This window comes from Apostichopus japonicus, chromosome 17, assembly GCF_037975245.1.
Source record: "Apostichopus japonicus isolate 1M-3 chromosome 17, ASM3797524v1, whole genome shotgun sequence".
Taxonomy (NCBI): Eukaryota; Metazoa; Echinodermata; class Holothuroidea; order Aspidochirotida; family Stichopodidae; genus Apostichopus; species Apostichopus japonicus.
Window position 1 is genome coordinate 27,862,481 of NC_092577.1, and position 144,179 is coordinate 28,006,659.

At 38.0% G+C, this 144,179-nt stretch overlaps 1 protein-coding gene across 2 annotated transcripts; it reads left to right on the top strand.

The window, feature by feature from the left end:
* The first annotated feature begins 12,349 nt into the window (after positions 1 to 12,349).
* LOC139984358 (RNA-binding protein 24-like) lies at positions 12,350 to 99,040 on the top strand. Of its 2 annotated transcripts, none has more exons than XM_071998238.1 (4): positions 12,350 to 13,076; positions 31,282 to 31,411; positions 54,701 to 54,785; positions 92,540 to 99,040. In XM_071998238.1, the coding sequence occupies exons 1-4, from the start codon at positions 12,846 to 12,848 to the stop codon at positions 92,838 to 92,840; spliced, it is 747 nt and encodes a 248-aa protein (XP_071854339.1). In that variant the 5' UTR covers positions 12,350 to 12,845; the 3' UTR covers positions 92,841 to 99,040. The 2 variants fall into 2 exon arrangements, with proteins under 2 accessions (XP_071854339.1, XP_071854340.1); XM_071998239.1 differs by having other exon boundaries at positions 54,734 to 54,785.
* The last annotated feature ends 45,139 nt before the right edge of the window (positions 99,041 to 144,179 follow it).

Below are 144,179 nucleotides of genomic sequence, written 5' to 3' on the forward strand. Positions count from 1 at the left end.
GTGCAGCTTGTGCCAACACGAGCATGATGTTAGTATGTTAAAAGCCCAATTGACTTACACACTAAATCGTATTAGTAATGTGTCTAGAAAGATAGTTCTCACTAGCTAAACGCTACCCATCTCTGGATATCTGACAAGTTTGTCATTCATGGCAAAATCAATTCTCCATATCATGACCATGCAGCTTTTTGCTATGAGAGCCTGAAGTTTTCGTCACTTGTAAACAATTCTCTTTACCCAGTACTAAACAATTTTCGTATGCTGCTCCTGGGAGGCCTAAAGTAGTCAAAAATTGCCTCAATTGACCCAACTTGTGCACCACATATACTTCCATCCATGCTCTTCTACATCCAAGCTGATTGATAACATAAAAACAGATGTTTTCCTGCTGCTATTTTGCGCTTTCCCTGAGATAGGAGAACACTCTGGCGGATTGATATAGAACCTAATAGGAGTATGCCAACTCATAATGACGTGTATACACGTCATTATTGTTGACCGTGAGAGTCATCATGTACATTGGTTTCTACGCGTTATGTTCTTTCTGCGCGGATCGCAGTCACCAATCAGAGTGACAGAAAACCGCCTTTGAATTTCAGAATGCATTACATGTAGGACTGTAGCTGAATCTTTCCCAACGTAGGATTTTCTAACCCGGGGGGGGGGGGGCGCGAATTACTATCTAAGCGGAGCGCCACCATCGGTTGGCGCGCAGCGTAGAAGAAACTTTCTGGTTTTGATACCACCCAGATCACCGGAAATGGCACATCTCGGGCTTTAAAATGACCAACCAGATCTACACTTTTGGCTGAGAACCAAGTATTTCCCAATAGTTTTGTTTTCATCCAAAACCTTTCCGAAGATTGTCACCAGTCACACATCATGTTCGACCTCATCGCATCTCCTGTGGGTCATTGCTTTTGTAGATGATTCTACGTCGCGGCCCACAATACCCGTCAGCCCCACTTTTTAAGGTTTTAAGCCCATTATTTGTTCAGAAATTGAAAGTTCACATTTCTCGTGAAATAAATTAACTTCAAAACATACCCATAATGTTGCACAAATTTTCATCTATGGACAACCAATATAGAAAAAAAAACCTCCTTCAACCCCTAACAGACCGGTCAAAGTTGCACGAGTAGAGGGAAGTATGTTTAAGAATGTTGGTCAGGGAATTTTCGAAAATTCAGACACAGTTAATTTATTGGTGTATGGGCGCATATCAGTCTTGGATAATGGTGGGACGTGTGTCTGTTCTCTGATACTAAGCGGAACGCGACCATGGGTACGCGCGTAGCGTACAAGAATTTTATGGGCAAATATACCCCCCAGATCGCCGGAAATAACACTTCCCAGACCCAATGATGCTCCCAAACATCCTTAAGGTTTAGATCTCATGGGTTAGAAATTTAATTTGGGGAAATACATGGGGGTCTGCAGAAAAAAAACATCAGGGGACAAAAAATCCAAGTAGACTTTTGTATACGATGGGTCTGGGGTCCTCTCCCAGAAAACAATCATAGACTGCTGCAAATGCGATTTCCGTCCTATATTTAACATCTGTGGATAAATATGATAAAATGAGAACTGGCGTGAAGCTAGCTCAAATTGGCAACACACAGTGTGAGCTGTTAACGATTGTTTTGTTCGCACTCAGTCCGTTTTGCTGACTACAATTTACCAGTCTCGTGTATAGATTGTTTCACATGATTGAATGTGTTAATACGCGTCCCCACCATTATCCAAGACTGATCTGCGCCCATGAGACGGACCGCATCCGTAATGAAAATGTTTATATATACAAAATACCACGAAGCGCGTGAACAAATTTGGGGATATAGTTGCTACGCGCCTGCACCCAAGCAAATGTCCCCCCCCCCCCCAATATTTGAAACAAATCGCCGCCCCTGCAGTACAGTGTCTTTGGGATTTCTTGGGATATTTCGGGGCCTGATCTTGGGAAATTGCCAAATCGGGAGTGGTCACACTCCATGTAGGTCAGTGCACGACCTCTAGACGTTCACTAAAACACAACCCGATCACTTGTTATCGATGAAGTGGTGTGTTGCCGGATTTTGTCAAAGTCTGGGTACTACGGGCAAAGGTCATTAATTAAGTTTCGCATGCGAAATTTAATTTTTAGATTCATTGTATGAGTTACGGTACTATAGGTTTGGGGTACAATTAGCATTCAAGTCGGGGTGTATAACATTTTATATCTGGATGGCAGTGTTGCATCGAAGGACATATGTCTAGTGCAGTTCTCATATAGATCCTGGTCTAATACCGAAATGCGTCATGTTCCCCGACGACTCGGTCGAGTTCAAGACCAGCCACAGTTGGTTTCAGAGCACGATTGTACAATTGTTTAAGGCGTCCATACACACACACGCGTCATGATATGCTATTCACAGTAGATATACATATATTAGTGAGAGAGGGGAAATGGAAACGTCAAAATGGAGTTTTCGGTGTTAGGGGTAGGCTCAGAGGCGCACGCCCCTTCCGAAATCCGAAATCCGTCACTGGCTACCCTGTGTATATAATAGGGATCAGCGCTGTAATTATGTCACTGTTCCTCTTTCTCTTCTCGGTGTCTTGGCGTTTTTCTTTTGCTCCCTCCTTTTCTCCTTTTTCTCTCTTTCTTCTTTTTCTTTTCTTTTCCCTTCCTTCCTCCTCTTCCCCCCCTCTTTTTTCCCTTTCTTCTTCTCTTTTTTTTCTCTCCCCTTCATTTTTTACCCGGGGGCGCGCGTCCCCAATGCCCCCCCCCTGGATACGTGCCTGCAACGCGTAGATCGATCGTAACATCCGCGCAGAAAGGCAGCGTAAAATATGTTCGTTGTGGATCCAGTGAGATTGCACTTGTTCAAAAGAGAAACGTTCCATAGGACACAGACTTGCAACTTCCGTCATCAATTATCGACCATCTGTATACGTCATATCTGTAGCGGTATCTTTACGGGACTTACTTTGGCTTAACGTTCCGTAGTTCTGTTCGATATACGCACAGGGCCGGGAAGACTCTTCAAATAATACGCTCAAACTGTAAGACGTATATAGCGTCCGATCTTCGATTGATATTGTTGGTTGATTGCTCAACGCGTCGACGCTATGACCCTCAGGTCAACCATAGACGTTTCCAGGGATAACATTCCGCCCAATCCGTATTTGTTGCTGTATTAAGCTACCCATGCCAACAAACCCATATTCGTACGCCTATACCCGGTTTTACAGCAAGTCCCGTGTAGCTATACACACACATAGTTCTATACAGCATGCCTAGTACTGCCAATGTTAAGTGCTTCTATCAACAAATCAACCATGAGAAGGATTGGAAAACGACTTGAATTGATCTCCAAGCGATAAAATTATTTCTGTCTGTGATTTATGAATCTTTCTCAGACAGCAACATAATATATTTAAGCTATTTGCTAGATTTAATAGCGCAGAAATCTGTAACGTTCTTCTGTTTCTGTTAGTCAATTAGTCTATTGTAACAACAAAGTTAAGTTAACATCTATATTGTTAATTCATTTTGCGACAATTCATGTGAACACTAATAACCAGACAGCCTTCTTATGGTGCAAGCGATAAATCCTTGAAAACAGACGTTCCGGTGACGCCACAGGCTTATGACGTCACTGATAGAAATATTATGTTCATTAAATTCATAATATTTAGATAAAATGTGAAAGAGTCGGGTCTTTGTATTTGTAAATAAATGTAAGAAATTGAATAAACACTGATATAAATTTAATACCAAACGATGTTGACCTTTTTTGAGCAGTTCGACAGAAATATTTCTATTCTTCTTGTTTCAGAGAGAATATAAGTTAAGATGCGAAAAATCACGCGCAAGTGTATGGAGAGGAATGATGGCGGTGTTTCCTTCTAAAATACTCAGATTAGACACGCCAACATGTTACACCTTCGAATCGGTTAAAGTGATCATCTGCCACATTTAATGGATAACTCTCAAGAAATAAAATCGGTAGCTTTGCAAGTTTGCATTTAATGTCTTCCCCCAAATTTGAAATGCTTGCCAAATGTTAATATTTTTATATTTTGTACTTTGTTTAAATGTCTGATAAGTATTTGTTTATCTTTTTGCCGTCCAATAAGGCGTTTGGATGTTTACCGTTTTTCTACAGCATTATATTGTATATGTATTTTGTATTGAGGGCTCCTCTGGAAAGCAGTGCTTCTGCACTGGGCAGGACTACCCTCATTAAAGATGACAATAATAAAAAAAAAATTAAAAAAATGATTTCTAACTTATGGAAAATTAATGCTGTTTGCTTTCAGTCCCCCACCCCCCTTTTTTTTTTGAACCGAAAGTCTTTTTTCCCCTCTTTAAAGATCAGTTAAATGCTTTAAGTCAAAACGATCGGTTCTCACATTATTGGCAAAAAAAAAACGAACGATCGAGTGCATCTAATATACTCTTAACTATCTCCATATTATCAGTAGCCATCTACATGCATGGAAATGAAATATAGCATTTATTTTCATAGAATTATGGTCACATAGTTATCGCATTCACATCGAATAACTTTTTAATCTCGGCTGTAGATACGTAAATGTTCTTCGGACGACAGATTTGTTAATCTGCCTTAACCATGGATAACAAAATCAGAGATATGAATATATCAGCAGCCGTGATTTGTAACTCTGCCTTAACCATGGATAACAAAATCAGAGATATGAATATATCAGCAGCCGTGATTTGTAACTCTGCCTTAACCATGGATAACAAAATCAGAGATATGAATATATCAGCAGCCGTGATTTGTAACTCTGCCTTAACCATGGATAACAAAATCAGAGATATGAATATATCAGCAGCCGTGATTTGTAAATCTGCCTTAACCATGGATAACAAAATCAGAGATATGAATATATCAGCAGCCGTGATTTGTAACTCTGCCTTAACCATGGATAACAAAATCAGAGATATGAATATATCAGCAGCCGTGATTTGTAACTCTGCCTTAACCATGGATAACAAAATCAGAGATATGAATATATCAGCAGCCGTGATTTGTAACTCTGCCTTAACCATGGATAACAAAATCAGAGATATGAATATATCAGCAGCCGTGATTTGTAACTCTGCCTTAACCATGCATAACAAAATCAGAGATATGAATATATCAGCAGCCGTGATTTGTAACTCTGCCTTAACCATGGATAACAAAATCAGAGATATGAATATATCAGCAGCCGTGATTTGTAACTCTGCCTTAACCATGGATAACAAAATCAGAGATATGAATATATCAGCAGCCGTGATTTGTAACTCTGCCTTAACCCTGGATAACAAAATCAGAGATATGAATATATCAGCAGCCGTGATTTGTAACTCTGCCTTAACCATGGATAACAAAATCAGAGATATGAATATATCAGCAGCCGTGTTCGCGTCTGAAGTACTCATGTACAACACATTCGAAAACATGACCGTGCAGTTAGTTTCGTTGATTCGGGGAGACTTAAACCCCACATAGTCTGAGGGGAGCAGGCAAATATCCTGTGTGACACATACAGCATTAACCTCTAAAGTATACTGCGCGAGTCAACAAAGGCTTGTAGCGGGTTTCCCCCGGGATCATGCCCCCTTCTCCTCCCCATAGGCTTAGCGCGATGGGGGAGGGTAGTTCATCAACTGGGCCTGGGATCACTTCAGGGGCCCCAGGGAAATATAAAGGAAAAACATAAATTCTCATTCTGCATAATGTACGGTTACCTTAGAAAAAGGAATACTTCAGAATTAGTGTCCACAGGGCTTGACCTGTCGCTGGACATCCCTAGCCCTTCATCTTTACCGGCCATAACATATTAAAAATGTCATACTGTGACTTGTCGAAGAATCTGAGAGGTTGAAAGGTTGTCATGTGATGCGTAACTATTTCACTCACGAGGAAAGAGACTTTCTTTGGCTTCTCTCCAAAGATATGAAGTTTGTCAATTGCTCAACTTTTCATATTTATCTATTCCTTCATCGACACCCTTGTACACACTGCGTGCGGGTTTGATGTTTTGGTAGTTTCATTCATGGTTTGATAATTTCACACAACCATTCTAATATACGGATTTTTTTGTTGTTAAATAGAATAACAATTGATCAAACCTAAGAACACATCGTTGATATTTTACGAAACTTCACATTAATTAGTGATCTCGGAATATATAGGTAAAAGAAGTCATTAATTAATTAATGCTGAAATGTCTTGTCGCCCAAACAGTTTCGTTGCCCAGACACTGACATATGTTTGTCGCACAGAATGTTTTGGACATAAAACATTCGTCACAGATTTACGACGACAAGTCAAATCCACAAAGCATTTTCGGTAACAATCCAAAAGACCTGCCACGAATCATTGCATTTTATTGCAAAAGGTAACTTTAGAAATTTAGAAATTATCAAACTAACTTTACCCAATTCGGGATGGGGGGGGGGGGGGGCAGGGGGGTATTTACTCATTCATAAGTGTCTAATCCAATGGTATACTTACCTCGATAAAGTTTCCATTTCAAAACCACAGATCTACAATATTTCCAGATCACATTTTTCAAAGCCGAATTTTTCAAGAAAAGTTCTGGACTGGACAAAAACTTCTTATAACCATTAATAGACTAAGCTAACCTCTCCAATTATAAACTAATCGGTTACATTACATTTTTAACATTATAACGCAAATAGTATATAAAGAAGCTCAATAACTCCACCCCCTTCCCCTGCCCCTCCCTCCTCGGCTAAAAAAATATACAAAAAATAATAAAGAAGAAACATAATTTGGCCTTGTTCTTGATTGCGCCGTTCATTAATACGGGATTTAGGTATAGAGTGGCAGCCTCTTACCGTACCTGCTGTGTTTGCATATAATTTTTTATTTTCACATTTAGAACATCTGTGGTAGGTTAGCTTCTTCCTACTCAATTGATTGTCTTAACTTGCATCCAGACTAATCTCACTGACGTCATCAAATCCTTTCAAGGCCGTCAATGAGTGCAGCTTATATTTATTCAAATCCATTGGTATGAACATGAAGGGGATAATGACGGGTTATCTTGTCCAGTAGAATCAAAGCTGACGTAGCGACAACTCTTAACGTACTCCTCCTTAATACAATAAATGACTCGCGAACTGTTAATTCTATACATCATACTTCGCTGAAGACTTGAGAAGTTGCGATAGATATATCTATATGTATATATTGCTACCACACAATTTGAAGTATAGCGCCACCATTAATCAGGGCGATCACGGTCAAAGCCAAGTGAAGGTGTTGTTCACCAGATATCTGCTCCATTGACTTACACACTGAATTCACAACTTTCCAAGGCCGATAAACCATAAAAAAAGTAGATTTCAACTGACTTTTCCCACCCACCAAATGATAGCTGATGACTTCAGAGCACATTCAATGTATGTCACCATGGCCGTTTAGATATTGATCTAGTGCTCCCAACCCATCTGCAATACACAGAGGTTGAAAACATTTTAAATTTGCTAATATACGATACATTTATTTAAAAAAAGGTGATAATTTTATATATATATATATATATATATATATATATATATATATATATATATATATATATATATATATATATTTATATTTATTTATATATATATTTAAATATGTATCTAATTGAAAACGTAATGAGTTGGAAAATCCAGAACAGCGAAAAAACTTCCAGCTTCCACCAGGATTCGAACCCGGGCCTCCCACTTTATATGCGGACACCCTAACCACTAGGCTATGGACGCTGATTGTATGTCCAGAGGTTCGAAACCGGTAAGGAAGGTCGTAATTCCACTGTGAATATATATGTATATCATAGCAATTGAAGTAGGAAGAATGACGTCATGCGACATATTCTGAAGCCATTCATCCAACTGGTGGCGCTTTGCTTGTGCGGCATGAAAGTACCGGCGCGTAATACAAACACTACGTCTTTGACATAACGAATGTGATAAAGTTGACCTAAAACACTCGAAATGGTGATATCGTGTGCCGCACTTGGGTGCCAAAATCGACAAAAATGTGGCAGTGGACTGCAGTGTCACAGGTTATTCGTAGGAAGCGATCGTAGAAGCAATTACATCTGAATCTAATTACTTTAGTATTGTCGTCAGCTCAGCTGCTGTATTGTTATTCACTGGACCCTGGATATAGTTAGCCTAGGCCCCTAGACCGGCTACGGCTGTCCTTTCTGATGCGATATGACTAAAGCCTAATGACAACAATTATCACCAACTCATTTTACTTAAAAGTGTATCCCTAACGATAGATCCACATGCAAGAATAACATGGAATGATGGTTATGATGTCCTGGGCTAATCACTAAGAATTCAATACTAGGAAATAGGCTTAGCCTAACTTAGGCCTATGTACGCAGCCTTGCCCTTGGTCTAACTAAGGTTAGCCTATATATATATATATATATATATATATATATATATATATATATATATATATATATATATATATATAATGTTTAGCTTTTTGGAATTTTGTTAAACTGCATTGCTAGTGTATTCCTTTCTGAAAAAAATGAAGAATATTATATAATATATATTTGTACGCGGACACCCTAACCAACTAGGCTATGGACGCTGACTGTATGTCCAGAAGTTCGAAACCGGTAAGGAAGGTCGTAACTTCACTGTAGGCGTTTGTCACCTGCACCGAACAACACTAGTTCTGCCTTGGTGACATATTTGCCTTACTCTAGAGATCAAACATGATGCTAACCAACTCGAAATCACCTGTGATTCCCAAAGCCGGATCTCGGTAGAGATACTTTGAACAGACTTTTGTTACCGAAATGGAGGTAAACGACAAAGGCAAATGAATATATATAATTGAAACCGCAGTGAGTTGGAAAATTCAGAACAGTGAAAAAACTTCCAGCCTCCACCGGGACTCGAACCCGGGATATATATATATATATATATATATTGTACTTATGTGGCTCCTTTAAGTTTGTCACTATCTCATATCATGATATACATGGTATTTGTATTAGCGGTGTTATTACCAAATATTATAAATAGAAAGGTCAATGCTGAATGAGAATGATGACGTCACTCACATACCCGTTATCGAGCTCTTATAAAAGATTAAAACGAACACCCACACAATTACTTTATTAAACCGAAAGTGCGCCACCTAATTTGCTGTGCCGCGGAGATAATGTTTGATGTGCATAATGTTTAGCTTTTTGGAATTTTATTAAACTGCATTGCTAGTGTATACCTTTCTAAAAATAAACAGAATATTAATAATTTATCTGGTTTTAGAGGCGATGGCCCTGAGTAAGGAAGAGAAGGGTTAATTGTCGCCCCTTAATGGAGGTCTAATATCCCTGGCTTCGACCATTCGTTCATGCATTTGGACTATTTGGAGTCACAGTACTTTGCATTTTATAGACCAATCAGCATTAATGAAGGAGTCATCACTTCGTTTTACTGCTTTGAGTTGATCATACCTTCATTATTGATAACCTAACAGATTGCTGGCGACTTCAATAAAACAATAAATCAGTATGTACATGAATATTCAAGAATAAAAATATGCATACCGTTAGTTTCCAAAGAGATTTGACCTCCAAGCTTAGCGCATAATGTGCTCCTTAAATCATGACATATTCACGCAATTTTTGTTAATAGGTAACAATAGAATCCAATAAAAAAAACTGCGGAAAATGAATGGAATATATAATATCTGTAAGAAAACTTCCAAAACACCGCCATTAGTTCATGCTGTGATTTCATTAAGTTTAATTTAAAATAAACTGATCAAGTGAATACACACGTTAAAAATCGCCGCAAAAAGGATAATTTTCTCGATTGCGCTTTAAAGAACGACTTTTGACATAAAATTAAAATCCGCAATTGTTATCAGGCCATGTTTTAGTTTGATAAGACATTTAATTAATTTCGAAATGACCCTTTAAACAAGTGACTGGGACTGTAAAATCCAATATATAGACAATTATGGAACGCAAAAAGGGCAAACTGATTTCGTTATCTTAACTAAGTTTGTTGTTGTCTAAACTAAAGTTGTTGCTGCTGTTTTACCATGCTGTTGCTAAAACTCACGTTGATGTCTAAAATTCCGTTGTCTAAACTTACGTCGTTGTCTAAACTTACGTTAAATTTAGCAACGAAATAAGTTTCCCTTTTCGCGTTCCATAGACAATTAGGTCAGTTCTTTATATGCAATACAAAACTCAAGGGGCAAAAATAAGACTATTACGGCCTCAAATGACACAAATTTGTCAAAGGCATTAATGGTGTTTAATGTCACCTAAGGGTGGGTGCTCTCTTGTGTATATGAAGTTAAAACAATATGTTTGGGTTGCGTTATTAAAATTAATAAAACATTGGATTCATATTTACATTAACATTTTAGGCCTGCACTGAGGAGGAGATGACGTCATAATCCATGAAGTCTTAAAAGAGCATTCCAGAGTTGTAGCATATTTTAAAGGTGAGTATCTTTAAAACAAATCTCAGTATAGCTGTAGAAAGATATTATTAGCACTCAGATATTTCTTCTTCTGTTTTGCTGAGACTATATAATAAATCAATACCACACACTTCTAACTAAAAGTCATCTTTTGAAATATTATTCTAAAAATAACAGAAAGATAAGATATACCACAAGTAAATTTTGTCAATACCTCTAGATTATACGGTGACGATGTTAATGCAGTCTCAAGTGTTTAATTCAGTTTCACGACACTTTATTACTTGACGGATATGATTAGCTTCTTAATACTGTTAACCCGTTTTGGAGTCTCCACTACAAGGCCTTAAGTTGGGTTTTTTCAGGCTGCCTGCATTTACAGATCTATAACAGTAATTCAATACATTCAAAGTCACGATCTATTCATTCCAACATCGCAGTATGTTTAACTTTATGCACCATTTGTCGCCGTGCGTCAGTTTTTTCACTTTAAAGTCAAACTGATACCCCATTTTCCCCAGATGATAATATGAGACATCGGAAAACCTTAATTTTCATATACAAGCCATCGAGCATCGCTTCTGCATAATGCGACCGAAATTTCATTCACTGAATTCTATATAATCAGAAGGGCCATTGCGTCACTACAGAGCCGACTATGCACGAATAGTGAAAGGTAAAATATACGAACATAAGCACACAGACACGCATACAAGCACACGCACATACAAACACATGAACACAGAAAGTGAAGAAAAGACATTTACACAAGTACTAAACAAATAAACACAATGTTACAGGTAAAATTCCTTAAAATAAGTAAAAAAATAAATAAAAAGGACGAATTTAGACAATAAATTAGGTCTATAAACTAGGTATAATTAAAGTTTGTGCTAATATCTACTTATGATGGATGATTTTGAGGTGGAACAAGGTCAAGGGGGTTGTGGGGTGGGGTGGGGTGGGGTGGGAGTGGGGTAGTGGGGGTGGGAGATTGCTTTGACTTTTGAAGAAGCATGTTGAATTTGATCCTAGTATGGCAATATAATTTTATTCAAAGAGAACTTGCTCATTTAAACTCCCTTCACGAAGTTTAATTTCCGAGCAATTAGTAACTATATTTGGAGTTGGAAATATTATCGCCTACAGAAGTTCCCTTATATTAATGTTAATCACATGCAAAGAGCATATCGGAGAATTTCGCCAAACTCTACCAACTATTTTCATTACTTGAAATGAAAATTGAGCATAGCAAAAAGCTAATGAAATGCATTATTATGGTATTTAGTTATCAAATAGTACAACAACAAAAAGCTTCACCACAACTTTGCTTGAAAACTGTATTAAGGCCTATACTGCAATAGTCGTCCGGAATAATATCTCAACAAAAAAATAATAATTAAATCAAACTTATCAATCGACAACTTGCCCACAACTAATCCATCAGTTAATCCGAAATTTAATTAAAAATTTAACAAAACGAAGCAACATTTGAAACGATCTGATAATATGGTGAACTAATATAGGCACCAACCTATATTGACATGAACAGTTGGAAATGCGCCTTATAACTCCATTTACTACCGTAATACTCAGTGAAGAGTCACGTATTTGACTTGTTGTCAGACAAAAAACAGTGAGTTTACAAATTGTTCCCGGATATTTCACGATCAGACTTGCTTCATTGTGTAGAAAACTCACTCCGGTATCATCTCTCTTCCTTCAGATGTTACCCAAAGTGGGTGTGGTTTCTCTGCCTGCAGTCACAAACCGCCCGCCGCCTCGCACACCCTAATGAATAATGCATTAAGGAGGCGTGTATAAGCCTCAGGGCGATGTTTATGAATCTGCTATTAGTACTGAGTCACACGAAGTGCCGAAGCTAGCACGTTAGCTTTTCACACTCGGTCAAGCTTACATTGATTGTCAGTACTGTGTGTCTGTGTGTACTGTGTCGTAAAGACATTTGGCTTGCATTAATTCGGTATAGGTCAATGATAAAGACGGGCTTATCTCAAGGAGACCTCCTGAAGCAGAAAGATTTGAAGGGAAGCGCGCAGTTTTAATTTGCTCGGCTAGCTGGTATAGACTCGACTCCCAGGTTCTCTCTGGCTTCAGAACGGATTGGAGTATATTTTTTTGCGCTCTCGATACCTCCGCATTTCGTCTTGTTTCTTCTGTCTAATCTGTATAGAACATTGCACAGTACAGGACACACTTCAACCCGTCTTCGCTGCCTATCCACCGTCTTTCACCATTCGCTGTTCAGTTCTAGCCGTTTCTGGGAGTTCTTCTTTTTCAGAGACTTTTGTCGTAATTTTACTCTCTTCTTTGTGTTAAATTTCACTCACCGATTTCCCGATGAATTTTACAAGCGCCATGGTCCCTGCCTCTCCCACCTCCCCGACCGTCTCGGAGAAGAAGGTACCACATACTCAGAAAGACACAACCTACACAAAAATATTTGTCGGAGGCCTTCCGTTCCATACGACGGATCAATCCTTACGGAAATTTTTCGAACCGTACGGCGAAATCGAGGAAGCTGTGGTCATTACGGATAGAAATAGTGGAAGGAGTAAAGGATATGGCTTTGTGAGTATAATTCTTCTTGTCTTGCTTTCGTTAAATTTTAAATCACTTAATTTTGTAGGATTTGTTTTGCATCACTTAAATTAAACGTATGGACATGCATATCTTAATTTCAAAGTGATAGCCGTGTGTTATAAGAAAGGAATGTGCATGTACGCTATATTACATATATGTATTAATGAGATAAACGTACTGCCGCACTGTTCAATTCAGCCATTGAGGTTCATTGTAAACATAATTATTACAAAATGACAGCACGTACTTAATTATAAAGTTGTTTTCGATTGCAAATGTATGTATTATCCCCCTCGCCACCCCCCCCCCCCGACTCATACATATACAAACAAGAATATATTAATTGGACGAATCATATAATTCATTTGTTCATTGAAGGCCTGATATCCCCTCCCCCCCCCCTTTACCCCTCCAGCCCTCGCTTCACCAAGATCTACTTAGATTCATTAGTTCGCAAACTTGTACCTAGCCCAGGACTAGTACTAAACATTGGACCTAGACCCACCGCTTACAATACATAGTATGACCCGGTATTGTGTTGTAGACTTACAAACCACACCGCTGCTTTTGGTGGTTGGAGGGGTATGTGGGGGGTTGGGGGTTGTCGATATAGCTTGACCTTGATCTCTTAGACCTATATACAAGCAATGGTAAGTTGAAATGTATAATAACTAATCAACCCCGGGAGACCACTTGGAATACGTAGCCTACGTTTACATAATCCATTGTTAGAAAATGTTCGGTGAAGAAACATTAAATGACAAATGGTAGTTTTCTTAATATTTTCTTAACCTGCCAGATATCACTCAAATAAGATTTGCAATTAATGAAAACTAAGACTAACAAAAAAGGGAGCTTTACAAAGAAAAATAGGGATCTCATTATCTCATATACAACCAAAAACAAATAACAAGCAAAGATAAAAACAAACGGACAGAGGTCACTAATTAATATACTAATTATTGTACCACTGTATTGGTTCTCTTGTTCAACTTCATTTCAAGCTGCACATCTGAGAACTGTCAATTCTCATCGAGTGATTAATAAATTCAGTGCGGTATGAATAATCTTCTGCGTTATGTAGGTATACAATAGCCTCACTTTCCTATTAACTGAGACAAGTTTGTCCAGAGGGTCCAGGGAGACGACGAGGTAAATGGTGTTCTGGGCACCAGTAGGAGACGTGAGGGGTTGTATCTAGCGTCTAATATTTCTATCAAATAAAAATATATAAGTTGGGTGGGGTGGGGTGGGGGTCAGTGGGTAACAACTAAGACGATATTCACGATTACCTCATGACGTGTTGAGATTACCCCATTCTTAACTCTTGAATCATCGAGAAATGTACCCTTTACAACATAAGTTAATTCATATTAACCAGCGCTATACTGTATGGGCCTGAAATATAGCGTCATGCCTTACCATTTGATCATCACATTATACATAGGCCTATTACAGACACACTTTGGTTTTTACTCGTGTGAATAGAATATATATACAGGTACAGATTTAATGAATGTGACGGTTACCCATGGACATGCCACCATAAGTCATTTATCAGCTGTCAAAATACAACTTAAATATTATTAGAAAAATATTAGGTTTGTCACGAGCCAGGGGGTGTCCGAAGCAGGTGACAGTCTCTGCTGCTCATCAATACCTTAGAGACTTAGGAAAACAATAAATTAAAAAAAGTTTGAAAATAGAAAAATATACTACATGAGAAGAACAGAATACCCTCTGTGAACCTCTCACGGTTTCAGCCGACAATGTCCGGTTGGAGGAGGAGGAAGTACAAGAATAATATGAGAAAATTCGAGTTTTATCAATATCAGGGAAATTTGGCTCGCTAAATGAGATTTTCATTCTCATCGTATAGGCCTGTAACAGAAATCGTCTGTTAACCGTAGGGAGTTTCATGTAAACAGGCTACTTTATTTTAATAGGCACACACAACGACAAGTCACACACACACACATACATACACAAAATGATAAAAGCAAAAAAGATAATATCGCATGCAGGTTCCAGATATGCTAATAAGAAGTCCTTCCTAAATTGTCAACTATACGACTGTCAAATGAAATGACTCTTCCTATGTACATATTTAATTAACTCTCTTAATATTTAACCCGTTTCGTTACTCTTTTAGTGCAAGTAAAAGACATCAAACCCCTATAGGATATAGCATGTCTTGAGTCATAACAGTATACATGTTAGACTTATATTGACATGTGATGGATTTTTCTCAACTCTTGGTTTTCAGTCATTTGTGGGAGAACCATTTTACCTCACATTGCCTATATGTGAACAACGGTTTCTGCTAGTCGCATTTATTAATTATCTTATATAGTGTCCGCTGCGTGATGGTTATTTGTAAGGTCCGAATGAGGCTGAATGTAACAATTGGAAATTCCTCATTTCAAGCAAACAGTTCCATCAAATAACACAACTCAAAATAAAATAGTGATGTTGTTTATAATCGATTAAACAACACCGATTTTTTTCTTGAAGCTTGTGACTTGTTTGACCGCTTGTCGTCTTTTGGAAATATCTGTTTCAATGAGACATTTTTCATGTTTTCCGATCAGCTAAGGCTGAGACTAGTCTTGTATAAGGACTCGAGCACTATCCCTGACCATTTCTTATAATGCTTACTTAACCCCATAGAAGCAATTTCATTCTTAATTATATACATCTTTACTCATTTTACAGTTCTCACGTCCCACAATTAAGTAAAAACAGAACCCCCCCCCCCCTCAAAACAAAGTGACTAAGTTTGGGTAATGTTTGCTTTCAACGTTACGATAAAGTTCACACATGAGATGAAAACATATAGCGTAGTAAACGTCTTAGAAAATAGCGCAATTGGTTATCCCCCCTCCCCACCCTATGCGTATTATAACTATTGGGGAAAATCTCATATTTTCTCGCCCACCCCCCTCATTGACCCTGGACCATGTGATGTATTCCCCTGACCACCCCCACCAACTCTCGTCAGGTCTTATCAAGTTAAGCACCAACTTCTACTAATTAATAACCAGAACTTAGGCTACTAAGCATACAAGGGTATAATATTCTCCTCGCCTTCTATACACCAGCAACATAAATTGAGACATTCCTAGATGTGGGACGCGAGCTCGTGTGGTGTGCACTCTATTGTTTTAAGTCTTGTGGTCCAGAAATTAGGGTGACTCTCGTGTCAAGTCGTCTGACGGCTTTTCAATGTGCTGCTGTTATGTGTGATGTTGCTGGGTTTGTTTTGAAGTTTGACGGGCGATAAGGTTAAACCACAACAATCTCGCATTATCGTACCGTACGTAGTGGGATAATATTTCAGGCATACCGTATACGTGTACGTGTATATGTATACACACACCCATATATGTATGTATGTATATATATATATATATATATATATATATATATATTTATATATATATACATGGGTGTGTGAACATTTCAAATACAATCATGTATGCATGCAACACGGGAAATATATTTATTTAGAAAATATAGAAAAATGATTAATAAATGATGAAAATATAAATAAATCAAACTTAATAACAAGCGTGTGACTAACAAAGACAGTACAAACCCAACATTCATCATGTCTGCAGTCATGCCTTAATATTGAACAAGCATCTCCCCTCGAATTGTTACATATCAGAACTCTTCCCCACAGGCACGTGTTACGACTTTGACAAGTTTAAAAATGACGTGACATTGCCATTATTGTGTCTTCTCATGCATTGCATTAACATGTGACATTTACAATATACAGTAGCAATGCGGACCCCAAATCAAGACGTTAATATCATGATGTTTATTTAGGTGGCCTGCACATGTGCTGGTCACATAAACCTATAGATAGGGTTGGCTCGGTATCATGTTGATATGAATGTCCCCTTCTGTATTATACAAAGCAGAGTCGGTTAAATTTAAGGTCGAGGCTCGTTGTCAGTTATTTCAGTGAAAATCTTTAAGTCACTCTGTCATCTCTTGGTTGAAAACTATACACAACTTTCTTGAAGAGTCTTAAATTTTGTGTGAAAATGGTTGACTCCGAGAGTCATGAATGAATACAAGACCAACATGAAGGAATAATGAACTTAGTAATGACAGAGAACCTATACTTCGATAAAGAACTTCTCCTAACACAATTAACACAATTTCCTGCTTTTAGTCTGTCACGATTTGAACCACAGTCTGTTATTTCTCTGTATGTGTAAGCCATCGTACACTATATCACATTTAACCGTGTATATTGACATGCTAAAACAAAAATCGAAATGATTAGAGGGTAATACTCCATCCCTTGTCTACTAATCCCCTTACATGTATCTCATTGTGTTCACCGTGCTCGTTAACCTGTCTGTATTCTGTGCGTGTTTTTGTCCCGTATGTTACTGTTACTGTTGTCATTTAGCCTTTGAAGAAGATCCTGCAAGGATCGAAACGTCAGGCCAACTTAACTGTTACACATTCTCCTACGCAGGCTCTCTAGTGGATAAGCAGTTTGTATAACAGTTTTATTTTATTTTGAGATTTTAATTAGCAAAAGAAGGGTGAAATGTAGATCATCTGTTTACGAGGAATTAAATTATCTACATTTTATGACAGCTTAAAGTATGCAAAAGCTCATGACCAATCACACAGTGATTTTTACGAGACCGTTGGGACATGAGTTCATACCATGACGTATCAGCGGTCAATATGAAAGACAAAAACAAAACAAAATAAAAAAAACCAACGGATATATCTGGCTGGTCAACTGACCACTTGGCCTAACCGATGATTCACCATGTATTAGGGTCGCTGAGATAACCTGCAACGAGCAATAATGTCTGTCCTAAAAGTTATATCAGCTGGAGGTATACCTGTATTTGGTACCAAACAAGAACCATAAAAATACTTACTCATTGGAGAATATAATCACCATTGAATAATGGACTGAACGTTTTTCTGCCTGACTATCAGCTAATTCTGACACCAAGATGGTATGTCCTCGATAGCTGATGTGAAATCGTGTAACCAAGTAATATTGCGTCGGTACAGTCTCGAAGTAAGCCATACATATCTGCATTGATTGCACGTTATCGAATAAGCACGATTTCTTTAGTGACGTCACGAATTACTCCAGTCCAGTTGGATTGTGGAAGTGTCCACCAATACCACCATAACCACCACCAACTACCACCATCCGTTCCCACTACAACAGTCCACCATTCTACCGCATATCATTACCTATTATCACCATGCGCTACAACCGACACCACAAGTTGCCACTTCCTATTGTATTATAATCACCACCCACCACCCAAATGCGCTACCACCAGTACCCCTACCGCCACCCACATCACAGCCCACTTCCCCCACCATCACCATCATCACCTCTACCATAACGTACTCCTTCGCCACCATCCGCAATCACTTCCACCGCCCGTTACCACCACTCTTAACCCAACCCATCACCAATACGCTATAACTACCATCACCCACCCCTACCACAACCCACTATCCACCATCCCCACAAGGCTTGCTCCACTCACACCACACGTTGCCTCCGCCTCCGTGACCACCCATCATCACCACAAACTGCTAGACGTACTTATCTAGAAACAAACAGCTGATCTTGAGAATTGCCCTAATTGAAGAATACAACCATGACACGTGTACAGGGTCTCTTCAAAGTATAGGTTGCTTGCGATCCTCCTGTCCATTCAGATCTCCAAATGTTGATTAACCGATCACTTCGTCCTGCTAACATCCCGCAGCTCCTGACATTCCACTCAAATTGAAGATCATGGAATTTAATACCAACTGTCTGCCTCAAAACCTCACTTTTATTAAAGCTAACCATTTAGGGAGATAATCTTGATAAAAGCCATTGCCCAGACCTTATGATTGCATTTTATGTTGTTAAAGTTGACGGTAAGTGATTCAGTCCAGGGTGCGTGCCTCTGGATATTTTCCTTTTAATCTATTCAAAGCTTCCACAAAGATGCACTTTTAATTGCACATTTGTATCTCTAGGGAACTAAATCTGCTTTACTGGTAATTTACATATTAATACTTAACCTTTGAAACAAGAAAACATATTCAAAATTGTGAAACTAAATTTTTCTCTTAAATATTTGTTTATTATTTTTGTTCCCTTCCTATTGCCCCGGTTCGATTTGCTTCATTCTTCTGGTTTAAATACAAATATTACTATGTTTGATTCCTTGGTAAATAGTTTTTAAAAGTAACAGTTTGTCGGTCGTATGATGTCACACGACGTTTTTCATGCCACACCCGTTTTGCGTTGTGAGAAAAAGCGTGAAATATATATATAAATTTCATGCTCGATTCAGTAAGTGTAAACTTTTTCAACTTTTGGTTTAAAACTACATCTACAGTAAATGTATTAGCATCAGAATATCAAAAAATTAATAGCAACATAGTCAATGTTTTCACCGATGCAAATAATATCAAATATGGCATAAATTCCATATAGGTCAAAGTATCTACTTACATTAAACGTATAGAAAGTTTAGAGGGTATCCTGTATCCTGCTTTCAAATAATTTTATGAACTTTTCGTTAAAAATCTGAGGCCAACACTGACGACTTATTTAGTCATATTGATCATACAATATGTCGAATATATACATGTATGCCTGACAACGAGTGTCAGCCTATATATATATATATATATATATATATATATATATATATATATATATATATATATATAGCCTATATATATATAGCCTATATATATATAGCCTATATATATAGCCTATATATATAGCCTATATATATATATATATAATATCTATATATATATATGCTCATAAACACCTGCTCCCGAACACACTCAGTAATTAATCTCACCAAAGCAAATGGACTTTTGACGGATGCGTATATCACAGAAACTCTACAAGATATTCGACAAATACTATACAGTCTCCGTCAATTTGTTGCACCTGCTAGAAGGGTTTTCCAACCTGTATTTTTTCTCATCTTCAGAAATTCTCCCTTGAAATGGGAAAATGTTCGTACCGCGGGGACGTCCATGAATGCCTGGATAACCGAAATAAACTTTATTTTAGTGTTATTTTTTCATCTCCTGCATGTCACTTTATACTGTAATGGATAGGCCTAACCTATTTTAACCCGCTTGGATTCCAATACAACACTCTTATTTCTCTCTCTCCCGATTGAGTAATAAATTACAGGAATTTTCGCTAAACTGATAACCCCGCTATTCGTTAGTATAAACGTTTTCACATCTGTGTATGAGCGCTACAAAGTATACCTCTCCCGAATCTATATTTTTTATGTACGTTCCCATCTGTCTGTAGATTTACCTCCTCCGTCCCACTACCTTCTATATAACATGTACATAAACCAAAACCGATGTCTTCGTCTGTATGTATTAACGTTTTATAAGACAGTGAAGGGTTTGGAGCACCGATCGATTCATTGGTTTGTGGAGGTGCTTTAAGGAATGTGAGTACTTCTCAATGTATAAATTACATTCATCTTACCATCTTCTAATGTACCAACAGTAACACTACTGTCCACCACGTGTGTACAGTGCAGGGAGGTATATAGGGCTGAGTACACAAACGTAGTTAGTGTACATCTAGTATCTAGACCTATACATGTGGAGGCTATGCGCGGTTATAATTGTATTGTAAAACTGAATATTGATGTAAAGAGTTTGTACGCATAATTATGTATTAGACAGGTATATATGTATACGCTCTTGAGTTTAATACCTGCATTATACCTGTAATGAAACTACATCAATTAAATCAGCAATTAATCAAATCACAATGTACCCTTCTATAATACGGTTGTAAACTTTTATACATTTTCGTTCTATAGCGTTCCTAAAATGCAAAGAACAAAAATCACCTTAGAATTGTCCAAATTTGTCTTACGCATTTTACAAAGGCATTTGACAAAGACATTTGCCATTGTTATTTGCATGTAAGTACAAATAAGTGGGCGATATTTTCCAAATGTTTGAAAGCAATCTTATTTAAGTGTAGGGGAAAATATCATGAGAAATCTCTGCTTGCTTTTGAAAACATTATAATATGTTACATACTTATTTGTACCTGTACTATAGAATGAGCTGATAAGACTTGCTAAGGCCTTATCTCCCTATTACATTTACCATTTTGTTTGTTAGAATCAAACCAAATATGTGATTTTCTCTCCAATAACACTGACCTTGTCATCTGAGTGGTACTTTTAACTTCGAAAATATAAACGATTATTCCCCACAGTTCAAAAGAACAGCAATTAAAGCTGAAACCAGACAAAGAGCGGATTGGTTTCCTACACACTATTATATATGTATTGCAATGTTATACCAGATGCACAGTGTTATAGTTACTGACTGACTCACTGACTTTTGTTGAACATTACGTTTTGAAGTTAATAAAGACTTTTAATTACTGAACAAAATGAAAGCAAATAAGTGGCTGCATTATCACTTCCAAAGATCAAATATTAAATTGTACAATTCTGCCAGGCTTAAATATATTGTTAAATAAGTGGTATCGTGATTTTAAGATAAAAATACAAAACCTTTATTGACAAACAACACAACTGACAGGTATAGCGTGGACAGAAATGCGACTTACCGTAAGTTATTAAGGTATATTATTGTAATGTTTTCTCCCATCATTTTGAGTAATAACACTGAATAATGTATTGTTAAAATAGCAATCCGCGCGGTTGAATCATGGCGTAGCTATACTTCTGTTCTTTGGGGACCAAATGCTTCTTTAGGGGTGGGAAGGCACGCATGAGCTATTTTTATTAACCAAAAAATACTAACATTTTGGGGGAGATAACCTGGGCCTTCGTTACCCTCCCCCCCCCCCCCCCCCCCCGTGACTACACCAATTTGTTGAATATCGTCGAAACATTACTTGATCACAGAAAGATTTTACTGATACTATATATATGTATATATTGCTTTAAGGCGGATTGCTTTCATTCTGCTACGAAACCTGCGGTCAACTTCGTAAATGCGTGCAGGTGAATACGATCGAGTATTCTGGAAATAAATACCTTCAATTTGCGATTAGGTTGCGATGAAAACGAATGAGATGCCGCGAGAATTGCGATAGGAGAACGATTCCTATGATAGTTTCCATATAGTTGTATGTTCTACCTAGTGTTAAGGGTGTAGCACAGTAGGCTAGCGGCTCTGGTTTCATTTGAATGACCTCCTTGTAAGGTTTTAAAGTATCAATTCAGGCTTAAACTCACTGTAAGGTTAATCCTGAAAAACTTCCACGGTATCTCTTACATTGAAAGACCGATATGCATGGAATCATCCACATTAGTGTGAAATTCCCTAATTGAGGAAGTATAGGCTGGGAAGACACAATGGTAGATGTATGATAGGCTGTCTTCACAGTCTTTGTGGTGTTTGTATATATAAACTTTACTTATACAATTGGGTACAATTAGAGCAACACAACATGTACTTGTGTCTGTAGTTCGTGGTTGGTCTTTCCATGTTGGGATGTTTTCATGACACTTATATTTGTCGGTGCTCGATGGTTCTTCGTTTTGATATACTCAGCGGATCAAATGTTAGTATGTTGTTTTCACTGTCCTAACCATATCGCAAATTCATTGTACAGATTCTTTAGGTGGCAGAATGTCACAAAAGATAACTCTAAAAGGTGCATCGCACCTCGCTTATCTGTCTCCTCACAGCTATAGCACCCTAACTCAACTACTAGGCTCGCCTGCTGCTTTAAAGAAGTGAGAGAGCCAGAACCAACTAGGCCATTGTGCAAAACCAACGCAGTGAAAAACCATTATAAGGAATTTACCTTGTCTTGCCATATTGCTATATACTAAGAACCAGCCGATGCAGGCTTACCTGTCCCCTGATGTGCTCCCTCTCCTTAGTTACCCACCGACAAACATATTTCGGATTAAAAAATGTCACTGCTTGCCATCAATCATAATGTCCTGGGTCCCCCCCCCCCCTCTTCTTTATTTTATAGGCCGTTTGATGCACAGATCATGTCGTTTGTTGTACCGAATTATAGAGATTTTTTTGATACCTGGATCAGCTCTGACACTGCTCACCCTATACGGTTCAGTACATTGTTCTCCTATAACCTTTATCAATGATATAGAGCGCTATATATAGTCCTGACGCACTCTAAGCAGAGAGCTGGCACTGCAAGTATACTTTCATGCGACTGTGTATACTTGCAAGTTATCTAACATTAAGTCTGCCAACAGTATGATGTTCGTAACATAACTATTCCCGCCAGACAAAGGAATCTGTGAACACAAAACATAAATTGTTAGTCTACCACATTAGTGTCACAAGAGATCTTTTGTGAGCCTATCATTATTGGCCAATTTAACCTTGTCTGACAGATAAGTGTTGTAAAACTGAGAGCAAATGAAACAATAATTATTAGAATGGAGTGGATCTTATGTTGCTATTCCTGTGGCGCCTGTCCTATATATACCTACAACACTTTCGAACATACGTAGGCCTACAGTCTCATTTGCATATATGTTGATGTAAGCTATAACGTCTTTCCTATAGACCGACAACACTTTCTAATACCTACGTATAGGCCTAGGTCATTTACATATATGTTGATGAACGCAAACGTACTGTAATTGTCACCAAGTGGGTAAATCCTAATTGTCAGCTGAATTCACCCGACTTTAAAGAGGGAAAAACACAAAGGTCGAGTTAAGGAACGCCGTTAGTAACGATCTTCTATAGACCTGCAGTCACGTCTTCGAGGCCCAGAGCATCCCGTATGTACACCTTTGGATAGTTTTAGAACGCATGCAGAGAGCTGATTGTTACGTGCAGAAATTATCAGTCGTGACCCACAAGATTTACTGGTCTGACTTTCATAAAAAAAAATGCTATAAGAACACGGGAATTGAGGTACAAGACGCGGGCGTCCTTGAACTTCCTGTACGATGATGATTGTAGCACCAAGCATTCGCGAATTTCATGCTGGAGACACTTATCAATTCATTAAAACTATCTATTACCATAAACACCTGCATAATTTACAATAACTAACACGAACCCTCGCTCACAGGCAGGGGGTGAATGTCTTGGCTGCGGTGTTTGGTAAAACAGCGGCTTGTCCTAACAGATGCAAGCACTGGGAATCTTCCCGGGATGTGAAGGGGCTTTACCTTTACTGGCCCAATGTGAATGTCACTTTGACCTGTCAACACAATAGACTTAAATGGCCAAACGTGACACGCCTCATCAGGTTAAATCTTGCATGACAGGCGTAGGAGTGAGGTAATCTACTCAAATCGTTTTTTAACCTCATATTGTGACATTATTCTTGATTAAATTAACCTGTATTTTCTGCTTGGTTTTAATCAATAACCGTAGGTTGAATGAAGTAGGCATGTACTTGACTATCTGTCCGGATTTAGACGTACATGTATAAATATGAAGCTGGTTATATGTCAATTGGTTCAGTATATAGACCGTCATGGGTTTAAACCGGTTCATATAGCACCGGACTCGACCCGGCCCTTGTTGGGAGCTCATGAGAGGAAGAAAATCAGCAGACGTTAACAATTCTATTTTTGACGAAACTAGTACTTAGGTGACGTGACATAACAGGACAACGCAAGGGCGTAGGAACCGGGGGGCTGGGGGCGCCAGCCCACCCAGTGAAAAATGTGGAGGGGCGGAAGTATCATTCCGCCCCCCCCCCCCCGCTTCGCAGGTCAGAAAACCCCTTCTTCATTTCCAAATGAGAAAAAAAATCTCATTTGGAGCACCAAATTGTATCTAAGGCCAGGTGAAAATACAAAATTAAGTTTACAAAATGGAGTGGGTGTTGAAGTGTGCTATATTGCACCAAATTGCATCTGAGGCCACCTGGAAATGCAAAAAAATCCAAAGGGGAGGGCGAAACCCCCTCCCCTTAGACCCCTCCCCCAGGCCGGCCATCATTCTTCAGCCCCCCTACTCAAAAGTACCTTCCTACGCCACTGGGACAACGTACTTAAGAATACGCGAATAAAGACATTTATAGAATTAACCCTGTCCTATATACTCTACAGAAGCAAATGGAAGGGCATAGCTTACACATTTCTATATAGCCGTTGGTTTTAGGTTCCATGCATAAGAAGTCAGTCAGTTTTCATGAAATGTTCGATTTTGTTTGATACTTGATTTTCAAGTCCCGCAATAACGTAGCTCAATGGCTTGGTTACTTAAGTCCAATTTCCAAATGCTGAAAATGTAAGTTCACTTTTTGCTTGTTAGGTTGTTATTAAACTATCCATGTTATTTTAAGTGTATGGTCCACGAAATATTTACAATTTATTACGAAATTCATTATGAGCCTTCCATTGACTTCGGTGAAAAATATGGAAAGGTTCTCTATTTGCGAGGGGGGTATTGTATGCATGAGAAATACTCCTTTTTGCTTTTGTTCAAAGTTTTGATCACTAGAAGGGGAAAAAAATGTGTTTTTAAATTGCAAACCGTTATTCCAGGTATAACGATCGCTGAAGAACATGTATCGTTTGATTGCAGCTGTTTTCTTTCATGGAGACCTGCTGGGTTTGGAAAGGGAAAGAAATTCAGTTCTTTCGCTACATTTTTTCGTTTTTACATTTAATTGAGACATGAAGCATCAATGTACATTCGTACAGATTCTTTGCCAAAAAAGCATTTCAAACGAACAAAGGCTGTCGTTGTTCATGACAACAACAAAACGAGAGGGGGATGGGGGGGGGGGGGGAGCGGCGGAATGGGCAAACCATGCTGAAGGTGTATTTACCTATCTTAACAGACTTCATTTTACGTTAAAACCATCAAAAACACAGTAGTTTATAACACTGGAGTAATCTCCACCCCCTTTTAACTATCCTTCTGTCGTCCAATGCAAACTTCAAGATGTGAATAGTACAACTCCCGAGTCTATGAATAACTGTTTACTTTATCAAGTACCTTGCTTAGAGACGGTGTAACTCATATATGAGCAGAATATCCTCAATGAACACTGGAAGGAGTAAACCAATTTGTACACATCAGATGACAAGAATGAAGGAGGAGGGCTCAAGTAAATGAGATGAGAAATAAAACCAAAACGCAAAGAGCTCAAGTGTGTATTGTGTGGCCTTTCTGTTTGCTTTTGCTACTTACATAACTTGCACACACCTCCCTAATAACTTAGAAGTGTCGTCGTTTAATCGGTGATGTATATTTTAGTGATGTAGGCTAAATACAAACATGTTACACTTAAGAGAGAAGGTGTGTTGTTGCAATCCCCACTGGAAGTTGTTTTTTTTCCCTGATATGTATGTATATGTATATATATATATATATATATTTATATATATATATATATATTATATATATATATATATATTATATATATATATGACATCTCATCCATATAGCTACCTGTCCGTCGTGTTCGTGGATTTTTGTCACGCACGTGGACAACGTTGTTTCTAAACCCTACCCCTTTTGTAACAATTAATCTATCCGGTATTGAGAAAAGTGAGATTACACACCACATAGGCCTAGAAATTATGACCACAAACACTGTATACATATTTCGTCTTCTTCTACTTCTAAGTTCATAAGATCATAAAAATAGTTTCATTGTCTCATTTAAGATCAGGTCAAGCTCGTGTATTGTTATCACATGAATGATAAAATTTCTTACAGAACTTGCCCGTTAGTATAATGATTTTTCGTAATCAGTGCCAGTTGTGACGTATTTAGCAGAGCATGACATGTGATGGCGCACGTTTACCAATCAAAAGCCACCGCTGCGGCTATCTAACTATCGTCATAATTCCAAGTTAACATGATTTTCTCGGAAAAGAAATCAAATGAAACACTAAAGTATTTTGCCGCTTAAATAATTTCACCACACCCTGCGCTGTGACAACCAGCAACGGGATATTTGTCTACATTTCAACCGCTGCGATTTTTGAGTACAAAATGTACTGCGTAAAACTATTGTTTCTCTATAGACTGACAGAACAAATAGTTGGAAACGATTTTCACAAAAACTATATAATTGCTTACCCATTACCGTTAAAGTGTTACTGAAACGAGATTGTTTGCTTTGTGGCGCATACCTTGTTATATGTGTAGCATATAGTCTATGATGGGAACTAATCGGTGAGCTTTGGGTATTTCTTGTAGGACATTGCAGTTGTATTCAAGATATATTGACACCCTCGTAAATTCCTTCTGCGCAAAACGTGTCCCTTTAAAATAGTGACAAAGAGATAATTTATACAAATCTTTTACTTTTGACGCGCCAGTGCTTTGTTATAGATACATGGAAAAGCAACAATATTCAGCTTATATTTGCCTCTGTAATATATCTATTTATTCCTCTGAATGGCGGGGAGTACCACGTCATCCTTTGATCACTCATCGCTGCTGTTTAGATTTCAAACAGTCGTTTACATTAGTATACGCCTTTAAATTTCGTGATAAAGAGTTCGCCATATAGAATTTTAAGAAGCATTGCAGTGTAACAGACAGTATTAACGTGCTATAACATCATAAATATAGAAAGGACAAATTAAAAATAGACTAATATAGAAGACTTATCTGTGAAGAGCGAATCTACGTCGTACGAAATGCTGTCAATAGATATATAGATATAGGTCTATGTTTGTATTTCCTGTACTTAAGTATACTTGTTGAAAGTTTGTCCTTTAACTATATGTATATAGTTATATTCGATACTTTGTGATGTTGCTGTTTATATATACAAATAGTGCATATCTCGCCATTCCATGGTTATCTTTATATATAGGTAATAAAAGAACTCCACTCGATAAATAACGTAGCAGTGCGACGGATAGAAAATGAAATATGTTTCACGTTGAAAGAAGTGGCGACTAGGCTCTGTTTATAGGTACTTGATCTGTGGTAAACTATAGGTTGAAGTTAAGACACCGCCCAAAGAGCCAAACCTTATAGAAGACATTGATGAAATTCTACGAAGCTTTATTTAACATCATTACTGGAACTTATTTTAGCAAAGAACGATAATTCATTTTTAAATTAAAACTGATCATTTTCCTTTTCCGCCAACTCCAACTCGTGTACATGTATAATGCAATTTACTCTCTTCCTGTCCAAGAAAGGTGCAGTCAGCTGTTAACTAAACCGTATATTCTAAAAAGTCAGTGGGAATAATGACATCAACCCGATTTTAATATGCAAATTTCAGAGGCTATGTAGTCTATATTTATTATAGGAAGGTCTACATGTATACGGAAGTTGTGGATAAGACTATATTAGGTGATATTTAAATGAAAATATCACTTACTTGAAAAATAGGGTGGTGTGGGGGGGGGGGGGGCGTGGGACTGTAAAGTGAAGGGAAAAAGCTGCCATTACTCGGAATAAATGCCGAAGACATTGTTGTAAGGGTTAGAGACTTTGTTGCCTTCAAGAGTATAGGTATCACATTTTCCCTAAAGACATATGCTTGCAAAGAAACACAAGACTTGAGTCAATGTTAACATATCTCTTCTTAAAGATGTACACTGTTTCAATTTCTTCTGCTTAAAAATACTGATGTATAAGTCTAAGTTGTGTGCGACATGTCTTGTTTTCCCCAACTCATGCGGTATAGGCTAAACTTATATCATAGAGTTGTTATGGAACTCCCTGCTTATACTACCGTACTTCCCTTGAAATGTATGGTAAGCAATATCGCAAGGTCAACGCTCTCTTATCAATGATGTTAGGCTAACCACAACGATGGACAACGATTGACCGACCATAGGGAAGATGAAAGTCTCGAAATGTCGGTGTACTCATATTAAGTTTCAAAGAATCAGTCTCGCTATCGCAATAATTACACGAAGTATGCGAAATATTATCTTTCGATGAGAGTCAAGAAAAGACGTTCTGGTTTGATAAGTTCCCATAAAAGGGCCTCCGTGTAATGTTCGATTAAGAAGACACAATTTGTGAATGCGTTCCTCTATATAGAGTATTTACGTGTATTCTCTCTCTCTCTCCTCGGGAACAAAGAGCTATTAGATACTTTTGTGTACACAATTAGGTTTGTTTGTAAAATTGAGAGCCTAATTGCAATCTTTTCTCGGGGAAATGAATGGAAGGGATTTAAAGTCAAAAGTAATCAATGAAAGATGATATGACTAGAGAAGTCGGGTCAGCTGAGGTCGAGAGCGTTGAAAGAAGTATATTTGATGTTAAAACCTGACCTCGTTTTTTCAAGTACAGAACCAGCAAAAAAATACAGAAAGCGAATACAATAGGCTATAGTATTCGGCAAGCATACCCCTCCCCCTCCTACAGTAAATTAGTGGTTCCTATTCTTGTATTCACCATCATAAACGTGGGCCATACTGGAGTCTCATGTTAGATATGAAATTAATTCAAATGTGATTGGTCTAAAATCATATTTATCATATACGAGATCGAGAAGGATACTTATACAACGACCATACTTCTCACCCCTCCTGCCTCCCAACCCCCCCCCCCCCTTCCACTCTGGAATACTTCACACATTTAGACCTATATCAAGTCTGGCAACCTTCCATGATGTGTCATTCTGTTTATAGATTTTTTGTATCACTTTGATCTTTAGTTATTTCAAGTTTGTTTTTTCCGCATCCTTTAATGTGTTATTGTGGTATGTTATATTATCTTGGTGACAGTTAACATTGATTTAATACTCGTAAGTCAGAACAGTACTGTAACACTCCTATGAGGATATGATAATTCAAATCAAGAAAGGTTTGGTACGTCATCGCCGTGTGTTATCTATGAACCCCAAACAAAGTAATACGCCTACGGTATAATCTTCGCTCTTGTATATATGACGTCATCTCTTGTAATTATGACGTAATCGCTATTGCATATCACATAGCAACAAAACCGTGTATCTCTCTGGTCACTATAGCATCATATTTGTTGCCAGCTGTTTGGAGACGGTTTTGAGTTTTTACCGGCATGAAAGGTTCATACCCTTTACGCCCAAACAGTAAATACTAAAACTTTAGCTTAAATGTATGTGGGTGAACATGAAAATGCCTTACGTATAAGTTATATACCTCGTATTCAGCACGTTACGATACTCACTATTGTGACGTGCCGTTGACGTCATGGTGTACCGCGCTCTTATTGACAGGGGTATACCCTATCCTCAAAGGATTTGGCATATGTCAGCATCGTTGCTATAGCCATATACAACATACCAACAAGAAAATGCCATTACATGCTCCCAGTAATAATCTCAAGCCTATACTAGTTCAACCGTGAAACAATTAGTAGGGAACACACGGTGTTCTACTGTTTGGCCTATACCTGATACGGTCACTGAGCTAGCCTATACTGACAAGCAACAAGCATTATTTATATATGATGAAACTTGCCTGGTTTACCTCAACCGTTTCTCATTAAACTTTCACTCTCTCTTATAATTTATATTGTCATAAAAATATCTGGAGGAATGCTGTTAATTAAACCCCTTTGTTTCCATGTGTGAGGCCATTTTGAAGTCATCTCCTGACATGTGAACGTACTTCATTATAGACAATTAATTCATGCAAAGCGATGTCTTGTCCGTAGGTAACGGAACTCCGTCCATTGTGGTCAATATTACATAAGCATCTAACTAATATAGAATGTTATCTTGATTAATATTGCTATCATTCGATATAGCTCTATCAGATTTTGACGACTGACAATAAGACTTCGATCTCATTAAAAGTTCTGCTAAATGAGCTGCAATCGAAAGGAAACAATAATTAGACATATTTTATTTATTCATTTAATTCCACCCTCGCCAATAATATCTGAGTCTTCGAAGTTAGTCTCCAATAAAAAGGTCGGACTCTGTGAGCCGAAAGAAAGAAACAATGAGAGAAAGATAATTGTAGTTCATTATAATTATTTTTCTGTTTACATCGGTGACCATATTAAGTTTTTTTTTTCATTTTATGCGATAGATTAGATCCAACCATAAACTGACTGGTCTTTCTTGCAATAAGGTACACCACCACTTCTCCTTTCCGCAGATAATGACCGTTTAACTGTCTTAATTTAGAAAGGACAGTATATCTCCCTTTGCACAAAGGCTGCTCCCTTTCATCATATGCTACATTCATTTACCAGTTTTCGTTTTCTTTTGTTAAAGGTTACCATGACAACACAAGAGTCGGCAAAGGAAGCTACTAATGATCCTAATCCTATTATAGACGGCAGAAAAGCAAATGTGAACTTGGCCTTTCTCGGTGCTAAGCCAAGAAACAATCCAACGGGTAATGGTAAGTCTATTTGCGCCTTTTGTGCGTGTTAATTAATTAGACCTAAACAGCAACTGTTGTCTAGCATTAAACTGTGTAGTCTAGTTCCGCGAAATGTATATATTTCTGCCTTCTCTTGAATTTAACTTTAGTTAGAACTTTACATACATATGAAAAACTTCCATACACAAAACACATCAGTTTTTTGACCAACCGTTTCCATTATAATGGCAACTGATGTTTTGGGGCCTTCCTTTTGGAGTTTAACTGGCTAAAATTGTCTCGCACATTTTACTTGTTTAGAAATAAACTTTGAAATGTTACCGAACGGGTGGAGAGGTCACAAATATGAACCATATATTTTAGTTGCATTACCCACCCCACATTGTATAAACTTCAGCGCCTCTCAACTTTTCCGTGTTAATGACCGTATGAAACTTGTGATAGTGATTGAAAAGAATTCCCCTTCAACAACATTTTCACATAACCTAAACAGTCTATAAACTCACTCAAACTTTTAACATTTATGTTATAAAATGTTGATTTCATCATTTCGTGACGTCATGTATATTACTTACCAGGTAAACTAGGCTACTAATAACACATTATAGATCATGATAGTCGTTAATCGTTGTGTGGGTCCGTTTATGGTGTTGTTTTATTATAAGGTTACCGCATGATTTTGAGGGTATCTTTGAGGTCTGTGACTACAGCGACGTACCGTATACCTCCTTTCAACACCCACCCCCCCCCCCACCTGTATCGACCAACACGGTCTGTCATTTTGTCATGCCCCCCCTTCCACCCTACCCAATCATTGCAATAATCATGGTTAACTTACATAGTGCATGATTTGCGGTACGTATAACCATGGGAAAATATTAACCAGTTGATGGAAATGTCATAGGCCGATATGAGATTTGGATTGAAGTTCCATGCTTCCCTCACACGTGATTATCTTCCCTTATATCAAGCGGATTTCAATATTGTTATATAAAATAATACAAAAAAATACTTCTAACAAGAAAAGACGAATAAAACTTGAAATATTCGAATTTCTCCCCCCCCCCCCCAAAAAAAATATGATTTTAACGGTTTGAATTCCGTATTAGATTCTCACACTTTTCGCGTGCCATAAGCAGATTTATCATTGGTCTGTGTTTATGACGTGATTGGTCGTTATGTGGACATCGCTCGACCCATTCCCATACAAGTCCACCGTATGTGTGTGTGTGTGTTACCCATAGAATGTTCGTCCACCTCGTAAACGCTACATTGTTGTTATGTATACAACGGTGTGTATACGCTCTGTCGGTATCATATGGTGTATATACGTCCTTATACGGAAGTGAACAGACTGCGCGTGCATGTCGTTTACACATTATATCAAGGGCGTAGGAACCGGGGGGCTGGGGGCGCCAGCCCCCCAGTGAAAAATATGGAGGGGCGGAAGTATCATTCCGCCCCCCGCTTCGCAAGTCAGAAAACCCCTTTTTCATTTCCAAATGAGAAAAAAATCTCATTTGGAGCACCAAATGCGCGAGTTCCTGCTTGCGGGAAGATCACATATACATACATACATACATACATACAAATTGCATCTAAGGCCAGGTGAAATGCAAATTATATACAAAATGGAGTGGGTGGGTTGAATTGTGCTATATTGCACCAAATTGCATCTAAGGCCACCTGGAAATGCAAAAAAAATCCAAAGGGGGAGGGGGACACCCCTTAGACCCCTCCCCCAGGCCGGCCATCAGTCTTCAGCCCCCCCCCACTCAAAAGTACCTTCCTACGCCACTGCATTAAATGTATCAAGAGAGACTTTCTCAAAGTTAGACAATGGCAATGTGCAGCGATGCATTTGGTGGGTGATTAAGAACATACAATATTCTCTCTTTTTTTTATATATATATATATATAAAGACAATCGATGAAATACCGTACATTTATGTTACCGGGCGGGGATTGTCATTTCTTTTCTATGATTCTTGTCTGTACACTCGAAAAGGGTAAATGTCAAATGAGCAAAGATCACGTACAAGCCTTGTCAAGATTAATGGTTTATTGGGATATACAGACATTGCCATATGATGACCCGGTAACTCACTTATTCCTGATCTACTCTTATGATCATAATACTCAAGTTTAACATCGACTTATAATCTTACTGGAGGTAGATTAAGTGTCATGCATAGAGCATGCAAATATGTTCACATATAACCAAAGAAGGGCGTTGTTCTCTTTTTATCTGTTTGAACTTCAAATTAGTCTGGTGTCTAGTCGTATCCGCCTGCCAAACTCCATTGTGCTTACTTAACGCAATGTTCAAACCTCTGTAAATCCGCATATTACAAGTATATCAGAACTGTAAGTTATGAAAAAGTAGCAGCTTCTAAAAATATTGACTGTATGTATATACGTATTCGTAATTACCCTATTTGGAAGTTAGGATTGTACGTTCATCCGTTTCAAATGATAGAGACACTGAATCACGTTTCACGTATTACTTGTGACGTTAGTTAACTACTTCACCACTTGGCTAATTGAGAAATGGCCACAAATATAAGCACAACACAATCCCACATCAAACTCAACCGCCCCAAACTCCCCCCCCCCCCCCCACACACACACCGCCTGCCCTCAATACCATGAGCGTTAGGTGTAACTGTAGCCGAGGACAATCGTAATAATATTTATCTGATTGAAAACAAATAGTGATAGTTTCGTTAAGGAAAGAATCCCTACTGCTCTGTACTGTATACACGGTGTAAATTCAACGCGTGAGATTCCGGACGCTACAATGGTATCAGCTCGTTTATGTTAACTCTGAGTTTTTGAAGATAGGCCATCAGGGGAAGATAAAATTTAATTGAATCTTAGATCACGGAGCTTAACTGAAGAACCTGCTCGCTGGTTTTGTTTTCACAGGCCGCTGAATATCTCTATATCGGATGGCCAACATATCATTCAAACCAAATTTAATTGAAATAAATCGGATAAATTTATCAAATTGGAAATAAAGTTGACAGTATTTTCCATGAATCACATAGAACCTAATCTACTGGGTTATTTGGTAAATTCAGTATAATATATACGATGCCTATGTTGATAATATGTATAGTTAGTATCTCATAGTGTTGTTGTATACCTGCGGCCGCTGCGACTACTTATCATATGGTAAACTAACTTGATAAGTGTCACATGCGCTTTGTGCTACAGCTGCATCATTTCGTTTCATTGTTCACATTTGCAAATGATTTCAACCTGCATGTTGAGAAAAAGATGTTAAAAACTTCATCCCTCCCCCTTCAGTTACAGTGATTTTAGTGACATGTCAAACTTCACAAGTTACAGGATCCGAATTATAGTGCCCATCATTAGATTGTTGTTGCTCCTGTCCCCCCCCCCCCCCACCCTCCGCTCACCTCCAACTCAGAGTTCCTGGCTATGAGCATGAATGAAGACCGCTGTGTATATGTTATATTGTAATCTAGACATGAAAGGTCTTACACATAGCATGAGACTGTCGGGCGGCCTAGTTTAGCGAAACGTCTGTTTGATTATTATTCACAACACCGCATCATTTACCTGTACACTGTGCCGTATTCTTATAGACGAGATCGCATGCATATCAAACGATTTCAATGAATCCATCACTGTTCATGGAACTGTATCCAAACTGTATAGTTAATGTGTGTTCTTGATTTGAACGTAATTTACATTCTCAACTCCCGCGACAGCAGATACTCACCTTTTTTGGCGTTCCATAAAGAAAGCTCAGGTGGGCTTCTGATGATTGTCACACTCCCGTGGGTGTGTAGGATTTTGAAATATTAAGTGGGATGTATGCATGACTAGCAATGTGTGTTAGGGCTATGCTGTCTCAATAACCTTTCAGTCTACATATATGTACCTATATACGTACAGTATTAAGTTGGCTGTAAAATGAGACCACGTTGTGGATAGTAGGCCTATATAGGCTTTCACTGTAGACACTACTGTAAGCTGTGAATTAAATATCCTGGGTGACAGCTTCGTAACGTTGTCGTAATAGTTGTCTACATGCAGTTATGTCTAGACCTACTGTTACGGATTTGTAGTTACACGGGAAAAAGACACGCATTTAAGTTATCGTAAGCACAGTCCTTGGATGTTTACGTCTTGCTTACGGTCACCTTAAACATCGGAAACCCGTACATTTTGGAACAACGCGTTTACGATGTGATTACGCATCCGTAAACATTGTAAACACGGAACAACAGATTTCCGTTACGTTTATGACAACTTACATATCGGAAGTTAATAATTACTTTCGTATTTATCAAAACTTATTTCTTCTCCACGTTTACGTTGACCTTAATCTCGCCACGAAGAAATTTACGACAGGATTACGATTATCTTACATATCGGAAACTCGTAGCATAGATACAACGCGTTTACAACAAACTTCGCCAAACTTAAGCATGACGTTAACGTTGATTGTTCCATGAAATAAAACACTGGACACAATTCTCATGTCAATCTTTCCGATAATGATATTACCCTGTGACTGCATCTCATGAACAAAATTTCAACATTTACGTTGGCTGAAACGAGTGCAGTTAAAAAATTTACTGTATATTTACAATTAACTTACAAATACCCAAATACGTTCATTTCAGCGTTTACGTATTGATTACGAAATCCTTAAACGTCAAGTTTAAGTTATTTTCGTTCACCTGAAACAGGCACAGTACGGCATGTTTAGGATATACACGTCGGAAATTCCGAAGCATGCACACCACGGGATTACAGCATGATTACACCAACTTACGCATTGCGTTTACGTTGAATGTATTCTCCACTGAATTCGGAATTTACGGGAAGATTACGATTCACTTATGCGTCGAGCGCAGAGCATACACATACCACGAGTGTCAGTACAGCATGATTACATCAACTTCGCTTACGTTGACTCAATAAAGATTCGGAATTTAAGAGATGATTAATATTAACTTAAGCGTCGGAAATTTCAAAAAATACACAGAACGTGATTACGGTATGATTACAACGCCCATATACGTCACATTTAATTTATACCCACGGGTAATTTTTACCGAGACAATCATCTGCCTATTCGGTTCATTATATGTTCGTCTGTAATTATAGCATGCTAAAGTACTTGCTAGAAGTTTTCAAAAAGAAAGGTTTTAACTCTTCCAAAGTGTTCTCTTGAAATTCTAGTAAATGGACATACAAGATGACTGAATGTCCAGTGAGGTAAATTTCCTTCAGGGTGCACGTGGTAATATAAAAAAAAAAGTTAAAAGATTTGACCAAAGATGACCATATTTGAATATCTGACATTGTTCTTATACAGCATATATCTTTCAACGTGAATGTGCATGGCTTGCACATACATACAACCATATGTACCTCACAATGTATTTCTCATACTTTGTTCATATATATATATATATATATATATATATATATATATATATATATATATATGCAGCCGTCAAACCAACAAAACTCCTCAAGCTAATTCTATGAGAGTATCAGCAAATTTCCTCGTGGTTGCTCATTTTGGTAAGTTATAACGTAATTCACGTTGCGGGCCCTCGATCATAATACCTCAACAAACAGCTCGCCCTCACAAAGAATTAAGTTTGGCGCTATGGCATGGCTGATCGATATTCTTATCACTACCACTGGAATCATGAGAAAACAGATGAGAAGACACATACACGGGTCTCCTCATCTGTCTGTCTAACTTTTTTATGTATAATTATTTATGTGTTAAAGTAAGTTGGCCTGACGTTTTTTATTATTTATTATTATTATTTATGTCCGATTAGTATGGTACGTGTTTGGTTTATCTGCTTCTTGATGCATATGCAGATACAACAATGAAAATACACGACACGGCCTGCCTTATACTGTATCAAACAGAACAGTGCATCCAATTGGTTTATTGTAGAGAATTTGTGAAACCGCAATGAACAACCCTCATCTGTTGATCAGGGAGTTGATATTTTAGACCTCCCTGATCAGTCGCTGTTCATCCTCCAATCAAACGACAGCAAAACCAGCATGAAAAAACGCGCTTGTTTTCAAACGCGGTCAAAGCTGCTTGCATGACAACAGGAGGGTTAATAATGTGACCGCGAATAGCGTACGAAATGTATGGCTGACTAATACCAGGGAGTTGTATAACAACTCCCTGCTGATACTATATACGTTTGAAAGTAATAGTATACTCTTACTGAATTAACGTCTGCTTTCTTATTGTTCTTTGTTTTCTTTTCACACCGGGGAGGTTGTTTTTTCCTTTGATAATTTTCGCACACGTATCAGCGTTTGCTATACATTCTCTTATACCCCATTAAGGGAGTATATGAACTGTTAAACAATCTGGCTATAGGTCGGGTCGTGAGCATGAAATGATGGGTTAATGCCTAGAAAGCCACAGTTTTAGGGTAACATTAACAGCTCATATGTATAACACTGCTACCATTATGTGCACATGTATAACACACTTATAGGGCGGTGATCCTGAAAACATAACTTCAAAGCTAATACTTGCCCGTTGAGCAATTTGTCAGTAGCTAAATGGATGAAAGGTAGTCTGCATATGCCACAAATTATAGTACGCTATATATAACTGCCAGAAGTTTACAAAAATTACCTTCCAGGAGGTCTTTACTTTCCAAATTGTTCTCATACTTTCTAAATTAAAGACATAAAATGACTGAATGTTAATTTCCTCAAGGGTGGTAATACAAATACAATATTTTTGTTGTTGTATCAAAGGTGACCATATTTGAATACCTGGCATATTAGGGGCCAAAACAGCAAACCATTGGAGCGGGATATACTGGTTTTGTATTGGGGTGTAAAATCTTAACAACCGCAAGTAAAAGATTCAAAGTAAAGAACATACTTTACCAAACACGTTTTACGAGGTACAAAGTATATATTTATAAATTTGTAGTTAAGACGGTGCACTCTTTACTGCAGGAATGCGACAACTTAATAACGATTTTGCTCTCCCTTTCCTCTCTTATTCATTGCTGCAAATGTTTCTGTTGCAGCGATAGAAAGCAAGTGTAAATAAATGACACATGTTGACGCCAGAAATGTGTTCCACGTTCATTTCTATTGAAAATTTTCTATTGTAGATAATGTTATTGAACTCTGAATTCAAACATGGAAACGTTTTACAAACATTCACCTCAAAATTAGTGGAACAATGCCACGAAGATTAATATATAGAATGAAAAACAACTTGTAGGTAGGGCCTATTGCTTACCGGCTAGATACAGACGTAACGATTAAAATGAACATATACAACGTGTACTGCACGCAGCCGCGTACACTATACACACACATATATACATATGATCCGTATTGTGCCACGCTTAGGGAATTGTGCCCACGCTTGGGAAAGTATGATTGAAATATATTAGGCTAGTTGTCATGAAACCTGTTCTTAAATTTAACAATTTGGAAGGCATTACACCATGTACAAACGAGAAGGCCCCATGAAAAAAATGCAAGTGAGACAAAAGCCTATACATCATATGCTTTCTTATATTCTCTTTCAAACACTCCGACCCCCCCCCCCCCTCACCCGTTTAATTTTTGAAGGTGTTTATGTTGCTACGGGAGAAGTTTGGGTGTCCAGTTAGGTTCAAACTAGTATGCAACTAATATAGGTTATGTAGAAGGATTAAAGTATGCTGTATTGGCCCAAATATGCCATATATTCAAAAATGGTCACCTCACCCCTGGTCAATATTCTTAAACGGTTATATTACCTCGTTGGAAGAAAAATTACCTCACTAGACATTCAGTCATCTTTTGTGTTCATTAAGAATGTCTGAGAACATTTTGGAGAGCGAAGACCTCCAGGGAAAGTATTTTTTTGAACATTCCTAGCAATTATTGCAAGTTGCTTAATTTGCGGCCAATACAGTCCACAGATACAGTCTCAGATACAGACATATGTACGATTAACATATATACATAGACAACATATGTATAATGTACGCAGCCGCATACACTACACATATACATATTGGTTATCATGCATGTGTGACAGTAACTTTATTGTGCCCACGCTTAGGAGAATTGTGCCCACGCTTGGGAAAGTATGACTGAAATATAGTAGTCTTCACAGAAACCGTTCGAAAATTAAGCGATTTAGAAAGCATTAAAACCCAATACAAACGAGTAGACCCTTTAGGAACTGCACTATGTAAGAAGCCTATATATTAAATACTTTCTTGAATCCTCTTTCCGACACCCGACCCCCCCCCCCCCCCCTGAAACATATACATATATACACATATACATATTGTTAACATGCATGTGTGACAGTAACTTTATTGTGCCCACGCTTAGGGGAATTGTGCCCACGCTTGGGAAAGTATCACTGAAATATAGTAGTCTTCACAGAAACCGTACATATTGGTTAACATGCATGTGTGACAGTAACTTTATTGTGCCCACGCTTAGGAGAATTGTGCCCACGCTTGGGAAAGTATGACTGAAATATAGTAGTCTTCACAGAAACTGTTCGAAAATTAAGCGATTTAGAAAGCATTAAAACCCAATACAAACGAGTAGACCCTTTAGGAACTGCACTATTTAAGAAGCCTATATATCACATACTTTCTTGAATCCTCTGTCCGACCCCGACCCCCCCCCCCCCGACATATATACATATATACACATATACATATTGTTAACATGCATGTGTGACAGTAACTTTATTGTGCCCACGCTTAGGGGAATTGTGCCCACGCTTGGGAAAGTATGACTGAAATATAGTAGTCTTCACAGAAACCGTTTGAAAAATTAAGCAATTTAGAAGGAATTAAAACCCAATACAAACGAGTAGACCCTTTAGGAACTGCACTATTAAAGAAGCCTATATATTACATACTTTCTTGAATCCTCTCCCCGACACCCGACCCCCCCCCCCGACACATATACATAGATACACATATACATATTGGTTAATATGCATGTGTGACAGTAACTTTATTGTGCCCACGCTTAGGAGAATTGTGCCCACGCTTGGGAAAGTATGACTGAAATATAGTAGTCTTCACAGAAACCGTTTTGAAAATTAAGCGATTTAGAAGGCATTAAAATCCAATACAAACGAGTAGACCCTTTAGGAACTGCACTATTTAAGAAGCCAATATATTACATAATTTCTTGAATCCTCTGTCCGACCCCCGACCCAACCCCCCCCCCCCCCCGCCCCTCCCGCCCCTCTTCATTTATTTTTCGAAAGGTGTTACATACCGGGAAGTTTTGGTCTCCAGTTAGGTTTAAACCTTGTTATATGCAACTTCACTATTAAAGCCCAATACAAACGAGTAGACCCTACACTACTAAATATTACTATCATACTAAGTATGATTTATTGGTCCCATATATGCTACATATTAAAATATGGTCACCTTATGTTAAAATTCTTAAACTGTTTTATTAACCACCTTGGAGGAAATTTACCTAACTGGGAAATTTAGTCATCTTGTTGTGTGTGTTTATAATGTCAGCGAACAATATGGAGAGTGAACACCTTCAGGAAAGGACTTTTTTGAAAACTTCCAGCAATTACAGCATGCCGTAATTTGGGGCCATTACAGACTACTTTTGATGAGTATACGTATTTGAACTCGAAGCCCCTCATCCCACAATCAATTTCCCCTCCCTAAATCTATTACGCCTGATTGACTCTGCGATCAATTTCATATATAGGTTGATGATACCTATACTTACTTTTAATTTAACATAATATGTTGATTACATATATCAACTGAAAATTATAGTGGGGGATCATAACGATGAAGAAACTGTACCCATCAGCCTTAGATTAAAATTGTATACGTACGCTTATGAGTACGGAATTTCCGACTGTGGCACTCTATTTTTCATAAATTCTTGCTACTTGTGAGTGACCTACAATTTTCGGTCAAACCTGACCTTTAATCAGTCATATTTACCTCGTTTTCCTTGTCATATTAAGAAATTGTATCTTGCGGTTCTTATACTCCACCTTACAAAACTTCGTGTGATTTTGAATACTCTAAAAAAAAAATGCCTAATAAACTACTGTACAACGTATACAATTAAAACGCTCAATGTTATTCTACGGAAGCTTAAAATGGCCATCAACATAAGAAAAACTTTGCCCATAAAGTGAAATTTTTCAGTAAATTGTTAAAATAACAAGATAAAATCTTATCCAAAAAAAAAAACAGAAAAATGTTGGATTGCTTAGTTGCTTAAACTGAGCAATTGAACAATTTTTGAAAATGTTTAATTGACAACTTATCATATCTCGTGTATTGGACATTTTGCTGCAAATTGTTCACTTGTTCACTTCATTCCATCTGAGCAATTGAAAAATTTTCTGCAAAATGTTCAATGGACAACTTATCTTATCTCGTTAATTGGACATGTTTTTGGCAAAATGTTCAATTGTTCACTTCATCCCAATTGAGCAATTGTAAAATTTTCTGCAAAATGTTTAATTGGCAACTTATCGTATCTCGTCAACTCCACATTTTTCTGCAAAATGTTTGACTGTTCACTTCATTCCCAATGCTCAGTTGGAATGAAGTGAACAATTTAATTTTTTTCATGTGAGTGATAAATAGCCCCCCCCCCCCAAGAAAATAATATTAAGCGCGCTAGGAAAAAGCACTCTATTTTGGGGTAGTTCACTATGTCTTCGAATATAATTTGTTGAAAAAGAAAAGTTTTCCCCTTTGTTACATTAACATAGCTTTTTTAGTTGGTAGTCTATGTAGCCTATCAAGCTGATAACTTATACTCATTGCTTACTCGCTAACCAGAGTGATTAATACATTTGTGAAGTGAGGGCCAGTGGTACAAATGTACCAAAAAAACAAAAGTGCAGTCGCGAAAGATGGAGTGTCTGACTGACTGACTGACTGACACTGACTGTATCGTTGACGAGTAGGGTGTGGGGGGGGGGGGGGCTGCGGGTTACAAGGCAGCAGTCGGAATTTTCTGGCTCCAAATCCCATCCAGTTGGAATTTCAGCCACTACATCTCCCCCCCCCCCCCTACCCACTCTCAATCATCAGGCCTTAGTTACGTCCCTGTGTATAATACGTATAAACGACGTTCATTACTGTTTAGTTTTTACGGAAATGTCGAAAATAATTTATATCGCTTGAGAAAATAAGCATTATGCCAAAAAATTGGCATATTCACGTGTGGTGTTTGTAAAAATCACGCACCTATATGCAAATATATAATAGCTAAGATTGTCCTGTGTCCGTTATATAATTCCATTAAAGAAATGCATACCTGAGACACGGAAGTATTATCCTGTGAGGGTACCGTAATACATTCATGCTTGAGACACATGCAAGTCTTAAATAAACAGAATAGCAAGTCCCAAACATATAGACCTTCCTTACCGGTTTCGAACCTCTGGACATACAATCAGCGTCCATATAGCCTAGTGGTTAGGGTGTCCGCGTACAGAGCGGGAGGCCCGTGGCTCGAATCCTGGTGGAGGCTGAAAGTTTGTTTCACTGTTCTTGATTTACAAACTCATTACGATTTATATATATATATATATATATATATATATATATATATATATATATATATATATATATAGTAAATAAACATACATAAGTGCCGTATAAAGGCTAAAATAGAGCGCCTACATTACAATACGTAGCACACACAGCGAAATCCATATGCATGTGCCGGATCAAGGTAATGGTTTTATTCTCCAATAGTTATATATATGAAACGAATTTTCCTGAAAATTATTGCAAACTACATCTCGATCAAGTAACGTTAAATACACAAGTGATATTTAATATGTTGAATGTCAAAAAATGGAATGTAGCTATATCATTACGCTGTTGATATGGAACTGAATAAAATTAAAAATTAAATACTGCCGCATTTTGAAGAGTGTCAGAATTTCAAACCTTTTAAAATGATAACTCGTGGGTCTCTGAAAAATATAGCAAGAATGTGTTTGTGATTACTGTCAAAAAGGCGTGATATACTGAATAACATGTAAATATCAAATGCTATTGTCACTGTGACACGCTTCACATTGTTTAATTGTTTATTGTAAGATTCCAGCTTCTATATGATCACTGAGTCAAAGCATGGTTAAATGATCGACAAACTGCTATATTCAGTTTCCTCCGACTTTAACATAAGTTCACGAGATCGTCAACAAGTTTTAGAAGCGGCAGTTCACGGCTTCCATACAGATTTGAATTTAGCTGCCTATTGTTGCTGGACCGTAGAATTCGGAAATATCAATGTTGGATGCTAACTACGGAGCTACAGAAGCGTAGAAAGGACATTGTACCATTGTATGATGGAGGTTTTTACCTCCATGATTGTACTAACAAATTTATGGACTAGTAGAACATAATGATAATATAATAATTGCAGTTTCCATGAACTGATATGTGAAAAGAATCGCTTTGCGTTGAAGACTTTTCGAAGACAAGACAAGACAAAAAAAACAAAAAAACTATGGCTTGGAGGATTCACACTGAGTACATAGCATCGCACAATTTTTGTCACTTGAAATCCAATCGAGTTTTCCCTTTGCTGTTTTCGCCAAGTTAGCTTCCGAGAACCCGCGACGTTTAAATGAGCATTTACAATAATTAGGGTACTTTAATTAGACCTCCTTTAACGCTATATTGGGGACCCAATGCAACCATGTGGTGCACCCCACCCACTCACCCCCCCCCCCCTCGTCAGGTTCCCCAATATGTGGTAAACTTAACTGTTAATGCAAAGAATCGTTCTTAATTTTATTATGAACCTGTTTAATTGCATATGCCTTTGTTATAGAATGTAATCCGTTAATTTTAATTGGAAAGTTAGGTGATCGAGGAACACATTGACATCTCATGGATACAACATTTTCCCCTAAACTGATCCAGAATGGTCGTAGAATTCATCTAATATTACAAATGAGTCATATTTTGGATATTTGTGGATGTCTCCTTCTATCCAACTATATGTACCTCCTCCGAGTTTAGTCCTGAGATAGAAATTAAAATATAATTAGCCGGTTCTTTGGTGATGCCGTTTTTGCGGCTTTAGAAATGGTCGGGTCCAGAATAGCTATTTAGGGCATTTATTTAAAGACGGGGACAGGGTGGGTGGGTGGGGGGGGGGCACAAGCCTCGGAACTGGGATATCGAACAATCGGTACTCAGTGTCAGGCTTCAAAAACCTCGGCTAAACTTTGTCGGTCATAGCGGCGCAAATCCATATTTGAGATTTAAGTAATTTTTGCTTAAATTTTGTGCGAAACTTTTTCCAACCTCCAACCTCCAACCTCCAACCACATGCCCCCTGCCCCTCCCCCTCCCCCTTCCCCTCCCCCGTTTTAAATGCTCCTCTTACGATTCCCATTGTCCATATTCTTTTTCATAGATTAGTCGAGATAGATTTCAACAGTCCGTGTTTTGCTCTGCCGATTTCTCTCAATATGCCGTCAAGTGATATTCGAAGAAGTATATTCAAGGCCTATATCATGCACGTAAAGCGATGAAACGCACAAATACCCACCGCAATATATGTACGAAACAGAAAAGTATACTGGTCACTTACTATAAATACCATTTCCAGATAAGGAAGTGAAATTTCCGGTCACTTCACAATGATAAACTTTACTGTCTGTCACTTTGCAGTTCACTGGTTGGCTACTCCAGTTGGTTAGTAACAATAACGTATTCAGTATAGTTAATTACGTCACAGCATGGGCTTACAAGAAAGCGGGCAATTTGAAATCAGTAAAAGGCGGTATCACAGGTAGCAACACGTTGGTTTGATTCACACCGCACTTGATTCTCAATCGAGTTCTACATTGCAAAGAGCATTCAAAATGGACGATTCCGGCTTCCGTGGTTTATTGCAGAAGTAACAGAAAGCTCCGTGGAAGCAAGGTTGCCAGTTTATAAAAGTACACTTTCAATTCGATCCGTCGCTGGTTTTTAATGATGTTCCGCAGGAAAATGTCATACGTGTATTGGAAAAAGAAAAACACATTTAGAAGCAGCGACAGTTGGAACTACCGCGGCAGTATGCACACGTTGTGACAGAAAGCTCGATGCAAACATTTGAAGGAAGAATTAAAGGCACTCCGAGCACTACTGGCTGAGAAGGAACAACTTCTTTCGAAAAAAAAACAAACGAAAACAAAGTTCTCTGTGCTACTGGATTGTTCGGTACGTAACACTAGGCCAAGAATTATTAATGTAATTTTTCAATCACTAAAAGTCACCATTATATAAACCCTAGACCTGTACAGGCATTCGCTCCTTTAAAAACGATAAATTAAAAGAGTTAAAATATGACAGTGAGAGAAATAATATAATAATCTCCTTTTAGATATCTGTAAAATGTTTCATGCACAATTTGCCAGGGTATACTGTTATTGATACATTCACGTTCTAACCTTGTGATGGTGAACGTCACCCGACCACGTACCCCCTACCTCCCCCAACCCATAAACAAATCTGCTTTGTAAACCGTTGAAACATACAGTGGCGTAGGAAGGTACATTTGAGTAGGCGGTTGAATACTGATGGCCGGCCCGGGGAGGGGTCTAGGGGGAGTTTTGCATTTCCAGGTGGCCTCAGATGCAATTTGGTGCAATAAGACACACTTCAACACCCACCCCATTTTGTTAACTTAATTTTGTATTTTCACCTGGCCTTAGATGCAATTTGGTGCTCCAAATGAGATTTTTTTTTCTCATTTGGAAATGAAAAAGGGGTTTTTCTGACTTGCGAAGCGGGGGGGGGGGGGCGGAATGATACTTCCGCGCCTCCACATTTTCACTGGGGGGGGCTGGAGATATTGACAGTTGGAGCTAGTATATTTTTCGACAAAAGTAAACTATATATGCCAACTGGTCTTTATATATGTCTAATTCATACTTATTCTTGTATCTTTGTTTACAGAAACTTCAGTGTAGATTGAGCGCAATGAAGAACATAGACTGGTCAGAGGAGAGAAAACACTGACTGTACAGTGATGTCAACTGAGTATATGTCATCCGAGGAATCTGACATGGAGAGCGAACGAGCTAGGGTACCGTAGTGTAGGAGTTCACTTGGGAGTCGGAAAGACTGAACAAAATGAGGCTGGACTCATTCTATAAGGACGTTCTCCTTAGCGAAAAGTCCAGAAAAAAGGATACCCACCGTTAGGAAAGAAGACGTATCTTTAAAATGCGTACCGACTGACGCCCCAACTTGGGCTGTTAATTAGGCCGAACAATAACAATGAAGGTATGACCCCCCTCCAAATGGTGAAAATGGTCATTGTTTGATGTGCCGGATTAAGCTTGTGGGAGGCCCGTGGCAAACAGTTTATTGGAGCTTCCATAGAGATACATTGGTACCGGATAACGCCGGATGTATAGCTCACAAAAGACATCTATTTGCCCACGGTGGTTATGATACGTACATTAAAACATCACATAAAAACAGTCATTGATCAACAGCGTAAAGACTGCATATCGAGGTCCATTTCGTTTGACTTCTTTGAACTTTTTGTACCATATACAACGTAGAATAATGTAACGTTATAACAATATTTCTTTGAATTTTTTACCCAACGTTTAAACTCGTGCCCCTGTTGCACGTGGATAATCCTGTCCTGAGCATTTGTTGATTAATGAGGCACCAGGAACAAACAGCAAACGCCGTTGTTTCGGATACAAACAAGTTGCAGTTGACGATTTTGTATAATAAAGAAGAGTTTTCTCTAATTTAACATTTGGTGTAATTACATGATACCTTTAAAAAGAAATCCTGCCTGAGATAAATGCAACAAGGAAGAAAAAATATGCCCATAATAATAGATGTCAGATTAATTATTATTTTCTTGTTAGTCTTTTGCTTTAATGGAAGCCTCTTTTTTAAATTTCCCTTCACAGCTAATATATTCCATCAAGGGATTAAATGTTAAGGATTAAGTTATCCTTAAAATATTTTCAGGAAACAAAAGCCAAGAAAAAAGCATGATTCTATTAATTGTTAATGAATCATTTAGTAAATCATATTTTAAAATAAGACATAGCTATAGAGCATAGGCCTAATAATTTGTCGAAATGTTGTTGTACTTGTACGTTTGTCTTTCATTATTCATGCATGGCTAATTCCAGACTTTCAGGGTAAAAAAAATAGAGATCTTGTTTGGGCTATCATTGCATTTTATATCAAAATATATGTTAATTACAATAAAATTTAAAGCAGCAACAAAATGTTAAGCGTGCTACGAAATGAGGCAGGAAGTGGTGTTCTGTGTCAAGTTCGTTCCACATAAAAGAGGCTGGTACCGTTTCCGGGCCTGGGTGGAGGGGGGGGGTCGAGGGGCCGATAACCATCATGGAAGAAGTGCCTAGGCGTTTATATCATCTGAGGATAAACACACCGAATTTTAAACATAAATTTGTTTGGTTCAATTTAACTGCTGATATGTTAAGTTACTTCAAGTGGGTAGCTGGTTTTCAGAGGTTTTGATTTGCAAACTAGTAACTAAAAATAGAAACATTCCATATTTACTTGTTTTTTTTTCCTTCTTTCACCTGGCATTAAAATCGTTGCATGTGTATATAATTGCCACAATGTAAGTAGAGTAATATTTGGGCATCAAAAAACATTCTCCGGACAATAATGCATGTTTTGAAATTTGAAAAGGAAAATGGCTTCTCGAGGTTTAAACTTTGTATTCAAAAAGCTGAATATTCAACACTATGATGTAAAGCAATATTGAGTTGCATTTAGATGTATTTACACATTAGAAGTGGTATTTCGTTCATTTACATAATTTTTGTATAAGTGTAAAAATAACAAATTAACGTTTATGATGCGATATGAGGTGCAAATATATAAATAAAAAAGTGGAAAATCAAACGAGTGTGATTTTATATTTATTATTTTTAATTTTCTTTAAATCAAATGTAATATTTGATAGAGGTGGTCCGTGTATTTCTCAGCCTAATCAACCCGATTAAGACTCCCTAAACGTGGCGAATAAGCCCAGCCCCTGTATTGGTCGTAAGTAATGTGTTTACGATGACCACGTTTCTCCGTATATATTGGTGTAATCATGGCGTTTACGATGATCAATGCGAGAAGTTTACTGCTGGATTCAAACGTAAACTCCAGATTAACGGTCATGTTTAAGGTAGCGAATCAGTTGTAATTGTGACCGGAAACGTAAAGATTACCCTTCCCTGAAACCGCACGATTAAGTGAGCTTCACCGTATTTGGATGACACTTGGCGTTTACGGTCACCGCGTACTCGGTAAATAAGTCATCGCGAACGCGGAAAACTCACGCGTTTAAGTTGGGTCGTAAGCTTACCTTAATCACTAGTTTCAGGAGTGGAAACGTAACGGAAACAGGCTGGAACTCGGAATTTACGTCGCAATTACAGACCGAAAACGGCGATTTAAACGCGTGTTTTTTTCCCGTGTTAGAAGTATTTCATGATCAGCTTTAACTGGATGACTCGTCACTATGGTTTGAGTGAATTCTATTTCATTCATGGTACTTTACTTCCGGATATCCCATCTCGTCAAACCCATATGGGGAGTCATAAGACCCATTTTTTCAGTTGGATTTCAAATACAACAGAGCGGTAGTTCGCCTAAATCGCTGGCTGTAGAGCATCCGGAGGGCCCTGAAACCTCTCCCGGTCCTAAGTAATAAAAAACACTCCCCCCCCCCTCCTCACCAGTCCTAACTAACGCAACGGTGTGCATGTTATATCTGTGTAGTGTGTACGTTACCCTTTGTTTTCATATATACATGTGCATACATCCATGCGAGATCATTACACAAGATGTGGTATTCGCCAGCCTGAGGGTTTGATAGTGTCCGCCAAGTATGAACCTCATACACAGGTATAGGCTATATGTACACTGCGTACTTTCAACAAGGGAACGACTCCCTGTTTAACCAAGGCGCTTGTTATTCCAACTGTGTGCATCATATAAAAGGAATTATTACGGAATATAGTTTACTGCTGGCCTTTCAAGCCATCTCTGTGACAATACCCCAAATCTCAGTACAGAATATATACGAGTAGCCTACCATACAAAGCAGCTAACCTACGTGCTCACACGTATATATGCTGTGTAATGGAACTGTATTTACGGAAACAAACATGTACGAAACAGTTATACAAAACACATCATATCAATTTACCAATCTTTCATCAGTACTTTATAGGTCTGTTTCGGGGTCATTAAAGCCTCTTCCCTGGTCTAAATGGGTCAGTTTAGGGTCAATTGTGAGGTCAGTGTTTGGAAATCATTCCTCTGATATGGTCAATCTATGTAATGATCATATTCCCCCGTTTTTCGTTGCTCGAAAATTGGTCAAATTTGGCCGAATCTGTCTCATATTTAGCTACTAGAAACCCCCACAGGTTTGTTTTTATCACATATACTATTTATAAAATTTGACCCGACAACGTCCCTTTATGGTTCAAAGGGGGATTAGGCATTTAGGGCGATGATCGCTTCGTTAGTATCGTAACAGTTAAAGGCGTTGCTTGTAGACCCCTGGAGGTTTACACAGTATCTTCTTGTATTTACGTCTCAATCTGGCCTATATAATCCATTGTGGAAGATTGCCAGTTACAACAGATGTTTGGTTTTACTCCCGAGTGTCTTCCGAGAAAAAAAAACGTTCACGTCTTAAACTCAAGAATATGAATATTCATAGCTAGGTTTCATTTATTTTTAACACTTGCCTTTCAGTTGTTCATAAATATTTTGTCATGACTGCACACATGGAGGGAGGAGCCCATGCCACACTACACGGCTTTGCGTGGGACCATTCTGGAGTCGTCACAATAGGCTAAAATATAACGATGGTTAACGATCTATACGGACATGAATATGCAAATCAGACGAACTCAAATCGTTGGCCTGGTCAGTTTACTGTATAGACTTTAATGCTTGAGAGATACCAACCACGTAGGCAAGGAGGACGTAAAAGTGTTTTTCTTGGTCAATTTTTCTTGTTATTTTGTACCATATTTATGTCCCCAGTTCACACACCGTGGAAGCTATGTCGGGCCGCTTGACACGTAATGCACATTACTGGATAACCTTTGTATATCACCTATTGTCACCTCTTCTGTGATGTATAACAATATATCGCTCCGGAAGGCCATCTTTTTTCCCTTGTGTCCTGACTGTCCTGTCCAGGGGGGAGACCACATGAGTTATAACTCATAATTCACAATGGATAACATATATAGAATTGACCTAGAGGTACTGACCCACAGTTACATGGTTATGTATCAACTATAGAATTTATGTTATATAGCCTATTTGAACTAAGGTTTGTTTCATCGATTATAAACAAACGAATGTGTTTTGCCGAATTACCAAATATCAACTTACCCTGAGCCCGCCGAATGAAATCAGCATTCTTTAACGACAGTGATTTACGTATTGTAAAAAGTTAAAATGTGCAATTCAATATTATGTTTACATCAAATGGAATAAATAAATAGATACGTTCATCATCATATTATTATGTTACTATGGATACAAAGACGTTCATTGGTTCACTAGAAGAAAATCTTCGTATTGTGATATCATTTCAATTCTTCTAATTAATTGAAAAACATGACGTTTTCCTCGTTAGCAAGATAATTATATCAGTCAATCTATACAGCTTACAAGGGGCTATCTTTAGCATTACGTATTTAAGTGAGTTTCCCGTGATTTTAGTGATTGATATTTGACATGAAATAAACTAATTTGTTTGCCATGATAAAGAAAAATTCGAAAACCAATAAGGTCATTGGCATCTCGTCACATCACTTCAGAGATAACAACATGGTGGCTGTGACGAAAATTCATGACCAAAATTGATGGTGGCTTAACTAAGGTAAATGAGACACGTTGCTGAACAGCTGCAAAATATCTCAAAGTGTTTGTGTGGGGGAGGGGGTTGGGGAGGGGAAGGGGAAGGGGAGGGGTGGGGAGGACAGAGGCTTCTAACTTTCCTCCGACTGATTCAATTAGAATCTGTATGGAAGAGTTAGAGGCAAATCAAGGATGTTATAAAGGGGTTTAGCTCCGAGGCTGTTGAAGCCGATGTTCATGAAAGAGGTATCGGGGTTCTACCCCAGAAGAAAAGTTTAAAGTTAAGCAGTCAATTCTGGGTCAGATTAAGACAACCTGTACAGATTAGGTCCAAGCTCAAGGTTGTCCAAAGAGATGCTCTTAAACGTTTCTGTGAGGTGGCTGTCCAAACGTATAAATGGTCTAATTCTTCTCGCTTGTATGTAAACACCGACTGAAACATTTTCATACGACTGACGATAGGGGATGGCACCTTCCCCTTTCTCCGGACCCCCCGGCCTCCCCATTGCGTACGCTACTGGCGAAAAGTGGAGGACATGTTAATACAAAATAAACAGAATAACTTGTCCACAAAGCGAACTTGTTTTCCTGGTATCCGGTCTGTGCCGAGGTATACATGTAATTAGTTCGACAAGTAGGCATAGGTTTTGCATCTGTATGATTTGTAGTTTTAATTTAGAAAATCTTTCAGAAAACGAAAATACGTATTGCATGAATTTACTGACAGATACCTCTGAGGAGAACTTCACTGATCAGAATAATTGTCAGTGTGTTCAATCTCAAAGAGTGTATTTTTTACTTCGTTGTCAGTCAATACGTTTTGCTGCGATTTTGGTTATAAAGTTTCTTGCCTAAATATTTACGTATATCTCAACATAACGTATAACAAGCCTATCCTTCTCATCAGTGTATGCATGGACGATCACGTAGCGGACATGTTCACCACATATATACATCTCATATATACAACCTAACCATCCCCCACATAACACAAGCAGAGTTCTCAATTAGTAGGTAATCCTTTGGCACAACTGAAGTCGTTCTCTTTCTAACTATGCGTAGCACCGTTCTCAATATCATACCCATAGTTTTTGCGAGAAACCCCTCTAAGAAAGACATCAGCTGACCTTTGACCCCGTCTAAATAAATCAAACATGAAAGTCGAAGGGTATCGTATATAAACACATTCTTGACGTACAAACACCTTGTGGGGTCATATGACATTTCAACCACGTCACTAGCAATATGTGTTAAATTCTTACAGTTTGGGCTCGATAAATTATCACTTACAAATTGTATACCACAAGTAACACATTTAGTATTGTTTACAATGGTAATGTTTCTTTACATATGAACACCAACATGGCTGTACAAATAAAGTACAATAGTGATCCCCCTATCAGTACAAAGACCCATCGTAACGCCTACTTGATACACAAGCAAAATCAGGCAGTGCCAATTGAACTTCATACAGAAAGACATTTAAAGTAATAAATTTGAATATAATTGAAATAATCACGAATGTTTATCGATGTTTGTACTACTGTATGAATTGGAAAAGATATACGTAACTGATGACCTAAGTGTCATCTGTTACTTTATGGCACGCCGTATGTAGTAGCCTAAATATGATCATTGTTGACATAATTTGAACATTGAGTGCATAGGATATACTGGATATGTTGTGCTCGCCTCTGTTAAATAGTACGTGTTGAATGGACATGCATGACGTCACTGCACCTGACAACGTGTTTAGTTCGATGAAAGAAAATCACAATATATAGATCTAACAATGTAGATCTGTTCGGGAACTTCTTGGAGTAGGAGGGCTTCGACCCCACCCCCCCCCCCCCCTAAAAAAATCCAAGGCCTCCCCCAACCGACAGACAAAAGAACAACAGCAATTCCTAGCGTGCATCATGTATCACTTACATGTTTCAGTACAACCTGAAGTGTTCATAATTCTTCAACATTGTTTAAGAACTATAAGCAAAATATTGCAATTGCAACATTTCGCATCCAAGCACCGTCCATCGTACACAAATTTCACGCAAGACCCCTCCACGACGGGCGTAACATCTTAGCCCTTCCTCCATAAAAATAAATAAAATGGTGATTGCACCCATGTCTGTTAGACTGGCGAAAGCTCGTCAGAAGAGATAGTTGAAGTGTTGAAGAGATAGAATGAAGAGAGATAGTTGATTGTAGAGGAAAGGAAGACCCCCCCCCCCACCCACAGTCTCGTAACTTGTAATCCCCTTCCTGGTGAATGCACCATAATGCACGTTAGTCAGTGAATCCATAGTATAGTTCATACATGAATTGCTGCCACTATTAGGTTACAACCTTTCCGCATTTATCTTCTCAATAGACTGCGTATAAACTGACAGAATATGAACAGTCGTCTGATATGCCGCGTGGGTAGCAATGGCTTTGGCTTCATACAATTGATTAAGCGATAATCCAATGAATTTATTTTTACTCGTATCTATTACTCATAGAACGTCGCAAATAAATGTCTGAGTTTGTTTACTCGTAGCCTCGTTTACATATCTCCTCACAACCTCAGCACGAATTTGCAACAAACACTTTGTCTTGCCGGCAGTAAAACAATATAACTACACACTATTTTGCTAGTCCGTTTGCTCTTGGAAAGACGAACGCACGAACTTAATCTTCCTGACGTTTCAAACATCAACAAGTCATTACTTGTTCAATCAAACATCGGTACTAGTCTTCGACCAATAACACTTGAAAGAAATCTATCCTGCATCATGCCAGAGGCGTCGACAGCCAAGTTGTACCCGTCGAAAATCGCGTCACAGGGCCCTCTTATATACTCAGTTACCTTAATTAGTGACTTTCGTATGAAAATGAGACTACATTATTGTTTAACCCTTATATTCAATGACTTTCCCCATTTTCCAGAGTCCTTCTTGACCCGGGCCATCGGATCTGACCTCCCTCCTTCCCCTCACCCCTCTCGCCAAGACTGTTCATTTTGGATGTACATATATATCTTAGCATATAATACTTGTCGTATCGAAATTACTTTGGTGTGTCATTAAGTTAAGTAAGAACATGAATCTTTCTGAGTGAATATAAATCCATTTCATAGTGACACAACACTGTCTATTTGAGGACAGTGAATTTAAAGTGCATTATCAATTAACCATGACTATTGTACAGTCACTCTCGAAAGGTTTCATCAGGAATACAACCAGCTACTATCAACCGTATCACGGCTTTACATGTATAGGCTATACATGTGAAAATTACGGATAGTTGTCGGAAGGTTTGCGTCTTGATCATGCGCAGTTAGATTAATGGCAGGACTCATTCATGTATAATGATTATTTCTTACTTTTCGCAGGTCTGATTGATTTTCGCTTTTTACCACCAACAGCGACAGCTGCAAGGCAAACACCAACCCAGGCTCTACTGCAGACACCGTATGGGTGAGTCTTTTACTATTATTATTATCCTTATAATACACGACAGATTTTTTTTTTTGTTCTGTATATTCTTTCGGGATATCCTCGGTGTACACTGGTCCCATTTTTGCCACTTTTATCATTGCATTCTCTTTGGGTGACCAAAGTTTCCTTCACGATAATAATGATCATACGAAGACTGCAGTTTGTTACAATGTCGATTGTGAACAAGATGCTATTCCGGTTATCGCGGTCGACGTTCCTTCCTTATACCCCACCTCAGGCCAAACCAGCCCACCTCCACCCACCCCAGTGTTACTACCTGATTAGCTAAATCTACACTTCTCTAAAGCCTTCTTCAACTATGCTTTAGGATCGCTAGCCTCAGCATTGCAGCTGTTTACGTATGTCGTCTGGGGCAAGGGCAGATCTATAATTGAAGAATTTCTTCTTTGGAATAAGTACAGCCTTCCTCTTTTAATATTTATCTGTTCTCCTCCATCATAGCAAAGTTATTTTGCCGTGACTTCGCCAATAACACACAAATATATTTATATATATAAATATATATATATATATATATATATATATATATATATATATATATATAATATCTGGTATTTATCAAGGACAACGTTAGGTGTACAGCATAGTGAGAAGCAAGTATATTGTAACGAAAAGAAAGAACCAGTTTAGCTCGAAGCTTTACAGATCTGTGCTCTTGGTTACTCATATTCTTTATACCTCCTACTTGCCACTTCATCAACCACCCCCCCCCCCCCCCCCGCCAAATACCCATTGTAGCTTTTATTTCCGTAGTTCATCAATTTGTTTTCTCTACAATTGCGTTTGTACTGCGCGTTGAAGTAGCAAACCGTTGATGGCTATTAGCTAACTTGCTTTGGATCCGTCAAGTAAAGATCAACATACACAGGTGACAATTTCCGCGTATGTGGTGACTTCACTACGCAAATTCTTTTCACTATAAGATGAATTTCACATTCCCAACACTACTGTAGGCCTACATTGCATGAAGTATGAAATCTCGAATATGCCTACGAAGTCATCTGATCTGCTAAATTAGCTCATATTGGATTTTTGTCTTTTGTTTTGGTTAGATTTTCTCCAAAAATTGAAAGAATAGTATACCCTGTGGTTGGTTTAATCGATGCTAACACTGTGCACGCGAGACAGTGTTACCTCCAGCAAGGAAAACTAATTTGTAAGTTTGAACAGTTCGCTATCAGCAGTGGATCGGTAGCATTGTCTATCTAGTAATTAATGCAGTTCAATGCACCCGCATATTTTACACCTTCCTTGGAACGCAGAAATAGCAAAAACATTTGAAACGTTTACATTTTGCACATGCATGTCATGATGATGGCGCATATTGACATTATGTAATAACAATTACATTAAGACCTACACCGAGGTGCTTTCAGTGTTGAAGAAGTATTCTAGAGATTTAGTTATAGAAAATTACATTCACTCTACCTTACAAATTTTTGGAACATTTGTTTTAAATGTATTGGATTAAACGGACAAATACTCTCTAATTGGGAGCAATAATACAGTTTGTATAACGACATTGGTCTCTTATTAAGAATGACTGGTATTCGATTTTGTGAAAGTAAGTTGTACATGGCTTCGTCCGAGTGACACGAAGTTAGTTATTACTCAACACAAAATGGAGCTTTAAGTAGCTCGCTTATGGTCTACAATTTTACCCGACGGATTCTTTGTCAAGTGTACATCCGTGGTTTGGTTTCAACGTAATGAAACCTACAGGCTTTTAACAGTGCTAAGTTGCTAACATAGGCCTACGGTAGGCTATAGTTATAATGAACTGTAGACTATAGGCTCCATAAATACAATCATAGCTGATGATTTTGTCAATTACACATCGGTCAAGCCTCTAATTCCCTTTGGAAACATTCGACTGTTCAACTTGACAACATGTGTTGTATCTAGAGGTCGGGGCTGCCCCGGAGCTTCCAGTTAATGAAGAGATTTTAAAATTGGTAGCAATGTATAATTAGTTTCGCAGATTCAGTTGGGTATTATGCCGGGTGTTTATAAGCCTGCATGCGTTTACTAAGGTGGTGCAAGAAGAGTTATTGTTGCTTCGGCTCCGTAAGACAGCTCTTGCGGGAGGTTGTTCTAGATTTCGAAGTTAAAAGAATGGCAGATGTCATGAAGTGATATAAAACTTAATTGAAGAAATATTTCAAAGCTCGACTATCAAAATGCCAGTTTGAAGTGTTGGATGAGTCTCTTCGCTAACATCGACAATGAACATCACACCGAACGCGAGAATGGACAATAATATATAGTACCGCAATGATCATGTAACGATAGTGTTTGTGTGTCTCCCGTTTTAGTGTTGAGCGTTTACAACTAATAAAATTGATTAGAAAGTGAAGTGGAATTTACAGCCTGGCTCGATGACCAACGCAGCCTCAATTTAGATATATGGGAACGACTTTGAGGCTTCAGATGGACTAGAATGTCATAGATACGAATTGCTAGAAATATATAGCAGGTAAAAGGCTAGCCCCTTTACATAAAGTGTGCTGACAATGGGGAGTTTATATGAAATTACAAATAAAAAAATGTAGCAATCAACTGAAAGGTGTTCCTGATGGAGAACAGCAACTGATTTTACGAATTGTTTGATCAAACGACATGAAAACCATTTGATTCAGTTCTGATATTGTTGATTTGTGTTTTTTACCGTAAAATACTTTTGTTTTTGCCCTTGCAATTCCATAGAATATCACATAATTTTATGGGAAAACTAGGATAGGAAATTGTTTTTGTCATAATTTAAAATTGAAACAGTAAAGTATATAATTGAGTTGTACTCTGCGTGAGTTTGGGTACCCTGCGTGAGTCGGGGTACCCCTGGAAGTACAGTGGCGCACTGAGACACAACCTGACACGAGGAAAGCTTGCACACCAGCCGAGGTTTGTGGTAATGGAGAGCTTTAAATTCAAGAGAATGGATTACTTCTCCAAAGATCAACTTTCATATCTCCTTACCACAAACAGTTCGTGATAGTTAACGTCACGATCGACTGTCTTACGTTTCCTGACGACCTCCTCTGCGGTCAAAGGTCATGACCTAATATTGAACGTTCTCGATGGTATTAATGATGTTTCAACATGAATAACATGAATTAGGAACAGCATGGAATATTGTGGAAGAAAATCAATACCTCTGTTTGAAGCATGATAAATGATTTACAAACCTTTATAAAGATTTGGATCTTCTCCAAATTGATTTCAAATATATAAACAATATCTTAGGCAATATGAAGAGAAATTGCTTCTTTCTAAGCTGAAAGCACCCGCCTACACTGAGGCTGCATTTTAGTGGCTATATAGCTTTATCATTCGCAACAGTGCGTCGTTGGATATATCTATTTGGCAATGTGTATGGGTGCCATTTTCCACGTTCGCACAGAAGCAGACTTACATAGCAACTAAAGTTAAAGAACAGAAAATGAAAATAATAAATAAATCATTTAAAAGAACGCACATTATTTTCATCTTAATGTCCCAATTCATGCGCTGTTGTTTATTGTATAGATAATTCTATTTTCAACAATGTAATTATCATACATGCTACTCATAATTCCCCTCTTGAGAGAATGCTCACGAGACAATGTAAGACTTCTGATATCTATAGAATCCAAGACTACATTAGGAACGAACATAGGGAAACGTTATCCTCACGTGAGCTAGTTTTCATCATCATCATCATCATAACCCGTACATCAAGATTGGACAACTAGGCGTACATGGTTTGTGAGTCTTTGAACCCTTGGCGTTCCTTGTTCTGCAGTATCTCCCACCGTGGTGTTCGTCATTGGGCAATTATAACAGAACAACAACAATAACCAGGCAGATGCTTAACTAACTCGAACAAGAAGGTGGGACGCCTATCATAATCCTATCACAACTAGGCCAATATATTTTAAATGAAATTTATTCCATACGCGCGACCTATCTGCTGCTATTTAAGAAGGACACAAGTTTGTCACCTGGGTCTTTTTTCCTTCATGGTTATTTGTGAGCTCTGCCCAATGTAATTCAACCTTCAAGTTCACGTGCAGAGCTTCGTATTATAATGTGTTGTCGTCGCTGTTTTTTTTTCTTTCTTCACTTAATGACAATGGACTCACACTGTGTCTTGTCTATAGCCTACATGATGTAAAGTATAGAGTGGTGAATTTAGGCTATAGCCTTGTAGTGGGTTCTGAATAGTGCAAAGTTACCTCAAATCATTTAGACTCCCATTACCATGGCAAGACGATGGCAAACAGTGACGTGCAGGTAAAAAAAAGTCTTCATTTTCTAATGATATGAATTGAGGAAACTACCCTCTAAATAAAAATGTATGTTCTATTTGTCCGTTGTAAGATTATGCACTACTGCATAACATATTTCAATCGTATTCGATGTCAGTAGTGTAGCTATAAGATGTTGTAGGGTAAACATTGTATTTAAGAGTGCAGCCCCCCCCCCCCCACTCCTCCACCCACACACCTTCCTTCACGCCCCCTTGGACAAATAGCAAACAAGACTTAAACATATCGTCGGACCCAGGTTATACCTACCGTACCCCCCCCTCCTCTTCCACCCACCCACACACACACACCTTCTTTCACACCCCCTTGGACAAACAACAAACAAGACTAAAACATGTCGCCGACCCAGGTTATACCGAACCCCTTGTCCGCAAAGATGAAGATCTGGTTGCGCACCAGATGCACTTGAAATTATCTTAGAAGTGGCTTTGTTACCTCAAAGGTTTCATATACACGGGGGAAAAAACATTATTTTCCGGGGGAAAGGGGGGAGGGGTGAAATATGTTCACGGTTCGATTAGCTTTATATTTTACCTGTGGGATACGATACAAACCATAGGGACACATCGGTGTTATGTTGGTGTTATGGTGCTTGACACCACATAATTTTAATGGCTGTTTATGTATGATGTATAGATGTGGCATGAGTTGACGGTGTGACAGGAATGTCGGGAAGTCTTTGTTTTGCTTTCGAAACGATGGTGTTAGACGAGCTGCAACACCAAACTTTTGGTGTCAGCTACACCATGCAACCAACATAAAGTTGATTGGGATCCGGATGTCACTATGAAAACAACCTAAATATAACACACAGAGGTGTGCTGAAAAGTTTTTTAAGCTTACACCATCGTTTTGCTTAGAATGTGTAGGAAATTGTGCGCATGCGTGGAAAACTCTGGAGGGTTCAAAGGTTAAAGATTCCTGTCTGCCATACTCATTGTGTATTTAAGGAGATGTAAAATTAAATTAAGCGGTAAGTTGGTACCCCTAATTATTGTGTAGTAAGGACAGCCTGTGAGACGAAACGCATTAAAAAAAACCAACACACCACCCTTCAAGTGTGATCTCTAGAAACCAACCGATGTGTTTTTTATCACTTCCACCATCAGGAAATCGAGGTGAAAAGTCACGAGAGAACAATATGTAGCAAGCTGTCGTTCTCTCCCCACTCCGAGGGCACAGCCCTCGCAGATGGAAGCCTATAAAGGGCCCCGCTAAAAGGTGCGATGCTTGTCCAATCCTTTTAGACTGATGTGGTAGTTCTTTTTTTCAAGTGTGGTTTTGTGGCTTCGGCTTTTTCAGTGAGTGCATTTCAAACCAAATACATGTTTTAATCAGTCATTCTAGTTTGATCGGTGTGGATTGTGAACTTTTGGATTCTTTGACCTTTGACCCTCCTCCCCGTGCTTTCTTCGTGGCTTTTTATTGTTGTGTTAATGTACCAGACTGCGGTGCAGTGTTCGTTACAATTTCTGTTGTTATTTTTTTTTTCTCTATTTTTTTTCCATTTTTTTTTTCATTTGCGGTGACCTTTTTGTACAATGAAAAGAAATTATAATGAAAGATATATTATGAAAATTAAAAGCTGTTTTCAAAGGGATGGTTTTTCTTGTTGTATTATGTCAATGAAATAACAAAGAATAATCTATTTCTGTTGCCATTTTGCTTTCGCAGTACATCGGCTCTGTTGGGCCTGTGACGCTGTTACAACAAAACTATAGGAAAGAATGCATGAATATGTATATATTCTTATATAGATATTGAAAGATTTGACATGGCAATAGAAATATTACAATAATGAAGGATTTATGCTGTTTTGTATGTTACTGTATAAATGAAGAATGCAGAATCGAAATACGAGATGGTGATATGATTATTAACTCTTACTAGGCGTTGATATTCCAATCGTTTAATCATAAATTAAATTACCAAGTACATTCATTAACTTCCTATATACATTTCGTATCAAGTTTCAAGATAATTATCATTTCAGTACTTCAGTATTCACATAGTAACACAATAAATAAATATATTACTAGAACTGTATACCCCCATCCCCACCCCAACTTGTAAAGACTAAACATAGAAACTGCACGGATTACGCCATTTGTTCTCAATTTTTACTAGCGCCCTCTCCACCCCACCCCACCCCTCATCTCATTTTTGTTTTACCCCTGGTGATTTGTCGTTGACTTATATGTGTACATATTGGCTAATGGAAACGGAGGCCTTACCTATGATACAACCTATAATATTACCCAGACTAAGAAACATTTCCCACCATAAACACTATACGGACATGCATTAGTCATTTGACTGTTAGTACGTATTGATTATTACATACAATCGGCATCATAACCCTGAAGACTTTTTGTCTTCCAATTGTGAATAAGACAATATGGTATCCAGTGGTTCATGTTAAGACAATGATGGAAAGTCAACCCTAGACTATAGGATAGATGTAAACTCAGCAGTAGTACGAGGTCATCGTTATGCTTGACTTATCTTCCAACATGGGGTCAATTAAGGGTCACGGATATTCCACAAACAGTGTCACCCCCTCCACCCTCTTTGCGTGAAATATAAACTACACTTATACTACCACTTTCTGTTCTAGCTTCTGGTTTGACATCTATAGCCCTACTATATTCTCCATACCCACCCCTTTTGAAGACAAAACGAAAAAAACAGTGACATGGCGCACATGATAAAATCATGTTTTCCGGGAAATATATCTTGTTAGGCCAAACCATGGAGGTCTGTTTTTACCTCCATGGACAAACGTACGACATATTGTTCTGTAAACAATATGAAGTCGTGATGGCATGCCTATTGAAGGGATATCTCAAAATTGTGACGAATTTGTAGATGAAATTTCATCAGTTGTGATAATACTATAGTGATGGGGACTGTCATAAAAAAATACTTCTCCCGGGTACACCCCTTCGCTATGTTTGGCAGGTCCCCGGAAAGCCGTTCATTACGTATTCAACCTAACACCCAAGCATACTATGGGGTATCATGTTACAATGTTTATTGGTCTACGAAAAAATAGACAAAACGAGCCAGATATCTTGATTTAAGTTCTTCTCCAGATTTTGTTTTCTTCACAAAGACAAATCGTCATGAACAGAGTTACAAACAACTCTCTCGCATCAACGATGACCGCGAATGCTCGATATCCCGCGTCTTTATCTTTTTTTTCCCTCCAAATTAATCAAAAATAATTCTGATGAGCTGAGTTAACCCTCGGTATTATATTTGCCTTAACCTGTGCTATACAACATGTCACACTACATATAATCCACACACGTATTGGAACACGTTCTATACACTATATCGATGAGAGGTTTACTACAAGAAAAAAAAAAACGTTTATTGATTACCATTCTCTATTGTTCTCAAACAACAATTGTTCCTATGTATTGTTATATAAATCCATTGTTCTATAGCTTCTATCGAACTGGTATGGAAAAGTTTCATCCTCTTATCCTAAGCAGTTTTAACTGGAGTTATAGAGTGATGAATAATTAATCAGATTAAAGAATACAAGTCTAGTCGAAGACTATTGATTTGTCACGCTCAGTAGAGCTACTTAAAACCCTCTCATAGGCCCAGCCTCAACCAACTTGAAGATAATGAACAACAGAGAGGTAAACGCTTCACTGCCAACCTTCAACAATATTTCAATACATTCCCTTTTTAGGATACTTGCGTAATGTGTTTTTACTGTGTCAAGTTATGGGAGAATTTAAGATTGAAGGGGGGGTGGGGGGTTGAATCGGCTTCTCTGCCTGAGGGAGGAATTACTCTCTCTCTTATAGATACCACATACCTATAGTTATATTATCGAACGATTCACGAATGGACGTAATATCCTCACAGGGTAAATACTTTCATGTTCCCAACTTAGCTGAACTCACAACAAGACCACACCCGTATCTGCACAGGCACAAATACACACACACAGACAGAATAGTTTCAAATCCTGTTTCTCGCACCCTCGAGTGATTTCGTCTCAAAACTACAATGGTCTAATTTTGTCTCGCTTCAATTAAAAAGAAGAAGAAAAAAGGAAGCGGTCATTTGCCTTTGCTTGCACGTTTTCAAGTTGACTAGTAAATAATTACCCCTTTTTTCAGTTCTGAAACTTTCGTCGCCCAGACAATGTTTAATAAGTACGTAAACGTCATGCTAGAAGTGATTCACAAGTACATGTAATAAAAAAAATGAAGGCATTTTTTTTACCTTCTGGAATGATGCATGACAGAACACTGCTAACGAATTTATTGTGATTGAAGTTTAGTATCCATGTACTGGCAGAGAAGGGGGGGGGGGGGATACACAGGCAACATGTCCCTCTCCCACAGTCATATACCGGTATATGCACTGTTATGCAACTGTACTATGTGTCTTGTTTGGGAATAAATTGGTTTCTTAAGTCGCTCTACGAAACATGATCCTTCATATATATATGAGAGCTATGTCCCCGATTTATGATACTTCTGTAATTTCTGGACATGCAGCTGGTTCCAAGATCAGCAGGATGGAGAAATTTATGACTGTGAACTCTTGAGTCTGCCAAAAGCTCGGTTGTGTCGTCGCTTATGTGCATAGTTTGTCGATAACGCTAGTAGGACAGAAAGGTTTCGCAATATTTGTTGCGTGGTATTTCGTAATAGGATTTTGTCATTACAACAATATAAATTGTGGCCTTTGATTAACAATATTTTTGGAATGATATGTCCATTTGGATAAACAAGTGTATTTAATTGAAAAGTAATTGGTCTGGATAATTTTCTTTGACTCCTCGAGGGTATATATGGTTACTTTGTTTCTTCTTTTAAATGGGTTACGGCAAGGACAGGGTTCAACTTATCATCGACGTATCGCCGAGGTGTGGTAGAACAAAGAAGGGGAACAGATGTGATGAAATAACGCCCCCTCCCTCTTGGAGGGGGGGGGGGGTACCATTTTGGATTTATGAAGTTTTCACTGACATATTGATCGTTAGTACTGTAAACAATAAAGCTTCCTTTCCTTCCAAAAAGTCAATGGGCAATGAAGAAGAAAATGATAATTATAATAATGTAGTTACAGGTAGAAAAAAAAACACAATGTAATAAATGGATATTTATTCATTCCTATTTTTTTTTTCTGCGAATAAGCTTTGTAGAGTTCTAGTGGGATGGCAGTTTTCGTAATGCAGGCATATGACAGATAGCTCCAGATGCATTCATTAAAATGTCATATTTTTTTTAAATTTGTTTCTCCGCATGAGACAACATGCTACATGCAGTTGCAGAACATTTTCAGCAGTTTTGATACATTGACATTGAACTTCAGCCTTAACGAGAATATCTATTTAACGTACATGCAAGTTCCATCACAGCCTTGTTATATCTCATTTTTCGGTTCTGAATTGATCAGTTGGTGTAACTAAACACGCACATCAGTTGAGATACCTGTCGTCGATATTTTAACCATGTTATACCGTATATAAGAAGATTCGTTCGCGTTAAAATATAGCGCACCTGAATAGAAAATAAGAGAGGCTGTTTGTATGTTAGGCTACCCTGGAAACAATACCTATCCCTTAATAGAAAATATATATGTGAGACTATACGTTGAAAAGTATATACCTAGGCTTATACATTCTACCGATATCGGATTCCCCCTTTTCATTATCTCACGCGGTAATGTCCGACTAGAGAAAAGACAGACAAGAATCTCATTTGGAAGATATTAAAAAAGATCAAATGTTGAAACGGCCTCGTAGAGCCTACGGGAACCAAGGAGTAACAAATTATAAGTCTGGAAGCCCTCCTGGGTTTGGAAAGAAGAAAATCGAATTCCGATAGTTGAAAGTACGAAGAACCTTTGAGAGTATTTCCTTGAATATTATTTATGGTCTTTCATATAGATGTGGACACTTTTAATTGGGGCTCAGTACTGGAAAACAGAAGTGTAGGCTATATAAGATCGCCTCGTACAATATAGTTGAATGGAAATGTAAAAATGTTCGGCTAATTCACCATAACTTTAGGCGACGTTACGGTATGTTTAGGTGTTACTATATTTGATACGTTCAGTCCATGGAACGCCGTTTGTTTCGCTTATACAGACGAAAATAAAGCCCAGTACATCAAATGTGTGAAGATGAAGACAATTGTATTACAAATTTTCGGAGATTTTTAAACAAAACAACGTTCAGTCCCATCAACAATACGTGTAACAGAGAAATGTTTGTACTGGATTTAACGATAAATAACTCCCTCATTACGAGCAACCAACTGGTCGTGGCTGTGCACGTTGTGGACGAGCAGTGGGTACGAAGAAGGGTGGGGCGGGGGTGGGGGTGGGTGTCAGAGTTGGCTAGGACTACGTCCCCCTCGTCCGGGGTCAACTAAGTGTTGGGAAACATGGTATAAAGGATAACCTATTCTGATTAGATACTATACGATATGTTACTTCAGATATAAGTGAAGACTTCAAATGGGGGCCCTCGGTGACATAATTGCCCCCCCCCCACCCGGGCCCAACAGAACCATCGATTTTAAGTAAGTTCACGTAGTGGGGTCCAATGGTGGGTGGTCGTCACCCGGTTTGGTCAGAATGACTCGTAAGTTTAATCCACAACGCAAAATAATGCTTTAGAAAACTGCAATTGAGAATGTTTTTTGCATCTATTAATTTCTTCCTTTTTTAATCAAATTCAGAAAATATACTAAACAAACAAATGTTTATGTTAACAGAACAGCGTATATATCGAATATTTTAAGGTTTCCCATCGATACGGTTCTTATTTCAGATTATTGTTAATAATGACCAAATTTGGTATGGTTTTGAGCTTTTGTTCTCTACCTACATCAGTCAAACTAACTGCCAAATATAGCCTAGACATTTCACCTATATATAGGCTACAGCTACACAATATCCTCTCAGTGGGGTGTTCTGGTCTTTTTCGTCGATTAGCTTACATACAAGAGGGGGAAAAATACCTATTATTAACTCTCTTCTGTTTAAATTATCCATACCAAATTTTCACATACTTTTTAAACCGTTACAAGTCCTTCGAGAAATTACAACGTCATTAAAATTTGATTTGATGTCAAAAGGGCAAACCACAATCGCAAAACGGACAACAGTACGTCATATGGTGTAGGTAATCACCGCATCTCTCTCTGTGTGTGTACTTCACTTTAACTTATTTTCCCCTCAACAGGGTTCTCAATCAGGCCTCTTGCCTGTCCCCTTTCGGAAGTCTCAAATTCCTTTAGATAACCCTCCATAAATACCCAGTAGATTCACTCTTTCATCGGTCAACACAAAATGACGTTCGCGTGCCACAAAAGCGGTAAATTGCCCTTATATGGCGATACGCGTGCCCAGAAGCCGCGGGTTATTGTGTTAAGGCACGTGGCTATGTCGGTCATATAGCTGTTGCAACGTGCACGATAGTCCGTGAGTGGCGCTGATTCCAACTATTTGGATGTTAGCTAGAGTGTAAAATCGTAGCCTCAAGGATAACTTGTGTGGAATATCAAAAAGTTCAGTTACGTTGGTTGGTAGGTTAATCAAAAAAACATGGCCTGTTGCAGTGATAACTAGCATCTGTGAGATACGTTTCGTTTGGCAACGAACAGAACTTGCTTAAAGACCTAGTAGATAGATATAGCAAGGCCTTAGTGCAAACCGTTGGTGAGTTATGCTGTATTCAATATATATTACATAACAGAACGTTGAATACAGAATCTGTTAGTATACAATCTGAATACATATCCCGTAATTAATTAACAATGGTAGGAACATGGTTCCTATCTTGTCCCGTATACTATGTATATATGCTAGGATGTGATAAGGATATATCATGGCTGTAGTTAGTTCAGCCAAACTTGACGAGGGGATGGATGGGGAGGAAGTGGCTGAAGTGGTCGGGATGGTTTGGGGAGCTCGTTAGGCCACGTATACAGAGCATGTCTAAGGCCACACTGAAAGAGAATAACGACAAGTGGGGTCGGGAATACGGAGAAGGGTTGCGGCAGAAGAGCCAGGGGAGGTGGGTGGGGGGGGGGGGGGTTACTGAGCTGTGTATTGCAGTTCTGTACAACAGCTACATAATACTATACGTTCCATCATCACCATCATCATCATCATCATCATCATCATCATCATCATCATCATCATCACCATCATCATCATCATCACCATCATCATCATCATCATCATCATCATCATCATCATCATCATCATCATCATCATCATCATCATCATCATCATCATCATCATCATCATCATCATCATCACCATCATCATCATCATCATCATCATCATCATCATCATCATCATCATCATCATCATCATCATCATCATCATCATCATCATCATCATCATCATCATCATCATCATCATCTTCATCGCCGATAAGGCAAATGTCCTAATATGGCAAATGTCCTAATATTACCAATAGATGACAAATTACCGGTTTCCAGTACTTGCAAAACAATAATATTAAAAATAATAATACGAAGGGGAAACAAAAAATCAACTGAAATTCAATACAATACGTTTTGTATACGTATATAGACATACCCTTGGTATACGTATATAGACATACACATTCATTTTTGGAGCGATGTTAAAATGTCATCGCTTCTTAATTGTCTGTAATGTTATACCATTTAGGTTGATTATAATCTGTGTGTTGTAACCTTTTAACCATCATCAGTTCTTTCGTCGGCAAGTCTCCCCCTCCCCCCCCCCCCTCCCGCACCTGTTTCTATATTCTATCAAATTGAAAAGCATTAGCCTATACGCCATGATCAGATCACGTGACCGCAGAATTCAGTTACAAAGTAGTCCACAGAAAAAAGACAGAAAAGAAAAGATAAAATTCATCGTGAAGATGTTCATTCTCATGGGGTCCTTCTTGTCAATCTTGTTTGGCTCTCGCTGCAGCGATGGTTTCTATTTCTCACTTGCTTTTCGATAACCTCTTTAAGTAAGAGCTTACGTATAATTTTTTACCAAACAGACCATACATATGTAGAGTGGGGGGGGGGGGGTGTCTCTTGTCGAAAACATCACCACTTGTCTCGTTAATTTGATAACTGCAAGGGCACAGCAGTTTTCTTCTTCGATAAACTTCTATTGATGGGTCTAATGCTACCGTGCCCAAGAGATAAGACTTCATTTTAAATAAGAAAAAAAAAAAAAACAGCCGAGTGCGCACGCGGATTGAAGCCTTTGTGGAAAATATGTTTATACTCACTAATGGAGGAGTATGGCGGTCTGCGTGGTGAGACTTGATGTTGTTAGTGGGTAACATGTCTCTTAGGACGATTATAAAAGTTGTTTGACCCCTAAGAAAAAGTGACTTAGGGATTTGAGCTTCAATTAGCACTAAAAGTATGTACGTCACGATGAAAATAAATTAGCCAATGAATTCAAGGTAATAACATCGTCTTATATAGCGGCAGTGACTTTAACGTATAATGTTACGATTGACCATTCATATACTCAGTGCATAGCTGTGCTGTATTTTTTACACGGTATAACTTTTAATTAATCTCTCGCCATCGCACACTTTAATAAAACGTCCCTAACATAATCGTATAGTTAAATCTCTAATGTCCTGCTGCAGTGTGTTTTAAAGGGCTGTGTATGTAGGGAAGAGAAGTATTAAAAGTGAAGACTTTAAGGAGGAAAGGGGGGGGGGGGGTGAGAATGAGCGTTAACGATGGAATGTTTTTACCTTGATTTGTGAATAGCGCCTCGTGGATATCTTAGAGGAAAGACGTTGTCTTTGAACTTAAAAATAAAATGAAAAATTGGTCCAAAAATATTAAAGCAGCATGATGCATTTTATTACTAAAACGTAACTTCGTGGTATTTCAACCCCCACCCCCCGTTACTATAATGGAACAATCCCACAAAACAGCTATGAAATGTTTCCTCTTTTCCTGAGAAGGTGAAATTTGAATCGTCTTTTGCCCTACGGTACTGTTAATTACTGCATACAAGGTAAACTGTATAGATGATACATAATATTTGCTATGAAATTTGTGTTGTAGTATATGGATTTCGGGAAATATTAATGTTCGTTCTAAGATTAGGTATCTAACGTTGTTGTACAGTTAATGACCGGCATGTCACAAATAAAAATCACCTACTTGATTAAAACTTCACGGACCTTTCTTGTTTTCTATAAACACATTCGCATTTCATAATTTCAACGGCCGCCATTGCCGATCGTCTTCACGGACTGCTCTTTGTGATTTGCGAATTTCGTCCTGTTTCATAATTCAGTTTTTGATCACCCTTGGATCTGTGAGAATCAGAGTGACTCGATAGAGTGGAATGTATATCGAGAACAAAGAAATTGGACGAGGTCGCTTTCATCAAAAGGTTCTGAGATAGTCTTTAATAAGTCGTTTATTATGAAATATACCCGATTACTTGATGTAATCCTGTATTAAAATGTTAAATCATATACTAATGAGAAAGCCAAAGACGATTGCCGAATGTTATAAAAATATGAATGATAATAATAAAGGGTTAGACTATCTGAGATAAAACAGAGAGAGTTGTTAAAAATTAATTGTCGGAGGTTTTAATATCTCTGTTCATAAATCATAAAAAGGGTCACTTTTTACGACTTCTTCAGCGACATCTTTCTTGTGAAGTGTACACATTAAGTTACATATCCGAATGAGCACACTTGCTTTGTTGTACCTTTCAAGTACTTTTAAGCTCTCTGTATTGGTCCGTTGAAAATGGGAAATCATAAGAAATAAAATAGCCAAAATTGGCACCAGGCACATTACAACATACGTAGCCCTACATATAGTCCGATAGTAATGAATCCCAAGGTGGAATTTGATACAGTACTTCTAGAGAACCTCTGTATGTGATGCAATGTGAAATAATTGCTGATTTTTAAGAAATAGTCATTTAAGCATTACGTAGGAAATTATTTATTATTCCATGTAAATTTATTTTATGTTGAAATGATAACGTTACAGGCATAACCTTAATGTTGATATGTTGTAGACCGCTAAGAAACACTTCTGTCAAGTCAGGTTTGATTTCTATTTATAACACTTCTAGTGTTTGAGAACTTACTCTTTGAACATTTCCGGTCCATCAATTAAAACGGCTGGACCACTCACTTGATCACTGCATCTGATCAGCCTCTCATGTGCAGCATAGAACTCATTAGGGAGACATAACACCTGCATTGTCTCTGACAATACTGAGAATGCATAACAGATTTGTCAAGGACAAATGCTGTTGAATGTCAGCCAAGTGATGTTCTATTGTTCGTAGAAAGTTTTAAGAACAGGTTTTGGTAGACTTATTACGATGTATAAAACAATCGATGAACATTTAAACCTGCTTGCAATGAGGAGCTGACGTCATCGGCAATTGACCTTTAAAGGATCATTCCGGGCATTTAGCTTATTTAAATGTGAATATCCTGAAATCCAGGAGTAGTCGTAGAAACATTACTAACAGTCATTTGTTTTTTACTACGACACATCAAGACTAAAATTCTGCCTTAGGTCGTCCTATAAGAATAATTTTAATTTCATTTATGAGTTCTTAAACACAATCTTGTTCGCAACCATAATACTAAACAGGCGAGTATTACTGTAACGGTTAAGGTGAAATGCAGTGACTGCATGGTGTTAAGGATTGGTGAATCTACGGAACTGAACAACTAAACCAATTTAATCCATTCCCTTATGGGTTATCTTTTATGCACTAAGAGAACCGTACATGTAATTTATTGCGTTGGAAATATCATTTGAAATATAGCGTTAATATCTTCGTATGCCTTAAACACATTAAATGTTAAAGACCCATACTTGTGAATGAAGGGTCCCTGTCTTCTTTGATTGTTGTTGCCGTGACAACCAGAGATAATCCTCTTATAATGAGATATCCCTTTAAGCCCTCCAATAACAAACCGGGAATCTTGAAAAGCTTATAACTTGTAAATAATTAGTACGCCATCTTACTTAAGCGAACCGTAAATATCACCATCGCTTTGACATTTGAGTGCCAGTATTTTGGTAACGTAATCACGTTTCACTCAGCAGCTTGAATTCATCTTGTCTTAAGTAGACCAAGCCAGCCAGATGACAATATGCTCCGCATTCCAGTCCCCCATCACACTTGCCTTCTACGCAGAAGTTATTATAATGCTTAGCTGATTCCATTTCGCTTAAACAAAGAGATTACAAACACGACCTTAGACTGTTTTATCGTGAGGCTACCATATATTGAATGAAGAAATCTTAACGAAAACCTGCACTGTTTTCACGTCTTGTTGTGTAGAGGATAAATATATATATATATATATATATATATATATATATATATATATATATATATATATATATATCAGTAATGGATTCACCATAGATATTATTCGGCTTGGGAAGTGAAATGAAAAGGTTGAACATTTTTAATTGACATTTTCAAATGTGTTCGATTCACATGGGCCGTATAACTTAGGCTCGATATTTTATGTACAAAATGATCGATAGGCAAATGCAGCATCAGAGACAAAGAGAAAGACAGAAGTAATCCATAACCTCTCTTCCAAACCTTATCTCTCGCAGAGGTCATGTCTCATGTGGCTGTAGAGTTTACGAAAACAACAAATCACGCTCGAAGTTCATTCGTATATTACTATTATATCAAAATGTTTGTTACTGATATCTTCGTAAAAATAAACGGAGGTGTGCTGAATATCTCACGTTCGTACGTATTGAATAATCCGACTCAAGATCAATCATCGTAACCGATTCGACTGAGAGAAACCAGAATGGCATTTATCGCGCGCCCTACATAAAGACACCGTTTACATTTTATGAAAGATGGTATGTTTCTTCTACAGAGCACTGAGAAATATCAACAGTGTCAGATTTGTCATTATAAATCAACTGTGCATTTTCTATCTCCCTCGCTTATGCAAACTTCAAGACACATGAATTTGCTAGTCCGTCATTTGAATATCTCAGTGCTTCATTAGCAGAGTCCTCCAAATAAACTTGACGATAAGTCTTCATTTGTATGGTCATGTTAAGTGACAATCCCATACAAGATAAGTAGCCTAGTACATTATCTCTTTGGTAGAACGTCTGGACACTGTGAAAATTCCGAAATTCGTTTCGCTCGTACACGAAAAGCTATATGTGTCTTGAAATATGCTCAAAATTTGTAAGAGTGGTTTAGTGTGTTAATCCTTCTTATTATTCCAAGTTTTGATGAGGACAATCAAGCCTCATGTCAGACAATACGATAAGATAAGAAAACTACTCCGCCGGTAACAGTTCTTTATATGTTAATGACTGTGATAAAGTAAAGAAGCTGAACCGGGGGTAAAGGATGGGGGGGGGTGGGGTACTGAGTCGGTGACGAGGTGGGATCATAATTGTGGTCTGTCGTAACTAGAACTAGCTGCATTCATAAATAAAATGTTTATCGCCGAAAGAAAGCAACTTTCTTTCGCTGCTAATGATGTTGCCATCATTGATGATTTACCGATGTAAATTTTGCACCAAGTTACATTGAAAAGTCTTCCTTATTTTCTCTAATAAATGGCGCCTCACACTTTGCATATGAATGACATTAGAGGGATATCTTATAGTTAAAGTGCTAAGTTAAAGTGTGTCGAAGAGTCAGCTTTGTTTGATTGCTAATATAATCACGTGAACGGTTTCAGGTACTTCTCCTCCTCCTTCCTGGTAATATGCACGACGTATACTTCTAACTTATCGAGAGCGATATACCTGTGTATGTAACCAGCGTGACGTGGTCACTCATCGATTAGTCCTTATATATGATTTCCTCCAAAAAAATTCTCAAGTCCCTTTTCACTTGGTCGTCTTGACAACTATAAATTTTTATGTCAAATGTTTCATTTTCTAGATGGGATTACTTGAGATTTATGGCCATGTGGCATTCTTTTTTACTAACAGTCTGTGCGCCGTTTCCTTTTTACCTTAATTTGGATGAAAGCTACAATTATTCAGAAAACGTACGATTGTTTGAAGGGGGAGAAAAAATGATCAGGGCAATGGACTGTATGTGCGAGTGATTATGGTGAAGACGCTCTTGTTTTTATTCTCACTGTTCAAAGTAATGACAGGATTGTTTCATCATGTTTATGTACATCGCGTGTGTAGGCTAAGCCATATTAATGTGCGAACGCTAGATAATACCACTACAGTCGCGTGTACAACGAACAGGCTGGTTTAAAAATGGCGGAAAATATTCGAATCTTTCAACTCAGTGCAATTAGTGTGTCTTTAGTTGTTTATACTTGAAGATACAGTTTTAACATTGCCCGAATGGCATAAAGGTTGTTGCGGTCTTTACCTTTTGCGACTCATTGGAAGTCATGTACAATTTCATATTTAATATATGTCTACTGGCATATTTGGCATTAATCATGAAAAAAGATAGAGATGTAAATATTCTAAAACAGTTAGATATTTACTGCAAAGCACAAAATCCATCAGAAAATTACTTCCTTTTGTGATCAAGCCTCGGGGGCACAAATGGCATCGCATGTATGAATTGATTGAGATTTATACATGAATATTCATGAGTTAAGCAGGATTTCAATCACTTCTCTCTCTCTCTCTCTCTCTCTCTGTCTCTCTTAGTATGCGACACATTATCATTCAGTAATTCCATGATCAAGAGACTATGTGGTGTTTGTTTTAATCTGTCTTCTAGTCTACAACCCTAGAGAAGGCTATTCATCATAATGTCAACATTGGGACGTATTTCTTACCTTCATGATATGTTAAACTGACTCGTATATTTTGAAAAGGACTGAGAGAATGGGTCATATTTTAGACGAATAGATGTTTCTTGTCTACAGAACCAAACAGAACAGAATCACTTGACTCGCTGACATAACATGAAATGAAAACATGAGGCTATCGACAGACGATGTTGTAGTAACATACGCGTTGTCTCAAACTATCTGACAAGCATAAATACTATAAAGTAAACCATGGTATTGGCTGAGTGCGAATGTAACAGGACGCCTATATAATCTGTGTTTAGACGAAGAAGAAAAAAATATATCAAGTGCACATAATATTCATTAACCATGTATGAATTCCTGTGAGTATCATTTGTGAAACAAATGCTTACAAGAGCATCAGTTACACAGACGGCATTAGTAAGGTATATACTATACCGTACGTATTGAATACATGGAAGTATTGTATGGTCTACTTAACTTGAGCATGTTTAGTAGATAATTGCCATTCCCGCATACTATATATATTCCTATCTGCAAATAGGGGCCAAGACCCAATTTGGAATTTAGGTGATCTGAGGAACCGTTTACAGACGAGTTTGTGAAGATATTGGGAAGAAAACTTCTCCCATGTCATCTTTAACCTACATGTTTGATGTGATATTTACCAATCTTTAAAATCTTCACCTTTGTATCTGTATAGAGAGCTCATCTGTTCAAACCGGGCTTTTTTGTCATCCGTAACCCGTCCGTCACCAAGGGATAGCCCGACACAATGTTCTTATCTAGAGGTTTCTCCTCTCTATAGCGTAATATGTACAGAAGCTTCGATGTTTCTCTTACATGTTAGGCAAACGTGATCAAATTATGTGGCTAATTTTACATTTTTAGTGACAGAAAAAGAACCAGAAGAAAAAAAAAGAGACAAATGAGTGAAAACTGTTGAAATCTTATACGGCTGAGTGGACAAATTGAGATATAATATGTCGAGGCCTGCAAGGTGCAGTTCAATTGGAAATTGTTTGAACCTGGCCTCGTATATGGGGCTGACAGTCTTGTAGGGCCCCTGAATGAATAGATTTTTCAGGGGCCCTCTCAACAAAGGTATACAAATTGAGATACAGGTGAATAGACTGATAGGGGGAACTTTGTTATCTTTCTCTTAGGGATTCTATCGATGACTTTAAAGCCATCATACGATGTGGTAAAGGCTTCTTCTTCTTTAGTTGGTCTCTGATTTCGAACCGCATGCAGAGTTCAATATTACCTAGTAATTATACAGCAAGTCTTCAAGGAAAACCCTTGGCGCTGAAAGGAAGAGAGATGTACTACACACCTGATTCGTGCTGCTAATCGAATGTTGGACATAGTATTTGTGTATCTGGAGGCTACGAGAGGTAGAAATGCATGATAATTATAGAATTACGATATCAATGATGACGTTTAATTTCAATATACTTCGAGAAAGCCAAGATATCAGCGTCATTTTGGCAGATGTATATAACGCCTGGATGACAGTCGCTTCTCTGATAACGATGCAATTATGAGCTCAAATATTCCTGTCGTACATGTGCAGGGGATTTGTAGTTATTAATATGAGATTATTACAACGGAAATATGCTTCGAAGGTGGAAATATTTTGATTAGGTTTTTCATTCTCATTCGCGGTTACGTATTAAAAAGGGACGCGCTTCCTGAAGTACTCGATTGAGGTTTTTTTTTTTAACATTCCTTCGTTGCCTGCTTAACTTTCAAAATTAAGAAAAATGAAACTTTCGACGACCCTAACGTTCGATTGACATATTGGATTATCGATTAACTTGCTGAAGTCACAGTAGACAAACTATATTGAAGTATGAATCTGTAATTAAACAATTAGTTAGTTAGAAATACGTTAATTGAACATGTAGCTTTCGGAAGAAACGTTGTTTGTTAAAACTGTTCCTAATTTAGTTAGGGGTTGGTCACTAATTTCACGTATATTTATGTGTTCCTTGTGCGCCTTCGGCCTAAGTTATCGACGTTCGTATGTAAAAACTTACATCCCCGACCCCTGTCGCACAAGAAGAGTTTATATATTTATTTCCCTATCCATTTCTAGTTAGGGTTGGTTAGTAATTCTAAACCAGATACGCCCGTTCCTCTGTTCTCATTCTGTATGCGCGCAGTCGTGGCTATAGATGGGCCTGCTTTTGAACGGACATCCCGCGGTCCCCACCCGTTTGTAGGAGGCATAGCTTGCCTCTGTATCACTTTTAGACCTTACACTTGACTCTACTCGATGTATAACCATTCCTCGTCTGTCATTTGGCGTTTGAACCTTCATCCCACCCGTAGTGCAAAAGCTTTGTTCCTTCTGTAACAATGTTATCCATATCGTAACTGTGTCTTACATCTTCATTTGTGTATATATAACATTGGTATGTTAAAACAGAGACATTGAAATTATCGGCAACCGTCTCACTAAAAGAGGTATGACTTCCTTCAACACATTCGAATGTAAATACATCCAGAGGTTCAAATGCATAAAAAGACGATAAAAAACAACAACCTAGATACGAACCAAACATCACATTATCAAAATTGCGGAATCTTGAAATTGTTTAAGATACCTGACGTCAGGCATGCTTTTATCCAATACCCAACAGAGTAGTTATGAGTTACTTGGATGATGGGGCTAATTACGGGTGAAATTAAGACAGCCGGCTCGAGGCTGATTTTTTTTTCTTCTTCTTCATATTCTTCTTTCGGTGAAGTTTTTTTTCTTTCTTAACGAGAGACTCCATACGTTATCCAGACCATGAAAGTATAGAGGCTAATACTTCCATCATATTCAGAATGAAATCATGAATGCGCTCTGTGAGCATTTTTATGCCGATCGCAAAAAAAAGGAGACAAATTTCTTGTAGTCATCACAAAAAGGACTCTGACTGTGTTATAAGTTATCAGGTTACTAATGACTGGCTTGCAGGCTCAACATGCAATATGAAACCTGGAGAAGAATCCATATTAATGTTGCAGATCTTGATGAACAGAGACTTCAATTAAAATTAATGTAATCTTTAAATTGATTGGGTACTGATAAATTGGAGTACCAGTAAGAGACGACTGAATCACCAACTGCTGCATGGTCTTATTGTTTATTGCAGTATCATCAGGGGTAACACTTGGTTTATTATACTTGCCATACAAGACAGCCTACAGTAACCATGGACTCTTTCATCGGGTACAGGGTGATTGTTCGTGTTTGTTCTGCTTACCTTCCTGGGGAGGGAGAAATAGAGCCAATTTGTTTTATCACTATTCTATTCTATACTATACTGTACTATACTATACTATACTGTACTGTACTGTACTGTACTGTACTGTACTGTACTGTACTGTACTGTACTGTACTATACTATACTATACTATACTATACTATACTATACTATACTATACTATACTATACTATACTATACTCTCGCGGAGACAGAAATGAAAAAGCCGAGGTTTTGCACCTCACCGTTGGTCGTCACACGTTTACACCACAAGTTGTAGAGCGGGAGCGTGAAGGGGAAGGGGGGGTAGGGTGAAGGGGGAGTGACGCAGCGTCTGATGGCTGGCTGTATGGGAGTCTGATGGACTGCATATACTAACCGTAATAGGGAAGGTTAGTGTATACCCTGTCATGATAATACGGTACTTCCTTGGTGTAGGCCAGCAGTATGGAGATGTGAATTGTATAACGCATACTGGTTGAATGCCCGAGGAAGGTAAAGGTTCACGCTATAAGTAGGTGAACTAGGGCAGTGTGTAGTGTTGTGCACGCTGCAGGTCTATACTGCTACTGCATGGCCATTGCAAGATATAACTATACTAGCTGTGTGAGAGCGGTATGATGAAAGGTGTAGTTTAGAGCTATGTGATAAGGGCATCGTGAATGACAAATGTACCGGTACGTTAGGCTGTAAGTGAGCGTGAAGGGTATAGTGGGACCGTCTTTGTGTGTACTATTTATACCTTTAACCTAAAATGTCCCAACATTGACTTCGGAGTGAACTGAGGAAGATGCCTTTAAGTTACTAAGAACAGGCAAACACCTCAACCTTTTAACATATGTAGACAATGTTTAGTCTATCGAGTTTCATCTCTGTTCCGTCTTTGAAAAACTCCCTCATCCGGTGATACTTGTCTCTCAAAGAGAAGTGGACGATATAGTCTGACTTAACATTGTTTCCATTTTCTTCTCTTGTCTTGATGGGGTGAATCTGCCTGCATCCTTAGAAGCTTCTTAATGACATTTTAACGATCAACAGCTTGTAGGGGAACATTTTACATACCCGACAAACAAGAATATGGGTTTGAAAAGTGGCGCCTGAAGCTTTAACTAAATAAATTAATTACGGTTTACAGTAAAAGAATGCGCCATATGTAAATGTCTCGAGTACGGGTGCCAGAAAGTGCCAGACATGTAATTACAATTTTATCAGCAGACAGTCTTTGACATGTCGGCAACGATGAAACATGCCCTGATTCCTTTATCGTCATCGTTAGAGATACTGCCAAAGGATCAGACTGCTGAATTAGAAATATACTGACGAACGGACAAACAGACAAATAGACAGTCCATTTTTTTTATAATCGTTGAATTACTAACTGACACAAATCGTGTTCACGTCCATGTGGTATTACTACACTTGACAGATACTAACATTTAATGTTGGAAGACAAGGGAAATATATAAATTTATAATTAGTAACACTTTGAAGAAGAAAGTTCATCTATTCATTGTATAAGTAATTTGCCTTTTTTTTAATATGTAAACTATGACACAGATATTAAAGGGTAATGTGAGTGTAAGGTATCCTCACCTGTCCTAGCTTTCATTATGGAAATTCCGACCTGTCTTCACACTGTTTGTCTCCCGTTTGGCACTTTTAATGATCATTGTTTGCAGTTCTTTTTTTTACGGAATCCCTGTGGAGGTATGTCGCGTCGACTTATAGGACTGATGGTGTCAGTCCTATAGTGTTCAGTTAGGCATAGGCAATGATCTGAACTGGTGACATCAGTAATAAGTTGTCCAGGTGTCGTGTTTGTCAACCTAATTATGTCATACCGTTGTTTTCGACCTCCGTTTACAATTGCAACATTGTCATTTACAAGAAGTAACACCATCAACAGGAACCAGTTCCGCGAATATTTACTTGATGACCCGCTGTTATTGTAATAAGGGAATTTGAGTTCAATTATCCACGACGGCGCCTGCAATGGACGTAGTCATCATCAATGTTGGCCGCTGATAACCAAAATGGCAGACACTTTCCTCCCGTTATATACGTACCGTATTTCAGGACCATTTATGCCTATGCAATTCAGACCATTCATGGATCATGTATAGGCTAGGTTATAACTATCCATGCCCTTGTTAGTAACCTATTATCCGATCCGCACAGACTATTCATCGACATTTCCTTAATCATTACTTGCCAATACTGTCGAATATTTCCGAGGTGCAAATATATCAGGTTGCGAGAAACACTCAACAAAGAGATTTTCATCCTTTAAATGGTTTGTAATTAACACAGCGGCTGTCCCACGACAAGGGGCTACCCCACGACAAGACGTTTGTAAACTGAAAGGAGAGTGGTTTGTGGGGATGGGTAGGGGATGGGTAGGGAGGGGCGTCTTATTGTATGTCGTCATCATGATTTGCTGGTTGTGATTCCAAAATACAAAGTTTATTATACTGTACCGTGCTTTACAATTTACATTATCAGAATATTTCAGACTGACATGAACTTTTAAGTTGTCCTCAGACACCTCACCATACAAGTCTTTCTATGATGCTAGAATATATTTCAGATGACCACAACTACTCTATACCTGCTATTTGACGGTACACCCTTCCACATTTATCTAGAGAAGAGCTGCCATGTTTAACTTTATGCGATGGACACACGATTTGAGTTACCGTAAGCATTAATCTATTAATCGTCTCGGTAGAGAGGACTTCGTGGACCTTGAAATATTTCTCTGGGGCCATTTCTCTTTTCCAAATCTGATTTGTTGAAGTTGACATCTGTAGTAACCCAAGGATTAGCAGATTCATCAGAAAATAATTCGTCAGCTTTCCATGAGCGAAAGGAATGAAAAGACATGGTTCCTGATCTGACGTCAGAATGGTTGATTGGTTAAATCAATCTTCTACAATGTTCATAATGGTATCTACATGTCGAAAGCTCAACTTCTATTACCGAAGCGACAAGCATAGTATTCTGAGAGAATATTTCACACACAAAAATATGTATTTAACTTCTGAATTTCAAAGAAGAAATCAATAGGCTATTGCATGCATGGAATTTGATTGAAGGCAATCATCATTCACGACAGCTTTTGATTTGTTTTCACATCGACCAATAAACTATTAATATACATTATTTTTTTTCTTTTGCTATCGGCATTTACTATCTCTGAAATAAATGCTTCATTACACACACATTTGTCTATAATTTGCACAAACAAACGATATGTGATACCGGATAGTTATCATCGGGTGTGGTCGTATGATTATTATCTGGTGTATCATCGGGTCAATATATCGGTGTATATCGATGTATATCGATGTATCGATGAATATCGGTGTCTTATATCGCTATATGTCGATGTATATCGCTCTATATCGTATGTATATATCGGTATATACCGTGAGTATATATCGGTGTATAACGATGTTTATCGGTGTATGTCGATGAATATCGGTGTCGTATATCGATGTATGTCGCTGTATATCGATGTATATCGATGTATCGATATATATATCGGGTGTATATCGTGTGCATATATCGATATATTTCGTTCAATATATTGGTGTATGGCCGTGGTGCATATATGTGGTGTAATTATCGGGTGTGGTCTTGGTTGAAATCAAAGCAATGAAAACGGAAAAAAATTAGTATCAAAACAAAAATATATTCATTGGGGTGGGTGGGGAGGGTCATTACCAATTGGTATCACCATACCACCAGCTGATAATTCCCAACTGAATCATCCCTCATTCACGTGCGTACACCTTCCACTACATTCAATCGACAACGTATCTGTCTGACGTTATAGATCGAATATTGCATAATAATGCATGGAGGCCGTACAACATCGACTCATGCGGAATGGCCCGTGCTGCATTCCATAAATAATTCTCCTCGGACAAAGGATTTTACAACAGATGCTCCGCCATGTTGAAATGTTCATCTCAATGACGTCATCGTTTGTCTTAATCAGTTATGTGATGAACTATATAATCATCGATGTTGAAGAAAAAGTTCATTGAACCTGCGTGATGTTACAGTACACTATAAAGAGAAGTTCATGTAACTGTACAATGACTAGAATAATCTAAGTCAGTTTTCTTATCTTATCTTTAATCCGTTAACCGTTTGACGTCATATATCAGCCCAACGAGCACCAACATGTATTATGTCTTTGAATGTGTTCCCCGCTGTGCACTATATATGTAGAGAGAGAGATAGATAGAGTGAGGGATAGATGTATATTAATATATGTATCTTCACGTTACCCATTCAAGCTAACATTATACGCTGTAACTAAAATGTCGCAATAGATTAAAGTTAAGGTTTGATCGTGTATGCCATCACAATACATTAAAACACCAGTGTATATATCGACTGTATATATAATGCATGTGTTTGCTTTGACGTTTCGGTATGTTGTTGTCACGTAAGGGTTACGTGTCCAATATTCATCGTTTCGTCATGTGAAAAATATTGTGACATACTTTCTATAGCAATTACCTTCTGGGATGTAGGTGCCAGCTGTGTGTATTGTTGGCTTGGTGTCATAACAGCCATTGGCGAACTGTCACAAGCCCAGTGTTCATACGGTGTTGTGTGCATGGTACGTTGTGCTATAACACACTGTCTATTCAGATGCTTAACAATTTTGCTAGCATAGTTTAACCAAAAAAAGTATAAAACGCAGGCGTTAAAAAAATATAATAAATTAAAAAAATCCAATGATGAATCAAAAAATAATAACATATAATGTTGAACACTTGAGAGACATAAGTATGTTATAGTATGGGGTGCATGGTTTCATTGAATACTAGTTCCAACACGATGTCATGGAAACCAAGTCATTTCTGTTATAAATAAATGGACGAAATTATGAATTTGTTCGAAACGACACTGCAGGGAAATTTTGCTTGTTGGTAAGAACCATAATTTGTGTACAGGACTCAGCGGCTAACTTTGTCGAATGGCATTACTGAAAATGTGGAATGAAGAGTTTGAAGTTAATTTAGGCCGTGATATTTTAACCGCGTTATCTCATTTCCCTTGTGTCATATGTTGAAAAAGGAATCTTGATTGAATACGTTAAGTATAATCAGTCATCGGTTTATTTTAATTTCATGAAACAGAAGCCCATCTAGCAGGCATTATTGGAATGATGTCACACGCTGAGAAACCTATTAACTTGAAGTTCGTCCTTCGCCATTGAAATGGCATATCTAACCTTATACTTTTCATCTGTTGTATTATATTTGGAAAATTATTCGAAAGAACCTTTAGCTGAAATAACAGACAAGAGAGAATTCTTTCACCACCGCCTTAAGAAAATAGCTACCAATGACTTGAGACAGGTGCCAGAGGTCGCATTGGAAAACGTTACGAGATAAAAAACAAATCAGAACCTTCCCCATTGGAATTAAAATCAGTCAATTTTCAGTCTGCCTGATGTCAAGGACAAGTATGAAGGATCGCTATACCTCCACGAACCTTCAAATTCCTCATATTTCCTCTCCATATACACACACACAATGTTATATTATATCATATATATATATATATATATATATATATATATATATATATATATATATATATATATATATATATATTAATTTGTCGATTGGGAGCGTGTTATTTTACCCATACAGTATTTTGTTAAGTTACATATACTCCAGATACAGCATAAGATGCCTTTCTAGGCGCTCGTAGAATTTCCGAGCTTCCGTATGCTATGTATCCGATTGCATGCAATGTACAGAACAAACTTGAAACTCATCAGCTAATGCTCATACGGTTTTTTTTTCTTCTTTTCTTTTTTTGCGCACGCGTGTAGTCTTACAGTCTGTACATTTGTCGTCAACAATCAAGGAGCTATCAGTGAAAGATTTGCCCTCGGTTGACGTAAAATTAAGATTTGTGGATCGAAACACAGCAGAAAGATGTTAAGCATGATGAGGCCCTACCTTGCGAACAAAGGGGAAGGTCATAAACAAGAGCTGCGCTGTGCAGACTGTACTATATGTAACATGGTCGCATGGGTAACCTGTCTACAGTCACAACTTGAAATGAATAATTCATGTTGGATCGGATAGAGAAGATAACAGATCTCTTTCAGCCAGATAATCGAGTCGGAATATGTCATGGTTATAGTACATTAAACACTAGATGTTTTAAATGATTGTACATTTCAATGTGTAAATTTTAGCTGCTGGCGTCTGCATGCGATTGCGATATCTCCCATGGCAAGCACTAACACGATAAGAACATTGAACGAAGGGCAGGAAAACGGCAAACGAAAAACAGAAAAAAACATTTATAAACTCGAGCATGAACATATACACACATATCAAAGTTGCGTTAAATTTATGTTCGTCGGGTACTTTACGACTTCGAACGAAGTATGCAAAACCTATTAAATATGGCTCAGTCTGCGCTGGTAGAACTATAAGCCGGTGGGAGGGGGCCGATTATAGGTATTTTACTTAATCTAAACTCCACGTAAGCTATAACTTAAGTCATTGGAAACTTGTCAGGCTGTTCTTTTTCGCACCCTCAGGTGAATTAAAGGGGGTAATATTCTAATATTTTCATACCATCAACTTTCTATATATATATATATATATATATATATATATATATATATATATATATATAACTGGCCCACACCTAGTACTTTCAACGTTTTAGTGTTAGTTAATTATTCATCAATTTAATAATAAAGCTTACCTTGACCTTTAACTCGTGACCATATATTATACCAAATTTAGTTATTTCCATATATGGTTATACATGTCATTTTATTGTGACATTTGTTTGTTTATTATATATTTGCAGATGCCTTTCATTTATACCCTTTCAAGTGTGAATTTTCTGTCATTGTGTAAGTTATAACAGTTATATGCTAATATATCCAGGCACTTCGAAACGTTTCCCATTTAGCATGGTCAGTATCTCCATGTATACGAACCGTTAACAAAATGATCAGACAGTTTCAATTAACATATCCAGTAGAGATATGCATTAGGTGTCAAAATGTTGATGGGAAGGGAAATTAACTGAGAATGCAGGCAAGGTTGTCTGAAATTAGTTATCCAGGATTTCCCAGCTTTTTTAATCTTCTGATGAACAGATTCGATCGATTTAAGCCATTTCTGTTAACGGAATCCAATTACTTAATGTTACATTCATTTTAGATGATTTTTTACTTTCTATTTTGGGTGCAAAATGTTATCTGTGTGATATTGATAAAAATTGGGAAGCTAAGCCTTCTTGTTGTGAATCAATTATAGACGGACCATCTGAGCTTAAATTGCTTTTGACACAGTTCTATAAACGGAAGAATGAAGGCTTATTGTTGTTACTTTAAACTTAATTGTCCTCAGAAGTAGATCTGACAAGCGGTAGTCAATTTCTTCCGACAAAGTGTGAAAATGACACTACTTTCTACCGTGGATGAGTATGCAAGGTCAAGAAGCTCCACTTGGGCGTTTAAGGGCGGCGGGGATTTTACAGAGTTATCGCGATGGTGTGATGAACATAATTCAATGCCAGTACGTACGCAGCGGAGCACAATACTATAGACGATGTCAATATATATATATATATATATATATATATATATATATATATATATATATATATATATATATTTATATCAGTATCTGATTTGATAACTTGATATTAATGTTTCGAACGGTTATTTTGTTGCATTTTTACCATCTAAAAATGTAAGCATTTCATGAACTTTGCCCTTGTAGTATAGGTATAGAAATATATTTAAACGATATTGAAATAGCGCACGATGCGTGAATGGTTGTTGGCAGTCACTAATCTTTACTAGTAATCCAATAATACATAGCAATATATGCGTGTGTGTTAGGCTAGGGGCTTTCTCTGGCCTTTCCACATTTCATGCATAACCGTATGTGATTATCAAGTCATTGTACTACACATAGAAAGCCATAGTTAACATTTCTGAGAAAACGGTGAAAGGTGATTGTATACAAGTACACAACGTGTTTTCTCCTGTGCGTGTTTTGACGTTGGGGTGGGGGGGGGGGTAAGGAGAGGGCATAACGATGTTGTTAAGACAAACAAAGTACAATTAATCGTCAGAGGACTGAAATGGATTAAGTATAGGCTTGAATGAAACCCAATGCCGTTAATCATTATCTACGAGCCGTGTGCAGCGTGCGGTAGGTTAGAACTTGACTTTGTTTTAGTCTCTGGCGTCACGAGTCGTCCATCGTTTTTAACCAGGTGTTGTCATTCCAGCTCTCTAACACCATGACGTCAGAGCTGTCAATTCTAATTTCTCTAAAATAACACCTCTTTGTATTGTTTGTCCAAGGAGTACACTGATGAATGATATGATAGGACCATAACAATAGGCCTCATATCTCGATCTGGATATTTTGACCGGTCTCAGAACCTTTCAAGAAAGACCCTCGATAGATTGAATGCTGGTTTGCCTTTAGTGTCCATGTTTAACACCAACGGTCTCGTTCGATTTCAAATATCTCTCGTCCGAGTCAGCGGCAACCTTTTCCTCTTTTAATATATTTCATAACAAATAATATCAGTTAACACAGTGAGTGCGCTAACAAATAAACTCTTGGCTATTATAATGTATATTGATAAGTTACCTCAACGACAATGGTCAACGTAGAGCCATAAATTATGCACACAAATTATTTGTGGGACGCCGTTGGTGCATATTTTAAATGATCGTAAAATACCAAACAAAAAACCCGAAGACATCGAAAGCATCAGTGTTTGAACGTATATATAGTCAAAGAGCTGCCTAATGATAAATTCATCATAATAATATGACTAAAATATTTATCTTAGTGAACGTGTTAGTATATGAAAGAGCAAGAGAATGTATAGAGAGGGACTAAACTAGTGGATGGTCGGCGTGAAGTAGAGGTATAAATTATCGAATATCACTGCAGCTTATTTGCCGAAGATTGTTGTGATCTTCTGCTCTCTCTATCTCTCTCTCGCCCTGTCTCTCTCATCGGCGACAAATTAACAGACACGCTTGACACCGTCTTTGAATGACTCCGAACGTCATAAAGATTTAAAAAACACGTCACAAAGATTTCGCATTTCTTTGGGGAAAAAATGATTATTAATCGGACAAAACTGAGTCGAGTCTTGTTATTTTGTTAATGTTTTTGCCTGATTTTTTTTTTTTTTTTGCCTTTCTTAATTATTTTTTCATATCAAGCTAGATTGTGAATCACATTGGAATTGTGAAGTGTAAAGTTTCGACACTTCAATGCCAATGCCAGCTCGCCAAAGTGATTGAAAGTTGGGTACGAATCTATCTTTGGGGAATATGAGTGATATTCTACTGAATATAAACCACTGCTTAAAACTTGAGTTTTGTGCGAGTGTTTGCCAAAAAAAAAAAAAATGTGAACACAGTATATATACATTTATCATAGCATTCCTTATTGACTACGTGCATTGCGTCCATTTCGATGGTGAAGATGAACAGTTATAGGTAACACGTTACCAACTTGGACAAACCACTCGGGCCGCGCAGGATTCGATCTGAGTTATATATTGCTCCCTCGTGTACTTTAGCCTATGTTCGACTTTGGGTTTACAGTAGAAATATATCGATAAATGTTTCGTCAGGAACTTCAAGTTTAGACGAAATATTTGCTAAAAAGTGATATAAAAACTGATTTACCGATGAAAGAATGGAGTGATAGTCCCCTAGATCGCGATGAAACATGTTTGATCGACCGTGGTTAACCTACTACCTGCAGGGTCAAAGGTTAACCAGGTAGGCTAAATCTTCTGTGCGTACGTGGTGGCTATCACGTTTTACATTGTTGGCATTTGCTTTGATTTTCCTTCGTCTCCACCCGTTTTTTTTATACTTTTTTAAAACTTTTTTACAGTTCTTAATCTAATTTACTTTGCTATTTCATATATATATATATATTTCAAAACTGTCACGTTCCGCAAAGTATCGGACGACTATGTATGTAATAACGATTGATATAAGCTTAAAATTAAATTACCCGAATGTCATCACAAAAATATCAGACACCAGATTATATTTGCTTTCTACAAATTGGGCATTGTTCACACGCTTTCACACGTAGAAGGACATGATATTTTCCCCTCCCTTCTTAGCTAACTTGCTAATTCTACATGAAAATATTTTGTACTGCACCAAATTGGCACATACTGATACAATATTGTAATATTTATCCAGATAAAAATGCAAGTGCCGGGTTACAACTTCTTTGTCAAACTACGAAATTTCCTTTCAGAAATGGTATGTTTTAGAAATAATTAATGGTTAGTCTAAGATTGCAAAATATCACCTTGGACATAGGAATTCACATTGAAACACAACTTTTCATACATACAGGTTACATAGCTGGGACAATTCCAACTTTACAATTTTAAGTTTTGAAAATACCCTCTGAGTAGATTTTGGATTGTTTTTTTTTTCTTTTAGAATTTGAATATAATCACTCCTTAATATAGGGCTAAAACTTGAAAAGAACAAACAAGGAGGGGGAGGGGATGGGGTGGGGTCGCAATAACCTCATGCTTGTAGTTAGTTACCTATCGATATATCTGTCTCAAAACAAAACAATTGAACCTGTTATAGGATAAAAAGGTAGTGGAATGTTTACAACTGGAAGTTTCATCTGACTTTTAATGACGTGGCTGACAGAGCAACAAGATACATGAGTATATTTCTCCTGTCCAGTGTGATTAATAATATATGCATACAGCCATCGCTTTTTTCTTTCTATTAACATGCCAAAAGACTTAAATGATTGACTGTTTTCCTAGTTTGTATGGTTTTCTTTATGACAACATCAGATCAGCGACAATTGCCTTACACTACGACAGCTCCCTGCCATCCTAGTTCCCATTCCGGGGGTCCTACTAGGGAGTAAATGGAAGGCCATTGAACTTACTATAGAGAAGACTATGCATGACTTTATGGATATTACAAAATCATTCAGTTTAATTTCCAGTATATTTGGTCTTCCGGCTTGGGACCGGTGAACCGCTCAGTCCAGACACCGCCAGATTGAGGTGACGAAGGCGACAAACCTCGTCTGTTTAGCGAAAGATGGTAGCTTCGTTCGCAGTATCGAAAGCTTCTCTTGATTCACGGCCCAGCTGCCGTTGGCTTTATCACTGAACCGGCAGCACTGTACGGTCCACTCCATTCCTAGATAAGACTTTACAGTCCCTAAATACAATGGCACCAGCATAGGCCTTCTTGAACGAAATAATGTTAGAAACGTACAGTACGCAGCCAGGTATCATTGTAGTCTAACAACTTGGAAACCTTTCACCATTTTAATAGTCATTTCTCCTAACATCATTGTTAAAGAACAGTCAAACTTTGTCCCCATGTTACGTATTACAATTCTCTCTTTTTTTCGTACCAAAAATTTGGTGAAGAATTTAGAGAATGTTTGTTGCACATGCAGTTGCTGTGAGTGACCTTAACAATATTAAGCTTGCACAACTTTATCAATATCAAGCCACCACCAGTGGTGGATTGCGGAAACGTGTAAACTTTTGGATGAACTCCGTTGTTATCACCCTATGGTGTCATCATTGATTTTTTAGGGTAGCATTCATCGTTTATGGTAGAGTAAGCGGTAGTAAACATGATGATGCTCACTCAATCACCTGTTGTTGATAATGAGACCCCGTGGAGGTGTAAATACACTTGCCTTGTTATGTTGGTGTAGAAAATGGATCAAAGTATTTAACAACAACGGTATGCGTCTTTAGATAAAAGCTGCCCTCCTGTGGGCGCTCCCTACATCATTGAAGCCTCCATACCTGATGTTTGGCTAGGAAGTGATACATGTCGTTTACCGTGGCATGTGATGTATTCTTTAGTAAAGCGAGTGCCAGTCAAGGAGAATCTACGCATTATGAGGTCTGCCGTCAGTTTTGTATATAGGCCTACGTGACACTGTCAAATTTCTCTCTATAGGTTTGTTCACATATTATGTAAGTATGTATGTATATGTGTTCGCTAGGAACGCAGTATTAAAAAATAAAGTAACTAGACCCTGTTAGAAATGTTACATTGTCATTGCGGCGCATGCGTAGTCCGTAGTTCGACAGTATAGCCACGTGACGGATTATGCCACCTGTTAATCAATAGGCAGTACTCTGAAAAGTTGATACTATAGTACATGTACACTGTTGTGTTTATACACACTATTGCTTATTGGTACAGAGTTACTGATATAACAAACTCCAAGTCAATACATTGTTGCCAGACTGCCGGTCAGTATTTTGTGTAGAAAAGATGCGGTCCATCAGAGTAGTAGGTTAAGGGAAATGCACGGGAGGTGGTGTTGTTGAAAATGAGGGGATGAAGGTGCCACCGGGTATGTAGGGATACAATTGTGTAGATACGTGGTTTTCCCAGTTTGTCATTTAGGTATCGGTTGTTGTTGAGATTACATGAGCGGTACACGCGATGTCCACATTACATCCGATTACACGTATTTAGTGTATTAGGATGTATTGACGAGGAATCTATACGTCTCGGTGATATTCTGTCTATACGTTAAGCCATGCCGCCATTCGTCTATGATTGTTAGCTAATCAGTTATCGATGAGATCAAAGAGATTGGTCTAACATCATCCTACATCATGGATAACGCGAAGTAATGAGATCATGTGATATGACATCGTGCAAACCGAATTGTCCACATATGGAGTAATATGTCAACATTTCTATCACGAATCACGTGATGCTGAGAACCCCACGAAGAACTGATGAAATTTTCAATACAAATTAGGTCAAAGAAGTATTCCGCTGCGTATTTTGGTTTTTATGTTTCGCTTACCTTCTTCTTTAATGTAACTTTTAGCATTTTTGTTCTGTTGATTTGGGAGGCATTAACAGCTTTTAACAGCAGAATTGCTCACATGTGTTGTTGTAGGCATGTGGTCTAAGAAGACATTTGACCCAAAAACAAAATAAGTCGTAAAGCTGAAAATATTTTACAGACTATAGACGTGGAAACGGGGACGACTGCCAATATATATATATATATATATATATTTATATATATATATATATATATATATATATATATATATATATAAATATATATATATATATATATATATATAAATAAATAAATAAAAGAACGCACTTCTTATGCATATATTCTTCAGAAAGAAAAGCATTCCTAAGGACATCTATACTAACGAGGGTGTGGATAATTGAGTGATCAAACTTCGCAGCTCATGCATTATGCAAACCTGACAAGATGATGAGGATTTGTGGTCAAAATGAAGATTGTGACGTCACACTCTATCCCTGTAGACCGTCTGCTTACAATTCCTTCTCCTAGTGTCATTCGCTCTATCATACAAGTTCAATAATTCATATTAGATTATTTTCGTTAGTATTTGACATTTTGCCACCCCTTTTACCTCCTACAGTTTATTCGTAAATTCGTTGTATAATGGTAGAGTTCTGTTGCTTTTAGCTCTTTCCTCTCCACTTCGATTACATCGTGGATTGGCATCAGCTCAGTTAACAAACAAACCGAGTTACGGGAATAAGTCATCCTATTAGCATTCGCTGTTAGCATCCAAGCATGACACCTACGGAAATATTAATTCAGTTTGGATCAAATGTTTGAAAGAAGAAAGCAAAACTTCCAAATTTAAGATCTGGAAATAAAATGAGCCTTCTGAAATAAACATCCTTTTATCCTTACTTGTATGTTTCTTCTCCGATTGTACATTACAAATCAATCACGACATTGGATCTAATGTACCCATTTAACGGTGCCTAAAGGCTGCTACGTCAAAATGAATAGAGGCCTATTTCTGGGCTATGTTCCATTTACTATGGATATAAAGTACTATTTGTGTGACCTTTGACCCGTGTTATCACCTCCCTAGATGCTCGCTTATTGTTTAGGGACTTTGAATATGTGACGAAAAAGCGCCCCTGTCAATGATGAGTGTATACCCATGGAAAGCGGAATGACTCCTGCATGATATGCGATGTTATCTGTTAGTATACAGATCACACTTTGTTTGAACTGAATGTTAATGACACTAGTCATCGATAAGGGAAACTCTATGAGGGTGCGTAACCTGCAGGAGGGGTAACATTTCTGTAGGTCAAGTCTGTAGGCCTCCTGAGGGTTTCAAACAAAACAACAGGATAAAGTAATTTGTATATGCCCAATGCGCGCATCGTTCTATGCGATTACATGATTGACTAACATGACAGATCATATCACGTAACCTTACTTTACCTTGGTAATCGTCTGTAGTACGGATATCATTGTATCATGGCACAGTCCTTAGAGCTTGAAAAACAACGGAGTCGACCGTGTTTGATTGCCATTTATGATTGAAAATATGATTACTCAAATGATATGAATCTTAACACCTGTCACTCTACTTCACTTCGTGGTTTATATATACATATATATATAGTTTTCACGCATTTGATCACGTGTTAGGTTTGGATGCTTATACATTTCCCAGCCCAATGTTGTTTCGTAACACAATGCTTGCACGTTAGGTTATAGTCCGTGAATACGGTATAAGTCTTGTAAATGTACATGGTGAGATAGTGAAGGACTAACGAACAGCTTGTGTATCGATGTCAGACGTTTCTTAACAGAGATATAATCACAGCGCCATCAAATTGATTTAATTATGTACTATACTTAATATGTATTCTGGCGTAATTCCTATAAAAAGCTGGCATACAGCCACAAGAGTTCGGCAGACAACCAAGAGACATAACGTCATCATAAAATGCTCTTATGTACGCTCGACTACAACTCATGAATTACAAAATCGGGCAAAGCTGTGATGTGAAATTATGTAGAACCACGAGAGTGTGTCGAGGTTAGGCTCTGTCACGATAGGCTCTGTCACACATTTAAAAATGTCACTCATAGTTAGAGCATAATTTATGTGTTCTAGGCGACTGACGTCATCAAAATTAAACTCATACGCTTTACAACAAAAGCACTTATTCGTATATAACGCATTATAACGAATATACATTGTTGACCTGGCATTGACCTGTTTATACTAACATAATGTGACCTTTTCCCGGCGACACGAGTAATATGTTGTGACAGTCAATATTATAATGTCTAAGAAGTACTATAAGTGCTTCAGCAACAAGTCATGAATATGCATAACAGGCGAACGTTTAATATCAAAGATTACATGATGTAGACATTTGAAAGCCGACAGTTGGGAGCAAAGAACTTTATCAGTTATTATTAACATCCTCATTTTGTTTTTGCTTCATTTCAGGATACCACATCCGAGTCAAGTTTACCAGAGTCCCGTGGCTCCTGGTTACGTCATGATCCAACCTGCCCTTCCTTACCACCCAAGCCTACCAAACCAAACCTTCTACGATTTAAGTGCGGCGTATCAGCAGCAACTTAACGCCAACGTAGCATATGAGCAGTATGGGTTTACCAATCAAGGTTACATCAGTCCAACGACGCTAGCATACGCTGTACCACAGGCAGGCTCTTTGCCGGCGAGTGCCGCTACTTACACGCAGTACCAATCGGCACCACAGGTCGCAGGGGAACGGATGCAATAGATATCCACTTATCTTTTCTTTTCTTTCTTTTTTTCATCCCTTTTCCCCTTTATTTTTACTTTTTTAATTATTCTTGTAAACGTTCGTCAGGCCCAAAATCTATATTCTTGATAGCTATCCGACAGTGTAAATGTCATTGTGAACCCTTCCAAAATTGTGGTCATCTTGGCCGACAGGAAAGTGAAAATAAAATAAAAAGGGAGTACGATCTTTATATCGCGAAACTGGTAGTATAACACTTGCCATGAGTCATGTAGCTTTGCTGACCTTAGCAAGTCAGAACTGAGAATATCAATGTATTAAATTTTTGTAGGAAAATATAACGGGCCTATTATTTATGTATATTTAGGTTATGCAAAAGTGTAATGATTTTATAAAGTTGTCTCTACGAATACCTTAGCGGGCTTTATTCAGTACTAGGAACGGTGCGATTGATATCGTCACAAAAAAAAAAACCGCGGTGTAAGATAACCGTTGTTTTACCACTTGTTCCGTTCTGGAAGTTTAAGTGACTTTGCTGGTACGTCCAGAGTACATATAGTAGAGTAGTGTATCTTTCCATAACTCTCCAATAGCCTAACATACTGTCCTCTGTATGTTTTGAAGCGTAGGCTTAACGATCTTCACTGCGGTACATCCCATAGCAATCCGCCTAGCGTTGACTATTATTCTCGAATACGAAATATGTCGAATGATTAAGAACAAGGAGAAGACAACATTGGCAGATGGCTTATCCAATTAACTAATCTGCTTTGTAGCTGTATTCGGTTTATGCACATCTGTCGTCGAAAGTTGAAATTTCAAGTCCTCTTTCGATGATAATGCGCTTTGAAATGCTTGGCATTCGAATATATATCAGTTCATACAATATAAGAATGTGGTTATAAATTTACAACTATGGAAGGGTCACCGCATAAATGTTTGTGTAACATTCGATACGTTTGCCATTGAGTAATGTTATAGATCTATATGATTGGGTAATTATTGAAAGGTGGAATAAAACCCTCCTCTAAATTTCATTTGATACGAACAATCATCTCAGCTATGATTATGTATGAGTAAAATGCTGATTCTATAACACATTATGTTTAACATTAAAGGGTTATGTAATATATAAATGCACACAGATCAAAAAATATATATATCGTCGTACTGTCCGTCCACCAATGAAGGCAATCTTTACAGGAGTTCAAAGTCCGAATTGTGACATAACATGAATATTTAATGTTAGTCTTAGCCTATCCAGCCAGTCGTTTTATTTTTTATTGCAACATGGTTGGCCCTCCTCGCCTTGCCTCTTAAACCTCGTCAAGGTCGTAGAGCGAGTCGTCTGCGCAGCTGTGTAAAGTATCTTGTTTAATTCGAGTTGACAATGTCACAAAAAGAATATTCAAATGAACTTGTGATCAGTGTTTCCAATCAGATCAAGATACAACAGGCTAAACTTTGTCACTCTTACCGAGGGAAATCTGTTTATAGTCAAAGCGACACTTTGACATTTGAAGGGGCCTGGATCGAAATATTTTGGGGGCCCTTCAAATGGTATGAAGGATTGGGGTGATGTCGGGAAGTGTATACCTTGGAAATCGCAGCAATAAATAATGTGTTACCTGATGTGAGTTAAATGTGTGATACATTGGTTTGCTCATTAGACCTGACGATCTAACTGGATGGTATAGGCCTAAGAAATCTAGTAGCCTAACGTTCAAAAGTTTCGAAAACATCATAGCTTACCGAAAGAGTCTGTTTAACGATTATGTTCCTGGTCGTTAGTTTTAATCTGTTACATAATAATATAAACTATCTCGAAGCTAATGCCAGTTGGTCACAATTGGTCACAAGGGATCCAGTGCTTTGTTCGGTCCAGTCATCAACAACACAATCGGATGTTGAGGTTGTTTGCACCTCATTTTAATATCTGTGTCAACATCAAACAGACCCATATTAAGTACATCCCAACAAATTCAAAGGTCGACCTAAGTTTCGTGTTCTTAGAACAAGTCTCGAGTTGATTCAGTGCATACATATATGAATCCAAGATCTTTCAATTCAGTGACCTATAGACAATAATAGTATAGTTGTTGGACTGTTAAAATCAATTCTTTGTAAAACATAAAAAATAAAGTGACGTCAGTCGCTAATTACGTGGCGTATTATGTGTCCTGATCCCGGGGTACGTCTACGGCCGATGGAATGAAACTAGTGGTATAGTATAGTTGAACGGCTGGTGATATTTCTCCCAGGAGGCCAGAGAGAGGAAATGTCAGCATGCATCTCTGTGAGAACTTCGCTTGAAGTAACTTAGATGCATTAAGGAAGATGGACGCATATCATTTCACTATTGTGTATGTATGCTAGAAACGTGTAGCCTGATGAATGTTGAAATGTGGTCTGTGCCAAACCGTAACATCTCAAAGGTGACAGGCAAGAAAAAGGTTTTGGGGGTGTAACATTGGAAACATCCTACCGATAATTACTGCTACAACATACGGACGGTCGTTCCCGTTACTTAGTATTCCTTTGTAGCATCAAACAGAAATAATATCATACGTTTGTTCGTTCCTTTTTGATATAGTCAAATAACCCCATGCCTCACACGTCATTATATGTCTTCTAACAAATGTGTTTATTGAAGTAAGGAAGTCATTCTTCCACTTCGGTTGTTTTCCCTTCAAGTCGTCAGGATTGAGAATTAAAACAATAGTCGTGTCTTTGGATTGCCTTAAGCCTATAATACTAGTCCAATAACCATAACAGTCTTGCGTTATTGACACGTGTTTACACCAAGTGTAGGCCTACTATGGGAAAAGGGAAAATTAATTTGAAGACAGAAATTTGGAGAACATTCATATCATGCTTACGTATATACGATACATGCCGCATGCATTTTGATCAATGTGTTGGAACTTGAATATGTCTCTTTGATAATATATTATTATTTTTCTCTGTTTCGTTCAAGTTCCTACAGGATTCGTTACCAAACTATCATACCACTGCTTCCTTAATCATATTTCTCTTAAAAGTTAACAAATTAAAAAGAAACTTACCGATTTGTCTCGCAAGTGATTAGTCCTAATTAACGTTAAAGTGTGATGACAAAAAGTAGAACAAGTGTTTGACCTTTTTTTTCAACCATTTGAAAGTAGAGCAATACTAAGGTAATTTGGTAAAATATTGCACGAAAAAAAGGAAACCAGAATGCAAAAGAAACAAAAATCGACTTTGGAGATAATAACGCCCTATAGGAGAAAACCAATTTGTCAGCAATGGGCCATTACTAGCCGATTTTGTTGTTTGTGTTTATAGATCGTGTTAAACAAAACAAAAAATGAAGCGATAGAATCATTGAGGTCCTTTTCTTTCATACTTTTCGTCCCGAATAAGATGGAGTTTTTTTTTTTTAGAATTCATGCAATTTGGATTGCTTTCAAGGTGTATGTCTTGGTTTTCACTTAAATTATTATTTTTATTGCTTATAACTTTTATGGAGTCTATTCTCATTATGTACAAGTCAGGAAAAAAAACGTGGAATTTTAATGTCCAAAAAAAAAATATGAAAAAAATATGAAAAAAAAACAGAGAGACGGAGGGACAGAGAGTAAGAGAAACGAAAATGTGATTGGCTAGAAAAAAATAATAATAATAATATTAACAAATATTGTTTATCTATACTTGGTTAAAAAAATAGATATTTAAAATGCAAAATTGCTAGCCAAGAAAAAGCTCATTTTTTTGAATATAAATATTCGTAACAAATTGTACAAATTCATGTAATATATTCAATTTCACTTTAATACCTTTTTGTTTTCTTTTAATTTATTCAACTTCCCAAAGTTAAAAAAAAGAAAGGTTTTTGGCGCATCTTTAGAATATCGAAGTTGATTGATCTACTTAAAGCTTGGCTGTATCTCCACATATTGTGAGAGTCAGCTGTTTACACGATATTAGGATATGGCGTCGCCTTTATCGTTTTAACTATATGCGCCTCTATGGTATTCAGTTGTCACCGTGGACAAATCTGGACTGTCATTTGCATATTAGAAGAAACTTGAATCTATGTAAAATCCTTCTTTCAAAAAAATTAATTAATTCAAACGTCATTGTTAATGCAATGATGGATCTTTGTGTGTTTTATTCATTAGAGAGAGAACGATAAAGGAATACGAGTCAAAGAGAAACCAAAAAAAAAGTTATGTGTACTTTAAGGTAGAAAATGCGTCAAAAATACGTATTACATACGTTCTTACGACAACAGTACTCTGTGTATACTCTGCATATACTATGCGTATATAAGTCACCCAAAAACGACTTGAGTAAGTTTAATACTGACATCAATACCCTGCCATTTAGTTATATTCCGTGTGCTAAAGCCATTATGGTATACTTTTACTATAAAGGAGATCATATCTTGATGATGTAATTATTTCGATGGTTCAGGTTTTTTTTTTAATATGCAAATTTCTCCGGATTAATTGTTTACCAAAAAGTTTCTTGTTTTCTTAAAAGAAGAAGAATGGAGTGCCACCTTCTAATTTCCACTTAATTGTCTGATGATGAAATCTTTACGTTTTGGAGGTTATCTGTTCCTTTATAATGATAGGATATGTAGCCTAAGCTGTTTCTGTCAATCCGTCATATGGAGAATGTTTTTCATTGAGTAAATTTGAATCATTTCGAGCCAAAGCGTGAGTATTACGCAACAGTAAATTAGTAGTCACATGAAAGTTTTCTCGTTATTCTACGTCATGATCTTACATACTGCGTGGGTCCTTCTGCCAATATATGTGGGTAACCTACTATGCAAAATTTTGTCCAACAATTAATAATGCTATACTACTTAAGAGACCACGTGAGAAAACAAAGTCTTCCGTCAACCACGTTTTTTATATTTAAGCTTATCTTTAGAATATTAGTATAGATAGTAGCAAATGTCGTCTTCTCTATGTTAATTTATCTATACTCTATCCAATTCTTTGTCATGAGTACTTCTTATATCTTTTTTTCTTCTTCTTCTTCAATTATTTATTTGTGGGGGGGGGGGGTGGGTGGAGGGGAGGGTGATTGGTAGAACGAAATAAAAAATATTCAAAGGTACTAATTGTAACCAACAGAACCACGAGATGTTTTCTTAATGTTTTCCTCCATTTTTTTTCATGTCGTATAAAGAGTAGTAATTATTTATACAGAAACAAACAATACAAGGAATAGGCTACTACACACGAACGAAAGCACAGCTTTCAGAGAAAGGCCAAGCAATGCTATACTTTGCAATTTTATGTCAAAGATTGTTTACAAGCCAAGCAATGCTATACTTTGCAAATTTATGTCAAAGATTGTTTACAAAAATATTCGTAGATACAAATGAACACAGTGAGAGAAAGAAAAGAAAAATTATTGTATGACAAGCAATCAAATGGTTTGATTTATATCTACGAAATTTTAACTATGACAGTTTGGAAAAGTTAAGCAATCTACGATATGAAAAAAAAAACCCATAAGAAACTATTGAATAGCGATATCATGTAAATAGTTAACATATTTCATTCATTTTTTTTTTCATTATCACTTATGTCTCTTGTCCTAACGGTCGTGTCATAGTCGCCTTGACTTGAGTTAACTGTACCTCAGCAAAGGCGGCTATTTGTGTACTGCATGTGTGTACGAACCAGTCAACGATGTGCAAGTGAGATTCGATATGCAAATGAGGATCCACAAACAGATGTTAAACGACTCTCATTGGTTCTCAGGGGTACGTGACGTAAGTTGTTTAACAGTAGCGTAAAGGGTTATGTTGAGGACGACGTGTAACTTGTGTGTGAGAGAAATGTCTGCATTATTCCCCTAGCAGACGGTTATCCTCAAGCAGATGATATCAATTTGCATATAATTATGACGTAGAGAAAGCATTTACCTTTTTTTTTCTTCCTTTTTTTTTTCCTTTTTTGTATGTTCATGGATTCATTGTTTACGTGTACAAGAAAATGACTTTTATTTTGCCATTAATAATTTGCTAAGTAAACTTCAATGGCTGATAACAACAATTTACATTATTTTAGCATCAAAAAGTACGGTCTATGCATACTCTTACTAAGTAATAAGAATAGTTATAAGAGGGATAAAAAAAAACGAGTAATAACGTTTAGGATAAAACATCTATAGATTATTCAATCACAATAATAAAAACAAAGAAACAATGAAAACCCTTCTTGTTTTGTTTTATTTTGTTTTATTTTGTTTTTCTCCTTATTATGCTCTTTGTTCACCTCTCATTCGTTTGGTAGCATGTACCTTTACCAAACGTTTGGCTCTAAAATCTGTTAACAACTCAGAAATGATGAAATCAGCTCTTCTATCTAACTACGTACTATTCAGTATATGCTTCAATGCAGGGGTTCCCTAACCGGGGTGCGTGAACCCCCAGGCGGTGCGTGAGTCCATCCCAGGGGGTTCGTGAGACGTTTCTGAAAGTCAAAACTACAGTACTATTTGTTGAATTCAAATCTGATATATCATATAATTTAGTAATGTACAAAAGTCGTAACCTATCGACATAACTCTTTTCGCGTTCCACGCGCATATGTTGCCATAGTAGTACCGTACCATGCATGTGATAAATAACTGATTCATGAAACAGACACAGGCCGTTGGTGAAGTTGGTGTATACGCAATACAGTACGTCGTGAACATAAAGAGCTGAGAAAGTAACTGAAAGGTTGGCCAAAGTAATTCTTATTTTTTTTTTGGGGGGGGGGGGGGAATTGAGTTTTATAGTATCCTGCGACCAGAATTGAACACAACAGACAGCAAAATTTGCTAACAGCGACTATACACTCGATGCTGCAATTGGAGCTATGAAAAGGATCTATTAAAGAGGAGGTGTTCTAATGCAGCGTTAAAACAAACTTTTAAACCCACCAGCCCAGTAGTTTCCATGATGGCTATACCACCATCCACCATTCCCATATACCCTTCAGTATCCTTGTTTAGAATACATGGAAGCTAACTCGGGCGTCGACAAGCGCTAACAACTGTAGATAATTTCCCGATGTTTGGAAAAATTCCGCAACCACTCGAAGTTATTGCGACCCGCTTTTGGAGTCATATCGACAGTAGACCGGCAGCCCAGTGCACTTTGATCAAACGAACGAGGTACCAATATCTGAGTATTGGAACATTTGTGGAAAAACCCAGTATATCCAAAAGTGGATGTCTGCCGTGGTCGCTCTGCTGCATGTGGCCCCTGGGGCCGGTTAAAGGGGGCCCAAAAATGCATTTGATCAAACGAACGAGGTAGCACTTGAAACCAATGTCAACTTAATGCATGAATGCCTCATAGTACTGAATGGCCCATGCCAGACAAATTTTCTGCTGCTAAGGGCCCGCCAGACGCCAAAGAAGGGCCCCTAAAAAAATGCATCTGATCAAACGAACGAGGTACCACTTGAAACCAATGTCAACTTAATGCATGAATGCCACAAAGTACTGAATGGCCTATGCCAGACAAATTGTCTGCTGCTAAGGGCCCGCCAGACGCCCCCAAATATGGCCCAAATGCCCATTAGCGAAGCATTGACCCAGATTAAATATGCAAGGTATCACTCAAAATCGGTTTGGAATGTTCGGGTTGATCTTACAGACTATGGAAATCATCATGCCAGACAAATTTTCTGCTACAAACGGGCTAACAGACACACTAAAAAAGGGCCCCCAAATGGGCCATGATCAATCATAGTTGGTACCACACAAAACCAATATTAAATGCAAAGGTACTTTCCACAGAGTAAAGAACTGCCAATGCAAGACAAATTTTCTTCTGCATAGGTCCCACCAGATAGAAAGTATAGGTGGCCCAATGCGGCCCTATATGGGCCTAATGAATTGTATATCGATGCAGACTATATGTGCCTTGTGACATGACATTTGTAGCATTCCACAGAGTAAAGAAATGCCAATACAATACAAATTTTCTTCTGCAAAGTGCCCACCACATGTAAAAAAAATTATGCAGTTTAAATAGTTAAGATACCACAAGAAACCAATCTATAACAATCAAGAACATCCTGAATTATTCAAATTCCTTCCCGCTACATAGGCCAATGGAATAATGAGATTAGTATACTAGTATAGGTGTATCAATTACTGAACATTTCATTGAGCAAAACAAAAATGACGCGAACTCAGTCTTTGAGGGAGATCCTGACAGTTATAATGCATTCTCAAATCCATTCTTTTTCCTTTTATCCATTCTTTTTCCTTTTATCCAGTCAGTACTTTGTATCGTGAGCAGTGTTTAACTTGGCAGTTACTTTGTTTCGCTGGAAACACTGGAGCAGATTAAAATCAGTTTATGTATTGTAAATAAGAAACCCAAAATCATTTTGTATCTTAAAACACTGTGTTTACGTTAGCATTGTAAATCTACAAAGTTTAAAATCTTGAGAAAGAACGCTTAAGTGTCATCTTAAGACATACATGTAGTCGAACAAAAGAGATTGTTTTGTTTCTTAAGCTCAGACAAAGAAACAATTATCAAACAATGGTGAAAATGCTTTATAACGTGTACTTAACGATAAAGGTTTGGGTTGAAACTGTCCAATATGGTTTTTAAAAGATACATAATTGAAGCATAGAAATGTATATGTACCTTTATGCTACGTACACTCTTTAAAGGACTTAAAATGCTAAGATTGAACAAACAAATACTGATATCACCACGTATGACTCCATTCCTTGATACAAAATATAAAATGAGTAATTGGCCTATATTACTCCATCTTGGTCTTTTAGAACTTCCATCATTACACTAATTCAATTCGAATAGCTTGTAACAAGTCCAACAAATAGATGTGGCATCCATTTTTCAGAAATACGAATGCTACATGAGGGTTTTTGTTTTCATATGAAGGAATCTTTTACCTTTCAAGAAAGTCATCTTGCTAGTTTAAAATGTACTAAAATCATAATTGGCAAAGATAGTAACAAAAGATCACCATGTGATTACTCTGAACATGACACATGTTAGGTTCGAAGTATAAGAACTGAGAAAAAGACAATGGAAGCTCAAATCTATGTTTCATTGTCGGAGTCATCACTCCAAGATGGTTCAGTACTTGAATCATCGGCATCAAACTCGGAAGCCACGTCTGGTCGGCTACTTTGAAAATCTTCGCTCTGTTCCCCCTCTTGGAATAGATGATCTGGGAGAGCCGGTCCCTCAAACCAGTCAGGGCTGTAGCCAGGGGCGTAGCGAGCGGGGGGGTGTGGGGGATGTCACACCCCCCCCCCCAATAATTTGGTCGCTGTCGGCAAATTTTGGGTCTGTCGGCAAAAGGAGAAAAGGTGAAGAGAGCGGAAGGGGAAGAAAGAAGGAAAGCTGAATAGAGAAAAGGAGAACGGGAGCCTCTTCCGTGCCAAATTTGACTTAAAATATGCACCAGATTGCATCTAAGGACGTTTCAAAACTAAAAATTTTCCAAAGGGGAGGGGTAGACCCCCTACCCTTAGACCCCTCCCCCATTTCAGTCACCACTTCCAGATCCGTCGTCAAATCAAATTTTACTTAAAATATGCATCTAAGGACGTTTCAAAACTAAAAAATTGCCAAAGGGGAGGGGGACACCCGCTCCCCTTAGACCCCTCCCCCATTTCAGTCACCACTTCCAGATCCGTCGGCAAATCAAATTTGACTTAAAATATACACCAGATTGCATCTAAGGACGTTCCAAAACTAAAAATTGCCTGTAGCACCCATTCTTGCTCTTCCAACCGTAGTTCTGTGGATCCAAGCCAGGCAAGACTCTTCCTCAGAGTGTTAGAATTATAATGTGGGGAACTGTAATTTTTGCCCAGGCCAGCAAATCCCAAAATATTTAGAGGCTTAGGTGAAAGTGTTATCTTTATTTTGCTTAGAGCAGCGAATAGCTAAATAAGATAAAACACTGGTCTTGTGTACAGTAACTCCAATTTATGATGGAAACAATATAATCATGAGCTTGAAATGTCATGTTACAAGGCACATATATCCAATTCTTTAGACCCATATATAGGGCCACATTGGGCCACCTATTCTTTCTATCTGGTGGGACCTATGCAGAAGAAAATTTGTCTTGCATTGGCAGTTCTTTACTCTGTGGAAAGTACCTTTGCATTTAATATTGCTTTTGTGTGGTTCCAAACCGGTTTTGAGTGGTACCTTGCATATTTAATCTGGGTCAATGCTACAATAATGGGCATTTTGGGCCATATTTGGGGGTGTCTGGCGGGCCCTTAGCAGTAGAAAATTTGTCTGGCATAGGCCATTCAGTACTTTGTGGCATTCATGCATTAAGTTGACATTGGTTTCAAGTGGTACCTCGTTCGTTTGATCAAATGCATTTTTATGGGCCCTTTTGGGGCGTCTGGCGGGCCCTTTGTAGCAGAAAATTTGTCTGGCATGATGATTTCCATAGTCTGTAAGATCAACCCGAACATTCCAAACCGATTTTGAGTGGTACCTTGCATATTTAATCTGGGTCAATGCTACGCTAATGGGCATTTGGGCCATATTTGGGGGCATCTGGCGGGCCCTTAGCAGCAGAAAATTTGTCTGGCATGGGCCATTCAGTACTTTGTGGCATTTATGCATTAAGTTGACATTGGTTTCAAGTGGTACCTCGTTCGTTTGATCAAATGCATTTTTATGGGCTCTTTTGGGGCGTCTGGCGGGCCCTTTGTAGCAGAAAATTTGTCTGGCATGATGATTTCCATAGTCTGTAAGATCAACCCGAACATTCCAAACCGGTTTTGAGTGGTACCTTGCATATTTAATCTGGGTCAATGCTACGCTAATGGGCATTTGGGCCATATTTGGGGGCGTCTGGCGGGCCCTTAGCAGCAGACAATTTGTCTGGCATAGGCCATTCAGTACTTTGTGGCATTCATGCATTAAGTTGACATTGGTTTCAAGTGGTACCTCGTTCGTTTGATCAGATGCATTTTTTTAGGGGCCCTTCTTTGGCGTCTGGCGGGCCCTTTGCAGCAGAAAATTTGTCTGGCATGGGCCATTCAGTACTATGTGGCATTCATGCATTAAGTTGACATTGGTTTCAAGTGGTACCTCGTTCGTTTGATCAGATGCATTTTTGGGCCCCCTTTAACCGGCCCCAGGGGCCACATGCAGCAGAGCGACCACGGCAGACATCCACTTTTGGATATACTGGGTTTTTCCACAAATGTTCCAATACTCAGATATTGGTACCTCGTTCGTTTGATCAAAGTGCACTGGGCTGCCGGTCTACAGCTATACGTGTTCAAATTTAAACAAATTTGGTAAAGTATACACCCATATATATATATGTACGCAAAGAAAGTGGCAACTAATCCTTTGTGAACTCAGTAGCCCCAGGCCTTCTGGTTTGAAAATCTCTCGATATTCTAACTGGTGAAGCAAGGAATCATGTGGACAGATTGTTGCCAGTTTAGAAGCATTCTTGAACAAGTTTGAGGTGCTTGAAGAAAACAGAATCCTAAAAAGTGCGTATATATCGAGATACTGGTAGCCCTTAGAAGTTATCTCAAAAACTGATAAACAATTTTCCAAACATGATTAAGAACGCTTAATATTGCGTTTGACAGAGAAACGATGTTTTAATCGTTTAGGATGGATATTTCAAATTTACTTTGAACAGTAGCGAACGTGACGTCATCTTGGCAAATGCTGATTGCGACATAAAAAGTCAAAGTTAGCAGTTTAAACTGATCAACATTCTGATTGTTGACATCTGTTCAGGCTATTGCATTAAAGAAAAAAACACTGAAAATGGCGTCATATTAACAGAAAAGTAAAAAGCTCATTTTGAATTCTAACAGTACGTAATTCATAAAAACAGCTAGGTGTTGACTAAAGCTTGGGCTCATATTTATATTCATATGCATTTACAAGTGTGTCACGTGACAACCAAGTAGAGTCAAGCATATTGCCTTTTATGTGTCCAAATTGAAAACAAATAGATATATCGGTCGCGTTTTATTCTGACGTAGCATAACCGGTCGATTAAGGTAAGTGTGTGTAGAGAGAATGCGATTTTCTTCCATAGGGAATATGGATCCCCTTAAAAAAATCTCTTTCTTAACTCAATAATTTGTGCAGCGTCCTACATTGTGTTCATGTGTCACCATGAATATAGAAATCCAACTGTTGTGCAGGTGAACAACAACTCCATGTTTACACGTTTATAGGGTAAACCAAGAAACCAATGGGCCCATTCTAAGGCGAAGTTATTCCTTGATTCCCATCACGTAACTATGCACATAAATGTTTATTTAATGGCGACGAAGTACTCCTACTCAACGAAATAATATTAAACCAAGCAAGTAAATACTAACGTCTAAAGACTTCATTATACGAGGTCATGATGATAATGCCCTTTCAGCGTTCCATATACACTGGCAGTCTCTTTCAGGTTAAGGCTCAACGTGATAGTTCCACACTTGTCGACCAGGAAAGGTTGGCCTAGTTCCATCCTTGAAGCAGTACAATATTGGACTGGATATTGAGTTTTCTGCAATGTAGTTTCTTAACATTAACCTTACCCTGATCATGTTTCTTCTGTAAATAATGATGCAAATAATGTTGCAAAGGCACGTAAAACAAAAATCAATATTCAACGTTCGTCCACTAATTTTTTTCTCTTTTTTCGTTGTGCCTCTATTCTGATATAAATCACAATAATGTTTACATAACCTGTTAGTTGCAAGATGTGCGTAGCATTCAAATGCAGCTGTTAACTATTCGTTAAGTTAACATTTGTTGATTAAAAAAAAAAAAACTATAAAAACAAAAAAGCTGTCTGCCCTTGATTTATTGTGGTAATATTGTGATTAAAAAAAAACTCAACGAAAAGCTCAGTTACGTTTAAACTTTGAAAAGATGTCCAACACACACTCAATTTGACAATGAGATTCTTTAAAGATCCCTGCTAAATGTCACTTGAAGAATATATAGGCCTGAAACACGTGGCCGAAACATGCATGCTAAGAGACTAATAACCATTGAGTCCAAAGCAGCGGTGTGTTGTATTTCGTGAATAATGTTAAGCAATGATATCGCTATGAGCTTCCCATACGCCTCACTTATATTCATTACTTAATTAATTAATTGATTCATTAATTATAGTGTCTAATTCCGTAGGATTCTATGAGCATAAATAGAGCCATATCTGAACACATATACTCTACTGAAATTAGCAGAATCATTTCTTTTCGGTTTGAACAATATATGTAAATTAGGACTAGTAGAGACTTAGTACGTGTATAGGGAAGTGTCGTAAATATAAGCCTAATAGGTAAGTTCTGTTCTTCTTTATACTTGTAACTCCTATAGCCTTCTGACCAATGACCGACTGGAACAAATTGCTACCGGTTCATCGGATGAAGCTAGAAACTTTCGCGTCCTGCATCGTATAGTTACGGGATCTCATGCACAAACAGTTAATGACCCCCTGCTATATAACAACGATTCATACGAATGAACTTGAAAGTGACTTGTCAAAGTTAAAAATCAGAATGTCAACTCCAATTTGAGTATGCTACCCTTATATGCAGGTGGTCTATATCGACATACAACATTATGACACTTGCCATCTTAGTTTTCGATGTTTATGGCATGGTTGGCTCTCCATGGAGTTTGGTAATAACGTTGGTTGTAGCAGGCAGCTGCTACGTTAGAGTAGCAGCTCCATGGTTGTAGTCATCCAATGGTGATTCCCATATGTCTACAAGGCCGTTGGTTGTAGCAGGGAGTTGCTACGTTAAGAGTAGCAGCTCCCTGGATGTAGTCATCCAATGGTGATTCCCATATGGCTACAAGGCCTTTGGTTGTAGCAGGGAGCTGCTACGTTAGAGAAGCAGCTCCCTGGTTGTATAGTCATCCAATGATGATTACCATATGTCTACAAGGTCGTTGGTTGTAGCAGGGAGCTGCTACGTTAGAGAAGCAGCTCCCTAGTTGTATAGTCATCCAATGATGATTCCCATATGTCTACAAGGCTGTTGGTTGTAGCAGGGAGCTGCTACGTTAGAGTAGCAGCTCCCTGGTTGTAGTCATCCTATGTAATAGTGTGGTAGGTCAAGAGGCCTAGCTTGTTTGTTTTGACAGAGACACAAACAGAATGTATTTTAAAACAACTTTTATGACAATAATATAACAAGCCTATATATGACACTGTCATTTAAGTATACCTCACGCTAACACAACACCGTGAATTACACAAGGTTGACGGTAAAACAACACCGTGGTTAAAATGAATAACGTTAACACTACACCTGCAATTAAATGGTAAACGATGACACGATACCATGATTAGAATGCCTAAGTCTAACAAGACATCGTGGGTTAACTTATCAACACTAATACAACACCTTGGTAGTTAAATGGCTAACTCTGACACGACACCGCGAGTTAAATGGCTAAAGCTAACACGACATCACGAGGTTGCCTGAATGGCTAACTCTAACACGGTAACGTGATTTAAACGTGTAAAGCTAACAAGACACCGTGGGTTAACTTATTAACGCTAACACAACACCGTGAATAAAATGGTTAACTCTAACACGAAACCGCGAGTTAAATGGCTAACGCTAACACAGCACCGAGAATTACCTAACTAAATCCAACACGACTTCGTGAGTTAAATGACTAAATCTCACACGACTATGGGGCGGGGGGGGGGGGGGGTTGGGGGTAAGAGAAAAATTAGAATATTATTATTTATATCACAGAAGAGTTCACTTACCTTTATCTTTACCTTTGGGTGGTCCTTGGGTGAAGTAACAAACAAATCGAACTCATGCGAAAAGTGGGACGAATCCACTTCCAAAGTAGTCTGTTCTACCATGGAGCTATAAACAGCTTTATAGCTCCATGGTTCTACAAACTGACCTTGACAAAGAATTAAGGTGATGTTAAAAGAAGTCTTTAAGGTTACGAGATATTGCTTAAAAGAAGGTTAATTTAAACCAGAATGGAGATGTATATCTTCTTAAAGGAGTTGCCAACGAAATGTATTTATTACAGACTAAGACGGAGATGATTTGATGAGAAACTCCTCCAAATTAAAGAGGTTGGCAAATCGTTTCACCATGGAAGTAAAACACTACATGGTTTCACTAAACGGGTCTGTATATTAAACACTAATTATGATGGTAATATGTTAAATTGTTCTTTAACACCATGTTGTTTATTTTGACTGATATTAATTTTCAACAAAGGTCTACGTTTATCATCAGGTACCGGTAAGTTACCTATTTAGAAGATAATTGGAGAAGGATCATTTAAGTTCAAATATATCCTTTGCCATATCCATAAATTGGATGGGTGTCTAGGTATATAAATGCTGTATTGAAATTACTTGATATAAAAAGCAACGCAATCTTCATGATCTATTTATTATGTCTCGGTTCATCGTTTGTGCGGAGGTGTTCACCGGCAAATGTTACAACTAGATAGATGGATGGATGGATGGATGGATGGATGGATGGATGGATGGATGGATGGATGGATGGATGGATGGATGGATGGATGGATGGATGGATGGATGGATGGATGGATGGATGGATGGATGGATGGATGGATGGATGGATGGATGGATGGATGGATGGATGGATGGATGGATGGATGGATGGATGGATGGATGGATGGATGGATGGATGGATGGATGGATGGATGGATGGATGGATGGATGGATGGATGGATGGATGGATGGATGGATGGATGGATGGATGGATGGATGGATGGATGGATGGATGGATGGATGGATGGATGGATGGATGGATGGATGGATGGATGGATGGATGGATGGATGGATGGATGGATGGATGGATGGATGGATGGATGGATGGATGGATGGATGGATGGATGGATGGATGGATGGATGGATGGATGGATGGATGGATGGATGGATGGATGGATGGATGGATGGATGGATGGATGGATGGATGGATGGATGGATGGATGGATGGATGGATGGATGGATGGATGGATGGATGGATGGATGGATGGATGGATGGATGGATGGATGGATGGATGGATGGATGGATGGATGGATGGATGGATGGATGGATGGATGGATGGATGGATGGATGGATGGATGGATGGATGGATGGATGGATGGATGGATGGATGGATGGATGGATGGATGGATGGATGGATGGATGGATGGATGGATGGATGGATGGATGGATGGATGGATGGATGGATGGATGGATGGATGGATGGATGGATGGATGGATGGATGGATGGATGGATGGATGGATGGATGGATGGATGGATGGATGGATGGATGGATGGATGGATGGATGGATGGATGGATGGATGGATGGATGGATGGATGGATGGATGGATGGATGTAATGACTATATGGGGTACATTCCTCTTTGAAATAAAACCACCGCGTGTACATTTTTGCTTTTCCTTGCATATCACATTACGGTTATATAGTTGAGTGAGCAAACTTCGTCCATTCAGGATGATAGCAGACATAATACATATATACATACTACGGAGAGAGAGATGGAGTCTTGGGTAGTGACATAAGTGTGTTCTATCGCTACATTTGTTAGTTTCCAATATTTATCATTGTGACAGCCCATGTATTCTGATTTACATGTTTGTGAGGTGGCTTGTCCTTTGCAACGTCACGCATTGTTATGACTATGGCCTCACGGGTATCCCTTTGTGTATATTGACTGACGGGGAACTGTATTTATCATAACTATGCGATACTGTATCTATGTCACTGCCAACCTCTCTCCCCGCGGAATTCTAGTACCGACGAACGCGTGAAAAGATTACCCCGTGGTGTGCCACGTGATACAATCTTACGTTAATCGTAGTTTCTTCATTGACATCAGACAGGCGGGCTACATCATCTGTCATTTTAGACAAAGTTGTCGTAATTTTAATATTGAACATTCCATCGGTTTATGCAAGTTCAAATATATAATTGACTTGAGCTGCATCCGGTTTTCTCCTGGTTTCTATGGCAAAACATTGCTAAAACTTTTTAGGTGACTTAAAACTTAAAATTATTTGGATATGTTGTGGGCCTTTCAATGCTACTGCTATCAGCTATTTCACTTTCTAGTTGTGAGAAAATGACCCTTTTAGACATCCGAGTATCATCAGTTAAAGTGACTGGACTATTGAGTCTAATACACAGATCATTAGGTCAGTTCTTCAGACGCAACATAAATCTCACGGGGGACACATAAAACAGTTATGGCCTCAAATGACATGTTTACGATGAATTACGAATTCACGAATTCACAAATAACGATGAATGTCATCCAAGGGTGTTCTGTTGTTTACATGAAGTTAACATAAAATGTTTCTGTTTAGTTATATAATGCATTAACATTAACATTTACATGATGCTCTAATTTAGGTTCATACCATGCGCAACCTTTAACATCATGCATTGGTTAACAACCACGCATTCAGTCGTGTGGAAGTTCTCTATGAAATGTCCTGGATGAAGCATATTATGAAGTAGGTTACACGAATGGTTTACTTTATTCTCACGAAGTGTTGATATGTTTGACGGTATATATATTTTCACATTTCATGTTTGTAGAACATCCCCCTTCTAACCGTTAAGTGGGTGTCTATCCTCTTTTACTCTGTATTAGCACAAGATCAATGACCAATAAATAAGACAACATTTTACAAATTTATATCTTTAATGTCAATTTTTATTTATTTCCTTTTTGCTTTCTTTCTGTCCTTCTCTTTCTTTATATCGGCGATACTCCCCACGTAACCGTCTATACACTTGGACAACACGTAGACCAGCAATAAATTAAACGGCTCTCTTGCGTATATTTGTCTTGCCATGTATATATTTCTCAGTCATACTGTATCATGATATCAATATGGTCCACGGGGAAATAAAAGAGAACAAAAAAAAAATGGTAAGAGAAATAAAATAATAACATTCAAAATGTGAAAGTGCACATTGTCCAAGGTTCAGACTTTTATAAGAAACCAAACTCATGAACGCCTGATCTGTTATTCTTGTTGAAATTGTTTAGTCTATGTGTTAACTTCTTGGTGTACCACGTAAACTAACATGCGGTATTGTAACACGTTATGAACATGCCTTATATATATATATATATATATATATATATATATATATATATATACATATACATATACATATATATATATATATATATATATATATATATATATATATATGGGTTGATGCCGAATAACCGAACAACTGGTATGATGTCGGGTAATTGGATCGAAACCCGAGTCATAAGGGTCAAAGCGAGGGGGAAATGAAGAATATTATATAAAACGAGTCACGAGGTTTATTTGCATGGGCATGTACCAAAAAAAAAACACAAAAAATTATATTATCTCCTTTTTTCCCCTTTTTGATTTGTCATATTTACTTTATGAATGTTAATATTGCTGACACTGTAAACAATGCCAGTATTATAGCTACATATATTACTAGTAGATTCAGTATTTGTAAAAACTCTGGTCATATTACATGCAGAAACTAAACTGTGTATAAAGTTGAGGTTTCAAGGGTTTTTACAGTCTTGTATCAAGGCAAGGCCTTCTCACGAGATCTTTACACAAATTTCTACAAATGAGGAGGGGGGGGGGGGTGCATTAAGGTTCGATGATACTACTTCCATATAGACGAGTCTGGGGTTCCTCCCCAGAAAAGATTAAAATCAATGTTTAGAAGTCTAATAGTGCATTCTGAGGCATATTTAGAGATGAACTTTTTTCTCCCGACCGACGATGAAGCTTAGGAAGATATGGCCCCGGACCCTTGCCCCGCACCTACATTTGGAAGATTGGCCCCGGACCCCTCCCCGCCCCTACCTATGGAAGATATGGCCCGGACCCCTCCCCCGCCCTACCTTTTCGCACGCGACTAAACTCCCCGATACGATTTTAAAACATAAATGAAACATGACATTGTTTATACCTTCCATTCCAGTATATTAGCCATGCAGAAATAATCAAACAAGGAAATATAAAAAAAAAGCCTCTCTAGCGATAAAGGAGAAAACATTCCATTGCTCTCCGACGGAGGTCCATGTTCAGTCATACCTTTGCACCAGATGGTAATACATTTTAATTAAAGCCTTAGGGCCTCTTTCTTTTTGGGGGGGGGAACAACTGAATTGTGAGAGGGAGGGAGGGAGGGAGGGAGGGAGGAAGGAGGTAGGGAGGGAAGGAGGGAGGGAGGGAGGGATCACTCATACGTGGTTCCTTAATATCAATCAAGGCCTACGTACCTCTCAAGGCCCTCACACATTTTACGCGGACGAGACGCTATAGTGGCCAGTGATAAAACCTATTTTCTTATTAATAAATTTAAAACAAAGAGAACATAATTTATATGTTGCTGCCCAAATGTAATAGAGAACAATCTGATTAGACACGTTTCAAAAATAACCGGTCAGGTATACTAACGAAATACTAAGAGCAACATAGATAAGCAACATATTACCATACACAATGTGTCTGCATGCGGGTCGAAAGAGAGCAAATATGTAGAGGTCGTATATCGTTAGAAAGTGAGAGAGAGAGATCTGGAAACAGCCCTTGTATTATTATTCTCTAGTACAGCATCGCTCGTTACTTGGGATATGTAAATGTGATTGCTTGAAAGACGAAAGGTTATAACTGCACCCGATACTCATAGCTAGTACAGTAACTACTGGTCATATCCTGTAACACATGTTACGAACACAAAGAATAGTAATAACTGATGCACTGTTTTGGGACATGAACAGTAGTTGTTGTACCAACCATTGAGTGCGAGTTCATCAATATGCGATTCTTAAATGATGTCTTATCTAGTCGTTTTATGCTATAAGTATAGGCCTATGGATATACCCGAACATGGCCTTTCTTCGTTCTCGGCATGACGAATTGGCGTAATTTAAAAGAGAGGTATGAACTGGAATCAAGCGGTACCGTACCTCCTTTACTTCATCTCGTTGGCATTCTCATCTTCATAGACTCCTTGTCCAGTCGCGCAGAAGTTGTCTACATGGGAACAAGTTAACAGCATTGCAGTTGTTACAGTGCCACCTGTAACACATGTTACCGTGTTACGAACACAACGCAGTAACGGTTGTTGGACATGAACAGTAGTTGATGTACCGGCAATGAGTATCGGCTGAAAGATAAACTTTGGTACAAAGAAACACTCATTGATTATAAAAACCAATCGGTTTAACTTGAGTAGTGATCCTTCTAAACCAGACTGAACATGGGACAGTTAAACAAAATTTATATTTTAACGATAGTGCCATCCTTTCACCCCATTCCCAATTCCTCATTCTACCTCCTTTCCCTTGACCCCCCCCCCCCCGCTCAACCCCCACCCCACTGTTATCTGTGTACGTATATTTCTGACTATATGTCTACATTAAAGGCCATTAGTTTTATCTCATGCAAATATCATACAAATTAATTAGTTAAGTAGTCTATTAAGAGCTACTCATAAAGGAGTTCTTCATCTCCTAGACATTAATTGTTCTTCTTTAACATTCATCAATCTTTGGGAATAATTTCGAATCCTCTGTCAGGAAATTTCCTTCGATAAATGTTAACGAATCTGAGCATGCTGACATGTAGGGCCGATACTGATGACGTTAATGTACTCTATGGCCAATCACAGCCGTCTATGGTGCGCCAAGAGTGCCATGAGGCCTGAAGTCAACAAATGTCGAATCAAATTGGCATATGTCAGTTTCTCGTGCTTTGATTGGACTAAAAAAAAACGAGGAAATCGACATATGATGATTTTCCCGCAAATGACAGTTTCTCGTGTTTTCATTGGCTCACAAATTCTAAGATTATGATTGGAAGAAATCGACTTATGTCGAAATACATTTAACATCTGTCAGTTTCGCGCAATCTCATTGGAGGACTTTTTCACAAGTCAGCGCATAACGTTATTGGTTGGATGAAACTGTGATATTTGGAAGATATTGACTTAAGTACATCTTACCTGTGGTATATCGGACCTGGACTCGAACTCGGGACGCTTTATACTCGAATTTGTTTAGAACTCAGCAATGTTTGCTCTCGGATTTGAGACCGAGTCTCGGCGAATCCACAATATATTTTAATTCCTCTTGGTGTCATTTTCTATCTTCTTAAATCCATTTAAATTATATTAACTGTCTTAGGGGTAAATCGTAAGTGCCTGGATAATCGAACAGGACCATGTGTATCTCTTTCTTTCATTTCATATATATGTCAAACCCTCTCTAATCCAACATGACAATCAGTAGGAACTAGGGCAATGTACAGGAGCAACACACCCAAGTCATGTATATATTACCCATCTATTCCAGTTCAAAGGGTTGTAATGTGACTGTGCATGCGCAAAAGACTGTTTCACAACTTCAGCACCGACAGAGGAGTGACTTCATTTATAATAACTACTAAATGAGAACCTGTCTAAGTAGTCCCCCACCCCCTCCCCCACCCCCAACGGAGAGGTGGTTTTGTTTTTGAAAGAACCTTTCAAGCTCCCTGTATTGAAGTGCAACGATGTAAATTCAAGTTGATGGTTCCATTTACACTTTAGTGGTTTTAATTTAAACGTATTAGCTGAAATGTGCCATCAAGATAAGAATATATTGCCCTCAATATGTTGATATATTTTTTGCAGAAAAATTTTCAGATAGCAGGATTACCTTATCAAGAAAAGATGATTTGTTTGCTTGTGGTATATCGTCATTTCAAAAATTTTCCTACTTTGTAATTTAACGATTTTTTTTTTTCTGAAGCAAAAGACGTTGAAATGACAACTAGGTACATTTCATCATTTCAACAATTGTATGCAAAATGTCAACTTATTAGGGTTGTTAGATATTCTTACCTTTATGATACTCTGTTTTAAGCTTCCGTATATTGGACATATTGGTTTATGCAAGCAGCTTATATTTGTTTAGTTTTTTTGTTGTTTCAATTACCTAACTACCAGAGTTTTAGCGACGGCATTATTGCAGGTTCCTTCCACACAATTAATGCCAATATGTGCATCAATGATGCGAAAAGAATATAACGAGTGGGCGCAGGGAGGGAGAATCGTTTTTTGTTTTGTTTTTTGGCAAGAAATGTTATCTACAAACGTAATTCTGTTAAAATTGAGGTACATAGCGGAAATTTTAGCACGCTCTCGTGCGAGGCGTTTCCCTGTCTTACTTTTTACCGAAGTTGTATAATATACACCGCTATCTTGGTGATGATAATTTCGATATCAACCAATACTTGTCTCCAGGGTGCCATCAATGCTTCCGAGAAATCCTGGGACAAATTTACCGTCAATAGATTTGAACAGCATTCTTCGTCATAATATTCAAGCCTTTTTTTCATATATTTTATGTTTGTATTGCATATTTGTATGTGTTTTTCTTGTTATTTACAACCTAACCAGTTGTTCACCAGTTGTTTCAATAACTGTCAAATCACTACAGCTAGGCCTATGTGATATTTGAACGACAAATGCAAAGAAAGTTGTTGAACTGTTGACATGATGGGTATATAGTAATGTGCTTTCTTACAAAAGGGCGGTAGCTATAAATATCCTACCATTTTCTGTAGGCGACCTATACACTGGTGAAGTCACAAATGTTCTTGACATTGTGAAATTGTTATGTTTAATTTTCAGGTGCAAAAATGTACCAATAGGCCTATCGTAAAAATATTTATTCAATTTGATTTTGCGTTTTGGAAGTAATAGTGATTTATTGTATAAATATATTGTATTCTGTCTAATAGCCTATACACTACTACAATCAGCAGAATACATAGACAGCTGACTGTTTTGCATTGTCTGATGACCTATACACTACTACAATCACCAGAATACATAGACAGCTGACTGTTGTGTATTGTCTGATGGCCTATATACACTACTACAATCACCAGAATACATAGACAGCTGACTGTTTTGTATTGTCTGATGGCCTATACACTACTATCACCAGAATACATAGAGAGCTGACTTGTGTATTGTCTGATGGCATATACACAACTACAATCACCAGAATACATAGACAGCTGACTGTTGTGTATTGTCTGATGGCCTATATACACTACTACAATTACCAGAATACATAGACAGCACATCAAAGGATGCACGTTTGGCAGATGTTACAACATTTGTATAAAAGAATGTTCCAAAGACGTTCGTCTTCCTTGCCGCAGTGAAGTCAATATCTGAACATAGCTATATGGTGTGAGAAGAGAATGGTGAGGGAAGGAAGGTGAGTGATAGCAAATCGTCTGGACTCGCTCTAGGACTCGCTCCAGGTCTCGCTCTAGGACTCCTTCTTGGACGTTATAGGCTAGTACTCGCTATAGGACTTGTTCTAGGCCGACTCACTCTAGTACTCGCTCAATGACTCGTTCAAGGTCTCCACCACTCGCTCAATGACTCGCTCAAGGATTCGCTCAAGGACTCGTTCCAGGTCTTGCTGTAGGACTCGTTCCAGGACTCACTCTAGGACTCGTTCAATGACTCGTTCTATGACCCACTCTAGGACTCGCTCAAGGACTCGTTGTAGTACTCACTCTATAGGACTCGCTCTAGGACTCGTTCTATGACTCATTTCAGGACTCACTCTAGGACTCGCTCTAGGACTCGTTCCCATGACTCGCTCTAGGACTCGTTCCCATGACTCACTCTAGGACTCGCTCAAGGACTAGTTCTAGGACTCATTCTAAGACTCGTTCTAGGACTCGCTCAAGGACTCGCTCAAGGAATCGTCCTTAGGACTCGCTCTAGGACTCGTTTTATGAATCACTCTAGGACTCGCTCAAGGACTCGTTGTAGGACTCACTCTACGACTCGCTCTAGGATTCGCTCTAATATTCGCGCGTCTTTGACTCGGATTTGTCTCGGACTCCGTCTACTATGTACTCGGATTTGGACTCGGAATCGATCGGATCTAATGTACTTGACTACAGCTCTGAATTTAGAGTACAATTCTATTAACAATTGGAGTTTCGTAACCTGATTTGCAACCATACAAATATTTTGCCATAACTTTCATATATGCATGCACTTTTATTTTCTGTTCACGTGTTGATCTGGTTTATAGACAACATAATCGCTGACAATTTTATTACTTACTTGCACTATTGACGATTCATGTTAGGATCGAATGTCGGGCCCTCTAACTTGAGCCTGTATGTCTATATAAAAAATATAAAACTTTATTACTTAATAGAAACACATTTTTATGAAACGACTGAAAGGTTGTTTGAGGGTAAAGTTACACGTGTATACATGAGTTACAGCGATAGAACCCATTCCTTGCATAATGTTGGAATGGCAGACATATGTGAGTGACATAACGTATTGTGTACAATGATGATATAGTGATAATTTACAACTATATACATGCACATAGATAGGATACTTACACATGGTGTGTACTGCATGGGTATGAAACTTTACATTCATTCCAAAACCAGTACATTAATAGATAGATGGATTGATACACTACACCATTGACTACAATACAGTAGAAATAACACTTTACACCGCTATTATCGCCAAATCAAACATGTCCGGCTGCAGAAACTGTCCGAGACAAAGTAATCATATATAATTTCCTGCTTGTTTTAGCATATTTCTCATATTTCATATTTTTCATAAGTTGAGACCGTGCACGAATTCGATAAAATATGCTATTTTGCATAATAATAACAAAACTCCATACATTCCTTGAAACTATACTTGAACTTTACTAAATTACTAAAGGATTTTCTTGACCTTCAATAACTGTAAAAACTTACCATATTTACACATATCATGCGGTTTGTGTGTGTGCAGTTTGCGTATTGTTTCACATACCGACGAATCTGTACCCCCCCCCCCCCATCCCCACCTCCCACTCCCAAAGAAAATAAAGCCTAGGCTGTCTTTTTGTGTGTAATATATGTATTACTGACGCATTTGGTATCAGAAAATGATATCCATCCGATATGCAGATAGAATAGAAAGCATTCAATTTGATCACCAAATATTGCGTCAAACACACTTATAGAAACTTCAAGAAATTTCGTGTCTCGATCTTCCTGTTGATTTTAGCGTGGGTGTACCAGTACCTCACAATAGAGTACCAGGATGTACCAGTACCTCACAACAGAGTACAAATGTATACCAGTACCTCACAATAAAGTACAAGGATGTACCAGTACATCACAATAGAGTACAATGGTGAACCAGTACCTCACAATATAGTACCAGGGTGTACCAGTACCTCACAACAGAATACAAAGGTGTACAAGTACCTCCAAACAGATTACCAGGGTGTACCAGTACCTCACAATATATTACCAGGGTGTACCAGTACCTCACAACAGAGTACAAATGTGTACCAGTACCTCACAATAGAGTACCAAGGTATACCAGTAGCTCACAATAGATTACCAGGGTGTACCAGTACCTCACAATATAATACCAGTGTATACCAGTACCTCACAATAGAGTACCGGGTGTACCAGTACCCCACGTTGGAGTACCAGGGTGTACCAGTAGCTCACAATATAATACCAGGGTATATCAGTACCTCCCAAAAGAGTACCAGGGTGTACCAGTACCTCACATAAGAGTACCAGGATGAACCAGTACCTCACAATATAATACCAGAGTGTACTAGTACCTCACAATAAAGTACCAGGGTCTACCAGTACCTCACAGTATAGTACCAGGGTGTACCAGTACCTCACAATCGAGTACCAGGTTGTAGCAGTTAGTCCAAAACTAAACTTTGAAAGAGCTCAGTGAGTTTGATTTTTGCTAATTTGCTGTGGATGCGATGTGAGTTTGAGGTGACAATAGAAAGGTTACCGGTTACCTTCTAGAATCTATATATGTATCTTTGATGAGCTTTAATGATATTCTGCAGAGTAACATGTGGAGAACATTATGACCAGTTCATATCTGTTGTGTTTTTCCCTGTGGGGGTGTATATTTACTTCCAGGGGTGTATATATATATATGGGGGTGTATATATATTTCCCTTGTAGAACTTGTAAGATAAACATATCATGGTTCTTTGATGTACCGTCAAGGAAGAACCAATATCATTTTAACTGGATGAATAAACTTAAACATTAAAAACTTAATACGATATGGTTGAAAAGTTCAATCACTTTAGGCTTATACAATTTTTTTTGTTATCGATAACTCAGAATATTTTTAAATCGTCTCATAGTATAGATCGGGAATGCGGCGGATCTTTAATGCTCTCATAGGCTTTGAACATGCTATCTACCATGATGTACACACTACAGGCCAATATTTGTGGCTCTCGTATAAATTAGATGAGCACCCCTGCTTTAAAGACCTGGTTTTCATCTTTTCACTTGGTAACCCAAATTTGTACCTTCATTATCTTAACAGCCCCCCCCCCAGTGGGGGGATGTTGTGGCCTGTGGAAGGGTTATACGGGGTGGAAGTATAATCACCTTCCTTAATTTTATAAACTTTTATATCATTCAGGGTGCTTTGTTGTAAAAAGGGTGCTATGTGTTGGAACCTGTGAGGTAATTGATGTTCAACATTTTTGGGGCCTTTTCCCACAAAATATTGGTAATGCTTTCCCCATTCTTTTTGTTTTCCTTCCAAATTATTTTGGCGACCCTCCAAAATCTTGGGCGACCCCCTCTTGCATACCATGAGTTTATCGCTTCCGGTTGCGACTTGTTCAGCTAACTTCCATTCCATTCAGCCAATCTTCTCAAGTAAAGCTAATTGAAAGTTCCAAACGGAACGGACGTGGTCCAAATTTTCTTCGTGCCCACAAAACGACTGAAATAGTAAATATAGCCTAGCCTTACTTAATGTCAATCCGAGCAACGCCTTCCATATATGTCTATGCAAAGTAGGACGTTTTCAGCGATCTGCTAGTACCGTAACTATATAATATCGTAACTATCGTAGGGTGCCAGTGCATTTGTCATTGCTTCAATGAAACAAGCTTAAAACGTGTGTTGACGTGTGATTAAAGGTGGGGTACACTTTAAGATGGTAAATCTGCACACACACTTACACACACACACACACACAAATGCAGGTTAACTGGGATTGGAACCGGGGCCTCTCGCTCTATAACGTACGTCCTAACCGACTGTGCGGTTAACCCGAAGCACACTGCTCGACATATCACGACCCGACTATACTCGGGGAACGTCGTAACCTAGTTTACGATTGTCGTCGTGAAAGACCCAATGAACTTACGACTGAACCCGAACACTGACCGACTGATCAGCGCACCACAAGTAAACGATCCAAGACCGTTCAGGTCACAGGCAAATTTACAATTATTGTTAAATCTGTGCATTTTTTTTTTAACCATGGACCACCGCATACTGCACGGCGCTTCATGTTCAGTTTTCCCGACTTTAACCCGACGCGACTTAAAACTAGCAAAATCTTGATCAGTCGTTTAGTCTTATTAAGCAAACACACACTGCCTATCTATCCACAATTTTCCAACTTAAGGAAAGCCGATTTGAGTCGATTCGTGATTTAGAGGAGAATTGTGTGGCGGGCTTTCAAGACTTCCTGCAACATTTACCGGGACGACTCGAAACAGTGCCTCGATCCAGCTGCACATGCATACGCCCTAACCGATGAGCTATGAACACTATACATGTTACCAATGTCCAATAGTTTGTCATGCATGCATTCGTTTGCACACATACTTTCTTATGCCTACCAACCTGCTATGCCTATATATATGTATTACGGGAAATCATATATAATGTCAACGTTCTTTTCATCACAGCCTCCCGCTGCGCTTGCAACATTTGAATGGAAAACAAAGAATTACACACACACAAAAACCGAGAAAAAGGGGTCGTTGTCCTGTGAGAAAAAGGTAAAAAATTTCGCTGCACTTAGGTGACCGATTTAACGAACATCTAATTCCAGATTAATATCTCAAAAGGGGTTTTTTTTTTTTCTTTATCAATATATAGTTTACTACACTGTGTGGAGTGTCGTTCTATAACCGTGTACTTATCTTCTGTAATATCTCCAGGTAAATGACATCAATTACCCCAAAGCATAGTTAACATCAGTGCGAATCTTTATATATAAATATATAGATATGTATATATAAATTATAGGCAATTGAAATTTGAGGCATAAGAAGATGTCAGAATAAGTATCGTAAATATCAATTCATCGCGTGTGAAATTTGTAAATTATAAAGAGAACATTCACCCCTAAGGTATAAGATCGTCTTCTAGACAGAAATGCTCGCGATTCCACTCGAAGCGACTTAATATTAGGCTTGTTATCGTAACCAACACCGGATTTCGATAAAAAAAATCGTTTTCTTTCTTTCTCTCTCTTCTTCTCTCTCTTTCTGAGAGAAAATACCCTTAAGATCCATCACGTCTCAGACATGATATCATTTCAATATATAATAGTTGAATAATGTGAACACGATAATGCCCGGCTGATGACACTAGTCCACAAAGGTCGCAATAATAAACAGATAAATCAACAAGAACGAACAAATTATTCCAACGATTCCTTCTACTTTTTTCCCCCGTTTCTGGCAGGTATATTAAATATTTCTAAATAAAAGGGAAGATGTGTTCTCTTTAATCCTGTCTTTTGTGCAGAGGGAATTATTACGTGTATATATATATATATATATATTTATATATATATATATATATATATATATATATATATATATATATATATATATATATATATATATATATAAATATATAAATATATAAATATATATATATATATATATATAGGCTATATATAAATATATATATATATATGGTTATATATATATATATACATGTATATATATATATATGGTTATATATATTATATATGGTTATATATATATATGGTTAAATATATATGGTTATATATAGCCTATATATATATATATATATATATATATATATTTATTTATAGCCTATATATATATATATATATATATATATAATTGAAATCGTAAATGAGTTGGAAAATCAAGAACAGTGAAAGACTTTCCAGCCTCCACCTGGATTCGAAACCGGGCCTCCCGCTCTGTACGCTGACACCCTAACCACTAAGGACGCTGATTGTAAGTCCAGAGGTTCGAACCAGGTAAGGAAGGTCGTAATTCCACTGTAGGCGTTTGTCACATCCGACGGGTGATAGTTCCCTCCCTTCTGGTAGTGTTAACAATTACCGCTCTTGCCTGCAGGAGTGAAACAATACAATTTTATCATTCTCTGAACAGTTAAAAAATGAAACTTATTACACGATAAATCTATACAACAGCTAAACGCTTTCATATCTGTGTTTGTTTGGTCTATATGTTTTGGGTTTATTTCAGCCGATTTAGTTTCGTCATCAATTCTCCCTTCCCACTTATACCCAAAATGAAAGAAATATTTCACTTGATCAAGCTAAGATCATCTCAAACATTTGCACAACCAAAAAAGATATACATTAGCCAGAAAAATTGACTAAACATTTATCTGGCGCGGTTGCTCAATTATTGATCCAACTTTACGACTTACCTTAGATTTTATTTTTTTCACCAATTTAAAATAATCTGGTGAATATTTACTAACCCACTTGGATTCTTAAAAATGTCATGTATGTATGTCCTAGGCTCACGACTAGCAAATCGATAAGTTGTCAACAATGAGTTGGACCTTCTCGTCATTTAATTTCAAAACCAATTTGCTCTTATTTCAAATTAAAGAGTGAGAATGATTTATACTCTTCTGGGAGAGTAATGATTCTCCGGAGGAGAGAAATTAACAGCCAGTTGGGACAATTTGAAATATGCTAATACCACTCGATACTCTCCTCTTATATCATGCTTCAAAGCACTCGTACTGATAGTACAAATAGTTCCTACTATTTTCCTGATAGAAGCAGGATTTTTATACTGCTCATACTGTTAATGTGAGTGCATTGAAGCACGAGATGAAAGTACAGTATATGAAAATAAAATTGTCCCCACTGGGAAGAAATGTCTTAATCGTGAGGAGGACTGGCTACCACTGGCTCTTCAGGTTGCAAAAGTAATAGTTTTATTCTAGAAGAAATAGAAAGGTCAAAATTTCAAAAAAGAAAGAAAGAAAAAGATCACTTTGAGTTAGAATTGAATTAAACTCTTGCAAAGATTCGTTCCTTTTGGCGTCACTCTCTAAAATATGCAACAAAATTCCCAAACTATCGGTGTGGTGAGTGAAATACAACTCGACTTGTCACGCGGTTCTTTTCGATAAATAAGCAGGCGTTTATAGCTCTTTCACGAGACCGTCTCTATAACAGAGGTAAGTCCCGCAACTTGAATGTTCCCGTAAAACAATGAACTTACCACCTGTCCAAATGAATTCCACCTTCCACAATAACTGTATTTTAATAGTGGGATCTCTTAGTAGCAGGTGAAATTTTCAAGCGTATGCATTGAAACAGTTCAGATGGTCCTACAACTGCAGAAGCCTGCCTGACGCAGTAGTACAAGCCACTCGCACCATTGTCAAGAAAAGAAAAAATGAAAAGTGCAAGTAATACTTTGGCCTCACATTTTGATTGACACTATTTCAAATAAATTTTGTCCACACATGATAAAATGTGATTATGAATGGTGTTGATAGACCCGTTTGGATATTAAGTTATTGAATATGGACACCTGGGGTACTCCAGAAAGGTGAGTGTATACTGACCTCTTTATTTTGAAGTATATTTTTTTATTGTCCCTGTTCTCTCTATATATACATAGGCCTATATATAGGGACCGTATATATAGTGACGGTTTGGTGAAATGTATTTGCACACTTTTCAGGGCAATGAATTATTTTCAAGCTGGATGGAGCATTGTGGAACGCCAATAGGTTCCCTGGATATGACCATGTACCTGAACTTCCTGAAGATTATGTCCATGTTCTTAACGATTTGTCCACATGATGGCATATGTGATAGGCATGCATTAACATGTCGCTGATGTAAGAAATGATATATGAACCCTACACATGATGCCAATCTGGTGGGCTTTTTGGCGCACATGCAGAACGCCTGGGCGCTCACCGAATATGTTTATGAAAGATCTGCACAGGTGTAAAATGATAGATAGATAGATGGTTTATTCAGCCACATGTATAAAAGTACAATGGAAATTGTTCAAAACACAACTTTAGATGTGTTTACTATGCTGTGTATGCGTGATTCTTTACATGAATGAATGAATGAATGAATGAATGAATGAATGAATGAATGAATGAATGAATGAATGAATGAATGAATGAATGAATGAATGAACGAACGAACGAACGAATGAACGAACGAATGAACGAATGAACGAACGAACGAATGAACGAACGAACGAACGAATGAATCGGAATGAATGGACTAACGGATGAATGACTGATTGGACTAACGTATGGATAGATAATTGGTGAAAAGATGAATTCATGGAAGATAACGAATGAACAACCATTAAGATCAGAACGTAGTAGGTTCATTTGTATGATGCACAGTAATCACTTGCAAAAATGACGATTTCGCGTATTTAGTACACGTAAGGGATATCTGTAATTGGTTAGCTGTCGACGCCAAGGTAGCACACCTATATCTTACCATACATAATGAGGAAGATTACTCGCAATCGTCCTAAACATCGTGAGCCTGCGCCATCATATATGATAAATGTATAGGGAGCATTTAGCACATTAACTTGCATGGAACGTCGTTGGAAAAAAAAAATGTGTTCTTCCCGATGTGTCAGTTTCTGTGTTCCTTTGTTCAATATATGAAAACGGATTACAGTTAAAACAATGATAGTATGTTGGTATGTTATACTCATGCTGTATTTGCCTATAATGATATACGAAAATAAAATATTGCTTTGGTAGTCATAACTCATAGTAGGAATTTGTAACATTGTAGCCGCATAAACAATTGTAAATTACAGTAGCATCTATACCGTATTCATGTTATCAATTCACTTCCAATTATGCGAAGCATCTTGCTTATCTAAACAGACAGAACACTAAAACAATAACCATGCTTTAAAGAATAAATGTAGACAGTTTAAATGTTTCTTTTGTGGTTAATGAAATCGGGACTTTAAGTAAGAGAAAGATGAAGATAAGGCAACGAAAGATATTCAGTTGGGAGTTTCCCTTCATGTTCCATGATATAATTGTAAAATATTACATCAGTATAAGGTTAACGTTATGTATCTGATTATGATACTAAATTTGGAGCTTTGAAAATAAAACCAATGAAACTCGAGTATATATGAGCTAAGTTTGAATTCCAAGATATGTCTTTTTACTAACTTGATTGAAGTTTATGTAGGTATCCTGACAAAGTTCAATTTATGGAACCTCTTTTTTTTGTGGCACACGAGTGTATTTTATTGACACAATACGTCATTATAAAGAATGAAGCAGCTATATAGAGATGAGATGAAAGGATACCAATTTACATGATGAGATACAGACACGGGGCAAAGGAGAGGTTGTTACATTTTGATTATTATCTTTATTTATTTATCTCTTCTATTTTCAGAACAGTGCTTTAAACTCAAACATAATATTGATATACATAGCAAACATATTTCCGGTTATCCGGTTATTTACGATTATACCGTTTTAATATGAAGTCCCTGACCAGTTTATACCGATTGCCCGAGTACGGGAAAGTGCATTGCGTATGTGAATAACATTTAAAACGTTCTGTAATGAGAAGTACTGCTATCTAGGATTGTACGGTACGGTACGGTACTGTATAAGAACGTTATGGTAACTGCAGTCGACTTGTGATCTAAGGTTTGCAGGTTCGAGTCCTGGCCACATCATTACGTTGTGCCCTTGAGCAAGGCACTTTATCTCCCTTGTCTCTTTTTCACCCAGGTGTATACTTGGGGACTTGCGAGGTAGCTTTTGTGGCAGGACCCTATGGGAAGTCCCCCAGGGGACACGTAGATGTGGTGCACTCTAGTGCCTCAAGAGGGCTTGTTTGAATTATGCACACTTTGGGATGGTAGGGTATGACAAGTTACCTATGAACAGTGGTTAAGTCGTGTGAGGGGTCTTGGCATCAAATAAAACTGTTAACCTTCAACTTTTAACTTTTATAATATTAGCAACACATTAGGAAATATGCCACGACGAAGTATAACTAAACCACACATACGATATTTCAATAACGCTTAACAACGGAGTTGTATACTAATGATAGATGTACTTAATTTGAGAAAAACATTGGAAATCTTATACAATCCCACCCCCTTCCCCCCTCCCCCGTCCAACTACTCCCCCCCCCCCGCATGCTTACTGTGAACCTTCCACACTTAAAGGGCCGTTCCGTCATATTCTAGAAAGTCAAGTAATGTAATATAATAAGTCATGTGTGTAATATATGATGTTACTGCAGCCTTGCCTCAATATGCTAGTAAGTAATGATCACTCATACGTAATTCAATGGCATAGTCTTATTAAGCTAGAAAGTCTAGAAATGGTCTCTCATAAATATGTTATACATGCCATGATCAGCATGAAAATTCTTAATCGATCAGTGCGAGGCACGGCTCCTGCAGGTTAAACGTTAATGTACGTTTGTCATTTGCTAGCATATTTTAGCACAGTTAATGTGATAGTAGTATTGGTATCCTTGAGAGATGCTGTTGAACTATGACTATATAGACCCATATAGCACATGACGTCAACGGTGAGCCTATAACATGTACACACATATTTCATGATCTTATTTCAATCATACACTTGTTGGGCCCTTTAAGAAGTTGATTTAATTCGTTATTGCGTAAACGACACACAACATAGCAGAATTTATCGAAAATTTTCAAAGACCTTTCTCAAGATTTGTTTAAACTATATAGAACTGACTGTAATTCAAAGCAAAGAGGAAAAACAGTTGAAGTGGTTTGATAAATCACTATATTTATACAATGTACAATTTATGGTGCGACGTGACTTTTGTCTCGAACACACAATGTTAACGGACATGTGTACCCTACAACTGAGTGATTCCTATGCGATGTCCCCCAAGGGGACACGTAGATAGTGTGGTGCAACTTAATGTGTACTCTACCACTGAGTGATTCATTGTAAAGACAATGTGCACCTTGAACCAACCACCTGATTGGCTGGTGACTTGTGATCGCCCCGCCCAAATTAACTCAATGTTCATTTCAATGTCAAAGGACTAAATTTAGGCTAGCATACGTAGAGTCTGTATTGCCAACTTTTTTACATATAGAATGATCCTGTCATTCAGGCGCGGATTCGGTGTGTGGGGGTATATTCCCCACCCCCCTCCCTGCCCCACCCCTTTAAACTCACACAATAAATTAAAAATAGTCTAAATATGCCTCAGAATGCATCACTTGATATCCAATATGTTATTGTTTTCTGGGACGGGAGGGGAGGAGCCCACACCCTAATTGGGAGTCGCCTTCGACCAAATCCGCCTCACGCCTCCTTTATCAAATCCTGTATCCGTCTATATGTCATTCTTTATTATGTTTATACGCCGCAAGGTAAACTAATAACTATAACAATGCATGATGTATACATCTCCAAAGAATACCCCGACATTCTAAGAAAAATATCTTTCATCAACATGGTGAAATATAGTATATTTGTCAACATAATATTGTCATGCATCAGGAATATCGCGACTTGGAAGTAGTTTTCTAGTCTCATATATATTATACTGCTACTATTGCAGGGGAAACGAAATTGATCCACCTCGATAAACTTGGTTATCTCAACATGATCATGCTAATGATAACTTGTTGGATGTTGCATACGTTTCGAAAATGATGCATGACGATATTATGTTGACAAATACTATATTTCACCATGTTGGATGGAAGACTATTGTGTGTTAGAATGTCGGGGTATTCTTTGGAGAATAATTTACCAATAAACGCCTTTTCCAACAGATTAACAAGCAGATAACGTACAAAAACTAATCAATTTGGCAGCCATGTTGCAAATAATACATAAAATTAAATTATCAGAAGAAAAGAAAAACATTACAACATTAGAAGATATATATATATATATATATATATATATATATATATATATATACATATATATATATATATATACATATATATATATATATATATATATATATATACATATATATATTATGAATGTTATTACGCCCCCAAATGTTAGGCTATGCCACTGCCGCATGTCGGGTGTATTAGGCCTAGGCTATTGCTGCTAACGATACCAATCAATTGTTTAATACGCATTGCCTTTGTCCAATGCGGAGTAGAAGGGGCGTGGGACTGAGTGAAAACTCCACAGCGTAATAAAAGAGACCACTTCATAGAAATTCTGATCTGCATGTATAGTATGAATATCACACTAAAACAGTGAACAACCCCGAATGCATTTTCACCCTATCTGGGATGACCTTATTCTATATTATAACTAGGTTAACATGTAACAAGTCATAAATTACTCAACCAAGTCACCTTGAAAGGTGATAAAAATATATTTAAAAAGAAAATAAATAAAGTTGCGGAGAAGATTCCCCAAAACACTTGCAAACAAGTGGCTTAATCGTAGTGGAGATTTTCATATCGAATTGCACAAATCTCAAGAGGGTCCATCCTCATGGAAACTCCCCCCTGGGTCCCCCACCCCCAGGGGACAGTAACCAAGATATGTCACCTTTTAAGTACAAAGGCATAAATTTGTGACAGTGCACAGAGACGCGTCTGAAAAAAAGAAGAAACTTGTAAGAATTCTTCTTAGAAACATCGACTTAAAATAACCCTGGCATTTCGACACTGCGTCAAGTTTATGCTGTTAATTGCTCTTGGTGCTAAATCATACATTGACGTATACATCTATAAATACGGTCGTATAAGGTGGTGGTCCCTAAAATGAAATATTGTTGACGATACCATCAGGGAGCAGGTACATAAACCCATATATGTATATATATATATAAATAAATATATATATATATATATATATATATATGTATGTATATATTTATATTCAAAAGTATAGGTATATCTAAGTACTTTGGGAGTGGACAGAATTCCCTGTTTATACACCTATGCTTCCTATATGCACAGAAAACCATGCATTTGTTGAATTCTCGACTATACCCACCCTCCATCTCATTCTACGGAAAGTCCTCCCATCAACTCATTCCCCTTCTCCCTCTTGCAGGGACGACGCGCTCATCTAACGGGCTGCGCTTGGGCCTTGAAACATGCGGTACATTTGGCGCCTCGCACGAAGCTGTAGAACCGCTCGCACACCAAGGGAAAATCGGGGTCCTTGCACCTCAAACACTTCATCAGCGCCTTTGCATATACTAGTATGGCGTGCACATGAAACATATTTAGTTCGACAAACAGGTGTTTAAAACAGTGACACGATTTAAAGGAACAGCAAGCATTTTGTCTTAAAGGTAATGGAAGATTATGATCAGCATCGCCTTAACAAGTGCTAAATCTCACTATTGCATTTTGCCTAACTGTATCATGCAGGGTGTGTGTGTTACTTTAAACAGGGTTGAAGACTTGAAACAAATCAAACTGTATACGTCACATCAGAGTCAGTATAATGTTTGAATTTACATATGGTTACTTCATTGTAGAGGTATACGGAGGATTCTACTATACATTTTGAAATCTGTGAAAGTTTTATAAATGAAAATGGTAATTTTTCTCAGCAACGACACTGCTTTCTTTCACCAATAAAGATGCGAATAAGAGAAGATGAAAATAGAAGACGAAGACGAAAGCCAAGGAAAGGTACAGGATTGATAGGGGCCGCTCCATCAGATTTTTGTTTCAAAGCTCAGCGTAAATCATTTCTAACGACAATAGAACAAGAAAGAGATGCCTTTTTTTCCCTTTTTTTTGGGATGACCAATTCGTTCGTACATGAACACAATGCCTCACACAATAAAGCCAAAAAAAAAAAAAAAACGAGAGATGAAAAGACCGGTTGTTGTTTTCGACATATTTGAGAGACACTGGCCCCTTGTTATTTAGCCTATACATAACCTCCGTTCTTTACCAGAGTCAAACATCTCGATTTAACCTTATGTCAATTTGTATTAACTTAAAACTACCCGTTTAGTCACAACCCCCTTCCTTTTATTCCCATAATAAGAACCTGTCTACGATACAACATCTTTCATTCTTGTCTCTCTATAGAAGAGAGTAAATTAAACCAACTGGGTTTTTCTCATTCAGTCTTCGGATAGTTCATGTTGGTTTTCTTTTGCCAGACAAATGAGACAACTTAATCTCCCAAGCCAATGTTGACTCAGTTGCTACAAAAGTCAACACGACTTTGGCAATCCAGGGAGCCACTCTCCTCCTTCTCTTTACAATCATCTTCAAATTGACGATTTCTGTCTTCTTTCGTTTTTCTTTTCTCTTCTTTTCTTTTTAGACTTTTCTCGGTCATTTGAATTTGGGTGAAATCTTTCCTGATGGGAAACGAAATGGAGACAAAATCCACAGAGAAGAATCAATAAAGAAATGAAAATTTGTCAACGTCGCTTCCTCAGGTACAGGTTTCCTATACTCGAGTCCGCGCATTTACAAATTAGTGCGATTCATGTAGGGCGACATTGTACAGATACTGCTCATATTATGAGATGCCGAATTGAGGCATCAAGATCTGCTAGAATTATGCACTGCACTTTCTGTTCGTTTTTGAAAGATTGATTAAAGTTGCCACGTGTACCGAATACAGACCGTAAAATACATGATATTGTCTAATTCTATCAACAAAAAAGGCTTCAATTTGTAATATCCTTCTCCACGGTGTAATACGACTCAACGCGGTAAGTGGTAGGCTATTGACTGAAAGCACGAGTAAATTATTAACAGGACATGTTACTCTATAGCAGGGGTTCCCTAACTGGGGTGCATGAACCCCCAGGGGGTGCGTGAGTCCACCCCAGGGGGTTTGTGAGACGTTTCTGAATGTCAAAACTAGTGTACTTTTTGTTGATCTAAAATCTGATATATCATATAATTTAGTAATGTACAAAAGTCGTACCCTATCGACAAACTCTTTTCGCGTTCCATACGCATATGTTGCCACAGTAGTACCGTACCGTGCATGTGATAAATATATAAATATGTTATGCGTATTATAGTATAATAATGACCCAGGTCGTGTCTCTAAAAGTTGGGGGGTTCGTGGACAACTCTGACATCCACAGGGGGTTCGTGGGGGGGGGGGTATAAAGTTAGGGAAACTCTGCTCTATAGTATCACGAGGACATATATTGTTGTGAATGATACAAGCGTACAATACTCAATGTTACAAGGACATGTTAATGTACATGATATTCGTTGGCTATTATAAACAGTTGTGGCTTAAGAGTGTCAAAACAATAAATATGTGTTAATGGTACTACAAATGTAAGATGAAGGTGTACGTATAATAAAAAAATGGTTTCCCTAAAAGATGCATGCGTAAAATAATGTCGTTTCTATAACTTACACATTTGACCGTGTAATGTACCGCAACTAATTATGACGTCACATGACGTAACGATTGAACGCACTCAACTCTATGACGTCACTTAAATGGTCTACGTGACGTGACCGGACCAAGTTAGGTTGATACTTGTTACTGGATGGCTGGGGTGGTGGGTATAGACTGACCATCAATACTTGTTACTCAATGGATGGTCATTATAACCTTAACACCTCAGTGGTTAACGCCGGTGCCTTTCAATCATAAGGTCCCCAGTTCGAGTCACTCCAAGATTACTGTATGTCGTCCAGTTACAGAGTTGTTGACAATTGACAATTCATAATCATGGACGTTAAATATGAATCTAAGAGACTGACTTCGGTCAGCTTGCGGCTTTGATAAGCCAATGATGGCTTCTTCGCGAGTTCCTGCTTGCAGAAGGATCTAAAATACATGCATACATACACCAATCTACCTGTTACTTGGATGGGTGGTTGTTAGCCTGACCATCAACTCGTTACAAAATGGATGTTCCTTATAACTTAACCGACAATATACTTTTTACTTGGATAGGTGGTTGTTAGCCTGACCATCGACTTGTTACTAAAAGGATGGTCCTTATAACTTAACCATCAATAAACTTGTTACTTGGATGGGTGGTTGTTAGCCTGACCATCGATTTAAGTATATGAACATTTCTCCAGAGTTGCATCGAATATCTGGGCTTGTAACCAATATAATTTGGCTAGTGATCCCTATAGTTACCCAGTCTACAAAGTATAGTGGCTTCTGGCTGACACCCGGGCCCAGCAAAGAAATTGCTATTCGATCCGGCCACCAACAATAAAGGCTGAATAAGCTCGGTTGGAGAAGCGCCGCAGGGCTTGTAAACCTAAGATAACTGACTCAAATCAAGTTTTTTTTTTAAACTAAGCAAATATATAAAAGTAAACCAGAAATAATGAAGATGGAGAATATAAACATAAGGTCTGAATAAGAAACGCAGAGTACTTTTGTTTAACTTAAAAATATTACCAGGATGGTGGAGACATGTAAGAACTAAACTAATGAGTTCGACATGCCGCCGAAACACTGGAAGCAACAGCCCTAACTGACCGACCACGATAAGCTGTTTGGAATCTTCTTGTTATAACTGGTGGGTAATACTTCTAAACCCTATCCGATTATAGCGTGTTATTTTGTAACAGAAGACTAAACACAAATCCGCTTACGTCTTACCTAATTGTATACTATCATTGCCTAATTCCATACAATCGTTACCAGCTGTTACACGATCAGCTCATACAAATCGTTGAAACTATAGTTTAAGATGGAATTGGTGTCCATACTATCATAGATCGATAACTTTCTTCAGTGCACCCTTGAATTCGGTTTCACTTGTATTGACAAATAACGTATAGGTTTTTTTTTTTTTTATCTTAAAACCGAAGCAACGTTTTTATAAGAATGAAGAACGGTAAGCCCTTCCTTGTAGTCGTAATCTCACATTTCAACTCCTTTGAAGCACTTTCAAGAAGAAAAAATTCTGGTTTTTGGAACCATTGAAACGAAAACGTAAATTACTTAGTTAATTACTACAAAATTGTATCCGGTAGGCCTCCACAGGTATTGGCTTGTAGCGATAATAATCAAACTTTAAAAGCCTAAAGTTTGCATGCATACTTGGGGGTGAAACATGTTAAAATATTACCTTACCTCTTGAATTTATATTTTATACGTGAAAGACCCCTGGGACTCAAACTGGTTTGCATGGTGAACACCAGTTAACACTTTCATGACCTTGGCGGTCCTCCAATAGCGAAAGTTGTTAGGAACAGATACCACGGGGAGACGGTATCCCCCCCCCGCCCCCCCCCCCCTCGGTTGAGAAGTTTATATGATTAAGGATGCTTAGTCGCAAAATTGTGCTATATTATGCAACTTTTCAAGTAATGTTTTTACCCGTCTCAAATGAGAGAAATTTCTCTCTTCCGAATTTTTGGGAGACCCTAAGAAGGGTCACGACTCCCACTTTGAATACCGAAACTATTAAAGCATACACCCCCACCCCTCCCCGGTCGGTAGATGTTGCACTTCTATACCACTTATTCTTTATTTTTAAATTACCATATATACACTAATTGTCCATGGTCGTGGTCTATATCTATATAAAGGCTATTAGACAGATATTTAGCCTAGATCGACCGTAAATATGCAACAACAGCAAAAGGAAAATACCAAATTACTATGTCACAAAACACGTTATGGTTCAATTGTTAACCCCCTCCAGCAGCTTAAGGGTTGCAAACAATAGAAAAAGTATGTGTTACATATTTACAAGCAATTTTAGCCTGTGCTAAAATATTGTAGGAAGAACTGAAGATATTTAAGCATTGAGATTTTTTGGTCACTTAAATGTATAATTGCTTTCCCAATTTATATATTAAATTGTTTTTTTTTTAAATAGGTTCAATAATAGTCAAAGTAAACGCCACATATATATGCCTACTGTATACTAAATATCTTCGTGGTGTTTATGGAGTGACGTCTTAATTAAACCTGCACATATCAAGTAAGTACTACAAATGTGTTAGTATATATGCCTCTCTTTTTCAGCGCTATCGCCGATTAATTTAATGAAAATTTTAATTTTTAAAATTGTCGATATTGATATAGAGCGGAAACAGAAAGGTGTTCTATGGTCATTATAATTTTAGTTATTTGTCTTGTAGAAGGTGTGTCAGATTTTAGTCCTACCATGTGTGCAGTGTTGAGAAGTCGTTAATGGATATTTAGGTCAGTTGTTTTACGGCACTTGGATATGGATATTATATGAATATTACAAGCAATAATCACGCATGAAGAGAGACGGGAAGGGAGGGGAGGGGAAAGGGGGGGGGGGTATTGTAGGCTACAACCCTCATAGAGAGCATGTGGAAATATGGGAATCACGAATAATGCATTCTCATTTTCACATTAGACTTTAGAAACATGAAGCAAATTGGTACCCGGTGATATAATTGTCCGCCCGAATCCACCCGAGTTCGCCCGACGTCAACGGCAATAATACATGGTACCCGTGCACATGGCCTTGGGTAAGGGCATAAGAAGCTGAATGAAAGTAGGATTCTCAAGAGAAATGCAAGATTCGGCATTTTACGGTTCTCAATTAGTATTCCAAATTAGTTAAACAGATCCAACTTTATGTGGTGAAAATTGCTGCTGACGGGATTGCCATCCGCTAAGTGAAGTGTAATATTTGCATATGACACTGTGGATACGTATAGCGTCTCAACCGCTGGTCTTCTTGCATGTTGAGTAATATAATTTTCCTAAAATAGTATACGATTGCGATTGTTAAAGACGAAAGCTTCACAAGATGTCATAAATATTCATAATCAATGCCGATGAATATTCATTATGGTACCTTACACAACACCCAGTTGGGACAATTTTTTCTATAGCCTACTATAGTGCCACGTCCTGCTTCAGAGCACTCGTACTGTTAGTACAAGCAGTATGGATATCATGTTACTATCAGATCAAGGTTAGGAACTGTTTGTACTGTCGATACCAGTGCTCTGAAGCATGATATTGGAGTAAAGTTAAGAGTGGTATTAGCACTAGGAAATTATCCCAACTAGTTGTACACTGACAATTTGGGTCAATTCATGATCTTGCACTAATATGTAAATGTGTCTACTTGGCCTATATACAAAGGAAAAATGACATGTATGGAAATTGATAAGAACAGCTGTCTCCGTGATCAAGTCGAACAACGGGGTTAAGCAAATAAACAGACAACAAGACAGACAGAAAGGAGGGGTGGGGAGGGGATGGGGGAGGGGGAGGGGGAGGTGGTGGCAACAGAGTACCAAACTGAAGCCAGCTGAGAACTCGTTATCACATGGTTATATTAGTTTCCCTACGCGAATAACATTGGTAGAGTTAAATAAAGACTCATTGCACAAGATTCAATTGATCATGGATATAAATACACTGCGTACATATTAGCTATAAATAAAGTGAAATTGTATTTAATAAATGCTCCTTTTTAAAGTTTAAGTTTCTATTTTGGTGAATTTTGAATTATTTCCGATCTCCCATGTAGAAAGTCGACACCACTTTTCGCTATTGTCTTCTTTTCCCATGCCCATGACCTAGGACCTTTCACTATAGGATGGCTCCCCATGCCACTGCAGGTTACGTGCGATATATACCGTGTTAGGTTGTAACCTTAGGAGCCGATGGTGGTCTTTTTGAGCGACTAATAACATTAAAATTGATTGATAGGTATCGATCAACGCAAAACATCCTTCATGTGGAGAAAGGTCGCTTTAAGAAGTAGAAGTACACAAGTTGAAGAGGGAAAAAAATGTCGTAAAACAAAAAAAAAGAACAAAAACTGTATACTTTGTGTTATTATTATTATTGTTATAATATGGTACCCCACGTGTGTATGACATACACAACGTAAATAACATTTACTAGTTTCCATAGCAACTGTCCCTATTTGAAATAGATTCTCATAAAACAACTATGTGGGCCCCAACCGTTAACTTTGACTTGAATTGCTGCCAAATTGGACTTATGCTCAAGTTTCCAAATAATGAAAATCCCTTATCTGTTCCATCTAGTTTGTAATAAGACGAAAGCTTTGAGTTCCAACCCAACGTTTTATTTTGTTAATAAGTTTTATTTTCACCTTGAAAATTGAATTTATTAAAGCCGCATTGACCCGGTTGACATCACTGCTTGTGATTCTCCCCTCACTAATAACTTGTGAAAAAATGATGGTTATGTTGTCTCTTAGGGATGTTCCGATAGAAACAATTGGTTTAAGTTGTCTCTTATAGATGCTGCGAAAGTTTATGGTTCCCTCCATCCAAAAAAAAAGAAGGAAAGAATATGCACCTCAATTTATTTTTGACGAAATGAAACTTCAATGCTCGATACGATAAAAAAAAAAAAAAAAGTTTACTCGGTTACTCTCTGTGTCATAACTCCCCCTCCCTACTTATTCCCTTATTATAGGTCATACCCTTTGGCCAAGCTAGATAAAGTATATGCCATTTGTGTTCCCCGTTATACAAATCCGAACTCTTCCCCTTAATAACCCCCTTCCGCACACATATACCCCCTCGTGGCATCAACTTTTCTAAGAAGAAGCAGACATAATCTTAGACGGTAATCTTAGAATCATTCAGGGGACACCGTGCAAAGAAAATAATCCCTCCGCTTCCACCCACCACTCCACCCCACCCCCGTTACTTCAATTGACCCTTTTCTTTTCCCTCTCATAATACAACCAGCTTTCAACTCCTGATAGGAGATGAGAATGATATACTGTTTGGTCTTTATGTTTTTATTTTAAGTTTTATGATTAAGTTTTAATTTATGAAGTTTTATTGACTCTCCAAATAATACCTGGTTGTTACTTGAATAAACGAATACGAATAATAGCAGTTTCTGATTTGTATACGTACACTCTATAACAGGGGTACCCTCACTGTGGTGCATGAACCCCATGGGGTGCGTGAGTCCATCCCAGGGGGTTCGTGAGACGTTTCTGAAAGTTAAAACTGGAGTACTTTTTGTCGAACTAAAACATGATATATCATATAATTTAGTAATGTACAAAATGTCGTACCTGTCGACAAACTATTTTCGCGTTCCATACGCATATGTTGACATAGTAGTATCGTACCGTGCTTGTGATAAATAGCTGAATTATGAAACAGACATATGCCGCATGACTTTGGTGAAGTTGGTGTACGCATGACAGTACGTCGTGAAGATAAAGAGCTGATCTGATCTTGAAGTTTCCAAATAAGTATTTGTTCATCTCTTGTTTTTGTTATTACAATATGACACTATGAACTTGATCTTTTACAAAGCGCTGTTATGCGTATTATAGTATAATACCTGAAATCCACAGGGGGTAAGTGGGGGAGGAGGGGGTAAAGTTTGGGAAACCCTGCTCTATAATGATGGATAATAATTTCATGAAATTCTGTCATGATAACTTTGTAAGCAAATGATTTTGACCAAAAAAAAAAGACACAAACACACACTCAGACGTATTTATTTCAGTTCCAATTTTCTCCCAGTTACCAGGTTTGTGAAACAACAAAACGCAGGGGATCATTTTCCTTTCCTATCTAAATAATATTTAACATGTTTTATATATTTATATTTTTTTATGAGCAGTAAATAAACGGTTTCTTTACGCTTTTCTCTCCCTATTCCTTCTCAGCATAGAAGTTAATTGACTGACGTTATTTAAACTGTTGCATATAATGTAATTCGGATAAGTAAGAGGATGAGTGGGTTTTCTACCAATGTATTGGTCAGGGTTCCTAACCACTTTGTATCATTATTACCACTATTTCCAAACAACTTGCATTCTTTCTCTCTCCAAAGTGGTCATACATTAGGATTAGTTGTAACTAAAATCGAATCCAAAGCGGATTTTAAAGCTCTTTTTATATATAAACCACCAAGTATAGGCTACACATGTTATACGCATTCTTTCACAAGGCTCTTACACGATCAATAATGTCTTTCTCAAACCACCAGCGAGGTTTCAAAAGCCATTTATCGAATGAATTTGTTACAATTCATTGAGCGTTCCTTGCCTTTTTGTTATCGAAGAATAGGAACATTAAGTAAAACAGAAAAGAAAAAAACCGCGTATCTTCTCACGATTTGCTCGGTCAGAGAGATAGAGAGAAATAGAGATCTCTTCACAGCAAGCCTTAGTAAAAACCAACTAGATAATTATATGCAAACGTCATAAAGAGGCGGAGCTTAAATGTGTCAATCGAAATGAATGACAGGGCTAGACCACATTATATCCAGGGATGCTATTTCGTTGCACATGTTCATTTGTATGTTGTTAACGACAAGAAAACGAAACCGCTTTTACTATCGAACTCGATGGATTATAGAACAATTTTGTGGGGGGATGGAATAGTTTCGTGGCAACTTGAAAACGAAACAAAATTAAAAATGAATTTACAATCCGTGCATCAGTTGAGATGAATAGTCGCTCCCACGTTCAGGTGTTCAACGTATGAGAGAAGTGAACCCCTTGGGGCTAAAATCTCGTAGATGCTGCTATGGGTTGCAGGGGATAGTCTTTTGTGTAAATTCTCAATGACGGTCAGAAAATGACAAAGCTCGAAGTTAGCGAGACAAATCTTATCATCATAATCATCATATGCATGGATTACACATTGAACGTCACATTGTCATGATTTATACGGTTAGTCTCTATGATGAGAGGTGGACTGGGTCTGAGACTGGTTAGACATCAGTTCAGTTGTTTGGGTTTCGTGCCCATGACTCTCTCTATTTTGGGTGACTTTTCTTAAAAGGCTAATTAGCTACAAAAACATTTAAGACACAGCTTTCATGATAAATAAGCCACGAACTTATAACGTCTTTATCTTCTGCATTTCGATTTTTCTTTAAATTAACTGAAATATTATAATTTCTGTTTCGTGCTCAATAAATGGCAACTACAGGCTAATTAAGGAAAGACACTCTAGTCAAATCGATCAGTTAACTTGTAACCTGATCGTGTGCAGTATATATATTCCCTTTCATACTCCTGATACTCCGCACATGGTCATTATCATAAATATGAATCTAAGAGACTGACTTCGGTCAGCTTGTGGCTTTGATAAGCCAATGATGGCTTCTTCGCGAGTTCCTGCTTGCAGGAGAATCTAAAATACATACATACTTTCATTATTACAGTCTCGATGTAAGCGTACATCAGTGGGGTTGAGAGGAATTCAACTTGTTTCGTTAGTTCGTGTCAGCCTTTTTATCTTGGGATCATTTTCTTTAACAGTACAGGGTATGTGGAGTTGATGGGTTTTTTCTTTCTATCTTCGAAACTTTCTTTAAAAGATGACAGGTAAAGTCATTGATTATGTTTATCATGGAAGACATGGACCTCCATAAGAAGATTCCAGATGCAATCAAGCCCAACCATGGCATGGGCTTGGGTGAGAATTGTTCGATATTTTGGCCCCTCTAGACGCCCAGATATTAGACTATCTAGCATTCTCTATAGAAGACATAATTTCGTTTGAATTTCCACTTTGAATGTGATCAAGAATGAACTGTAATGAACAGTACTTAGTAATATGAACATGAATAAAATCTTCTGATTTTAAAGCTCGTTTTCATCCGATTGGTGGTAATTTTTTCGGCCATTGACCCCCCGGGGGGGGGCAGGGCCCGGGTCTCTAAAATTTCGAATGAGCCTAGTTACGCCACAAATAAGCCTATATACAATGGAAAATTAAAACATCAATGTGCGTTCTAAAATTTCAGGCTCTCGGCTTCAAGCTTCAAAATAATATCACCAAACAGTACGGTAGTTATAGAGGTCGCTGTTCCAAAATAATGAACAGAGCAGTATATAGAGATATAAGGCTCTGATAATGAGCAAAGAGGCGCATTTTGTAAATATGAGGGAGTAATTTAAAGAGTAATTCTACACACCGAACACCGAAAAACAACGAGTTCAATGTACTTATAACGATCTCTGTGTATACTTCCAGGAACATTTTAAACCATAAGTAACACATAAATATGTATTGACCGTAATGGCGGACCACCATTTAATGATAGTTTGAAATATAAATAATACATTTGGTATCATACTACACATCAAATACATATCTTATTACACATCATACTACACACCAGATACGTATCGTACTAAACATCAAATACACATCATACTACCCATTAAATACATATCTTATTACACATCATACTACACACCAGATGCGTATCGTACTAAACATCAAATACACATCATACCGCAGACCAAATACAGATCGAACTACACATCACATGATTCATGATACTACACATCAAAACATATCTTATTACACATCATGCTACACATCAAATACATATCTTACTACACATCAAACTACAGACCAGATACATATCATACTACTCGTCAAATACACATCATACCGCCGACTAAATACAGATCGTACTACACATCACATTACACATCATACTACACATCAAATACATGTTACTACATATCAAATACACATCAATTACACACAATATCAGGGCGGTGTACACAAGTGCCTGGATGTAATAACTTGCCCGATTCCTCGTTGATCCAGAACGTCACCAGTAACCGATGAGAGAAACGTTCTGAGTATTCTACAACCAGAATTTGAAGAATAATTTCTTTTTCATATCCATGGTAGTCTACCGTATTCCCGTTTACAAAGTGTTGACCTTAAACTACATAAAGTGTCTGTGCCCACCGACGTCGTTTCCCCTTTACGAACAGAAAAGGAAGGAGAGAAGACATACCCGCATTGTCTTTTTTATGTGGGGGTGGGATAGTGGTGGGGTGGGTGGGGTTAGGGGTGGGTGGGGTCAGGGTGGACTTTATATGATCCGCATGCACCGACGTTATTCATCCAAGTTACAAGTAATACTATTGCGGAGATCTGGTAATGCCGTTGATATCGTTTGTTCCAATTTAGCTTTTACTTATCATCTCCCTCAGGCTGGTATTTTATAAGATCATCAAGAATTAATGACACATTTTCATTGTTAAAGAACTATTTCAACAGTTTTGATTAGGACTCGACCATTAGTTTAAGTCTTAGAGTTTGACTGACAGACGTTGAAGAAAAGACCCCCCAAAAAAAGAGAAGAAGGCAAAAAACGAAAAAAGAAAAAAAAACGTGTCAAGATTTCTTTCCGAAATTTCATCCTTTTAAATCGATAGCAAACGAAACACATACTAACAAATTTACTTTGCTTACTTCGATACACATTTTATTCTTCCATTCTCGATTTTTCCCTCCATTTTCGTTTGTTTTCTGATCTTACTAGATTCAAAACTAAACAAAACCCCATTGTTCATCTGTTACGCTTTGTAAGTTTATTTTCACACCGTGGGTAAGAAAACTATACATCCCCACTTCAATAGCTGAGGGGTATATGATCTAGTAAATGGAACAAAGAACTTCTCACTTTATTCGTGAAAGGTTGACACAGGTAATGAATGGCCACATGGTTGTATAGGCTGAAAGGAGCTCCGATGGGCCATTGTGTTAGTCAAGCACGTACTAGACTGTTTACACGGGAATGAAAAGGGGAGGACACAAATATTTATTTCTAAGATTAAACATGTCTATGGTGGGTATGAAGAGTCTGTACGGTAGAGAGGCTCAATTTTCAAGCTTTTGTTAAATCTTTAAGATAAAGTTTCAGCTTCTACAATACTTATCAAAGTAAAAGAATATTTGTTGTAACGGATATATGCGACGATGATATGAACAACCCACACTACATGTATGGAACAATAGACGGCTTAGGGATATATCCATTACAAGTTGGCATTAGCGGCCTGCAATGCTAACTTGTCCAACTGCGAAATAAACAGAGAAATAAAAGAGTAAGAGGTAGGATATCGCCCGCCGTCTGTGAAGGGGTTGGAGCAGGGGGTTGTTATGGAACAACTCCCTCATGATTGGACTCGTACTCGCTCGGCAGACTTGTAGTACTCTAGTACGGCGGTTCTCGTGCTAGGCCTATCCGTATTCGACATTTGTTTTGCTAGTGGCGCATACTCAGGGGCATGCCCCAAGGGGGCATGGCCCACCACCCCCCATCGTCATCTGGGGAAATGGTTTAGTTGGGCGAATTTTGTTTGAATTCAGCCGGGGAAGAATAAGACAACCACTACGGGTGTATACCCCCCTCCCGCCTGAGGTAAAATCCCCTACTTTAATCAATCGGGAAATCTTGAATCTGCCCCCCCCCCCCCCTAACACGTACATCATTAAAAAAAATACAATCCTGGGTACGCCACTGCTCATAACGATTTGTACTCGATCGACACCCTGTACTTATAATCTTAAGTATACACACATATGTTACAGTTTTACTCGGGACATTACATTCGGTAGGCCTACTCACACTGGCATCCGGTATGCTGCTCAGTGAAGTTATAAAGCAAATCCCTTAGGCTATATACTTAAAGCAATTTACCTAGGGAATAATTGGACAGTTGTATTATGTGGGTAGGAGAATGAGTGGTGACATCCCTATGTTCCGACGTCTCTATGTTCCGACGTCTCTATGTTCCGACAAAAAGAAAAAAATCGGAGCAATTTTTAGAAAACTAGTTTTGTGACCCCAGTTTTTTTGGACCAAATTTTTTGGTAGTTAATTTTTTTGGACCCAATTTTTTTCGGACCCAATTTGGTTCGAAAACATGTTGGTCCAAAAAAATTTGGGTCCAAATGATGTTGGTCAAAAAAAAAGTTGGGTCCGAAAAAATGTTGGTAAAAAAAAAGTATTGAGTCCAAAAATTATTTCGTATTGTCGGAACATAGATACGTCGGAACATAGAGATGTAACCGAATGAGTATCTGGGTCACCAAAAACTACCCACCTAGTATGAAACTTTAGAATTAACCCTCTACAACGATGTATTGAAGTTGCTTTGGCCTGCGACCAGCAGCCAGCCGATAGCCCGTGTGACTAAAACAGGAAATAATTAGTTCAAAGATGATTTTGTAAAGCGGGATGCTGCTCCTGTTTAGTTTTCTTGGGGGAAGGGAGGGTTTCTGGCTTGCTAAGTACGAAACCTCTGCTTCAGGACCAACGAGAGAGCTTCCTTCCTCCTAGATCGCTTTGCCCTCCTCTCCCTCCCCCCCCCCCCCTCCCTCACTCAACGTCCCTGGCTCGATTTCTTTAGACGACTTTCCATCGAGATAAGGCAAGTCACATTCGGCGCCATGTTTTATTAGTATCGTGTACGAGCAAGTATTTCTCTGCTCAAATAACAATGACATCTACACTCGACAGCCGACCCTATAGCTGTTCGTTAAACATATTTCAGCTCGCCACACTATAGTGGAGTCTTCCTGTTATCATTATATTTTGTTTTATGATTTTGAATTAGTACTGATATTTGGTCTATAAAGTGAACGTTGTATGTATTGAAAAAACATATACAATTGTGGTTTCATGCTCTTATTTTAACGACTGGGCGTTTGTCGCACTAAAGTGACTATTAAAAAACATGATATCTTTACCGCAAAATTGCTGTTAGAAAATGTCGATGGCTTCAATTCCTTGCGGTCGCATGAATGCCATAGCCTGCCGTTATTGTCCATAAATTAGCCGAATGGTTACTTCTTGGCCCCAGTACACCGACAAGCGCCCTCGACTACTGGGACATTAGAGCGATGTACAATGTTCCCTTGAGGATACATTAAAGGAGATTTCATACTGCGAGTCAGAACGGACATTGAACGGACATTGCTATCGGGACATTAGCCCAAGGGCGGCGGAACCGGGGGGGCACAGGGGGCACGTGCCCCCCCACTTTTCCTCAGATTAAAAATGTGCCCTTTTTCTACATAAAAATTTCTAAATAAAAAAGCGAAACCCAAAGCGAAACCCACGTCAAATGAAATATTTCGGGAAGTTTTAAATGTTTACTACCACAGGCGTAGGAGCCCAATTTGATTTGGGGGGCTGTAACGACTTGCCCGAAAAATATTACAAAATTTTTCGCGCGCTTCGCGCGCGTTCAGCATGTTAATGTGCATATCATATAGGCATGCGTTGGTTATTACATCGCATGCCAATAACATACAATCATTTGTCGTGTTATAACCCTTCCAAATCGGTTATAATTATTGGCAAAGTCGTTACAATAATAATCATCATAATAATATCAGTTTAACCATTCAAAAACACATAGAAAATTACTTTTCTTTCAGTATTTT

Coding starts and splice junctions, on each gene's coding strand:
- LOC139984358 (XM_071998238.1), top strand. CDS start 12,846: ATGAATTTTACAAGCGCCATGGTCCCTGCCTCTCCCACCTCCCCGACC. Junction 13,077..31,281: donor GGAGTAAAGGATATGGCTTT/GTGAGTATAATT, acceptor CTTTTGTTAAAG/GTTACCATGACAACACAAGA. Junction 54,786..92,539: donor CTACTGCAGACACCGTATGG/GTGAGTCTTTTA, acceptor GCTTCATTTCAG/GATACCACATCCGAGTCAAG.